Source organism: Micromesistius poutassou (assembly GCF_964030765.1).
Source record: "Micromesistius poutassou genome assembly, chromosome: 5".
In the NCBI taxonomy this organism is placed as follows: domain Eukaryota; kingdom Metazoa; phylum Chordata; class Actinopteri; order Gadiformes; family Gadidae; genus Micromesistius; species Micromesistius poutassou.
The window spans coordinates 3,468,612-3,611,356 of NC_140275.1; the positions used below are offsets into that span (position 1 = coordinate 3,468,612).

At 49.2% G+C, this 142,745-nt stretch overlaps 6 protein-coding genes, 1 non-coding gene and 3 pseudogenes across 10 annotated transcripts in view; 6 read left to right on the forward strand and 4 right to left on the reverse strand.

Moving 5' to 3' along the window:
- Window positions 1-2,854, forward strand: part of LOC311343957 (protein limb expression 1 homolog) — a gene marked incomplete at both ends in the record, with an annotated part of 6,601 nt that extends 3,747 nt beyond the window's left edge. Inside the window, 3 exons of the mRNA XM_084468912.1 lie at window positions 533-628; window positions 1,710-1,787; window positions 2,390-2,854. Coding sequence (XP_084325038.1) covers window positions 533-628; window positions 1,710-1,787; window positions 2,390-2,854 — 639 coding nt within the window. The remainder of the gene's footprint in view (window positions 1-532; window positions 629-1,709; window positions 1,788-2,389) is intronic.
- Window positions 2,855-4,282: 1,428 nt separating this feature from the next.
- LOC311343076 (ectopic P granules protein 5 homolog) lies at window positions 4,283-35,371 on the forward strand. Its single transcript, XM_084467931.1, is given in 47 exon segments — window positions 4,283-4,404; window positions 4,752-4,878; window positions 5,067-5,681; window positions 6,325-6,585; window positions 6,935-7,133; window positions 7,596-7,735; window positions 7,929-8,036; window positions 8,240-8,313; window positions 8,476-8,584; window positions 8,843-8,957; window positions 9,450-9,600; window positions 9,753-9,914; window positions 10,359-10,516; window positions 10,868-11,019; window positions 11,341-11,481; window positions 11,959-12,120; window positions 12,208-12,330; window positions 12,803-13,065; window positions 13,447-13,587; window positions 14,018-14,162; window positions 17,306-17,503; window positions 17,702-17,809; window positions 18,042-18,164; window positions 18,267-18,433; window positions 18,747-18,962; window positions 19,149-19,272; window positions 19,666-19,810; window positions 20,125-20,296; window positions 20,745-20,907; window positions 21,232-21,374; window positions 21,792-21,948; window positions 22,492-22,686; window positions 23,244-23,457; window positions 23,944-24,131; window positions 24,528-24,735; window positions 25,140-25,215; window positions 25,617-25,720; window positions 26,325-26,500; window positions 27,109-27,336; window positions 27,925-28,134; window positions 28,994-29,141; window positions 30,242-30,484; window positions 30,940-31,153; window positions 31,747-31,965; window positions 32,308-32,422; window positions 32,831-32,920; window positions 32,922-35,371. Coding segments are annotated over 46 exon segments (7,710 nt in total). The 5' UTR covers window positions 4,283-4,404; window positions 4,752-4,824; the 3' UTR covers window positions 33,015-35,371.
- On the forward strand, window positions 14,376-14,494 carry LOC311344025 (5S ribosomal RNA). The gene has a single exon (XR_014633502.1). It is a non-coding gene; the product is annotated as a 5S ribosomal RNA (ribosomal RNA).
- Window positions 35,372-36,673: 1,302 nt separating the features above from the next.
- Window positions 36,674-47,854, forward strand: LOC311343763 (dnaJ homolog subfamily B member 5-like; annotated as a pseudogene). The gene is made up of 4 exons (XR_014684128.1): window positions 36,674-36,785; window positions 38,008-38,222; window positions 39,629-40,356; window positions 47,117-47,854. The product of XR_014684128.1 is annotated as a dnaJ homolog subfamily B member 5-like (transcript).
- Window positions 47,855-49,892: 2,038 nt separating this feature from the next.
- On the forward strand, window positions 49,893-54,479 carry akr1a1a (aldo-keto reductase family 1, member A1a (aldehyde reductase)). The gene is made up of 9 exons (XM_084467959.1): window positions 49,893-49,956; window positions 50,623-50,710; window positions 50,841-50,960; window positions 51,381-51,532; window positions 51,814-52,012; window positions 52,520-52,569; window positions 52,791-52,940; window positions 53,617-53,776; window positions 54,117-54,479. Exons 1-9 carry the CDS (start codon window positions 49,904-49,906, stop codon window positions 54,180-54,182), a joined length of 1,038 nt encoding a protein of 345 aa, XP_084324085.1. The 5' UTR covers window positions 49,893-49,903; the 3' UTR covers window positions 54,183-54,479.
- A 438-nt stretch (window positions 54,480-54,917) lies between these two features.
- On the reverse strand, window positions 54,918-64,664 carry vcp (valosin containing protein). The gene is made up of 17 exons (XM_084468803.1): window positions 64,515-64,664; window positions 63,330-63,441; window positions 62,990-63,162; window positions 62,737-62,879; window positions 62,500-62,630; window positions 62,279-62,410; window positions 61,564-61,666; window positions 61,252-61,385; window positions 59,896-60,031; window positions 59,418-59,530; window positions 58,565-58,729; window positions 57,994-58,116; window positions 57,093-57,305; window positions 56,679-56,987; window positions 56,321-56,476; window positions 55,677-55,831; window positions 54,918-55,462 (listed from the first exon to the last, which is right to left on the reverse strand). Exons 1-17 carry the CDS (start codon window positions 64,529-64,531, stop codon window positions 55,357-55,359), a joined length of 2,421 nt encoding a protein of 806 aa, XP_084324929.1. The 5' UTR covers window positions 64,532-64,664; the 3' UTR covers window positions 54,918-55,356.
- Window positions 64,665-65,104: 440 nt separating this feature from the next.
- Window positions 65,105-73,846, reverse strand: fancg (FA complementation group G). The gene is made up of 14 exons (XM_084468017.1): window positions 73,685-73,846; window positions 73,176-73,269; window positions 72,412-72,537; window positions 71,903-72,078; window positions 71,119-71,287; window positions 70,106-70,236; window positions 68,890-69,036; window positions 68,217-68,380; window positions 67,963-68,029; window positions 67,522-67,859; window positions 67,218-67,258; window positions 66,781-66,954; window positions 66,249-66,357; window positions 65,105-65,349 (listed from the first exon to the last, which is right to left on the reverse strand). Exons 1-14 carry the CDS (start codon window positions 73,760-73,762, stop codon window positions 65,256-65,258), a joined length of 1,908 nt encoding a protein of 635 aa, XP_084324143.1. The 5' UTR covers window positions 73,763-73,846; the 3' UTR covers window positions 65,105-65,255.
- Window positions 73,847-81,908: 8,062 nt separating this feature from the next.
- Window positions 81,909-119,550, reverse strand: LOC311343958 (uncharacterized protein; the record flags this gene model as incomplete). The annotated part of the gene is made up of 4 exons (XM_084468913.1): window positions 119,399-119,550; window positions 85,407-85,500; window positions 85,029-85,154; window positions 81,909-81,931 (listed from the first exon to the last, which is right to left on the reverse strand). The coding sequence occupies exons 1-4, from the start codon at window positions 119,474-119,476 to the stop codon at window positions 81,909-81,911; spliced, it is 321 nt and encodes a 106-aa protein (XP_084325039.1). The 5' UTR covers window positions 119,477-119,550.
- LOC311342722 (E3 ubiquitin-protein ligase TRIM47-like) lies at window positions 91,244-92,623 on the forward strand (annotated as a pseudogene). The gene is made up of 2 exons (XR_014684129.1): window positions 91,244-91,328; window positions 91,437-92,623. The product of XR_014684129.1 is annotated as an E3 ubiquitin-protein ligase TRIM47-like (transcript).
- Window positions 119,551-138,795: 19,245 nt separating the features above from the next.
- Window positions 138,796-140,167, reverse strand: LOC311343959 (annotated as a pseudogene). Its single transcript has 2 exons — window positions 139,571-140,167; window positions 138,796-139,306 (listed from the first exon to the last, which is right to left on the reverse strand). The product of its transcript is annotated as an uncharacterized misc_RNA (transcript).
- Between the last annotated feature and the right edge of the window lie 2,578 nt (window positions 140,168-142,745).

Below are 142,745 nucleotides of genomic sequence, written 5' to 3' on the forward strand. Positions count from 1 at the left end.
ACAAATACACACACACGCACGCACGCACAAATACACACACACGCACGCAGGAATACACACGCACGCAGGCACGCACACAGACACGCACTCACTCACTCACTCACTCACTCACTCACTCATTCACTCACTCACTCACTCACTCACACACACATGCACTCACACACTCACTCTCTCACTCACTCACTCACTCACTCACTCACACACTCACACACATGAGCCCAGGGGGGGTCAATAGAATTGACAAGAATGATTCTTGTAAACAAAGAGAGGGGGACGGCTGGCCAGCATATTGTTTTTGTAGAATTGATCAGTAATAGGATGTGATTTTATTAATAACATTATTGACATCATTATCACTCAGCAATTTCCGACAGATATGTCCAGGTTATTTCAAGCTACGAGCTAGTTGAAATTGTACTAATCAAGGACTTAAAAAAAACAAAAAAAAACACCACTGGATGATGCGGTTATATCTTGTTTCTACTCTGTGATTTCCGAGGTCATCTCATGCTTAGTGTGCCTCTCTCACCAGGTGTCTTTGGAGGACGCGTGTGATCCAGGCACCAGCATCGGCACCTACAGCCTGCTGCTCCACTCCTACAGGGGTCGCACCATGCTGGAGTTCCAGGTAGAGCGCCTCATTACAGCTCCTCACCTCCGCCTCGGTGCCTACTCACGTCACCTGGCGTCAAGTGATACTCTGGCAGTTCCAAACACTTCAAGGACACCCAGACCTTGTGACCAGTCACACGGTTGAGTTAACGTGTTTGAGTTACTAATCAAGTTAATAATTGCAAACAACGTGGGGTTTTGTATCGCAAAGAATGCGTTAAATCGAGTGTGACGGACAACATGACTGAATGAATCGTCCAAGGAGCTCACGATCCACTTCAGTGCCACGTGGTTTCACTCTCCGGGCCTCTCGTTATATTTAATGTCTCTCTTCCTCTATTTGTTGAATCTGTGTGCGAGTGCCTCCGTGTTTAACTTTAGACGAGGCCTCCGTGATGGAGTCAGGGGTGGGGTGAACTTTCCTGCCTCACAGGGGAACACGAACACATCTGCTCGCAGCCTGTATTGACCTGAGGAAGCAGCTTAATTATCACGGCTATACCCTAAAGCAAGAAGTGCCAAGATAAACACTGTTGAATGCACCTATCACTCTAGGTGCATTCAAATCCTGTCATTACACACACGTGTGCACTCACGAGTGTGCGGGCGCACAAACACACACAGATACACACACACGCACACACCACGTTAGACATGATTCAAGGATTTAGAAAATGAATGGACAGGTAAATATGACTACCATAATAGCAGGGACAGTTAATCCAGAAATGATAGTTGTTTAAACTTTAATATCATGCTCAACTGTGTTATGGCCAGAACCTGGGACACTTAAGCCTACCAGGTGTGCGAATATTTAGAATATCCTTTCAAACTAATCACACACAATTTAGTCATGGCTTGGAGTTAATGCTTAATCTTTGTCAGGGCTAAAAGACCAGGGTTTACCCAGTTTATGATCCAAATCATTACTCTAAAGAAACCCCCATCTTTTCTACTCTCCACCTCTGTCACCCTCCATCTCCCCCACTCTCTCTCCCTCGCTCTCTATCTTCATCACCCTCTTTCCCTCTCTTTCTCTCTCTCCCTCTCTCTCTCTCTCTCTCTCATCCCCTCCCTCCCTCCCTCCCTCTGTATAGGAGATGATGACAGTGTTCCAGCTGTTGCACTGGAACGGGACTCTGAAGTCCCTGAAGGACCAACACTGCTCACGCCGGGTAAGACCTCGGTTTTAAATTTCACATTTGTATAGAATAAATGTTTAAATAAAGTTTATAAATCTACTTTTTTCATTCTGTATTTAAATATTAAAACATAACGGTTGTTCCTGCTTCCCTCTCTGAGTGTGATTGCTTATGTTTTTGTATACAATACAAAATAATGAAGTATCCGTTCTGCATTTCAATATCGATTACTCTAAAGTAACCCCTTTCTTTTCTACTCTCAACCCTCTCACTCTATCTCTCACTCTCTCTTTCTTTCTCTCTCCCTCTTTCATTCCTCTCTGACTCTCTCCTCCCTCTCTCCCTCTCCCTCACCCTCTCTCTGACTCTCTCTCTCCTTCTCTCTCCACCCTCTCTCTCTCTCTCTGACTCTCTCTCTCCCTTTCTCTCCCTCTCTCTCCCTCCCTCCCTCCCTCTCCCTATCTCTCACCTCCCTCCCCCTCTCTCTTTCCTTCTCTCTCCACCCCCTCTCCCTCACTTTCTCTCTCTCTCTCTCCCTCCTTCCCTCCCTCTCTCTCTCTCTCCCTCCCTCCCTCCCTCCCTCTCTCTCCCTCCCTGAACCGACCCCCGGGTTGTTTCCGCTCCCTCTCCCTCAGAGTGTGATCTCGTACTTCTCCAAGCGGGGCCTGGACGAGTTCCTCCGCAGCAGCATGGCCCTGGACTGGCTGGAGCGCGAGCGGCGCTCGGCGGGGGGGCTGGCGGAGCAGCTCGCCGTGGCCCAGCGGGAGCTGGTGCTCGCCCGGCGCCGCGGCGTCGAGCTGCGCTTCTACAAGGAGAAGACGGAGATCCTCAGCCTGGCGCTGAGCCAGGCCTACACCCACCACCCGCACCACCAGCACCACCCGCACCACCAGCACCACCCGCGCCACCACCCGGACCGCCAGCAATACCCGGACCGCCCGCACCCCCCGGACCCGTACGCCGGTCCGTCCCCCGAACACAAGAGCGGCGCCGGCTACGGCCGTGAGGAGGAGCTCCTCCTACGCCCGCCCCCGATATACGAGCAGGTGACCCTGCCCTGGACCACGCCCCCCGGGAGCCCCTCTCCCAGCCACCGCTAAAACACCTGACCGCTGACCTTTGACCTTTAACCTCTGACCCGGGCCCCAGGGTGAACCGCTGGTCGACGGTATGCCCTGCAACACACCCTGCAACACACCCTGTAACACACCCTGCAACACACCCTGCAACACACCCTGTAACACACCCTGTTCTGCCCTGGCATCCTGGAAGAAGACTGAGAGGAAGTAGACTGAGAGGAAGCAGAGGAAGCAGACTGAGAGGAAGGAGACTGAGAGGAAGCAGACTGAGAGGAAGCAGAGGAAGCAGACTGAGAGGAAGGAGACTGAGAGGAAGCAGACTGAGAGGAAGCAGACTGAGGAAGCAGAGGAAGCAGATTGAGAGGAAGCAGAGGAAACAGGCTGAGGAAGCAAACTGAGAGGAGTGAGGGACGGGTTAAACCAAGGAGCAGATGTGATGGGTTTCATTTCAAGGTTTAAATAAAATGGGGAACAGTCAGAAGGAAACCACGAATACCCACTGGAGCATTGAAATGTTCTGTGTTATGCAATAGAGAACTGCATAAAATATTAAATATTAAATAACATCAAATACATTTTGAGTGGCTATCATGTGGGCACCGTGGGATTTTTTGTGGCCATTAAAATACCAACACTCCGGTGATTATCAAAGTTTGACCATTAGCTGATAATAAGATGTAACCTGTGTGTAACGTGAAATGGTGGTTTCAACTATTTGTGTTGCAGGTGGTTTAGTTTGCTAAGTCTGTTCCTGCAGTGTAGCAAACTGGTATTCACCATTGTTCGCAAAACAATGGTACCAGTTTTTTTTTTTTATCTTATTCATCTAAATTAAACATTGGCTTACTGATTCAACATCACATGACCAGCTTTGATAGCATAATAAGTTCGGCCTTGTGACCCACATCAGATAAACCTCAGAGGAATACTACTGCCTTCAGCATTTTCCTCTTGAAAGACACATTGCTTGTGACGATGGATGAATTTATAAAGGGAATTATAAATACAATGAAAGTTTGTGGAAGTGAGCCTTTATTTTTGTCAAAACAACGTTAAAAATGTGAATATTAGTTTGTATGCAACATACAACATACAACTATGTTACTAATGTCTTTATACACAAACGGTATGTTGTGTTTTGTGTAGTTTATTAAAAATGTATTGTAATGGTGGTCTTTAATTTGTGGTTCTCATTGCTGTTTTTCGATCGATCACAATTAAAAAAAAAAGTCATATAAATTTTCATAAAGACTTACTCACAATCGATATTGAAAAGGTGTAGATGGAGGACGGATCACTCAGAAATGCACAAAACAGCCCCATAACATTTTCCTCATTCCATTAGTTGAATTATCTGCCGATAGGGGGCGCAGTAGCGGCTTATGCCCCTCCGGCTCGCCGTAGAGGGGTGGAGTAGCAACACGAACAGATCTCGCGATAGCTGATTTCGTGGAACACAGCAAAACAAAAACAAACGACAGCATCATGACAGCTGATCAAGGACTTCTTTTCATCGCCAAAAGACACTTTACCTCGAATCGGTGAATGCAAACATGACAGCGGGACCGACGGTAGGAAGTGTCGCTTCTTGACATATTATTTAACAACCGCTGACATGTGTAGCAGATGAGCTTGCCTTGAGTCAATACGCTTTATCATATTGTGTAATGACTATCCAAGGTTTCGTTTTCCTCTCCTACCATAATGTTGTAGACCGCATGTACTGTATGCCATACACAACATAAGAGCCACATTTTGACGTGTTGACGTCCTGTTGACGTCCTGCCAGTAGCTCCTTATCTCCCCCCAACAGACCGAGGCTCATCTCCCACACCGCCGTCGAGCCTGCGGTGGGGTCAAGGACTCTGTTGTTGTTTCTGACTAACCCCCACATGACAACACTTATTCTCCCCATCAGGCCTGCGTCTAGTTGTCTAAATGTGCCGGTGATCTGAACGGTATCTGGGGGGACGCGAGGGAAGCCGTCAGACATGGAGGCGGTGCGACCGAAGAAGAGCAAGTCCAGATCGGGTGGGAAGCCTCAGGTGACTTTCCACAGACGTTGTTATTATTTGTTGTTATTACCGCTGCAGTAACGTTCCACAATAACGCTCAATGAATGTCGCTGTTGCCTCATCATGTGCTCCAGCTCACATGATGTCACAACTAGGCAAATGTTAATGAACCCTGTTATAATTTTTTTACTTCTCACTGTCGTCCGATGTTCTCTCAGCTATCTCAGAAGCAGAGGCCAACAGAGGAGGGATCTACAGCTCCGCCAGCGGCCCCTGATGAAGCCCTGTGTACTGGGTTCTCTGATATCTCCCTCAGCCTGCCCTACCAGGGGCCAGAGGAGCCCGCCACCGCAGACGTTACCAAAACACAGCCGTCTGAAAGTCAGCCGAGCTCATCTTCAGCTCTGTCTTCAGACACAACGCTCGCCGCATCCCAGCCAGACTCTCAAATCGAGCTCAAAACACAGAAAACTGAGGATGAGCGACCGGAGGAGACGCAAGGCCAGGAGCTCAGAGCTGAGACGGAGAGCACAAAGACAGCCGCCCCCAGCCATCAGAGATGGATCGAGTCTTGTTTATCAGCCAAGGTGGACGACAGTCCGGCCGTGCCCAGCGCACCGGCCCTCTACCCCTCTCTCACCGCCCTGGGGGAGGGGCCCCTGATGCAGCTCTCTGAGGAGGCCCTCAGGAGCTGCAAGACTAGAGGGCCAGCGGTGTTGGCCCTGCCGGAGCAGGAGTCCTCTCCCCCCAGCCTGCAGCCTCTGGGGTCCGTGGCAGAACTCCCCAGGAGCAGACTGTACCCAGAGTTACCCAAGACTGCTCCTGAGGTGGAGGTAAACTTACCACTAAGACACTTGTCAAATAATGACTAACTACTGATTACTTTTCAGAAGAGAATATTACTGTCGGGGCGATAGTGAAGTAGTTAGTTAAATATTAATGAGTGAAAGTCTTTGGTTCTGTGGTATAACTTGGTATAGCATTATCTGCTATAATGCTAGAGCTTGAGATTTCTACCCTGCAGTAACTAACTACTAGCCTGGCTCCTATATAATGTAAACCTGCAGTAACTAACTACTACTATACTACTACTACTACTACTACTACTACTACTACTACTCTATAGTAAAATCCTGGCTCTTATATAATGCAAACCTGCAGTAACTAACTACTACTATACTACTACTACTACTACTGCTACTACTACTACTACTACTACGACTACTACTCTATAGTAAAAACCTGGCTCTTATATAATGCAAACCTGCAGTAACTAACTACTACTATACTATTACTACTACTAGTACTCTATAGTAAAAGCCTGGCTACTACTACTACTACTACAACTTCTACCACTACTACTACTGTATAGTAAAGGCCTGGCTCCTATATAAAGTAAACCTGGGTCTTATGGGTGTGGCCCGCAGCCTGGCTCCTATATAAGGTAAACCTGGGTCTTATGGGTGTGTCCCGCAGGCCTTCTCCCTGGAGCAGCTGGGGGTGTGGGAGACGGGCGGCGGGCTGCGGGCGTGGCTGGGCTGCGTGGAGTCGTGCGCGGCCCAGTTCTGCAGCACGGCCCAGCAGGACGGCCACGAGCTCACCGAGCTGCTGCAGAACTACTGGCGCTGCCGCAGACAGCTCACCCAGTCGCACACGCAGCTGCACACGCAGTCGTCCGACTGCAAGAGCACCCAGAACCGGCTGTGGAGCTTCAGAGACGAGCAGCTCACCCTGCAGGTGGGACCGGCGCCGCTGTGGGAGCACCTTGATGAGCATGTTGTTGTTTACACCTCACCTTTTATCTAGATGTGATGTCTCAATGGACCTCAGTGTTCCAATGTTACAAAGATAATATAGAATAAACATTGTGTGTTTACAATTACATTTAGTCATTTACCAGACGCTTTCATGTAAAGCGAATAACAAGTGAGGTTGAGGACACTTGAAGCGTCCAATCAGAGATTGGCGTAGCTACTGTAGTTGTAGTTTTAAAGTGCTGAGCAGCTCTAGGCCTCAGAGAAACCATAGACACCAGTAGAGCTCGACTGACCTCATGTGAGGCTCACCGTCCCCCTGCCTCCCCCAGGGCCTGTGTGCGGACCAGGCCAAGGTGACCGGCTACCACCGCTTCCAGCAGGCCGACTTCAGCCAGGCCGTGCTGTCGGAGCTCGGCCGGCTGCTGGAGACGCGCTCCGAGCTGCTGCACCAGAAGGTGGTGCTGCACGCCTACACCGCCCTCCTGTCCCGCCTGCAGGTGGAGTCGTACCTGCACCGCCTGCTGACGGGTGAGAGGAAGAGGAGATGTGCTCTAAGAAATGTTATACACGTCTCATCTCACCTCCTTATCACGCAGCTTTGTTACTGTTGATATGACGTGTTCCAGAACACACGACACAACTTTGTTATGTGGTATGATGTGTTCCAGAACACACAACACAACTTTGTTGATGTTTGTGTAGACACAGTCTGACCCTCCTATAAACAAAACAGGCTATGTATCACTTATGTTTACATCTAGTACGTACATACAGTATATAGAAAATTATCAATAAAACAAAAGTATTTCAAAATAAAATCGCCCGGATGTCTGGTGAGCCGGTGAGTTTTATTGATCATTTTCTATACCATCACCGCTTTATTGATGGTATACCACAGTAAAGGCCTGTGGAATGGGCCTGACGTATGCAGTGGTTCTGCCCTCCCGGACCACCAGCCTCTCTCTGCTAACGTGTTTGCGTTGTCGTCAGACTGCGGCGGCGGCGGCCGCTCCCAGCCCGCCTCACTGCAGCCCCTGAAGGAGGCCGTCGGCGTCCTGTTCAGCTTCACCCGCAGGGTGCTCGACGACGCCCAGTTCCAGACCGACATCCACCACTGGCTGGAGAGACTGGTATGAACACACACACGCACGCACACACACATGCACACACACACACACACACACACACACCTCTGAATGCCCTTGTGTTTGAAGGGTGCTGTATAAATACATTTTCCTTGTCTCGCCATCACATGCTTTCTCTGACCATGATCCAAATTTATTTGATGATGTATTCACATGTTGTTCCTTCTCTAACCACTAGGTGGCAGTATTACTACAACTTGGGGGCACTGGAGAGCGTCTGTATCTACTGTGCCATTTGCTGTGTTGTCCTGCTGGAATGGGAAAGTGGGCTGCCAATTTCCTGCAGGTTAATACCGGTCCTTTATCCTCAAATGTTATTTTAAAGGGCAACACACAGGTTGATAAATGTGAGGGGAAAGGTTAAAAGGTTAGCATTATGTTCGGATCTGTTGGCTATATACTTTGCCCACATTATTTAGCCAGGTTTTGCTCACCTTTAAGTTGCTCTCTAAGCCGATCTGAGGTGATTCGAGTCTCGTTCTGTTTCAGATCGAGGTGTGGGGCGAGAACGGTGGAGTCCAACACTTCATGAAGGCTCTGACCATCCTCATGTCTCCAGCCAGGTGAGCTTAACGTCCCCCTCCCCACCTCCTGCCGTGATCACGTTGAACATCTGTGTGATCACATGACCCGGAGGAGAGAGCTTCATCTGACCAATCACACGTGTTTGAATGCTCTTCCTTTCCCTCGCTGACCTCGGTGACCTTTGTGACCTTTGACCCCAGACACAGAGCAGAGTTCCTGGGCCACATGAGGCCGTGTGAGAGCCTGAGCGCAGCAGACGCGGGCCCCGCGTCGGGGAACTGGACACTGGTAGATGAGGGGGGAGAGGAGGTGAGCAGAGTGAGCAGAGTGATCCTCAGGCCTGAAGCCGGAGCACTTCCTCAGAGGAAAGAGTGAGGCGGCTTAGAGGCTCTGCAAAGCTGCTTAATGAATAGATATAGATCTGAGCCTATCTCTTAAGGTCCATCTGAAGGGTCAGGGCAGAACTATTCAACTTTGTTGACAACACATTCATGAATGCACTCATATGTGTGCATAAGGTCTAATATAGAAGGTCCTGTCTGCTCACTCTGCTTCTCTGGTCTCCAGGACGAGGACCCCGACAGCAGCTGGCTGCTGCTCTGTGAGGAGGACCTGATCTCTCTGCTCTCCCAGTTCCCCTTCAAGGACCTGTACTCACACATGCTGGGCATCAGCAGGCAGGGTGAGCTGTCTTGTCTGTTTGTCTGTTTGTGTCTGTCTGTCTGTCTGTCTGTCGTAGGCATGGTGAGCTGCGTCTGTTTGCCTGTCTGTCTGTCTGTCTGTCTGGGTAGACCAGTGTTTCACAGCCTCTTTAGTCTTCCGTACCCGACAGCCCCATCAGCACGGTCAAGTACCTCTTCATCGTAACTTGAGCTAATGTTGTGATATTATCATACAGCATCATTATTGTACAACAGTGTTGTTGTCTAGGTGTTAAAGTTGGAAGAGGCTGAGGCATACTTTTCTATAACACATCAGTCACTTAATTTTTTTTTTTTTTTTTTTTTCTTTGGGTAAGACAAAGTCAAATCAAAGTCTTTACAAGTACCCCTGGAATCTGCTCATGTACCCCCTAGGGTAGCTGTCCCCACTAGTGGGGATCACTGTGTTAGACCACCATGTGTACGTGCCTTCTAAGCAGCCTGTGTCTCCTCCTCCCTCCCCCCCTCTCTAGGTGTGTACGAGCCCCAGGCCTGCTCCAGCCAGAAGATGATGCGGATCTTCGCCTTTGCGTCCTCGCTCATCGAGGTTCTGGCCGTCGGCCTGCAGACGTACAACCGGGCCCGATACCGACAGCTGGTCAAACGGATCGGCCACAGCATCAGGTCCGCCCCGCCGCCCCCCCCCCCCCCCCCCCCACGCCACCGGAGCTCTGCTCCCAGTCGGGTCCCTCGTCTGAATGAGCCTTGCGACGCAGAGGAAGGGATGAACGAGACCAGTGACCGCCTGTCCCTCTGTCCCTCTGTCCCCCCCCCAGGATGACGGTGTGTTACGTGAGCGACCACTGGGCCCAGTACGTCAGTGTCAGCGGCGGTGGAGGCTCCAGCTCCTCCGCACACTCCCTGTCCATGGAGAAGCTGCAGCTGGAGTACGACCATCTGTTCCTCCGAGCCGTGGTCCACGTCCTCCGGAACAAGAGGTGAGTCCCCCGGTCAACTGGTTCCCGTCAGCGTGGCTGGTCTCTACCACGAGAGCACTGCTTCGTACACGTGGTGTGGAGAAATAACGGCTAACCGGAGCATCAAATCAGCCAGGGATGTCAGCGGTCCGACTTGTCTGTACTGTTGTACAGACAAGAAGGATGAATTTCTTGTTCTTTTTGTCAGTTTTCTTTGTTGTTGACTAACGTTTCGTTGTGCATTTGACTAATACAAGTTGTGAGGAGTCCATTTAAAAAAAACCCTGGCGTCTCCTCTCCTCTCCTCTCCTCTCCTCTCCTCTTCTCTCCTCTCCTCTCCTCTCCTCTCCTCTCCTCTCCTCTCTCCCCTCTCTCCTCTCCTCTCTCCTCTCTCCTCTCCTCTCCTCCTCTCTCCTCTCCTCTCCTCCTCTCTCCTCTCTCCTCTCCTCTCCTCTCCTCTGATAGGCTGGGCATCTGGCTGTTCATGTCGGAGATGCCCTACGGCACCCTGTCCAGCGGCATGCTGTGGAGGGTGCTCTACGTCATGCAGTGTGCCGAGACGGAGGGGCCCCGGCCCCTGGGCCCCACGGAGAACACCCACGCCTGTCTGCAGGCCCTCAGAGGTACCCAGCACCCCCACCCAAAGACACCACCCACACACAGCCACTCAGAGGTACCCAGCACCCCCACCCACGCAGCCACTCTACTTAATGTACGCACTTATTGTATGTTATACGTCCTTACACTTTAAAATACTTTAAAATAGTAATTTAAATAGTATTTTTTTCCTAGCTATCTTTGTTGATCACGGGGAATGGGTTAACCCAGCGATTGTTAGGACTTGGCACTTGGTTCTATGAACATCCTTACTGTACCGGCGGGGATATACTGTTGTCTCTCTTTCTTCTGACAAATGTACTTATTGTGAGTCGCTTTGGTTAAGTGCCCTTAATGTGACTGTGTGTCTGCGTCAGACCCAGGGCACCAGGAGCGGTTCGAGAGCTGGCTGGGGGAGGTGAACAGCTCGGACGGCATCGCTCTCCTCACCGCCCTGGCACACATGGCCACGCCCACCCAGCACTCCGACCCCACCTTCATCAACACCATCACCCTCATCATCTACCAGGTATGATACCATGACGCCGTAACTTTGTTACAGTTCATAGAGCACTTTTCGTAGAGCAATACAGAGTTCTTAACAAGGGACAGCACAACCAGAACTAGAGCTGAGACGTTCAACAGGAATAATCAGCTGTTGTCCCGTCGTAGTCATTGCTACAGTTGTCTACTTTTCCACTTTAATCCTAACTTCTGATCCTAACCCATCTTTCCTATTCTACGTCTTCGTCTCCCGTCTCCCCCCCTCTCCCTCCTCTCCCCTGTCTCCCCCTTCCTCCGTCTCCCCTGTCCCCCCCCGTCTCCCCCCTCTCCCCCGTCCCCCCCCCAGGTGTCCTACGTCAGCGTGGCCACCAGGGAGACCTACTCCAAGGTGGGCCGGGAGCTGCTGGCTGTCATAGCAACAGCCCACCCCTATGTCATCTCCGTGGTGCTGGAGAGGCTGAGGGAGACGGTCCAGATCGTTGGCATGGTAGGCCACTCTCCATAGTAGGCTCCTCTCCATGGTAGGCCACTCTTCATGGTAGGCCACTCTCCATGGTAGGCCACTCTCCATAGTAGGCTCCTCTCCATGGTAGGCCACTCTCCATGGTAGGCCACTCTCCATAGTAGGCTCCTCTCCATGGTAGGCTCCTCTCCATGGTAGGCCACTCTCCATAGTAGGCTCCTCTCCATGGTAGGCTCCTCTCCATGGTAGGCCACTCTCCATAGTAGGCTCCTCTCCATGGTAGGCTCCTCTCCATGGTGGGCTACTCTCCCGCCATCCACAGTGGGCTCATGGTGCTGGCTAGCTTTCTATACAAACATACACGCACACACTCAGTCTCAGGCTATCACTGAGGGCAGATACCCACTCTGTGTGTGTGTGTGTGTGCGTGTGTGTGTGTGTGTCTCTCTCTCTCTCTCTCTCTCTCTCTCTCTCTCTCTCTCCCTCTCCCTCTCTCTCTAGGTGGCCCTGTACCTGTGTAAGGAGCTGCCCCTGTACCTGTGGAAGCCGCGGGGCGAGGAGGTGTGCGTGATCGGGGCGTGGCTGCTCCAGCACCCCCTCTCGGCGGTGGAGAACCGGCTGGCCTGCGTGGTGCTGGAGGGGCTGCACTGGGGCCACACGCAGGTAGGCCTCTACGACCCGTAATGCACGCTGGAGGTGACGACGACGGCACCGGTCCACACTAACTCGCGCCTCCTGTCTGCGGTGCAGGACGGCGCCCTGGCCCTGCCCGCCGCGCTCCACAGTGAGGTGGCCCTGTTGGTGGCCGAGGCCTACCAGAAGTACCTCACAGACAAGCCCTACGCAGGCCTCATCTCCGAGGGCATCAAGCAGGTACGCTCCCCCTCTGCACCCTGGGGGGCTGGTTGTCTACCGGTTTTAAAGCTACCGTTGGTACGATGTGAAAGTTGTAAAGAGGGAGAGAGAGAGTCCCCTCCCTCTCTGCTGCCTCCCTCTCTCTGCTCCTCCCTCCCTCTCTGCTCCTCCCTCCCTCTCTGCTCCGTCTCTCTGCTCCCTCCCTCCCTCTCTGCTCCCTCCCTCCCACTCTGCTCCCTCCCTCCCTCTCTGCTCTCTCCCTCTCTGCTCCCTCCCTCTCTCTGCTCTCTCCTGCTCTCTCCCTCTCTGCTCCCTCCCTCCCCCTCTGCTGCCTCCCTCTCTCTGCTCCCTCCCTCCCCCTCTGCTGCCTCCCTCTCTCTGCTCCCTCCCTCCCCCTCTGCTGCCTCCCTCTCTCTGCTCCCTCCCTCCCTCTCTGCTCCCTCTACCTGCAGCCACAGCGAGTCCTCAGTCCTCCGTCTCCCCCCTCCAGGTGTCCTACCTGGCCAGCGTGCTGCGTCTGGGCGTGTCCCCCGAGGCCTCCTTCAGCCAGTGGGCGTGGCAGATGTTGCTGAGGCTCAAGCTCCACGGCAACAGCCAGAACCCCCAGGCTGCGTGGGCCGGCCCGGGCTCCGCCTCCAGCCCGCCCCCGGAGATCACGCACGCCCCCAGCATGCACTCTGTTCTCCGGGCCGTGAAGGCCGGGCTCCCCATCGGCTGCTACCTGTCCGTTGCCATGACGACCGCGGGGCACAGGTTAGCAACACAAACACATGATCCATAACCGTGGTTCTCAACCGGTGGGTCGCGCCCCATAACCCGGCCTTTTGAGCGGGTCCCAGACTATCTGCCAGACCTTCATCTCTAGAGAGAAGCCCATGAACCTACTAATGTTTCAATGACAAGTCATTTTTCAGTGGCCTACTTTTTTATTGAGTTCAGCCCCAATGTTTGCAGCTGTTTCTTGGCTCCATGTTTTCAACAGCACATCAAGGCATTGGTTGCCGATCATATTGTTTGGTAGAGACTTAATGACGGAGGAACCATGGGCCAGGGCCCACCCTGAGGCCGAACCAGCTGAGGACCACAGATCTAGAGTCAGATGTTCCTCATGTGATTCCGTCTCTGTTCCTCTAGTCTGGAGGAGTTCTGCACGGAGGGGGTGGTTCTGCTGAAGAGTCTGATCCAGGCGCGCTACCTGAAGGCTGCCGTCCACCTGCTGGCCAACGTCCTGCCCCCCTCCTACCACCTGGGCTTCTACCTGCTCAACAACGCCCAGTAAGGCCGGCTCCCCGCCCCGACCGTGGCCTCTGATCCGCCATGTTGACCTTTACACATAACCGTGACCTCTGACCGGCAGTATTGACCTTCACACTCAGGCCTTTCGCTTCAAAACCACAGGACAGAGGTCATAGTATCTGTAGGAATCAGAAACACAGGCTTATCGTTGTTTTCTCTTTGTTTTTCTTAATGGCAGCCATGGTAACCCTGACCACACTAACAACACTTAAGGGGGTCTGTACTTACAAATAGATAAGTGCTTTCTAAAGTGTTTCTTAGTTTTCTAAAGTGCTCTGTAAATTTCACCACAATTTCTAAAGATCCACCATTATGAATCAGGGCAGTTTCCTAACAGCCGTGTGATTCAGAGTGGTCAGAGTGTTTGATGCATGGTTGTGTTCTTGCGTTCTCTTGTCCTGCTCCCCAGCTTTCTGAGTTGTGTCCAGATGTTCCTGCAGAGCGACAGCGTCTGTCCTCAGGGCGTCACGCAGCAGGTCACCCACCGGGTGGCGCCCCTGCTCACCGGGGGGGCCTACGGGGACAACGTCAGGCTGCTCAACAGCGTGATCCAGGTAGCTCCCACAGAAGTACTGTTTAATGTTCACCAGACGGCCATCTTGGATCTAAACGCTGGCTGGGGGGGGGACTGAATGGAATTCCATGGAATTCCCTTGAGATCTTTAGAGTCCACACTAGCCGCATTTACATGGACACTTCTGATCCGCTTAGAAGTGGAAGAACAGCTCAATCTGAATAAAAAATTATCATATATCATTTATATATATATTATCAGCCATACCACCATGAACACGCCCGATCTCGTCTGATCTCGGAAGCTAAGCATGGTCGGGCCTGGTTAGTACTTGGATGGGAGACCGCCTCGGAATACCAGGTGCTGTAAGTGGTGTCAGGTGGTGGCTTGTAGGTGGCACTGTTCCCTCTGGCCAAAAAACATCATTCCCGATGCCCCAGTGCAGTGACGGGGACACTGTGCTGTGGAAGGTGCCGTCCTTCGGAGGAGACGTAAAACCGAGGTCCTGACTCACTGAGGTCATGAAAGATCCCAGGGCACTTATCGCAAAGAGTAGGGGATCCCCCGGTGTCCTGGCTAAAACTGCCCAACCAGGCTCATTCAATCTGGCCCCCTAATCATCCCCCTATATATATAGAATTGGCTCATTCATTAATTCCCTCACTCTCCACCTCAAGCTGGTGTGTGGTGAGCGTTCTGGCGCCAATTGGCTGCCGTGCATCACCCAAGTGGGTGCTACACATTGGTGGTGGTTAGTGAGGTCCCCCTTCACTGTAAAGCACTTTGAGTGTCTAGAAAAGCGCTATATAAATTCAAAAATAATTATATATACGCCTCAATCGGAATACAATTCTCTGATCGGAATAGAATTCTATGAGGAATAGAAGAGGTGGTGTAGTCCACTATAATCGACATGTATACACTTATTCCGATTGGTTTGGGGTGGGTGCGGGTAACTTAGAGAGATGGCATCAGCAGCTGCAGTAGTTCGCAATTGGTCTGTCTGTTTTATGCACCCTGAACTTGACCACTGTCAAGGAAAGTGGCTTTTTTGCCTGATTCACGTCTGTGTATCACTCCGCAAGTAGTCCGGTAACTTATCAAACCCAGCGGATTCGGTTGCTTAGTGACGTCAACGTCTTGGCGGACTATTTCTCTGCTGATCAACACTACGAACGGTAACAAATAAATTGTAAAAAGACACACCGTGTGAAGTTATTTTTTCGTTCCGGCAAGTAGCCGTGTAATAATGTAGCCTATAGAACGTCGCCGGTTATTATCTAAAATAAGCCCCTCAAGGGAGAAGCAAGACACCTTCGCTTCACGTCGGGGTCCGGTTCGCCCTGTCGGGGCCTACCGTAATTTCCCGCATATAGGCCGCATCATGGATAAACTGCAAGCCTTTCATTTATGTATTAAAAAAAACAGAATTGTGCATAAGCCGCACCCATATAGGCCACACAAGTTTCAAAGGCGCTAATTATGTAATGAATAGGCATATAAAACCCTTCAGCCAAGTGATCACTGCAAATCGATGTTAAACTTGAACTTGCTTTTCCCCCCTTTAAGACCGACTAGGCCTACTGCTTGGCACGCGTTCTTTTTGTGCAGGAGAACGGTGAGAGCACATCAAACGCGCATAGCAGCTACAGGACCTGTCTTTCTTTAGGCCTACTGTCTCCAAGTGCGCGTCGCTGTTAAACACCTGACGAGGTGTTCACCAATGAGCTAGTTTACCATGATAGAACAATCTGGAAAAAATGAATAAAGACAGCGAGGATGCAGGGAGTTCAGCAAGGCTACAGCTGAAGATCAAGGTAAATCGGTGCTGATTTATTTTAAACGTCAGCATTAGAGGAATTGACGTGTTCCCCGATGGACAAATTTAACTCACGAACTGTGTGTTTATGCTGAGACTGCTTTGCTTTTTGCTACCTGTCTGTGTGCGCCGTGCGGGCTTTGCGCACCGTCAAGGGAAAGAGGTGGTGGTTGAAAAAAGTATTTTGACCGCTTATTAAGTTCACTCGTTGCTTATAATGGTTTATTCGTTTCCCAGTATTATTTAATTAATTTAGAAGACGGTTTTGTTAGAGTTAGTTAGAGTTAGAGTTTTTGAAATTATTGGAAGCGAGTCGAGCTGACCTCGCCTGCTGTACCGTATATGTAGGCCTACTGTATATTGGTGAAAGACAACACTGACAATGTGGCAGTTCCATGCGCAACGGGGATTTATAAAGGTTACTGTACAGTGGCGGAGACTGCGTCAGGAGCTGAATCATCACTATGGTAGAGCTAAGAAGGTTCTACGAGCGCTTCAGACCAACCTTACCAACGAACGACGTAGGCCTACGAAAAGAGATTCGTAGCAAAGAACGTTTCGGGAACGATTTTTTAAAATAACCTAATTAACTAAAAATGGATTTTTAGAAATCGTGTTTATTGGCCGCACCCATGCATAAGCCGCATAGTTTACGGAATTTGGGAAAATTTGTGTATAAATCGCGGCTTATATATAGTCTGGAAATTACAGTATTTTCCTGATAATGACCGGCGTTCTATACATTATCCCTTATATAACAGCACTCTCTCCCAACAGTCTTGGCTGCGCACTCTCATCCAAATACGTAGGCCTACTGTTTCCGGCGGAGGAGGGGGGGTAGATATAAGACCGGACGAGAAACTGACGTCACTGTGTTGACCTCCTTCTTCTTAATTGAAGGAGCAGGCAGAGAATAGCTCTCTCCTGCTGGGCTTTCAGTAAAATCAAATACATAAAAATGCCAAATAGTGATAACACGTCCATTAAGTCGCCGCCGGTCCAGATGTGTCACGTGTGCGCAAGAGACAGAACGTTCACTTACCACTTTTGTAAATGGCATATATACAGTACGTTCGGATCGCATGATAGGAATAGATCTATTCCGATTAGAAATCAAATCGGATCAGAAGTGTCCATGTAAACGCGGCTAGTGAGTGACTGAAGGGAGATGGGTCCGTGGTTTAACATCTCATCTGAAAGACGGTGCTTATATACCAGCGATAATAAGAGATAGATATACTGGATTGACTTTCATTCATAAAACATATAGTGTACTATGATCTCGATACGTGGATGAGTGAGCGATGGCACGTCCTTCCCTCCGCTCTCCTCCAGCACCACTTCTCTCCCTCTCTCTCTTTCAGACCCACGTGATGGAGAGTTCTCGGCCCGGTCGCGTGGGCGTGGCGGCGGTCCTGGAGTTCTGGGTGGGCGTGCTGACCCAGCAGAACCTGTGGTTCCGCGACCGGACGGTGCTGTTCCTCATGGACCAGATCTGCCGCGCTGCCTTCATCTACCACCACGAGGAGTGTGTGCAGAAGCTGCTGTACGAGCAGCACAAGGTACCCCCGTCACCTGTACCCCCCTCACCTGGTCACCTGTATCCCCCTCACCTGTACCCCCCTCACCTGGTCGCCTGTACCCCCCTCCTCTGGTCACCTGTACCCCCCTCACCTCACTTCCCCTCGACCAGCGAGGACGATGACTCATCCTCAGAACATCACGTCCGTGTTCTCATGCTTTCTGTTGTCGTCACGCAGAATGCCTTGGGTTACCACGGAAACCGAGGTATGCTCTCCTCGCTGGTGGGCTGGATTTCCGGAAGTGCCACGCCTTCCTTCATAGAGGGCCAGTCCATGAGTGGGGAGGTTAGTGTGTGTGTGTGTGTGTGTGTCTGTGTGTCTGCGAGTCTGTCTGTGTGTCTGTGTGTGCTCTTTGTGTGTCTGCGTGTCTGTCTGTGTGTCTAAATGGGCTGAAACCAGGATCTTCTTCTGTGCTAACAACTGCGCCACTGTGTCTCCCTTATTGACTGTGTTATGTGTGTGTGCGTGTGTGCGTGTGTGCGTGTGTGTGTGTGTACGCATGTGCATGTGCTGGCAGGTGTGGTTCGCCTGGCTGGTGCTGAACATGGAGCGTCTGTTTGAGGAGGACTCTCAGCTCCGACGCTGCGTGGAGCACGAGCTGGTGTCCGAGCCCAACCTGTCCGCCGACCAGGCCCACAAGGTACACTCCATACGCAGGAATGTTCCTCAGTCATTGGGAAAGCACAGTGTGTCGTGTGTCTGACCCCGCCCGTCCGTCCCCCCCCCCCCCCCCGTGCTGCAGAAGGCGCAGCAGCGTCTGAAGCTGCCCGTCGCCCCGTCCCTGGAGCGGCTGCAGATCTACCGCTGGGCCCACCAGGCCCTGGCCACGCCCCCGGACCACCCGCTGCTGCCCCTGGTGTGGCAGAGGTTCCTGCAGCTCTACCTGAGGCAGCCCGGCCCCGAGTACGGGTGGGTGGGACGCACGCACGCACGCACGCACGCACGCACGCACGCACACGCACACACACACATACAGAGTTCAGGACTACGCAGTCATTGTTCAACCTAAAGGTGGGGTCCCACCTGTACCCCCTGCTGTGTGTCTGTCTGTGTCCCCCACTGTGTCCCCCTCACCTGTCCCCCCTCACCTGGTCACCTGTACTCCCCTCACCTGTACCCCCCCCTCACCTGTACCCCCCTCACCTGTCCCCCCTCACCTGGTCACCTGTACCCCCTCCCTGACTGTGTCCCCCGGTCTGTGTCCCCCTGCGTCCCCCTGCAGGATGAACGCGGGCGGCTGCATCGGCCGGCGGTTCTTCCAGGCCTCGCACCACGCCGCCCTGCTGAGGGACCTGAGGCAGCGGCTGCAGGAGGTGTCCGACTTCCACCACGCCGCCAGCCAGGCCCTCCGGGTGCCCGCCCACAGGGGCCCTGCCGAGGACCCCCCACTCCTCCCCCCGTACCTGCCCTCCCCTCAGCTGCACGCCGAGCTGGTCAGGTGGGTCACGCTTCTCACCTGTCCTCCGCTCTGGTTGGCTGGTTCTGATCTAGCGGATCAGAACCAGCTGTTGATGATGATGATGCCGCCGTGATCCTTACAGTGAATTCACTGTCCACTATTGAGTCATTTAGCCGACACTTTTATCACTGTTTGTCTCTAGTCTGACCGCCTGTTTGTCTCCAGGTTGTTCGGGGTGATGGCCGTGTGGTTTGACGACGAGACCCTCCAGAAACAGGAAGTGTACCTGCCCTCACTTCCTGCGCAGTACGACCCCCACAGGCTGGCGCAGGTCATGCAGCGGCACCAGGTGCGTTCCCCCGGGCCCTAGAGGCGTGGTTACCTGCCCTAGAGGCGTGGTTACCTGCCCTAGAGGCGTGGTTACCTGCCCTAGAGGCGTGGTTACCTGCCCTAGAGGTGTGGTTACCTGCCCTAGAGGCGTGGTTACCTGCCCTAGAGGCGTGGTTACCTGCCCTAGAGGCGTGGTTACCTGGCCTAGAGGCGTGGTTACCTGCCCTAGAGGTGTGGTTACCTGCCCTAGAGGTGTGGTTACCTGCCCTAGAGGCGTGGTTGTTTCTTTCTTTTGACAAATGTACTACGAAGTACTACTAAGTAGTACTTAGTACTACTAAGTACTACTTAGAGCAGAACGGTCCCATGTAAGTAATGCAGCACTAACCCACCATGCGCTGTGGGCTCTCAGGAGCTGTGGCTGGAGGCGGTGGAGCAGGAGCGCGTGCAGTTTGACCAGCGGGAGGTGCTCTCCCTGTGGGAGAAGGCCCTCAGCGAGCCCCCCTTCCTCCACAGCCAGGCCCTGGGCTTCACCGACTACAGCAGCCTGCACTCAGGTAGGCAGTGCCGCCGGTCCCAATACGCAGAGTACGCAGAGCGTGTAGGGCCCCAAGTACCTGGGGGGGGTAGAGCCATTCCTCTATTGTATATATATTGTACTGTTTATCATGAAGTTAAATTTAATTTATGAAGCATATTTTATGCATAAAATCACAAGGACAAAAACAAACTAGTCTGAGAAGTGCTTTAATTGATCGTGCGTGTGCGTGTGTGTGTGTGTGTGTGTGTGTGTGTGTGTGTGCATGTGTGTGCATGTGTGTGCATTTGTGTGCGTGTGTGTTCGTGTGTGTGTGTGTGTGTGTGTGTGCAGCCCGGGAGCGGATCCTGACCAACCTCCAGCAGCACGCGACCCCGGGGCCCCCCCCCGGCCCCCAGCCGCAGGGGGCCCCGGTGGATCCGGTCCCCGCCGCCTGCCTCACCGACCGCAAGGCCGCCCTGCAGCTCCTGGAGCAGGACCTCAGGGTGCTGCAGGGCCAGGCCAGGTACACGCACGCACACACACACACATATGTATATAAACATGCATACATACACACATGCACACAGGCCAGGTACACGCACACGCATACAGGCCTGGTACAGACACACTCACTCACTCACTCACTCACTTACAGGCCAGGTATACACACACACACACACACACACACACACACACACACACACACACACACACACAGGCCTGGTACAAACACACTCACTCACTCACTCACTCACTCACTCACTCACATACAGGCAAGGTACACACACACACACACACACACACACACACACACCGTAACAAACACACACCTTAACACATGCACACGCACACACACACACACACACACACACACACACACACACTGTGAATACTATGTTATTGCAGGCAGGAACTATTTAGCCTTCAGTTTGTATTCAACCATGTTTGTGTTGTTTTTATTTGTGGCTCAGGGTGGCGGTGGCGCGAGAAGCCCACCAGGTGGCGCTGGAGCACGAGCTGCTGGAGAGCCTGCCCCTGCTGTACAAGAACCGCCCCGAGCAGGTCACCATGTGTCTGGAGTGCCGGGGGAGGGGGGGGCAGCCCTGCCAGGGGGCCGCCAACATCACCGTCACGGTACGTCACGCGCACACACACACATACATACATTCATGTATGCAAACACACACACGCACGCACACACACACACACACACACACACACACACACACACACACACACACACACACACACACACACACACACACACACACACACACATAGACACGCATACACATGCATGCACACACGCACTTGCATACACATCCATGCACACACACGCATACACATGCATGCACACACACACACAAATGGGATATCCTGAGCGAAGTGTGTTAATGCATACGTCGTGTGTGTGTGTGTGTGTGTGTGTGTGTGCACGTGTGTGTGTGTCCTGTGCAGTGTGAGTGTGTCCAGAAGCAGGAGGCGGTGCAGACTCAGATCGTGTCTCTGCACGCCGACATCAAGAAGGTCCAGGCGGACGCCGTGGCCCCGCCCCCTCAGGCCCTGGCCCACGCCGCCGTGCACACAGAGAACTTCATCACGTCAGTACAACACACACCGGTGGATACGCCTACTGATGCACCTGCTGATACACCTGTGGTTACACCTGCTGATACACCTGTGGTTACACCTGCTGATACACCTGTGGTTACACCTGCTGATACACCTGTGGATACACCTGTGGTTACACCTGCTGATACACCTGCTGATACACCTGTGGTTACACCTGTGGTTACACCTGCTGATACACCTGTGGTTACACCTGCTGATACACCTGTGGTTACACCTGCTGATACACCTGTGGTTACACCTGCTGATACACCTGTGGTTACACCTGTGGGTACACCTGCTGATACACCTGTGGTTACACCTGTGGGTACACCTGCTGATACACCTGCTGATACACCTGTGGTTACACCTGCTGATACACCTGTTGATTCCCCTTTGTGTGTGTGCAGAGCGCTGGTGAACCTGTACAAGGTGCAGCGGAGCCCTGCGGTGCAGCAGGTGGGGGTGAGCTCCTTCTACCAGGTGGTGTCGTTCGTGTGTGCGGACACGCTGCGCCACCCGCCCACACGCCAGTACCTGTCCTCCTGCGTGGAGATCCTGGGACAGGTAAACCAGGGCGGGCCCTTTGACTGCACTCACACACTAGATCCTGGGACAGGTAAACCAGGGCGCTCCCTAACTACACTAACACACAAACGTAAAGACATAATGTGTGTGTGTGTGTGTGTGTGTGTGTGTGTGTGTGTGTGTGTGTCTGTCTCTGTCTCTGTGTGTCTGCCTGTGTCTGTGTCTGTGTATGTGTCTCTGTGTGATTGTCTGTCTCTGCCTGTGTCTGTGTCTGTGTATGTGTCTCTGTGTGATTGTCTGCGTCTGTCTGTGTCTGTCTCTGCCTGTGTCTGTGGATGTCCATAGGCTGTATAGAGAAATGTATATGTTACGTAAATGTATATGATACAATCTAGGATTCTAATCTAGTCTGAGCACAGTGTGACACCATGTTCATTTAGAAAGAACGCAACACACATTCATCACATGATCATCAATGGGAATATTAATCAAGCCTGTGACTTTGCCTGTGTCTGGCAATATTATGGAAATCGTGTTATTTCAGAATTCAAATTAATAATTAAAAAACGTGTGTGTGTGCAGGTGTTCATCCAGGGAACGGCAGCCGAGTGCGGTCGCGTCCTGACGGCCATCTTGGAGCAGAGACGCCTCTGCCCCCTCATCTCCCCCTTCTTCACCCCCAACGCCGCGCCCAATCAGGTGGTCTCCCTCTACCAGGACGTGGTGACATCACTGCACCCCGACAGCGCTGACGTCATCTTCATGCTGCTCACCAAGGTGGGGGTCCAGTCCTGGGGTCGTGGTCGCGAAAGGCCTTTTCCACCTGGCTGCCATCTTGGCTCTGAACGCTAGCGAACCGACTGCACCGATCCGCATTCAGCTCCCAAACGGCTAGCTAGCGCTTAGCACCAAGATGGAGCCAAGGTGGCCACTATGTGAACAAGGCACATGATGACGAGGTGCCAGGTTTTCTCTTAACAGGCGTCTAGTCCACAGGTGAAGACAAGATAGTATACATTTACATTGAGGGCATTTAGCGTTAACGGGCATTGACGCTTTTATCCAAAGCGACTTCCAATAAGTACAATTATCAGAAACAAGAGAAACAACAATATATCGCTGTCGGTACGGTTAGGATGTTCATAGAACCAAGTGTCAAGCGCTAACAATCGCTCGGTTACCCCCTTATCCAAATATAGCTAGTATACAATGCTACACGATGCTAGCTACTATTTTTAATTGAAATCTGATGCAATAGAATGTATCCTCAGATTCATTCAGTCACACACGACTCCACCCCTCTGACCTGCTGCTCTGTATCCCCCCCCCCCCAGTTCGACCTGCCCCAGTGGCTGAGCGAGGCCCAGCCCTCCTTCTCTGAGCGGAGCCGCCTGCTGGAGCTGGTGCACGGCGCGCTGTGTGTGTGCGGGCCGGACCCCGAGCCCGACCTGCTCACCCCCTTCCACCTGTTCACGCGCCACTGGGTCAAGCTGCTGCGCCACCACTTCCCCGACCACTACAGCGACGGCCTGCGTCTGCTCATGACCAGTGAGCCTCTCAACCTCCGCTATTCAATTCAGTTTGAATTCAATCCAATTGTTCTGTGTAAAGCCCGTAATCACAGGTACAGTCGCAAAGGGCTTAACAAGCCGTATATTCATGGCACCCCCCCTGACCCTAGCCCCCCCGGAGAGCAATAGAAAACTCCCTTCATTAGCCAGGAAGAGGGTTAGGGTCTCTAACTTAGTAATTGGGCGACAGTTTCAGTTTCAGGGGTCTTAAAATGTGGTCTGTGAAACCCATTGAGACTGTAGGTGGTACTTAGGGGCTGTACTTGCCTTGCACTGCAGCATGCAGTGATGCATGAGCACTCTGCAGAGCAGCTTGTGTTCAGCTCCAAGAAGCAAAGTCAACGCCGATAGTAAATGTTCTCAGAGATGTGAATCAGGATCAGCTCTAGACTCTGGGTTTAAAACGTGAAGTCTCACCGCGGCCCCCTGTCCCGTGCCCCCCACCCCCCCCCCCCCCCCCCAGGCTCCTCGGACCAGCTGCTGGCCCCCGAGTGCTGGAAGGAGACCCTTCGCCTGCTGGGCTGCCTGCCCCCTCCCCGGAGTTCGAGGGGCCCCGCGGAGCCCGGGGCCGGCGGGGCGGACCCCCAGGGCCCGGCCGTGGGCTCCCCCGCCGCCCACTACAGGACCTCCGTCAGCCTCTCCCCCCAGCAGGTGAGGAGCGGGGGTCTGCGTGATGGAGACCCACAGAGGGATTCATAAGTGTTATCAAGCCCAGACCAGAGACATGTGGTGGCAGGACAAGTGTTATGCATTAGAAAGTATAACATTTTAAAAACACAATGCATTTAGCAGACACTTTTATCAACTTACAACCACTCATACACACATTCACGCGCCGACTGCGGCGTCAACCGCGCACGGCGACCGCCAGCTCTCCGGGGACAGTGAGGGTGAGGCGTCTCGCTCAGCTGACACTCTAGAACTAGAATGAGCCGGGGATTGAACTAGCAACCTTCTGGTTACAAGTACACTTGAACTCCTGAGCCACTGCCGCCCCCCCCTAGAGCAGACGGGGTAACGTCGCGGCCCTCTGTGTTGGCCCTGCAGGCCGCCGAGACGGTGGACTGGCTGAGCGACTACTTCCTGCGCGGCCGCCTCAGCAAGCCGGACCTGCGCAGCTTCGGGCTGTACTCGGCGTGGACGCCGTACGTGGGCGACGTGGTGACCTTCTGGGGCCACCTGGGGGCCTCCCTGCTCAACACCCAGCTCAGCAGCTGCTCCAGGGAGCCCGTGGGCGGCGCTAAGGTCCTGGCAGGTAAACGTCTACCCCCCCCCCCGCCCCCCCCCCTCTGCAGACCAAACGATTTCAAAGTAAGAGTTCTTTCAAGTAAAGTTTTTTTTCAAAGTAAAGGTTTGACTGACTCACTCCTGTCCAGCCACCATCTCTCTCTCTCTCTCTTCCATCGAGAATGTGGACTTATTTTTTCATCTACCTTTGTACTCCTCGGACTGTGTGTACAGACATGGATTCTGTCTTATTTTAGTACTTTTATTTTTTCAAATCTCTTTTTATTCCACCGCTGTCCTGTCCTGTGCAGTGGCTCCTGTGTTTCCCTTCTGATCGATACGTTATATCGAGATATATTGATCTGTATGTGTCTGCCTGCTGGAGTCTTTAAAGGTGAAAGTTGTTTTCTAAACCCTGACTGTGTTTTCCAGGGGTGAACTCGGTGCACAGTAAGCTGGTGGATTTGTTCAAGCCCTGGATCTTCCCGTTGGACACAGACGACCCCAGGTAAAGAGGAGGGTGTGGGGGGGCTCTGGTTGTGTCCTGCTGTCTGTCATTACTGTTTATCGGTGCAGGACACCCTGTTCAGGGTAGAGGTCTTCACAGGTCTAAATAAGCTCTTCCCTGAACATAACCCTTACCACTCAATGGATCCGTCCATTTGAAACGAAACACAGATCTGACCCAGAACTGCCGTCAGTTCAGCTAGAACGTGGAGGGGATGCCAGGGTCAGGGGGCTGGTTCATGGTAGGGGGGTCCGTCGACAGAGCTCTAGTTTATGACACTATACCCCCTAATCCATTCAAGATGCATCGCAAGTAGACCACCGCTCTGAATCCTATACACAAGACAGCCTGCTCCTTCAGCGAGTGAGTCCCCCTCTCACGGTCCTGATGCTGTTCCCTAGCAACCCCAGGTGTTACCCCTGGCTGGAGACGGATGCTGCTGCGGCGGGCCGCCTGGTGGGCCTGTACGCCCACCTCACCGACACGCTGCACAGCAAGTTCAGAGGTCAGTCCCCCGCATCGCTGAGGTCACACAGGACTTGGAGTCAAGCTCTGTCAGAATGGAACAATGTGTACCAATCCTGAAAGGGTAAAGGACGGGGAGGTGTGTCCCTATGGTTACCAGACAACCTTCTGTGGGCTCTCATTTGACATTGCCATTTTATGCAATGGTAATTGGGCAATTAGTGCTGTCCCTGACATTTGATTGTGTGTGTGTGTGTGTGTGTGTGTACGTGTGAATGTGTGTGCACGCTTTTGTGTGCACGTAGACTCTGCATAGCCTCCCCCCTTACCCCTCCAGCCCCCCACACCCCTCTTACGCACTTATTGTAGGTTGTACGTCCTTGCACTTAAAAATAGTACTTTGTAATAGTAGCCTTGTGTAGCAGCTATCTAGCTATCTAGCTGTCTTTGTTGTATACAGGGAATGGGTTAACCTAGCGATTGTTAGTGCATGGCCCATGGTTCTATGAACATCCTTACTGTACCGACAGCCATATATTGTTGTTTCTCTTTCTTCGGAACAAATGTACTTATTGTACGTCGCTTTGGAGAAAAGTGTCTGCTAAACGCCCTGAATGTAAACGTAAACACGCGTGTTTTCCCAGAGCGCCTGCTGCCGGGCCAGCGGGGGGCGCTGTGGCTGTGCATGATGAGGTACTGCGAGAGCTGCACTTCCCCCCGCACCCCGGACTACCTGCTGTACCTGTACCACACGCACCTGCGCAGCCTGCCCTGGGCCCAGCTGCACCCCGACACCCAGCTCATGGAGCAGCTCTTCAAGGTAGGGCCCCCGGGCCTGCACCGTCACCTACACCGTCAACTACACCGTCAACTACACCTACACCGTCACCTGCACAGTCACCTCCACTTACACCTACACCTACACATTACCTCCGCTGTCACCTACAGCTCCACCTCCAGCTACACCGTCACCTACACCTACACCTACAGCTTCACCTATACATACACCTAGACCGTCACCGCCACCTACAGCTTCACCTACACCTACACCCAGACCGTCACCTCCACCTACACCTACAGCTTCACCTCCACCTCCACCTGCACCATCACCTCCACCTACACCTACAGCTTCACCTACACCTCCACCTACACCGTCACCTAGAACACACGCGCTGTGGAGCCGCTGCTGGTGGTGCAGACTTTAGAAAGCCCTTTCTGGAGGGCGTGTGGAGAAAGGTTGACTATTTCTACTGTGCCCCTGCAACCATTATTAATAACACGTCTAACAAACATCTCTATTTATAAAGCACTTAGCTCTCCCTCCTGGAGTCCATCCATCTGTAAACAATGACGTTCATGAGTCCAAAGGCACAAAGAAACAGACGGTACAGAAGCCCAGACGTCTGCTCGCGTTCTGTCCGTGTGCAGGTGGAGAGAGGAAGTCCCAAGAGCTGCTTCCTGTTCCTGGGGGAGGTCCTCTGCGGGGTGAACTGGGTCAGCGTGCTGAGCGACCACTTCCAGCCGCCGCCGCCGCCGGCCCGCGCCCCGTCGGCCTACCCCGCCCTGGAGCCCCAGGGCGACGCCCACACCATGCTGGTGTACCTGCTGCACATGCTGGTGTTCCTCACCAAGGAGGAGGCGCTCCTCAAGCTGCCGGTGAGTCCGCCGCCGCCGCCATGACAACCGGCCACCCACACCCCCCATCAACGATTTCAAATGTTCTGCCTGTATGTGTGTGTGTGTATGTCAATCATGACCCCCATTGCACTCCCGATCATCCCTGGAAGGATGGATCCCCCACTCTGCGTTCCTTCTCACAATTTCTTCCTTGCTAATTCATGTTTTTTTGAGTTTTTTCTTGCCCTCTGGGAGGCTATGGGGGGGGTGTCATAAATATATGGACTGTTCAGCCCTTTGAGACTGTACCTGTGAGTAAGGGCTATACAAATGAAATTGAATTACATTTAATTTAGAACCCTCACTTCACCGCGATGAAGACCCTTAGCTCACCACTAGAGGAAGGACACACGTGACTCCCATAGGGATGAGGGTCGTGTGACCGGAGGGTCATGTGACTGGAGTAGCAGGTGTCATGGCTCCAGCGGCGGTTTAAATGCAACATAATTCACCTTTCAATCAGGGAGCAAAGAGATTCATACAAGGCTTATTCACTTAGGTGGTGACATAGTGAAGAAGATTGTAGTGACTCCCCCTCCTTGTTCTACCTCTTGGATCGACCCACAGGACTCCCCCCTGCTCAGCCTGTTGGTGCAGTCCTCCTCCCTGCCCTGGCATGAGGTGGACCTGCCCTCGTACCAGGGCATCATGGGGTACGTGGGCACCCACTACCCCGCCTCGCTGCTGCTCAGTACAGACTCCGCCCCCCAGCTGCTGGTCCAATCGCTGCGCAGCGCCGCCGGACTCTGGCCCCGCCCCTACGGGACTACACACAGGGTGAGATGGGAGGAGCCGGGGTTTGGCTCAGTGTTACCCCACCGTGGGGTCGGGGCCCCTCGGGGTCCCCTGATACATACAGGGGCCAGGGGACCACTATAAGATAGAGATATGTATAGATATAGATAGAGATATTTATAGATATAGACATATATATGTATAGTATAAGTATAGATATATATGTTATATATTTGATGGTAAATTGTGTGTGTGTGTGTGTGTGTGTGTGTGAGTGTGTATGTGTAATACGATAAAGATATGTATATATATATATACAGATATATATGTGATATATTTGATGGTACATTCTTCATTGACTGACTCCCCCACTGTGGGCAGATTACGATGCAGCATCCTGTTTATTCTTGGCAGCGTTGTGGTTCTAGACCGTCAGACGGATCTGGAGTGTGGGAGTTTTTTTAATCAATACAATATGCACTAGCACACTCCGACTCACAGGCCCTACGGTTTAGACGCTCCAGTCGCCCCGATTCATACCAAATATTCCCAAAGTGAATGTGGGTTTGAAGGTTTGAAGAAAGGCTCTGTCCATACAAACAGACTCCTAATGAAACCACGAGCAAACCAACCATGAGCAAACAAACCAATTAGCAGTGCTGATGGTGCAAAACCTCCACGTGTGTGGGGAACAAGCAGATGCAAGATGGGGTTGCAAGCTTTCTTTGTGACCCCAAAAATGGGGTCACGGGCCCAACAAAGGGTTAGGGGTCAACCGAGACACTCCATAAACAGTCAGCGCAGTACAAGTGACGCCATCCTAACCAGTGTCCTGCTCTTCCCCCCCCCCACCCTCTGCCTCTATCAGCCTTCTGCTTCTGTGTCTGCCTCTGTTTCCCAGGAGGCCACGGTGAAAGCAGGGGTGTGTGTTAGCTGGTGCGTCCAGTCACTGGTCACCCTGGAGCAGGGAGGCGGCGGCATCAGCCTGGCCGGCCTGAAGGCCCAGCTGGAGAGCCTGCTGGAGAGCGTCATCGCCTTCAACCCGCCCGGTAATGGAGACGCCAGGCCCCGATATGCTAACGTGGCATGTATGCTAACGTAGCATATATGCTAACCGATCAATCTCTCAAAGTCTTGCTTCATCAAATCAACAGAAAACTGGAAACCGAAAAACCGGTGCATTTTACAGATGCCAAATATTGACAGATAGCACGTACTGCTGAGGTGATCCTTCAGGTGGGATGGTTGACCACTAGGCGGGGGGGGGGCTTCTACTGAGCCCCCTGCACCCATTATTAATAACACTACTAATAAACATGCTCATGCTCATGTTCTGCGGGGACGTGACCGTCAGCCTAGCCGACCGGTGCTTGACTTCTCGTCCCCAGCGTTCAAAGCCCTTCTGGCTGTGATTGGTCCCCTAAGGATAACTGAGTCAGGTGGTGCACCGATAACCAATAGGAAGGATTCTCGCTCCGGACACTTTGAAGACCTCGCCGTGGAAACAGCCACGTGAGAGGTGGAGAGGGATTAGAAGCCGCCTGCTTGTCTTCATCTCCGTGTCTCCAGTGGGCTGACATTACAAAGATGAAATAATAAATATTAATCATCAAGTCGGTTTTAATTGGAATGTAATCTGTTTGAATTGTAGGGCGTTTCCTTCACCAATCAAACTTCTTGTCTTCCCCCCTCCCTGTTTGTAAACTGGCCACCGTCATCACATTGAAACGTTAGAAACTAGTGTCAAGTTTAAATAATGTAGCATATAGATATAAATGTCTACCTCATGAACTATTTACACGCCTACTGCTCAAACTGTGTGGAGTGGGTGTGGAGATATATTAGACGTATTCATTTTTCATTGTTTCTACTGGTCTGTTTTGACTGGCCACTAACCGGCCACTAACTGGGCGGTGCAGTTTGAATGCATGGCGGGAATGTCCCCGCTGGCACCCAGTCCATGACATTCATCGTCCTGCAAATCAGAGCTGTCATCAGTAGGCTCAGCGGCTCAGAGGCTCAGCCACCATGGTGTCTCCTCTTTTGGCCGTCGACGTTCACCACAACTGACGTTTATTTCAAATTCAAACCTTTGTAGATCTTCTAGATTGCCGTGTTAAAGGTTCCCCCTCTCCTCTCTCCCCTCCAGAGACGGGTCTGGAGCAGAGACACATGGCCCTGTGTGGCCTGTTCAGCCAAGCCCTGTCCCTGCTCAACAGGGTGGGCGTGTCCACGGGCGAGGCCCTCGCCGCCCATGTCATTTCCTGGCTGGACAGGAAGGCGCGAGCGTTCCCCATCCTGCCGCTGCTCACCGCCTGCTCCCAGGCTCTGGCCTCGGTGCGTCACATGACCCGCATCATGGAGGCCTGCATCACCGCCTACTTCGACCACGGTACGCCCACAGAGGGTGGAGTTTACATCTACATTAACATTTACATTAACATTGACATTTAGGTCTTTTAGTCGCTTTTATCCAAAGCGACTTACAATAATTACATTTGTCCGAAGAAAGAGAAACAACAATATATCGCTGTCAGTACAGTAAGGATGTTCATAGAACCAAGTGCCAAGCACTAACAATCACTAGGTTAACCCATTCGCGGTATGCGACAGCTAGGTTAAGATGCTACACCATGCTAAGTAGTATTTTTAAGTGAAAGGACATACAACATACAATAAGTGCGTAAGAGGGGTGTGTGGGGGTCGGGGGGTAAGGGGGGAGGCTATGCAGAGTCTAGGTGGACAAATGAGTCTTGAGTCTTTAGCGGAGGCTGGATGTTGAACCTAAGGCCAGTCACAAAGGGATGGGTTCTGATTGGTCGGCCTGTGATCATTCTCCTCTTCCAGCGGAGGAGGAGTCTGTGGGCTGGGGGCCCGTGTTGGCGTCCCTTCAGGTGCCCGAGCTCACCATGGAGGACTTCCTGTCCGAGAGCCAATCGGGAGGCTGCTTCCTGACCCTGTACGCCTTCGTCCTGCAGCGGCTCAACACGGAGCACACGGCGGCCAATGACAGGAGGACCTTGGCGCTGCTCAACTCGTGGACCAATCAGGTCGACCCTAGGTGGGTCCTGATCTCCAGACCTCACGTCCTCTTAAAGCGGTTCTCCTGCTTCCAGCCAGGGTTCTTCTTCAGAACTTTAACTGACAAACATCTCAGGCTCTGACCCGGTGTGAAACATGGAGGACGCTTCACGTTCTCCCGTCAGCATTAACCAGAGCAGTGGTTCTCAAATGGGGGTACGCATACCCCTGGGGGGGGGGGGGGTACTTTTAGGGTATTGAGAAAGTTTAGGAAAAAAGAAAAAAAAAAGCTATAATTAAAAAAAGTCTAATTTTCATTTCTGTTGGCTAAGAGATTAGCTAACAGAGATGAGCCAACAGTTGCAAGAGATTAGCCAACAGTTGCATGAAGCACAGGCCCAGGTTTCTCACTCAATTATGAGTATTTAATGTTCATGTTTACACTGCCAAATAGAACACTGACACTCCCAAAAGGGTTTTCTGTCGGTGAAGGTGGTTCTCAGCTGAAAAAATGATCTTAGAGGGAATACACCAGTACAAAGAGTTTGAGAACCACTGAAGTTAGAGGCTCCACGAGGAGCGGCAGAACATTCCTCTGGATATTAAAAGTGTGGCTGGTCGTGTTTCGTGCAGCGGGCCCGGGGACGAGGCCAAGCTGTTCCTGTGGTGGCACAAGGCCCTGGCCCTGTCAGCGGAGCAGCTGCAGCCCGGGGGGGGCCAGGGGGAAGCCCCCGGCGTGGCCCTGGGCCTCCTGAGGCTGACCGCCAGGCTGGCCCAGCTGGGGGAGGAGAGGCTGAACTCGGGGCTCCTGGGGGCCATCGGGCTGGGCAAGCGCTCGCCCGTCTCCAACAGGTAAGACGGTCGCGCCTCGTGTTCCTCGGGGCGCCATACGGTCGCTCCTGCACTAAATGGTAAATGGGACTGCGTTTATTCTGTGCTTTTCGAACCAGTGGCCACTAAAAGCGCCTCACAATATTGCCAAACTTTCACCCATTCATGCACACGTTCACACACCGACGGCCGTGTCGACCACGCAAGGCGACAGCAAGCTGGTCGGGAGCAGTTGGGGTGAGGTGTCTTGCTCAGGAACACCCTGACACGCTAGGAGGAGCCAGGGATCGAACTAGCAACCTTCCGGTTACAAGTCACCGCTCTAGCTCCTCAGGACGACGTGTCTGCTCCGTGTGTGTCCAGGTTCAGGGTGGTGGTGCGCTGCCTGGCGGTGTTCCTGACGGTGCAGGTGGTGTCAGAGACGCAGCTGCGTCTCCAACCAACCGCTGACCTGGAGCTCTCCGCTAAAGAACTACAGGTACGCACCGACACTGCATCCATACTAGTACGATACATGCTAGATATTGTTAGCCTCATGGCTTAATTGCCTTAGTCATTTTTTGGCCAAATGTGAAATCTAACCTAATGCTGATCCTAACGCTGCTGATTCACTGTGACTGATTGGCTATATCCTAAGCCAATCAGAGTTATTTTTACATTCCATAATCTCTATCTGCCTCATTCATCTATTCTGCATTTTTGACGCTAAATACAAGATGAAGCTATGAAAATAAAATATGACTTAAGCAATTATGCTATGAGGCAAATGATATGTATGTGTATGTGATGTATATAGGTGTATATATATTTGAGTTATTACCATTTGCAATCTTAGCACTGAATAAAGCGTTGTCTCCGTGCCCTCTGCCCCTGGTTCTGCCTGCAGGCCCTGTCCACGCTGGAGGCCCTGCCCAGCAGCAAGCAGTACGCTGAGCTGGAGGACTCTGTGACCAAGGCCGTCCAGTTCATCCGCCACCCCGGGCCACTGCCTGAGAGACGGGGCCAGGCTGCTGACCCTGCTGGCCAACCTGCTCTACCCCGAGCTCAGATACCTGCACATCATTCGCTGACCCGCTGGCCAACCGGCTCCACCTTCAGCCGAGATACCTGCACATCATTCGCTGATCCACTTCAGGCATCTACCGGACATCCCCCCCCCCCCCCCCCCCCGCCACTCTGATATTCTGAACCTTGGGTTATCTTTTGTGACAATCCACATCCATCCTGCTCAGAACCAAACAGGAGCTGCTCCTTTTCCAGTGGAACCAGAACCGATATTGAACTCTTTTATTGGCGGGAATTGCCGTCCAGATGTGTGGACTATTATCTGCTGGTGGTATCAAACCTCTGAAAGGCAAGTTGTTACGCACTAACGCTGTTTTTCACGCCCTCCGTGTTTACTCTATCATTATCTATGCCTTGTGTCTAATCGTGGCCTTTTGATTTGCGAACGCTAGTACTGCACATATTTATGTATCGTCCATACATTGATCTGGGAGAAGCTTCTGGAGCGTCGAAGTGTCGATGTGTCCAGCCCACTGATTGGTTGGCCTCACTGACCAATCACCTGCAGGCATCGAGTCGAGGGCATGCCAGTTGAGCCAATTAGAGCCCCCCACCCTCACAACATGATACCTGTGCACAGGCCAGAACAACCATGTGTTTAGTTGCTGCATTTGAACCACAGTGTCACATCTCATGTAGGGCCAGAAGTGGTTCTGTGCATTTTGCCAAAGGAGAGTGGAGAGTGTAAAGCTGCTGGAAGCCCGTCAGTAGTGCAGAGTTTGGACCTTCTCAGCTCGCTATGTTTCCCCCTGTGGACCTGAGAACCACCAGCACTGATTTCATGAGCGCCAATTGGACCGTACCCCTGCGCCGGCGGGGTCCTCCAAATGAGTTTCAAGTCTCTCTTTGCTAAATGCCACATATATTAAGATGTGTGCAGCTCACCAAGTGGCAAATGTATTTCCACCAGAAGGTATTAGGCTTATTGTGTGTTGCGTGACAAACGGTCATACACCCACTACACACCTATTCTCAATCCCCCTTCTCCATTCGGACCTTGGGTCAGTCTGTGCAGTCTTATGGTGACTTCTACTTGTGCGTCACAGGTAACTTCGAGAGCCACTCTTCCATGCAGGAGAATAAATGACTCTAGAATCAGCAGCGTGCGCCTGTGGCCCACTTAGTGGAGGCTGTTAAATCAATAAGCACTCCGGTGACTCAGTGCTTTGGAATGGTTCTCAGGAACACAGGGACAGTAAATATACCAGGAGGGACGGCGCGACAGACAGAATATATTAAGTTTGCTGTCATTGGATTTAATGACGTGTTGTTATCGCTCCTGCTGGTATGGCTGAATGTATGAATGTTTTGCGTGTGTGAGCTGAGCTGAGACAGACTTGGGAAAACATGACTTGTAGGAGAGAGACTCTTTCACTGGGTGAATCTCTGGTGTGAATGTGTGTGTGTGTGTGTGTGTGTGTGTGAGTGAGTGTGTGTAATATTGTGTGTGTGTGTGTGTGTGGCATTAGATCCCTTACAAATCATCTAATGCCATTGTGTGCGTGCGTGTGTGCGTGTGTGCGTGCGTGTGTGCGTGTGTGCGCGCGCGCTCGCACGTGTTTACGCGTCCTCATCTCAAAGCGTGTCTGTCAGGCCGCGAGACTGCGGGTCTTTTAAGGCAACGCGCGGCTCAGCCTCCCCGGCTGCTGGGAGCCGAGAGGAACACGGGGTGAGCCGAGGAGACGGAGGAGAGCAGAGGGAGCCAGACGGAGCTCTGTCACGCCCTCGCTCTCTCCCCGCTCATCTTCTGATGCCCCCCCCCCCCCCCCCACCCTCACCACCACCACCACCACCACCCACCACGTAGCCAGTGGGCCGGCGTCTGTTGTCTCCCCCCCCGCCCCCCTCCCTCCCTCCCCGTCTGTCCGTCTGTCCTCAGGTCAGGTGGGCGGGGGGGTGAGAGACGGGCAGCTGGCTCTCATTGGGCGGCGTTTAGGTTGAATCCGTGGGATTCGTCAGACAGTCTTTATCCTGAGGAGCCGCTGGGACGCGACGCGGGGAAACGCAGACCAGACACAACGCAGGCTGGCTGGCGGGTTTTTTCGTGGTTGTCATGGAGACGAACGATGGGCTCCGGCATCTCTCTGTTCCCCCGTCGCGTCTGGAACACGCGCACGCACACGCACACGCGCGGCGGAGCAGAGCCATGTGTACACACACACACACACACACACACACACACACACTCTAAGAACCTGCAAGCCTTCGCCCAGGGAGGACATCGTGTTCCGCTTTGACTCACTGCTCAATATTCAAAGCGACGATTAGAATAGAAGATTACAAAAGAAATGGCTGAATTGCAAATTGTTTCCTAATAAACAATTAACAAAGAAAAACGTGAAACGTTGTCGGGTTTGTTGAGCGGGTGCTGAAGTGAAATGACCACAATGCCTTGTGGTATATTCCCCCCCCTGAGCCCCGCACTATGTCCCACGACACATGGTGCCGGCTGGGGGTGAATACCGGCGGACTGAGGCCCAGCTGCCGGGACGGGACAGCTGCGGCCCGTCGGCCCCACTGCTGCTGCTGCTGCTCACCGGACCCCCGCTCCCCTCCACCGCCGGCGCCCGGAGGAACACGAGCGCACACACAACGTGACTGATCTGCTCTTCATCATCGCTGCGTTTTCACCTGAAAGTGGGCGAGGGTGAACGTGTGTGTGTGTGTGTGTGTCAGTGTGGGTCTGTGTGTGTGCGGTTGGCTATGTCTGTTGCTGTGCCTGTTTGTGGTGTGTGTGTGTGTGTGTGTGTGTGGTGTGTGACGTGTCAGACAGACTCATCGACTGAGACACCCACTTTAACTCACACCTCTTTATCCACAGGATGACTCAAATAAACTTGATCTCTCTCTCCGAGGGGGTCTGAGGCAGAGTGTGCGTTCATATGAACATTCATATGGGAACCTGACGTAGTTTATGGTGATAACTGCTTGGTTAAATATCAAAGCAGATATTCAGAGATACATACAAATGCACTACAACCTCCATGTGACCTCATCTTTGAGTTGTGGTTAGTCACTCCTGATAAGACTCGATTGATTCTTGATTTAACGGGTTTTTTTCAACCAATCAAGGCAAATCCATCGCATCCATTGGTCAGCAGTGGATCAGAAGTTCACCGTGATAGTGAAACCCGTGCGGGGGGCGTGTCTTCACACCCTCTTCCCAACTTTCTGTTCTTGGGATTGACGAGGCTTCTCTGGGAAGGGAAGCTGCTCTCATTCCTTTCTGATTTCGCAACGAATCAAATCATTCCCGTGACTAAACACACACGTAGAGAGAGAGAGAGAGAGAGAGAGAGAGAGAGAGAGAGAGAGAGAGAGAGAGAGAGAGAGAGAGAGAGAGAGAGAGAGAGAGAGAGAGAGAGAGAGAGAGAGAGAGAGAGAGAGAGTGTGTGTGTGTGTGTGTGTGTGTGTGTGTGTGTGTGTGTGTGTGTGTGTGTGTGTGTGTGTGTGTGTGTGTGTGTGTGTGTGTGTGTGTGTGTGTGTGTGTGTGTGTGTGTGCGTGCGTGCGTGCGTCTAATTCCGTCGCAGATGGAAGGATTTTCCAGCGAATCGTCAGGGGCTGACGGGGGGGTCATCCTCTATTTCAGAGGGGGGGGGGGTGCTCAGAGCCGGCTCCGTGACGTCACGAGGCGCGCGGCGGGGCGGCGGCGGAGGGGGACAGCGCGCGGGGGGCGATGAGCCTCCACACCGACACACGGAGGAGAGCAGGCAGGACCATGGCGGACGTCTGACAGTCCTCACGCCGCCGAGAGAAAAAAAAAAAAGAACAACTGGTAGGACTTTTGAGGTTTTATTATTTACTGCTGTTCTCCGATCTGTCGTTTTGTGAGACGCGTAATTTGGTTCTTGGTTTTTTAGCGGCGCTCCTCGGTCCTCTCGCTGACCTCAGATCAGGGAACACACGGCGATATCTAAATGTTCTCTGTTCTCCGTTAATGGTCATGCGGATGTCCGGGGCGACGCGGAGACGTGTAGCGGGCTACTGGTTATATTCCGTCTAAACTGGGGGGCACTGGTCGGCGCTGTGCCTTTGTCTCACTGCGCTCCCAGTCAGCATAGCTCCACTTCTCCACATAATCCTAGACTACATATCTTCATCGCCCGGGAAGAGGGATACCCACTGAATAAAACACGTGTACGGAGAGGATGGGTTGTAAAGCGGTCCCATTCAGTCCCAGTGTGTAGAACAGACTAATGAGGAGAGCGCTTGAGGTTCTGTCCGACCGCGTTTTCAGGACCCTCACTCAGCAGCAGAGCGGTCGCTAAATGATCCAAACACCCTTTATATTAAATACAGCGGAACACACATCGCGATGGATGCCAGAGATTCCTAGTTCTCATCGTGACCTACACGTAGGGACGTGTCGAGAACAGACAAACCCTCCTGCATCGCGGGCGGAGGGGATTCCATCACTCGCCGCGTCTTCCTCCTCGCGCCGTGGATGCTGATGAGACGTTCTACTACATCCCCATGGCAACACTCACCAGAGCGAGCTCGTGGCGTTCCCAGCGGGGGGTTTCCAACAGGCAATAGCGTGAATGATGTCTCCATATCGAGCCGAGTAAAACACATATGTGACGGCAGTGGCGGTGAACTGTTCGGAGCTCTCGACTCATTAGGAGACTGCGGACCTCGGTGAGGCCCCACTTCAGGTCATCTGATGCATCATTCGATTATAATTCTAATGCCTATTATAACACCTGCATTATGGGGTCGAGGGCGATGAGTTGCAGATATGGATGACACCGTTTTCATCCAAAAGAAGACCGTTTTCATCCAAAAGAAGGGTTTGAAGGTTTGAAAGTACTCCACGTGCATCATGTAGATACAAAGCAGCCAGAGTTCAGCCGTTCACTGTGGCGCCGTGCCGACGGGGTCACAAGGAGCAGAGGCAAGTTGGGGTCTCAAGAATATTCCCTGCCCTAGAAATGGGGTCCCAGGCCCAGACGGGCTGGGGACCCCAGTGATACCCCCGGTGTCCCCCGCTCCTCCAGGTCCCGCCATGGGGAAGGACTACTACCAGACCCTGGGGATCCCCAAGGCCTCCAACGAGGATGAGATCAAGAAGGCCTACCGGCGCATGGCTCTGCGCTTCCACCCCGACAAGAACAAGGAGGCCAACGCCGAGGACAAGTTCAAGGAGGTGGCCGAGGCCTACGAGGTGCTGAGCGCAAGAAGAGGGCCGTCTACGACCAGCTGGGAGAGGAGGGTGAGCACGGCCGGGGGCCCCGGAGGGTCGCTGTTTACTGTGTGTTGGTGGTGTGTTTACCTCGTGTGTGTGTTGGTCTGTGTTTAGTGTGTGTTGGTCTGTGTTGGTCTGTGTTTAGTGTGTGTTGGTCTGTGTTTAGTGTGTGTTAGTGGTGTGTTTACCTTGTGTGTGTGTGTGTGTGTGTGTGTTTTTGTGTGTGTGTGTGTGTGTTAACTGTGTGTTGGTCTGTGGTTGTGTTGAGGTTCTGTGTGTTGGTGTGTGTTGGTGTGTGTTGGTGTGTGTTGGTGTGTGTTGGTGTGTGTTGGTGTGTGTTAGTCTGACGCTGTCGCCTGCTTCCATCTAATTACCCGGGCCTGTACCCCATCCCTAAACTCCTCGAATAACTCCTGATGCCTTATATGGTTAGTGCACTACAACAGTGTGTGTGTGTGTGTGTGTGTGTGTGTGTGGTGTGTGTGTGTGTGTGTGTGTGTGTGTGTGTGTGTGTGTGTGTGTGTGTGTTCTAACAGGCTGACATGTGTAGGCGGTTTCCGGTTAGGTGTTGTGTGTGTGTGGGTGTATTGCGCGCAGACGTGAGGGAAGACTCGCCTGCTCTCTGACGGCTCTGCCCAGCAGCAGCTTGTTCTGTTGGACACACGCAGAGACCCACACGCCCCCCCCCCCCCCACCACCAGTACTCACTGTAGTCTCTCTCTCCCGCTCGCTCTCCCGCTCGCTCTCACTTTAAACCTCCGCTCGCAACCTCTCTGAGCCACTCCCGCTGCTCATTCGTCACACACCGTGCGGTGGCGATGACACGCTCGTTCACCGGCGACCGTGTGTCATGTGACCCGGCGGGTGTGTTTTGAAACCAGAGCACATGGCACACCGCCATATATGGTCCTTGGTGACGTCACTTTGGATCACGTGACGTGTTTACTATAGACCATGAGCCCTTTGGCAGCGCTCTCGTCCAGAGCGACCTCGGGGAATCCTCTTGAGACGCACGTCTTAAAGGGGCGGGTGGCTGGGGTTGGGCGGCGGGGGGGTGGGGTGGGGGCAACTTACTCAAAGAGGCCTGCAGGATGCATGGCAGACATGGAGGTTTAAATGCAACCATCCAGGCGCACAGGAACCCCCACCTACTGCTCATTAACCGATGGGGATGTGATGATCCATGGGGGTAGGACCCGGGTATTAACATACGTCTCTCTCCCCCGTCCGTCTCTCTCCCCGTCTCTCTCTCTCCCTTCTGTCTCTCCCCCTACCTCTCTCTCCCCCTCCCTCTCTCCCCCCCCGTCTGTCTCTCTCCCCCTCCATCCCCTCTCCCCCCTCCGTCCCTCTCCCCTGTCCCTCTCTCTCCCCCCCGTCCGTCCCTCTCCCCCCTCCGTCCCTCTCCCCCTCCGTCCCTCTCCCCCCCCCCCCAGGCCTGAAGACGGGGGGCAGCGGCTCCACCGGGGCACCGGGCGGCTCCACCTACCACTACACCTTCCACGGGGACCCCCACGCCACCTTCGCCTCCTTCTTCGGGGGCTCCAACCCCTTCGACATGTTCTTCGGCTCCACCCGGACCCACGGCCACCGGGGCGGCCCAACGGCTTCCCCTTCCACGGGGCGGCGGGGACCACCACCACGTCAACAACGACGGCGAGCAGGACATGGCCCGACCTCGACGAGGACGACCCCTTCGGACACTTCGGCCGGCAGTTCGGCTTCCCCACGGCGGGGGGGGGGTCTGAACAACGGGTTCCCCCCCGGCGACGGGCGCCGGAGACGGGGTGGGGGGGAGGAGAGAGGAGGAGGAGGGGGCCACTCGGACCGCCTGGGGACGCACCGGCGGCACCAGGACCCCCCCGTGCTCCACGAGCTGAGGGTCTCCCTGGAGGAGGTCTTCACGGCTGCACCAAGCGCATGAAGATCACGCGGCGGCGGCTGAACCCCGACGGGCGCAGCTCGCGCGCCGAGGACAAGATCCTGAACATCGTCATCAAGAAGGGCTGGAAGGAGGGCACCAAGATCACCTTCCCCAAGGAGGGCGACGAGACCCCGACAACATCCCCGCCGACATCGCCTTCGTGCTCAAGGACAAGGGCCACGCCCACTTCAAGCGGGACGGCTCCAACATCATCCACAGCTGCAAGGTCACCCTGAGGAGGTGAGACGTCCATCTGTCCGTCTGTCCGTCTGTCCGTGTGCGTGTATGTGTGTGACTGTGTGTGTGTGTGTGTGTGTGTGTGTGTGTGTGTGTCTGATTCTGTGTATGTGTGTGTGTCTGATTCTGTGTGTGTGTGTGTGTGTGTGTGTGTGTCCAGTGCACGGTGAGAGATGTTATAGGGTGCAGTGGAGCGTCTCTTGTCACTGCGGTGCCACTGAGGACGGAGAATGTGGTGTCCCCGTGTGACTGAGCATCACTCAGCGCTACTGCTCAGCTGCCTCTGCCTGGCCGGCTGGAGACACACCAGACACTGCTCTGTACACTACACTGTACACTACACTGTACACTGCTCTGTACACTGCTCTGTACACTACACTGTACACTGCTCTGTACACTACACTGTACACTACACTGTACACTGCTCTGTACACCAGACACTGCTCTGTACACTACACTGTACACTACACTGTACACTACACTGGACACTACACTGTACACTGCTCTGTACACTGCTCTGTACACCAGACACTGCTCTGTACACCAGACACTGCTCTGTACACCAGACACTGCTCTGTACACTACACTGTACACTACACTGTACACTACACTGGACACTACACTGTACACTAGACTGTACACTACACTGTACACTACACTGTACACTGCTCTGTACACTGCTCTGTACACTACACTGTACACTACACTGTACACTACACTGTACACTGCTCTGTACACTACACTGTACACTACACTGTACACTGCTCTGTACACTACACTGTACACTGCTCTGTACACTGCTCTGTACACTGCTCTGTACACCAGACACTGCTCTGTACACTACACTGTACACTACACTGTACACTGCTCTGTACACTGCTCTGTACACTACACTGTACACTACACTGTACACTGCTCTGTACACTGCTCTGTACACCAGACTGTACACTTGTCCTTTACCACACAGCAACATAAATGCAAGCAGACAAACCCAAATGCATGCAGTCACATTTACATTCAGGGCATTTAGCAGACGCTTTTCATCCAAAGAGACTTACAGTAAGTCCATTCGTCAGAAGAAGGAGAAACAATAACATCGCTGTCGGTACAGTAAAGGATGTTCATAGAACCAAGTGCCTGTGTGTTCAGAGACTCTCTAGAGACACTCACATGTGCAGCAGCGACCATTTCAACATCCTCCCCCCCCCGGTGTGGAGGGGAGGGGCGGCGTGGCCGGTGACGCCTCAGTATTTCATTAGCCGCTCTGACACAGCGGAGCGCTCTAATCCGTCTGTGAAATGAAACACGCCTGTATGATGGCTGCTGGGACACTCCACACACGGGTGTGTTTATAATAGCAGGGGGGCTACAACTAACGGTGGGTGGGTGGGGGGGGGGGGGGGGGGGTTAGGGTGGGAGGAAACAACATGGCGGCCCGGGTGGCTCGCTGGTGGTGGTTAAAGGTCGTGGCGGTCCTAGCTCCAGTGTGAGTCACTCTGATAGGAGGCAGACACCGCAGGGGGTCCGGTTATCCGAATGATGCTCTTCGGCGAGGTAAGCGGCAGCGACGGGGCGACTGGCCTGTCTGCGTCGCCCCGTCGTGCAGGGCTCTTTAATAACGGGACCCCATCCTGGGGCCCGCCGCTGCCATTGAGGGCTGCGTATTGGTTACTGACGTCTATGACATCATCGGCGGTTGAACAACTATTTTCAGGACTCTTCTGCGACGCTTTGAAACTTACGTTCACATTGAGGGCATTTAGCATTTATGCTTTTTTTCTTTTAGTAAAGACACTCACAATAAGTACATTTTTTCAGAAGGAAGAGAAACAATATATCACTGTCGGTACAGTAAGGATGTTCCTAGAAGTGCCAAGCACTTAGAATCGCTGGGTTGACCCGTTCCCCGTACACAACAAAAATAGCTAGGATAAGATGCTACATGATTCTAATAATATTTTTAAGTGCCAGGACGTACAACAGACAATAAGTGCGTAAATGAAGTGCCTTTGAGGATATTGTTTGTGCGTTGTCAAGGAAACATCAGGCTGAGCATTGTATTTGACCATTGTTGCTGTTATGATTAGATTCAGAGCGCATTATTACATTATTGTCAAAAGGCAGAGGTGTCTTGTTATTGCAAAAACCCTTTCTTATCAGGAGCCGGTATTAAAGAGAAGATGTTAAAGGGTTTGGTCGTCGTCGGGGAGCAGGCAGCCTGGAGACTGACATCATATGAGACTGGATTTAAAAACAAGACGTGTTGCTGATTAAGTTACACTGCAAAAAGAATATCCCCAGAGCCAAGTCTGCTCTTTTAAGAGAAGGTGGCGGTGGTGGAGGAACGCCAGTCGTGGTGTCCCTCCATCCCAAGCCAATAATCTCCACCCACAACTCAGAAAACCGCTCTGAAGAGAGGGTGGGGGTAGGGGTGGTGGTGGTGTCCTTCCATCCATAGCCAATAACTCCACCCACCACTCTGAACGCTGCTCTGAGATGATGTGGTGGTGGTGGAGGAGGAGGAGGAGGAGGAGGGGTGGTGGTGGAGGTGGTGTTGGTGGAGGTGGTGGTGGTGGAGGAGGAGGATGGATGGTGTTGGAGGTGGTGGTAGAGGAGGAGGATGGGTGGTGGTGGAGGTGGTGTTGGTGGAGGTGGTGGTGGAGGAGGTGGTGTTGGTGGAGGTGATGGTGGTTGTGGTGGTGGTGGTGGAGGAGGAGGAGGAAGAGGAGGAGGGGTGGTGTTGGAGGTGGTGTTGGTGGAGGTGGTGGTGAAGGAGGAGGTGGTGGAGGAGGAGGAGGTGCTGGTGAGGTATTGGTGGAGGAGGAATAGGAGGAGGGGTGGTGTTGTAGGTGGTGTTGGTGTAGGTGGTGGTGAAGGAGGAGGTGTTGGTGGTTGTGTTGGTGGAGGTGGTGGTGGTGGATGTGGTGGAGGAGGTGGTGGTGGTTGTGGTGGTGGTGGTGCTGCTGCTGCTGTTCTGTGCAGAGCACTGCTGCAGTGGAAAGCCACAGCAACCCACTGCACCCTCATCGTCCAATCCCCTGCCGGCGTTGTGCACTGCACCGAATACACAGCCGCGCTGGAGCCGTGGCTACAGGATTAGCATTAGCATACGCTCACACACGCACAGGGAAGGTAAACTGTGTGTTATCATACCAGCTATGTGTGTCCTCAACAATGCTGCTAAATAAAGAAACCGTTCCCATACGTCCCCGGTTGTTTAGTCAGAGGCAGAGAGAAGGAGAAGCTGTGTGTGGTGTCTGTCAGGGGGGGGGGGGGGCTGAGGGCTGGGGCGGTACACAGCACCTCTGGTCTAATAGAGCCTGTTAGAGGCTGGTTACAGGTTCCACACGCATCACTCTGCTGAGCTGCAGCTAGGTAGCCTAGCACGACTCTGTGGTCAGATCGCTACAGCCTCCTGACGCTGCTACGTTTACATTCAGGGCTGTTTAGCTGAAGCTTTTATCCAAAGCGACGTACAATGTGTACATTTGTCAGGAAGGAAAGAGAAACAACAATATATGGCTGTCGGTACGGTAGGGATGTTCATAGAACCAAGTGCCAAGCACTAACAATTGTTAGGTTAACCCATTCCCTGTATACAACAAAGACAGCTAGGATAAGATGCTACACAATGCTATTGCTATTAGTACTATTTTTAAGTGCAAGGTCGTACAACATACAATAAGTACGTAAGAGGGGTGTTTTTAGGAGAGTGAGGGAGGAGAAAGGGTGGTGGGGGGGTAGGGGGGACGAGGAGAGAGGACAAGAGACTCCAGACTCACTTGTTCATAGTCCGGGTGACCTCTGAACAACAAGTGAGTCTTGAGTCCCTTGCGGGAGCCGGTGAGCGGCTCTGGCGGTCCTGACGTCGGCGGGGAGCTCTCGCTCCACCACCGCGGTGCTAAAACAGAGAAGATAATGTGAAGGTGATGGAGAACGCGTGTCCTCGTGTGTTCACCGCGCTCTGCCCCACACAGAACCGTTTTCCCTCCCTTATACGGAGACATCCGGAAGGCAGCCAATGGGAGCGGCCCGTCACAGGTCAGTGGCGACCGTGCGGGGGTCTGAGCGCGAGACGGGCGTCGAGAGCCTCTCCCCGTTTGCTTCGGGGAGAGCGCTCAGCAAATTGTCCTGGCATTTCAGCTGCTTATGTAAGTCCTCAGGGAACCAGGATCAAGGGAAACCCTGTGAATCACGTACTGAGGATAAACTCTTACACTTAAAAGAGTGTCTGTGTGTTTGTGTGCGTGCATGAATGTGCGCACACACGTGTGCACGTGTGTGTGTGTGTGTGTGTGTGTGCGTGTGTGTGTGTGCGTATTTGTATGTGTGTTTGTGCATGTACTCTGTGAATCAGATACTGAGAAGCAGAGCAACTTTTAGATTTACAGTTAAAAGAGTTTTTGTGTGTTTGTGTGTTTGTGTGTGTGTGTATGTGTGTGTGTATGTGCGTCTGTGTGTGTGTGTGTGCGTGTGCATCATGTGTGCGTGGTGAAGGTTCTGGGGCTCTCTGTCTGAGCCATAAGGATTATGCAATCAGCAGGTCTTTGGTCCAGCTGGCAGTATGTTGTGGGCGCCATGGCAACGTGTCTGTGTGTGTGTGTGTGTGTGTGTGTGTGTGTGTGTTGGGGGGTGTGGGGGGGGGGGGCTTTACTGTGGTGAATGGACATGAGTTCATAATAGTAAATGACACGACCCCCCCGGCCGCCTGCTTAATGACGTGTAACGTACAGGAATCTCCTGGCAGCCGTACAGACCCGACTCAGCCCTATACCCCCCCCCCCCCCCCACACCCCCCCCCCCTCACCCCCATCCATACAACCCCCCCAACGGCCAGCCCTCACCCCCCCCCCCCCTCACCCCAAACGTACATCCCCCTCAACCCATCTATACGACCCCCCCTCTCCTCTCCCCTCGCCTAGAGGCCCCCAGACAGCGACACCCTTCTAAGAACCAGTCCTCAGACTCATGTTGAGAGACGGGGTCTTGGGGGGGAGGGGGGGGGGGGGAGGGGGGTGTTATCTTTATCTCCATGGCGACGGCGTTGGGAAGAGGAGAGTCTGGCCAGGGAGACGGTGGTACAGCGTCCTAGGGACAGACGGCTAGATTACTGCCTTGGAATAGAGGAGCGGTACAGTTACCGACGCTCCAGAGGGACTCATTACAGAGGAGTATATCTGGAGTGTAGCAGGCGGCCAGTTAAACCAACTCCATATATCCACTGAATAAACCTACTGCTTTAATCAGGAAAGCATCACCTCCACCCCCCAGGGTTCAAACCCAGACACAACCAGTGGATCTCTCTCTCTAATCCCTCTATCTCTACTGGGACCTCCACCCCCAGGGTACAGAACCTGTTGATCTCTCTCCACACGTGTGTGTGTGTGTGTGTGTGTGTCTTTGTTTTTCTGTGTGTGTGTGTGTGTGTATGTGTCCATTTTCAAGAGGGTTATTTGGTGTGTGTGTGTGTGTGTGTGTGTGTATGTGTGTGTGTCCATTTTCAAGAGGGTTATTCAGTGTGTTGGTGTGTGTGTGTGTGTGTGTGTGTGTGTGTGTCTTTGTTTTTCTGTGTGTGTGTGTGTATGTGTCCATTTTCAAGAGGGTTATTCAGCGTGTTGGTGTGTGTGTGTGTGTGTGTGTGTTTGTGCGTGTGTGTGTGTGTGCGTGTGTGAGCGAGCGTGAGCGCGCTTGCGCGTGTGTTTTTTTAACTTCAAGCCCAGCCTGTCCGACAAGCCCTCAAACTATTTACGAGCTCAGCCAATTCCAGCCTCCCTTCGTTTTGCTCTTGCGATGAGGCCGCTGCTAAATTTAGCGCCCAGTGCTATCTAGAGTCCTCAGAGCTCGGCCCAACCGCACACTCACACGCACACTGACAGCAGTTTCCCATCTTTCGTTCAAGTGTTTGCTAGGACTAGAAAGGCTGTGTTCTTTCCTATCTGCGGACGGAGTCTCTGCCAAGACCTCCCTAGAGCTCAGATGTCTCCTAACTTCTACAGATGATCTGCTAGGAATACACAGTTCACTCTGTCGCTCAGAACAACGCTGCAAACCCAGTGGCGAGAGGCTGCTGGGACACGCACGCACACACGCACGCACGCACGCACGCACACACACACACACACACACACCAACACATACACACACTCATTCATTAGTGTTGGTCTTTAGGACTAGCGGGGGGGCTAACAAAACATGGTGTCCACATTTTCTTCCTGCTGGTCATGGAAACATGAGGTCACTGAAACTCCCGAGGCCTCGGTCACTTGTGGAGCGATGACTTAACCCTTCCTCCTCCTCTCCTCTCATATATTTCTATGGAAATCTTGGTGTGTATATATACGTCTTTATTTCGGTTTCACATAACATCTTTGTGTTTATATTTGATTTATTTTATGTTATCTTTAGCAGCTTTATGACCGTAACAATTTCCCCAGGGAATTATGAAGTATGCTAATCCTAATCCTCTCTCTCTCGCTCTCTCTCTCTCTCGCTCTATCTGGTTCTCTCTCTCGTTCTCTCTCTCTTTCTGTATCTCTCTCTCTCTCTCTCTCTGTCTGTATCGTTCTCTCTCGCTCTCTGTATCGCTCTCTCTCTCTGTATCTCTCTCTCTCTCTCTGTATCTCTCTCTCTCTCTCTGTATCTCTCTCTCTGTATCGTTCTCTCTCTCTCTCTCTCTCTCTCTGTATCGTTCTCTCGCTCTCTCTCTGTATCTCTCTCTCTCTCTCTCTCCCCCCCCCCCCCCCCCCCCCCTCCCCGCCACCAGGCGCTGTGTGGCTGCACGGTCAGCATCCCCACCCTGGACAAGCGTGTCATCGCGCTGCCCTGCCATGACATCATCCGGCCGGGCACGGTGAAGCGCCTGCGGGGGGAGGGGCTGCCCTTCCCCAAGAACCCGTCGCAGCGCGGCGACCTCATCGTGGAGTTCTCCGTCCACTTCCCCGACCGCATCCCGCCCCAGTCCCGCGAGATCATCCGACAGCACCTCCCACAGTCGTAGAACACACACAAACACGCAGGAACACACACATGCAGGAACACACACACACACACACACACACACCGGACCACCACCCATCTCCTCCACCCTCTGCACAAGGCCAATGACATTTTGGACTCGCTACCGGACCCCCAGACCCCCAGATCCCCGGACCCCCGGACCCCCGGACCCCTCCCCCCTCTCTCCCGGGTCTCTCCAGCAGGCGGAGCTGGAGCGGACAAAGAGGAGCTCAGCAGGACTCCTCCCCCCTGGACCCTGACCTCTGACCCTGACCCTCCCCCCAGGTGACCCCTCCTGGAGGCAGTGGACCCCCCCCTGGACCCTGACCTCTGACCCTGACCCCCCCTCAAGCGACCTCCGGGAGGCAGTGGACCTCCCACTGGACCCTGACCTCTGACCTCTGACCCCCCCAGACCTCTAGGAGGAGGTGGACCCCCCCCTTGGACCCTGACCTCTGACCTCTGACCCCCCCAGACCTCTAGGAGGAGGTGGACCCCCCCCCTGGACCCTGACCTCTGACCTCTGACCCCCCCAGACCTCTAGGAGGAGGTGGACCCCCCCCCCCGGACCCTGACCTCTGACCTCTGACCCCCCCAGACCTCTAGGAGGAGGTGGTTCGGTGCTCAGGACGGCGTCGGCACAATTTATGCTTTTAGTGAATTTAACAAAAAGTTTTTGCGTTTTTATTAATGACTTTATTAATGAATAATGTTTTATATGCAGCAGCAGCCTCCGGCCCCCATCTGCGTGCTTTCTGACGAACAAACCCAAAGGAGATTTTTTTAAAGGGAACATTTCGAGGATTTTCTCTTGTAAAGGTGGCCTCCATTTGGACTTTTCTTCTTCTGACCTTCGTCGTACCAGCACCTGACCTCAGTGTTTTCAAAGAATTTTATTTTGAAGTTTCAAAGTTTGAAAAAGAACACTAGCAAGACGCTGACATCAGTCTGTGTGTGTATCGGATCGCTGCCGTTATGAATGTGCACTCAAAGTCCCCAGCCTCCTGACGTACTCAGTGACGAAACCTCAGCCGCGTCAGGACCCCTGACGACGACAATCTTACGCCCAGCGGTGCGGTTGCGGTCCTCCGCTGAAAGGTGCTCCGTTCTCTGGAGCCGTGAACCGCCGAATCTCACCGCCGGAGGGACTTTAACGTGCCTTATTCCTAGTATCATTAGTATTACTGCACACACATACTGGCATGGATACAGCCTATGTCACGGGTCACCAGTCTGACCGTGGAGACGCGCTAGAGTCAGTACACGCTGGGTGAGGAATTAGCGAAGAAGCAGAAGCTCTTGCATATATTATTTCTGTACATAAGGAGGGACAGTCAACACTTATTACCATGCTACACCTTTTCTAACGCAGCCCGAGGATTATCTCAACTGAGCGTCTTTACTTTCCTATTTATTCAGCTGCTGTGTACGAGGCTGGTTTGGTGCTAGAGTCCTCTGGACCAGACCAGACCTGCAGTCTGGTTTGGTGCTAGAGTCCTCTAGCTCAGACCTGCAGTCTGGTTTGGTGCTAGAGTCCTCTAGACCTGCAGACTGGTTTGGTGCTAGAGTCCTCTAACCAAGACCTGCAGTCTGGTTTGGTGCTAGAGTCCTCTGGACCAGACCAGACCTGGTGTGGGTTTGATGAACGCCCACCACTTGTGTTGGGATGACATCTCTTGTTTCGACATTGCATATATGTATATACAATAACTGTATGTACATATATGTAGATACACAACCTTGGTGAAGGAGCATCGGTTGTATAACACTTACAGCTATTGTTCTCTGTTCCACCCACCTGCAGGGGCGCTAAAAGCTCTCTTGAATCCTCTACTGTAACTCACAATACATCTTACAACCTGTTTGTGTCGGTACTGATCTGACCACAGCCTTGAGTAACAACATTTACAGTGTACGTGAACATGATGATGAATGCACTTTTACGCCATAGAAAACGCTGACAGATTGTTTGATACGGTCAGAAAATAACCCTTCAGTTGACTTTTGGTTTGTGTGGACGATGCGAAGAGAGGCTAAGAGAAGGTGAAGCGTCGGCCCGGTGGAGGCCCGGTGGAGGCATGGAAGGGGAGGAGAAGGTTCTGAAGGACAGGATGTTTAGAGGATCATTTAAAATGGCCGTCAATAAACCAAATATGTCAACTGATTCAGACTACTGACTTCTTGGTTACCGGCAACAGATCTGAGTGTAAGTAATGTGGTTCAGATGAAACCATGTCTTCACTCTACATCATCTTCATTCATTCATTCATTCATTCTACATTCAATGTTTACTTTCTCTTATTCTATTTGTCTATTAACAACGAATACCCCCCTAAAAGTATAAGCCCCTGTCCTAGCAGCACTGCCTGATGTTCAAATCTGGCTGATGGTAAAACCAGTAACACCTTACTGGTTTGAGTGGTGACGTCTCATGTTATTTAGGTTCTGTTTGGTCTGAACAAACTTCAACGAGTGACAGAGTTAGGATGTTTTCCATCATTTTAGGTTCATGTATAAACAAACCATAGACTTTGACCCCGGCAGTAAGCTCAAAATGGGGCCCCACACACACACACACACACACACACGCGCGGCTGTCTGCCAAAGGTAGGATCACTCTGCTGTTTTACTCGTCGTGTTTCTAATTAATCCGCTTAAATCAATCATGTGTAATGTAACGGTTGTGTTATGGTAGTTTCATGTCCGTACCTTCGGCAGAACTGAGTTCTTATGTTCTGCTGCATCTCAAGATGTGGAAGACAGGACAGGCTGTGCTGGTCTTTATAAAACCATCTTTAATAACACTGGGCTGTGACTAATGCATATAAAAACATCTTTAATAACACTGGGCTGTGACTAATGCATATAAAACCATCTTTAATAACACTGGGCTGTGACTAGTGCATATAAAAACCAGTCTCTCAGGAACAGCAGCAGGGTTCACTGAGAGTTGACCACTGAGCTGTATTTTCATACGGCAAGGGTAAAAGTATTTCAAATGTGCACATCAACTGATAACATTATTCTGTTTTGAAATCCATGGGCCATTTATATAACTTTTAAATCCTTTTGTCACAGACACACACACACACACTCCCTGTTGTATTGTGACTGGGTGAATGCAGAGGGGGGATAATCACCCGGTCATGGTGATTTGCCCGCGGTGGGCTAACTACCAGAGCCCACATAGCCATTAAGTGACTCACACTCAGGAGCAGAACCAGACTTTCTCCTCCCTTTTTTGTCTCCCTCTCTCCCCCCCCCCCCCATCAGTATGGACATGGAGCGTACGGTCACCCTCTCCACGGGACAGAGGATGCCGGTGGTGGGACTGGGGACCTGGAAGAGTGCCCCAGGACAGGTGGACCCAGTCGCACCTTCTACCAACATCTTACATGGTTGAAATAATACAAACAACCTGATAATGTATGTTTGGGTCACTTCTACCATCCAGCAGATGCCTTTATCCAAAACATCTTGCGTGTGGTCAGGTGGAGCAGGCGGTGTTGTCTGCGTTGGACTGCGGCTACAGACATGTCGACTGCGCCGCCGCCTACGGCAACGAGCGGGAAGTGGGAGGAGCTCTGGCTCTGAGGGTCGGCCCCGGCAAGGTAAGATGGAGACCTCCAAATGCCTCTAGTAGACATGTCGATGGAGGCGGAGGAAGTCTACCTCCACCTGACTCTGGTAGACATGGTGGTGGTGGAGGAGGGAGGAGACCTCCACCTGACTCTGGTAGACATGGTGGTGGTGGAGGAGGGAGGAGACCTCCACCTGCCTCTGGTAGACATGGTGGTGGTGGAGGAGGGAGGAGACCTCCACCTGCCTCTGGTAGACATGGTGGTGGTGGAGGAGGGAGGAGACCTCCACCTGCTAAAGGTCTACTGCAGGTTCAGGTTGTGGTTCCTCTGCTTGGCGTCGTCCAGAGTGTGAGAGGAACATTGAGATGTTCAGGAGGAGGCAGAGAATGCCTGGTGTTCAGCTGTTTACAGAGGGGGGGGGGGGTTCCATGGCTCCTCCGTCTCCCTCAGGAGCTGAGTCGTGAGGAGGTGTTTGTGACGTCTAAGCTGTGGAACACAAAGCACCACCCTGAGGACGTGGAGGAGGCCTGCAGGACCAGCCTGGCCCAGCTGGGCCTCTCCTACCTGGACCTCTACCTGATCCACTGGCCCATGGCCTTCCAGTGAGAATAGACACACACACACACACACACACACACACACACACACACACACACACACATATACAGATACAGATACATTCCCACACACACAGATATACAGATACATACACACACACACACACACACACACACACACACACACACTTAAATGGAAGCACGCCTAGACGCACCACACCATGTAAGATCTATGCTGCTGGTGTGTGTGTGTGTGTGTGTGTGTGTGTGTGTGTGTGTGTGTGTGTGTGTGTGTGTGTGTGTGTGTGTGTGTGCGTCTCTCCCAGGCGGGGAACAGCGCTGATGCCGCGGCGGGCCGACGGCATCAGCGTCTGCTACTCAGACACCCACTACCTGGAGACCTGGAGGGCCCTGGAGGGCCTGGTGGACCAGGGCCTGGTCCGGGCCATCGGCCTGTCCAACTTTAACGCCCGGCAGATGGACGACGTCATCGCCGCGGCCCGACACCGCCCGGCGGTCAACCAGGTGGAGAGCCGCACACAGCAGGGCGCCACCTCGCCTCACACAGAGTTGTTCCGATACCGATACCAGCGTCGGAAATTCCTCCGATAGTCGGAATGAAAGTCGGAAGGATAAACGCGTCATCCCCGACCTACGTGTGTTCGAGCTACCGAGTCGGAAAAACACGGACGCTCACGCTTCACTAGAAGAATACAAATGCATTATTATAATTATGGATAATAAATGTAAATGATCTAGTTCTGAAAAAAAAAAAATTGTCGACAGTAAGTGAACCGACTATACATTGCTGTCGTCATTAGAGAACCCTTCAATAAGAACAAGTGCTGTTAGTAGTTACAATGCTAGATGCCGTATCGGGATATACCCGGTATCAGCCGATAGTTCAAGTTCAGGAATCGGTAGCGGGAATGAAAAATTGTATCGGAACATCCCTAGATAAAGAGCAGTAGGAACATGAGAGTGTTGTTCTGTGAGTAAGTTTGGTCGTTGTCTCCCACCTCCCCTGTGTAGGTGGAGTGCCATCCGTATTTATCACAGGCCAGGCTGCTGTCTCACTGCCGGTCAGTACAACACGTTCCTCCATGCCTTCCAGGCCGTAGTTACCTAGCGGCCGTCTTGGATCTCAACGCTAGCTGGGTGGGAGGAACTGAATGCGGAATTCCCTCCACCCAGCTAGAGTTTAGTTCCAAGATGGCCACTGGGAAGAAGGCCCCTTGCTATACTGTATGTCGCACAATAGGGTTTGATTGGTTAACACAGACCAGTGACTGTACCATGTCAGGTCCGTGGGGGTCTGCATGACGGCCTACAGCCCCCTGGGCAGCGGCGACCGGCCCTGGGCCTCAGCCGATGAGCCTCCCCTGCTGGAAGACCCCAAACTGGGGGCTATCACAGAGAAGTACCAGAAGACCGCCGCCCAAGTGGTGCTCAGGTAAAGATCACACACACACACACACACACACACACACACACAGACACAGACACACAACAAGACAAGCCTGCTACTCCAATGAATAGTACCTCTGGGCTGAGGTTCAGATACTGGTTATTGAAGGTAGGGGTGTGAGGGCATCTTGCCCCAAGGATTCTTACAGGTTAGACTGGGGATATAACCCAGTGCCTTTTGGCTGAGAGTCAAACATCCACCAACGTACTCTGCCACCCACTTGAAGGAAATCACTGTTCCTATGATGTAATTGAGTAGACACTGTTGTCTAAAACGGCCGACAGACCTTTAGATGCATGTCGTTTAAGGATCAGGGAGGGGTTAAGGGTCATCTTGGTCACGGATGACTTTAGACATTAGAGGATCGAACCCAGTGCCTTTTGGCTGAGAGTCAAACATTCAATCCACTAACACACTCTGCCACTCACCTGCTGAAGGACATCAGTTAATGTGTCAATGAGTCACAAGTCAATGAGTACATGTGGTTTAAGGATCAGGAAGGAGTTAGGGGTCAGGGCAGGGTCATCTTGGTCACGGATGCCTCCAGGTAGACTGTGGGCATTGGGGTATCGAACCCAGAACCTTTCAGATGGGAGTCCAACCCCTGCCTGCCCACCAGGACGATCCTGCACCATGACTGAAGGTCTTGACTGATCCCCAGGTGGCAGGTCCAGAGGGGCGTGGTCTGCATCCCCAAGAGCGTCACCCCGTCCAGGATCCAGCAGAACCTGCAGGTGTCCGACTTCAGTCTCTCGGAGGAGGACATGAGGCAGGTGGAGGCCCTGGACCGGGGCGAGCGCTACATCGTCCCCGCTGTAGAGGTGCGTCACGCAGGTCCAGACACCTCCGTGGAACACAGCGGGCGAGACAGCTCGCTGCTGCGTTCAAAATAACTCAGACTATAAATGTGCCTCTGAGTTCTATTGGGGTGGCATTGGGACTGGAACATTTTGAGTTTATACTGTGTAGGTGGTTCCAGCCAATTAGTGAAGTCAAAACCGGGATAAGTTGGGGCGACCGGACCTCTACTTTATCAATCACGAGAGCCAGTACTATGACTTTTCAATCCCTTATTCAAAGAGCGATACCGAGTCTCCATTCTGGGAAGCAGAGACGTTTCTTGGCAGGACACTGATCTCCTCTGTGGGTTGTTTTCAACAGAGGGATGGCCAGCGAGTGTGGAGGGACGCGGAGCACCCCCACTTCCCCTTCCACGACACCTTCTGACACCCTGCATCTGAACCACGGCTCGACGCGCGACTGAATGAGCCGCATTGATTTGAGCCCACTTTTATAACGTTTCCTTTGAACCGATTATGCAACTCTGCAATTGTGTTTGTGGCCCCTTTTGGGATATTACATAAACCGTAATGTGTTGAAGGTGTCTTGTAAATACAAGACCTGCGTCAAACATAGACATCTGTGGTCCATTTGGACCCATGGAGGACAGCATCCAAGACCAATGACTTCATGGTCCAACCTCTGCAATACTTCTACAGAAACTAAATAAATTACTTTACTGATCCCTGAGGAAATGTGTTGTTGCTCAGTGAAAGCCAGAAATAAAGTTAGAATAAACACAGCCATCAATATAAACAAACTACAGCATCAAGAAATTGTAGAAGACACATCTAACCAATAGGTAATCAAATATGCTTGTCTGAATGTAAACATAATGGATTCCTTCTCAAGAGACAGGTTTACTGCAGGCATATTGTACAGGCAACAATGTAACTAATGAGTAAAAGCGTTTTTGTATGCCTTGATTTAACACGTGTATAGAGAAGCGACAGAGCTTAGTGAACGCCGTTCTCTAGGTTACAGTACGACGATAGAGCAGAACCGGACGACACGTGCAGATGCACACGACAGTCAGCGGCCCAAGGGAAACAGGAAGAGCCACAGGACACAGGCAGAGGCCCACAGGCAGAACCAACACAGAAAATAAAACCAAGCACCGGGTCCATTTTGTGAGATTTTATTTTTCAACAACATAACCTTGACAAACTCGTAATACATTATGCTACTTTTTTTTTATTTAAAAAAAGAGGAAGTTTAGCAATATGGTTTTATTTCTTTTTTTTTGTACTTATAGTCTAGCATAGAATTCAGTCGCTAAAGCCAATCATGTAGGATTGTGATATACTGAGAATGAGGCCACTCAACGCCCAACCCCCCCACCCCTCCCCGTGTTCGACAGCCAATCACCATCCAGTATCACCCGCCCTGTCCCCCACCCATATATAAGCCAGAGCAAACCAAGGGGCGACATGCTTTCTCCACCCGAGGGAAATCATACAAAAAATAACACATGAAAGCACAAAGTCCTAAAAATGTGGAATCTGGTGAGAATTTGTACAGGTGTGATTCCAGTACAGGCCACCGGGTGGCGGTGTGGCGCCTATGCGTACAGGTCATCGTCATTGTCCTCATTGAAGACTGGGCCGGTGCCGGTGCCTCCGGAGCCCTGGCTGGGCCCCGTGCCCCCCGCGGTGCCGGTGGGAAACCTGAGGAGGAGAAGGAGACCGTTATTGACGCCACGACCACCTGGAGCGGGACGTAAACACCGCCCTCACGACCACCTGGGCGCGTGACGTAGACACCGCCCTCACGACCACCTGGGCGCGTGACGTAGACACCGCCCTCACGACCACCTGGGCGCGTGACGTAGACACCGCCCTGCCTTAAGGGAGGGATTGTGACGTAGGAACACCAGCCTACCTGAAGCTGCCGAAGCCACGGCTCTGCTGCAGCGTCTGGGCGAACATCTCGTATTTGCGGATGTCGTTGTCGCTGACGGAGCGCCGGGCGAAGCGCATGGCCTCCTCGAAGTGGTCCTTCCTGATCTCAGGGACCGGGTCGTCCTCCTCCACCTCCTGGAGCAGAGAGGAACAGCTTTACAGTCTACAGCCGGGTCCCCCACCGGGATCAGCATGTTCAGCATGTTCACCCCGTCATCATTCAGCACTTCACCCCGTCATCATTCAGCACATTCATATCGGAGGACTACATGTCCAGATTTAAGGGGTTCTCATGTTCCTTTTGTTTTCTTAAGTGATGAGCAGCAAGCTACGTTCTATTTTTAAAAAGTCCATATGGACCCCTTGTTTGATCCAGTATCACCCACCCTGTCCCCCACCCATATATAAGCCAGTTCTATTTAAAAAAAAAAAGAAGTCCATATTGACCCCTTGTTGGAGTGTAGATGTATGCTGCTGTTGAGGAACCCCTGAACTACAAGTCTAGCTCCGCATTAGGGGTGATCGCTGTTGTAAACAATAATCATAATGTTTTTGTTAGGCCATGATGATTCACTATTAGTGGCAATAATTTTCCCGCAGACGGGTCGCTATGTCTGTACTGACCATAGCGGATGGGTTTGTCTGCCTCTCCCGTTCCCTGCGGATCTCGTTCTCGATGCTCTCCCTGATGGCCAGTTTGCACGCCCGCTGGCAGATCTCTGTGAGGTCGGCGCCGGAGAAGCCGTTGGTCATCTTGGCCAGGAAGTCCAGGTCCACGTCCTGTTGACAAACAACGAATTTAGATGACTTTCAAAAAGGACCCAAGTATAACATAGGATTTCAGTAAGGTAAATCTCATCAAGCTTCGAGGAACCTGACGCTATATATTTGTGCAGCTACATTTATACACACATCTTTTGTAGCGTGGCCTGCGTCCCTAAGGCCAAGCCTGCGTCCACACTGACCAGCGTCTCCCGCTCACCTTGCTGATGGGGCTCTTCCGGAGGTTGGCCTTCAGGATGTTGATCCTGCTCTTCTCGTCGGGCAGGGGGATGTAGATGAGCTGGTCCAGGCGTCCGGGTCTCAGGATGGCCGGGTCGATGATGTCTGGTCTGTTGGTGGCGCCGATGATGAAGACGTTCTTCTTGCTGGACATGCCGTCCATCTCCGTCAGGATCTGGTTGATGACTCGGTCTGCGGCACCGCCACCGTCCCCGGCGTTTCCACCGCGGGCCTTGGCTATGGAGTCCAACTCGTCGAAGAACAGCACGCAGGGGGCGGCCTGGCGAGCCTACGAAGAGAGAGAACCACAAGGGTGTGAGACCTCGCCTGTGTCCGGAGTGGGTTAGAAACAGGTTAGACCGTGATGCGGTCTGAGGGTTCCTCAGGGTCCTACCTTGTCGAAGATCTCCCTGACGTTGGCCTCGGACTCTCCGAACCACATGGTGAGCAGCTCTGGCCCCTTGATGGAGATGAAGTTGGCCTGGCACTCGTTGGCGATGGCCTTGGCCAGCAGGGTCTTACCGCACCCCGGGGGTCCGTAGAAGAGCACGCCCTTGGACGGGGTCATGCCGAACTTCAGGAACTTGTCTGGGTGCTCCACGGGGTACTAGAGCACAATGAGTGGGCGGAGGAGGAGAGGTTAATTACTCTACTGCATAATTATCAAAACTGTTAACCATTGGCTGCGTCCTGAGTCCAGATGAACCACCAGCCGACGGCAGATGATTTCCCCCTTTGGTTACATATTAGAACAATCGCTATGCAGATGATTTTACCACTGGCGTGTAAAAAGAGAATATCAATACATTCTAAAAGGTTAATTTTAGACTGTCTACAGCAACGGTTCTAGTACTCTTGTGTAACAACATTTCTCTATTCTTAACATCGTTTTTACTCTTTATATTGTACTAGTTCCCACGTTTACCCTCTGGATCAAGGAGGTTCCTCTAGCTCTGAGACCTCCTGGTTCTACAGTAAGGAGGTTCTCTGATGACCTCCTCCTGGTTCTACAGTAAGGAGGTTCTCTGGGGACCTCCCCCTGGTTCTACAGTAAGGAGGTTCTCTGGGGACCTCCCCCTGGTTCTACAGTAAGGAGGTTCTCTGAGGACCTCCCCCTGGTTCTACAGTAAGGAGGTTCTCGGAGGACCTCCCCCTGGGTCTACAGTAAGGAGGTTCTCTGAGGACCTCCCCCTGGGTCTACAGTAAGGAGGTTCTCTGAGGACCTCCCCCTGGTTCTACAGTAAGGAGGTTCTCTGAGGACCTCCTCCTGGTTCTACAGTCGGGGAGAGACCTACCTGCACCAGCTCCTGCAGCTCCCTCTTGACGTCATCCAGACCTCCGATGTCCTCCCAGCTGATGTTGGGCACCTCCACCACCGTCTCCCTGAGGGCGGAGGGGTTGCTCTGGCTGAGCGCCCACTGCAGACACAGGTCACAGTGTTAGAACAGGGAAATCATCATACATCAAAAGACTGAAGGGTTCAACGATGGGGGGGCTGGAGAATTTACGTCAGGACGGTACAACCTCACCCTCACTGTCCGCACAGTCAGGGGTCAGGGCTAACAGAATTATAGATTTAAAAATATTATATTTGTGATGTAAAATATAAATGTTAATTAATTGTCCGCTTAAAGCTGGACTGCAGGTTGAAATGAGCTAGTGGCTAAATCTGGAACATCTCATCTCTTCTAGCAATTTGTTTATGGTCCCTGACAAATACATTTAATAAACTAAATCACATATATTCAACAGGTCAAGTAATGATGATAATCATGTAATAATTACAACTGAGGGCAGTACAAATAGACTCAGGGTCACTGGCCTAAAGGATGAACTTTGACCCCTGTAGGTCTGCATGGTACCCACCTTGAAGTCGTCCATGGTGACAGCCAGAGAATTCATGACCTCGGCATCGATGGTCTCATCTTCCAGGTCGATGAGGTCCATCTTCTTCCTGATGGCCTGCAGGGCGGCCTCTGAGCACAGCGCCGCCAGGTCAGCACCCACGTGGCCGTGGGTCTCGTTGGCCACCTGGACAACCAATCACAGCCGGGTGTAAGGATGGAACCAAGGCCCGCACGGAGGGTCTACCTGCTAGTGGACCGACCTGGAGCCAGTACACCTTGTAGAGACACTGCTTTGATTCCCACCTGTGGTCCTATGCTACATGTCATTCCTCTGTTCCTCAAACCACTCACTGTCCGCTTGTTAAGGCACGAAAAGCCCATAGAAACATTCAATACAAAGTGATGGTAACTGAATGCTCTGAAACAGGCAGTCCAAATAAATATATATATTATAAATTAAAGAACACATTTGTAATAACAAATGACTGAATGAAAGCAATGAGCACCTAATCCTCACACCATTAACTTGATTAATTTCACTAAACATTCGGAGATTAGCAAATGACATCAACCCGTGTTCTTAAATTCAATATACTGAGTAACGTTGTCCATAGCCAAATGACTAACTCGAATGATTGTGTTCAACAGTATACAGATTTGCCGTTACACAATGTCATGTTATGAAACCAATTCATCTAAAATCACTGAATGAATCTAAAAATATGCACCTCTCCAAAATACATAAACTTAAGTCAAAAATAAGGAAATATTAGTGTCCAGCGCACCACTGCAGTTCACCTCGTTTAAAGATCAGATTACAGCGGTTTCCCATCAGTGATCAATAAACTCAATAATGCAGGAGCTGCACAGACCTGCTCCAGGTCCACGTCGTCGGCCAGCTTCATGTTCTTGGTGTGGATCTGAAGGATCTCCAGCCTGCCGGTGGAGTCAGGGATGCCGATGTCCACTTCCCTGTCGAAACGCCCTAAAGGACCAGGAGAACCCAGTCAACGCCCGGCCGACCTCTACTGCAGAGCCACAGCTCATCCCAGACACAACCACTGTCACCCAGACCAAGGTGAGCCATATGCTGTCTGGAAAGTTATTTCTGCAGTGAAGGACACTTTGATGCACAGGATACCTGTTACATAACCCACTATGGGCGGTTGGACAACTTCACAGCCTTATAAATCTGTAGTTCTTCAATGCTTCAACTAGAGCAGCAGAGATTGAATACAAACGTTGGGTCATCAGATTTGTGCAGACTGGATGGCTGATGGGGTATTTATAGATCCAGTCTATCTCACGTTCCTGTGATCTCCTAGATTTCATATTTAAGGGCCGACTCACCGAATCTCCTCAGGGCGGGGTCAATGCTGTTGGGTCTGTTGGTGGCGGCCATGACGATGACATGGGCCCTCTGCTTCAGGCCGTCCATGAGGGTCAGCAGCTGAGACACGATGCGCCGCTCCACCTCGCCGTGTGTCTACACAGGACCACACACACACACACACACACACACACACACACACACACACACACACACACACACACACACACACACACACACACCGTTAGCCACGCACAACTCAGGGCTGGGAGCTATGGGAAGACTGTTGTCCCCATAACTAAGGACTGGGGGCCATTGAGAGACCTGTTGTCCCCGTAACATGATCATAACTCAGGACTGAGAGCTATTTAAAGACGTATTGGCACCATTATCATTGATATATATATCTATCTATATCAGGGGTCGGCAACCCTAGGCACGCGTGCCACATGGACGCATAATCATTGGCACACTTGCAAAAAATAATATATATATATATTTTTTTTTTCACCGCAACAATGCGGCAGCTTAATCATTACTACAGATTTGTTTTGCACTTTATTCAGTTTTGGGCATTTCCTCCCAGTGCAAATATGTTTAAATGAGTTACTGAAAGCAGTGTTCTGAATTAGGATTAATTAATCGTTTTTAAACCTATGTTGTGAGCAATACAGAAGAAAATATTTAAAAGATTGTTGCAAGTGGCCTGTATGCATGGCCTTCACATGTTTTTTTGCAAAGCTGTACATGTCTTAAAGATATTAATGTGGATGTTTCCATCATTCTCATATAATGTCTGTTTTTACATTTCTCACAGTGCAAATATGTTTGAGTTTCTGAAAGCAGTATTTCAAGATGGGATACATGTAATTATAATTTGTAAGCCCATGTTGCAAATATAACAAAAAAAACTTTAAAAATTTTGATGCATGATTGTGGACTATATGGAAATAATACAATTCCAGGTCTTCTGGAAATGTTTTTGGTCGCTGTGTCATAATTCAGCTTAATATTTAATATATTGTTCCTTAAGGCACACTCATTAACGAGAAAATGTCCAACTGGCACTACATGTTGAAAAGGTTGCTGACCCCTGATCTATATATATGAATTAAAATACTATTCCCCGTCTATCTGCGGGTCATTAGATTTTTAAGACATTACTATTCCTTTCTGACAAGTCAACTCCATTTTCATGACTTAAACAGCATCATCGTAATTGGTTTGAGGTTTAAAAACAGGGTTCCAGGTTTACATCGAGCATCATTCCGTGACGACACAATACCGTCCTCAGACGATAAACCATATCACTGAATATCGCCCAGCTCCATTCCAATGCATAATGCAGCGGTCGGTTTCTGGTTGCGTTTCATCACCTTCTCTCTCTTCGGGGCGATGGCGTCGAGCTCATCAATAAAGATGATGGCCGGAGCGTTCTTCTCCGCCTCCTCAAAGGCCTTCCTCAGGTTACTCTCGCTCTCTCCCGCCAGTTTGCTCATGATCTCAGGGCCTGGAGGAAACATGTGGGGGGAGTCAACACCTGGTGCATCTAACAAAGCCATCAATCTCATGTAGTCAAAATCATACTGTTGGGAGGTACATCACACCACACTTCTATACTTGAATGAGAATATCTGTACGATGCTAAAGATCCATGGGTATTGGGAACAAGGAGAGATGTGACGCACCGTTGATGAGGAAGAAAAAGGCTCCCGTCTCATTGGCCACAGCTCTGGCGATCAGAGTCTTTCCTGTTCCTGGGGGTCCGTACAGCAGGATTCCACGGGGGGGCTGGGAGAGAGAATTTCAATTATATACAGGCAGCTACCGTGCAGAAATCAAGTTAAATTACCAAAGAAATGGTTGAAGATGTAAAACTATTGTTCATATTTAAATGTTTAACAATCCAACAATATAAACTCTTTATAGATCACAAGTAAGTTGGACTATGTCCAGATCCCTAGTGAGGTATGATAATGTAACAGATCATGAGTGAGGTATGATAATGTTACAGATCATGAGTGAGGTATGATAATGTTACAGATCACGAGTGAGGTAGGATAATGTTACAGATCACTAGTGAGGTATGATAATGTTACAGATCACTAGTGAGGTATGATAATGTTACAGATCACTAGTGAGGTATGATAATGTTACAGATCACTAGTGAGGTATGATAATGTTACAGATCATGAGTGAGGTATGATAATGTTACAGATCATGAGTGAGGTATGATAATGTTACAGATCATGAGTGAGGTATGATAATGTTACAGATCATGAGTGAGGTATGATAATGTTACAGATCATGAGTGAGGTATGATAATGTTACAGATCATGAGTGAGGTATGATAATGTTACAGATCACTAGTGAGGTGGGGTCCTAATCCTTCCAGAAGGTCACCTTGACTCCGATGGCCTTGAACAGGGCTGGGTGCCTCAGTGGAAGCTCAACCATCTCCTTGATCTGAGCCAGCTGCTTCCTCACTCCTCCGATGTCATCGTAGCCGACTTCGTTCAGGGAGTCCTCCTCGTCCTGAAGGGGCACATGGGGGTTGATCTGAGTTCCAAGGCTCTCGTGGGTGAAGAGTTTCCTCCACTGTAAAACCTGATCAAGACACCCACCTCTCTCCTGATGGGCTCGCCCTCGTAGTGGATGACCGTATCCGGGGCAACGATGCAGTAGGGAGAGGGGTCCGTCTCCACCACCTTGAACTCCACCGCACGCATGCCTCCTCTCACCAGGAAGATGTCACCTGTTCGTGGAGGAAGGAATTCGAGGTTAGGTGCAGTGCCATGGGCTAAATGACTGCTTTACTGCAGAGCAAACACAGACTAACAAGATCTTCCACCGGTACGCACCCTTGCGGATGGGCCTGTAGGCCTCTAGGAAGTACGGCTTCAGGTAGACCTCAAACAGGTTCCCAGTGATCCCCTCTACGGTGTCGTCAATGGGAAGAACATGGATCCTCTTTCCGTACTTCACATCGGGACATGGCTGGATGCTGCAGAGAGGAGTCCGCTCGGGTTAATAAATACATCCGGGTGGTGGCAGAGGCAGAGTGACTGAAGGCTCAAGGTACCGTGGCGGTACCACAGTGGTGCGTTGGCCTACCCGATGACATCCCCGAGGCGGACCCGCAGGTTGTTGCGGACCACCCTGTTCATGCGAATCTTCTCATCGGAGCAGGTGTCGTCGGACAGGACGATGCACACGGTCTCCCTCCTCTTCTTGCCCTTCATCAGCACTGTGTCGCCACGGAACAGCTGCAGGTCGTCCATCTTGGTCTTCACGGTAAAAAAACAAAACAAACCAATTAACACCACCTTGATTAAGTTTAACTTCACACATCATCAAAAAGGTAGAGAAGGATAGTGTCTTGTTTGTAAGCGGTAAACAAAGGTTGAACACATGTCTGTAATACAGAATTATTTTAGTAGGAGGAGAGCTGTACCTGAGACAGGGAGACCACACTGTTGTCCTCATTAATGGACTCATCGACCATAAGCCTGTTAGGCCTGTGTTTCTGTTTGAGGATCGCAGTGGACAGATCATCATTTTTGGAGCTGTTGAAAGAAGATAGAAATCAGTTAGACGTCAACAAGGGAAAGTACAGGAGGCACACACTGCATGTGGTGGTGTGTTCCCCAGGGGGAGGAAACTAAAAAGAAACGAAACCTAAAATGATTTGTTAAAGTACGAAAAGAGCGATTAAAAGAAAGCAAAAAAACAAAACGATGGGTGGAGACCAGCTTGTAAAAAATACAAAACAATAAAACTAACATCTGTGTATAAATGACATACAATGCGTAATTAATAGTCACACAACCAGGGGACAACACCGGAGCTCGCTGCGTCTCACCAGCTAGCGCTAGCTTGGTGCTGACGCTAGCTCGGTGCTAACGGAGCCCAGATGACACAGCAAAAGGATTTTTCCAAACTTTACTCCGGGAGACCGTTACGAGGTCATTCATTCAAATAAAAACACGCTTCTGCTCCCCCAGCTAGAATACGCTGCGTCCACGACCCGTGAGGAGGTCCGACCCTACCCGGAGGACCGGGGATGAAACGAGGCTTTATAACGTCAGTCACAGGGTCGATGTGGACGCACTGCTTCGCTAGCCTAGCATGCTAGGCTAACGCTATGCTAGCAGTCTGACAGCTCAGCGTGACGGCGGCTCGCGTGCTGCCGCCGCCGCGGGTTCCCAACCGCCACTAACCGGTCATTGTCAAGGTGTACCGGGCTACTTTAGACAATAAACACGTTAAAAGACCTCAGCAGCTCTAAGATAGCAGAGAGCCGCTGGACGGCCTCGGCCTAGCTAGGCTAGGCTAACAGCAGCAGATGACTGCGCTTTGTCAGCAGGCGACGCTAGCATCGTTAGCTTCAACCGGCTAGCTGAATGACAACACACTTCGGACTGAATCGGCTCAATGGTTCAACGTTTCTTTTTCGGTAAGCGGTGTTCCCCCTCACGGAGCAGTGAGTGAGCGGGCGGCTCTCCTGGAGCTTTAGCCCCCGGAGCTAAAGGAGCTAACGCCATCAGTATTGTGATGAGCCGCCGTTCTCCGGCGCTAAAGTGACTCATCTGCTCAGAAACCACGGTGAACGTTCATCTGTGGAGGAAGGGCTTCTTACTCGCTCCCCGAGGCCATGGTTGTCCCCTGGATTGGTTCGTATAAATAAAGGAAATGTAGCTTTGTATCTGGCTTTCTCTCTCGGCGTTTTCGGGATTTCAACTCGACAGTTCAGATGCTTCGCATTTCTTTATGGTTATACGACGGCCTGCCTCGATGCTGGATCCTGATTGGTCGAACCAACCGTGGCCAGGAAGTCTGTTATGGAAGAGTAAACGCCTATCAACTCCGGTGACCAATCAAAGAGCGGTTTGCTCGAGGTTTGGACCAACTGCGACGTCAATTCTATTTACCCATTGGCCCTTTAACACCCGTCATCACACGCAGTTCTTCCAATTGAGCGACACCGCGTTGATAAGGCAACATAGTTAAACATGCGACATTGTTGTAACGTCTCATCGGACCAGATAATATCTAAAAGATATGTTTGTTTTTTATGAAATAAAATTTCAGAACAGAGTCAATAAACAATTAACACTGATGATTATTTGGGTTTATGTTGTGTCCAGGTTTTAATCTAATTAAATCAATACCTGTAATTACACAAATAGTACATCACACATTCCTTGATTGGATAATAGTTCTCATTGGTAAAAATCCTTAATGGTAAAGTTTATACATTGATTTCATTTTCAACATGACAAAACTAGCAACAACTTAAAAAAGTAACATTTTCTGATCAGCATGTAAACGGTGGATTGAAAACGGTTTCAGTCCAAAATGTCCACATTATAATTCTGTGCTACGTCTGCGTCAGACTCTGTACTCTGCTGCGGAGGACGCTGGGATCCAGGGAAGGACTTGATCTGGGCTCTTGTAGGTACAGCGGAAGAGTGCTGCAACACAAGATATTTAGGAGTAGATTAATGATTCATAACCTATATATATATAGAACTCTGGTTATTAAACTCCTGAACCAGATTATGTATGACTTATTTTCCCCTCAAACATAAATCCCAAACGTCCCCTGTGACCAAAGGCTCAGTATCTGTGGCCGGTCTTGTAAATCCATTTGTGCATTTTGTTCAAAGGGGTCCAGAAGATGTTCTTGAAAGCTCAATCTGGTCGATCATAAAAAGGACAACAACACAATTACAGAGTTGAATGAAACCAACATTTATCGTCCACCAGGAGAAGAGGGAAACCTGATAGAGTGGTTTGTTCTATTGGCTGCTTAGAGTGATATGTGTTTGCATATCACTATGTAAAAATTGAATACATATATAATAATAAATAAATCCAAAACCTTTACGACTTTCTTTTTGTCCTCATCGCATTTTGTTCATCTTCTGGGCAGAAGTTCTAATGAAGTGCTCAAACAGTTTTTTTTATCATTTTTCCTTTCATCAATAACAAACACAAACATTTATATACGTACATTTCCGTTAAAGGTCCCATGACATGCCACCAGGTGTGGTATGATTAGCCGTTACAATCCGTTTTGGAAATCAGCCCCTTAAGACATCACAGGTGTGCGTGTCCACCTAGATGTGTGACGGATAGATGAACAACGTTTGCTACAGTCCACTGGGTAGGCTGATAGACTGATCTGTCCCGCACACATCTAGGTGGACACGCCCACTTTCTGCCCCTGCTCATAAGGGGCAGATTTCCAAAACGGCTTGTAACGGCTAATCACACCACACCTGGTGGCATGTCATGGCACCTTTAACAATATATTCATATTCATAAAGTGCTTCTGTGAGTGACCCAGCAGACCGCGACGGTGTCTTACTCTGCAGGTGTTTCAGCAGCAAGGCTCTTCTCCCAGCAGGAGGCCGCCTCCCGACGTCTGTCCAGCCTCCAGAGCACCTCCCCCAGCCACAGCCCAGCACTGACACCCCCTGGGGAGACCGCGGGACCAGGGGCACAGACGGACAGCAGACACCCTTTCAGTTAGAGCAGTTAGGTTAAACCAGCCATCTCCTGCTATCTCTGTGGAGATGGTTTAACCTGTTGCACATTGATACTCAATGTACAACAGGTGTGCAGCCTCCCCCAGAGTCAGTCAGACTCTGGGAAGTTATTTGCAGGTGAAACCAGTGTGTGTACCAGGTGAAACCAGTGTGGTACCAGGTGAAACCAGTGTGCATACCATGTGAAACCAATGTGCGTACCAGGTGAAACCAGTGTACGTACCAGGTGAGCCCAGGGTTTGTACCAGGTGTAACCAGTGTCTACCAGATTATACCAGTGTGAACCAGGTGACACCAGTGTACGTACCAGGTGAAACCAGTGTGCGCACCAGGTGAATCCAGTGTACGTACCAGGTGAGACCAGTGAGCTGAGCTGCAGGTCCCTCAGGGCCTCTCTGAGCTGGTCTCTCTGGGTGAAGCTGATTCCGCGGCCAGCCAACGAAAGCCCCTTCAGCCTCTGGAGGGAGCAGAGTCTAGACGCGGGCCGCCCAGCTGGGTCTACGGAGGGGCTCTGGGTCTGGAACCCTGTTGTGGGACACGGACCTCATAAGCCATGGGTAAAACCAGGCCACGTTTGATAGAGCATGAACAAATACTATACAACCATCACCAAAGTGAAACATCACTGTTATGATGAACTGTATGAACATTGTTCTATATTCATATGAATGACTGATTGAATCATTTCCAATTTATTCGTTATTATTCCTAATTCTTCCTTCCATCCACGAATGAAAGCAAATGGACAAGTGGAAGGATATCAAGTGAACAAATACGGAAATGCTCACCTTGGGTTTTAAAACACACCTTCCCTGTTAGGTTGATACACCTGCAACACAGACATCACACCATCATCATCATCATCATCAAATCACTCTCCACGCTGCGCCGACCCCTCAGTCAGACCCCATCAGGACCCCACCAGGACCCCTCGGACCCCACAGCTCCAACAGGACCCCTCAGGACCTCTCAGACTCCTCACCCAGACCCCACAGGACCCCTCAGTCAGACCCCACAGGACCCCTCAGAATCCTCACCCAGACCCCTCAGGACCCCTCAGTCAGACCCCACACGACCCCTCATGGACCTCACCTGGTGTAGCACGTCACCGCCTGCTTCCAGTCCTTCAGGTGGGCCTGGCAGTGGGCCTGGAGCAGGTGGGCAGAGCCCGCCCACAGCACCACGTCCAGGGGGTCCTGGTCCTCTGTCGGGTCCTCCATCAGGTCCTCCGCGGAGTCCTGGGTGGGCTCCTCCAGGGTGAGTCTCTCGGGCAGCAGGTCCAGGGTGGAGCTCAGGACCTCGTCGCAGAGCGCCCAGCAGTCCGGGCCGCGCCCGGCCAGGAGCAGGGCGGCCGCGGCCTCCAGGTGCAGCTCCGCCACCCGGGGCGAGGCCTGGACCCGGGGCGAGGACAGGACCAGATCTGGATGGACCTGAGACGGGACCGTCACAGAGACCAGTGAGGAAACTCATGGTAACAAACTCTCTCAATAGCTGGACAGGGTTTTAAACGTAAATGTTTTAAACAGGTTTTACCGTATGTTGAGGATCTGAGTGGAGGGCGGCGAGCAGGTCCAGGTAATGCTCCACTCCCTCAGCCACCCTGCGGTGACAACACAGGGTTCAGCTCCTTCCCCCCCTCACCCCCAGGCCGACGACCCCCCTCACCCCCAGGCCGACGCCCCCCCCCTCACCCCAGGCCGACACCCCCTCACCCCAGGCCGGACGCCCCTGCCCCTCCCCGTCCATCCATCTACAACCCACTGAGGACGAGCCAGGAGTCTCCTCACCGTCCGTGGAGAACACAGGTCAGGGCCAGGCGGTGCTGGACGCTGGAGGCCGAGGGGACAGAGAGCAGGCTCTTCAACACTGGGCTGCTCAGAAACACGGAGGCGCGGAGCGGAGAGACCTCCACGTTCATGTTGGGGGCTGGAGCCGGGGGCAGCCTCAGGGCCTGAGGGACAAACGGTGAATAGACGTTAACAAAACGCTTTCATATCCAGGGATAACTCAAGCTCTGCATCATGTACTGTATATCTGGGTCCCCTGATATGAACTGAAATATGAAATGTAATGAAATTACATTAAGTGCATTTAGCAGAAGCTTTTCTCTACAGTGACTTATAACGGTTCATGCACACATTCACACACCGACGGCGGAGTCAACCCCTCAGGGTGACAGCCGGCTCGTCAGGAGCAGTCAGGGTGAGGCGTCTCGCTCAGGGACACCTCAACACTCCGCTAGGAGGAGCCGGGGATCGAACCAGCAACCTTCCGGTTACCAGCCAACCCGCTCTACCTCGCTACCTCCTCTGGCGAGCCTATCTGGCCACATCTGTGAGGACGGACACACACACACACACACACACACACACACACACACACACACACACACACACACACACACACACACACACACACACACACACACACACACACACACACACACACACACACACACACCGTGTTGAGCAGGCGGAGCCCCTCCACCTCGGCCGCTGTGTTCCCCAGCTGGCGGTAGACCTGTGTGCTGCGGTGCAGGGCGCTGTCACAGCGGGGGTCCGTCTCCATGGCCTTCATGAAGCACAGCAGCGCCATCTGGGGGCGGCCCTGAGCACAGCGGGGTAACAATCACCCCTCGCATGTTAAAGGGGAAACCGAGCGGCCCAGAATCAAATCGCCGCCCTCGACATCAGATTGTTGCCCCTCATCAAGTAAGACCATTGACGCCATTTTGGGGCGGCATGTGGCTCAGGAGGAAGAGTTGGCTGGTAACCGGAAGGCTGCTAGTTCGGGTGTCGAGGTGTCCCAGAGCAAGACGCCTTACCCTGACTGGCAATATTGTAAAGCGTTTTGAGTGGCCACTGGTTAGAGTGAAGCGCTGTTTAAATGCAGTCCATCTACCATTTTCTTTCAACTCAGACACAAAGGAGAACGCAAATCAACGAGGTCAACGGTCCAACTTGTCCACCACTCTTTAGCGTTGCAGTGATGTCACGGTCTTGTTACACGTGTACGAAGCAGCACTCGTGTATCAGAGACCAGCCAAGGGGGACAGCTCCCCTCCAACAAAGATGGAGGACGTCAGATGTTAAGTGAAAGAAATGTAATGTCCGCAGCACTGCTAAAGCTCTCATATATATTTATTAAGTAAAAAGTTAGCAGCAACGTTTCGACCCTGTTGGGTCTTCTTCTGGCAAACCTTTTGCCTGAAGAAGACCCAACTGAAGACGACCTAACTTTTTAGTTAATAAATATATATGGGAGCGTTAGCAGTGCTGCGGACATTACATTTCTTTCATTATATGCGTGACACAGATATGTTAGCTTGGCTATTCAAATATATAACATTTGTGATTGCTGACTTTATTGAAAAGGCGTGGGCTAGGGGGAATGTGTCCATTTATATTTAATGTGTTTATCCGGTGTCAGATGTATTGTATTGTATAGTGTATTGTGATTGTGTATGTACTACACTCTTTGTGTAGTTATATTGGTGTCTTGTAATCCTGTGTGGGATGGGCCACTTGTGTGGCATGACCCGAAAATAAACGTCATCAATCAATCAGTCTTTCACTCGATATTACTTCATTCGTCCTGCACCTGGGCAGAAGTTGGGGATGTGCACACAGCTACTCTTTAGGACGTCGTGTTGCCGAGGGACAGGTTTGTGTCTCACCGTGTCGGCGAGGCAGCGGCCTGAGAGGTCTTGTGCGTGGGCCAGGAGGTCTCGTGGGGCCGGGAGGGAGAGGGCCCTCTGGAGCTCACACAGAGCCTCAGAAGGCCGTCCGTCGTTCAGCCATTCGGCCCCTGAGCGGATGGACACACAGTTCAACAACAATAGCAATCGATTTGTTTTAAAAATAGATCTTCATAGGTCTATTTTGCTCCCCGGCTGTGGCTCAGAGGGCAGCGCTGAGCCACAGCCGATCTCACACGGCCCAAAATATAACTCTGGAAATAGAGTCTGGTGTGTTTGTTGTTGATTTTAGAAGCGCTTTGACATGAGATGAAGACAGTTAGTTCACTCCCACCGACACAAAAGAACATGAAAATAGCTTTCACTTTGTCTTTCTGACTGCTTTGGCTGAACTGATTGTTCAGCCTCACTTGTAATGACTTCGTCTGACAAACTTGACATTTAAACTGCCATCGTACGCTTGATTTTGTAAGAATCCAACTGAATCCCCCCCTTCAGGCCCCCCCTCCAAAGCCCCTCCCCCAAAACACGTGACTAGCTCACTAGCGTTAGCCACAGGTCTGCTAGCCTCGAGGAAGACGCAGGATTCATTGATTGCTGTCGGATGTTAAAGGTCCCATATTATACCACAAGGTGTGAGTGTGATTGGCCGTTACAAGCAGTTTTGAAATTCTGCCTCTTCTGACATCACAAGTGGGCGTGTCCACCTAGATGTGTGCTGGATAGATCAGTCTACCAGCCTACCCAGTGGACTGTAGCAAATGTTGCTCATCTATCCGTCACACATCTAGGTGGTGGACACGCCCACTTGTGATGTCAGAAGAGGCAGACTTTCAAAACGGGTTATAACGGCCAATCACACTCACACCTGGTGGTATAATATGGGACCTTTAAGAGAATTTCAACAAATATTACAAAAAAAGCATTAAAAAGAAACGTCCTCCCTACGCTTAAAGTTACTTAATTCCCGTCATCGTAGGACGGCTGCGGACCTTGAGCGACGACGGTGCAGACGTCCAGCAGCTCCTTCAGCCGCCGGGGGTCCGCTACAAGGCGGGGGGTCTCAGTGTGGTCGTACGGAGACAGGTGCCTCTTCCTCTCCTCCTCCTCCTCCTCCTCTTCAAGAGAAGATAATCTGTCTGACAGAGAGGTCAGCTCGTCCTGCACACATGAAGACAGAAACCACCACAAGACCAAAACCGCTGTTGTCAATGCGATGTTTACTATGAACATGTTTAAACGCATCACCAAACTCGAGGAAAAAAAACTCACAAATTGTGCGAGTGCAGAACTTATTAATGGAGGAGAAAAGCAGGGAGGGGACAGAGATCGACAGACTTATTTTATTTATTTGAAAGATCTTGCTCTCCTGTGCGCTCTCTCATAACATCGCTCAACTCTGACCTACGGCACGTTTACACTAACGGCAGCCATCTTTCAAAACAGTCTCGTGTCCCCAAAGTGTGACCATGAGTCACCTTCAGGTCCTGTGTGTGTGTGTGTCTGCGTGAGGAGAGGCACCTTCAGGTCCTGTGTGTGTGTGAGTCTGTGTGAGGAGAGGCACCTTCAGGTCCTGTGTGTGTGTGAGTCTGTGTGAGGAGAGGCACCTTCAGGTCCTGTGTGTGTGTGTGTCTGCGTGAGGAGAGGCACCTTCAGGTCCTGTGTGTGTGTGAGTCTGTGTGAGGAGAGGCACCTTCAGGTCCTGTGTGTGTGTGAGTCTGCGTGAGGAGAGGCACCTTCAGGTCCTGTGTGTGTGTGCGTGAGAACGTCAGTCACCTTCAGGTCCTGTATGTGTGTGAGGCGGTGGCAGGAGAGCCACGCGGCCCACTGCAGACAGAGCAGCCGCAGGGTGCAGAGGAACAGGGGGCCGTCAGCCAAGGCCCTCAGGGCAGAGCGCCAGAGAGAGGAGACATCTGAAGGAGCTCCACTGATCCTCCCCACGACCCCAAGAGCTTAGGGGGAGAGTACAGCGGGTCGTTAGAATCATTCTGATTCATCTCGATCATTCTGATTCATTGACAATGACTTCTTTACTCTTTAATCATTTTAGCATACATTTTAAATCAACAAACAACAAACTGACAGTGAATTCAATTCAATTCAATTTTATTCGCATAGCCCTTAATCACAGGTACAGTCTCAAAGGGCTTAACAGGCCGTATATTTAGACATTCATGAACCTTAGCTCCTTGTCAGTAAGGAGCAGGTAGGGGCATCTTGCTAGAGGATGCCCACAGAGAGAACACACATCACCACTAGTGTATTACACTAAAACCTGCATTCACCTCTCTCCAGGCCCTCTGTGAGCAGCGACTGGGCCTGGGCCGGCTGGAACTGAGCGATGGAGAACACACACGCGTTGTACAGCACCGTCAGCTCCAGCTGAGCCCGCTCCAGGGAGGCCGGGACCCCTGCAGACCGAGGGGAGAGGGCTTAGGAACTGAGGGGGCCGAGGGGAGAGGACTTAGGAACTGAGGGGGCAGAGGGGAGAGGACTTAGGAACTGAGGGGGCAGAGGGGAGAGGACTTAGTAAAGTGCTGTACGTAGAGCCCTCTCCGTCGACGGAGAGCCTGTCGGAGACCCTCTCCGTAGTAGGAGACGGACGGAGACGGCAAGGGCTGTGATTGGTCCTCTAACAAAATCATTTCCGGAATCACTTTTACTTTGCACATTAAGGACTAATAAAACACCAAATAAGTTTTGAAAAGCTTTGGAAGTTTATTTAACACTATTCACGTGGCTAGTAGTCCGCATATAAGATCGATCGGGCGGCGAATTGCATTGTGTACCCGACATCCTGACGGAGAACTGCGAATGATCGAGGGGAGTCCGATTACGGATTACGGATACGGAATAGTATTCTTTCACCTTTAGGAACCGAGGGGACCCCTGTAGACCGAAGGGAGAGGACTTAGGAACCAAGGGGACCGAGGGGAGAGGACTTGGGAACCGAGGGGAGAGGACTTAGGAACCCGGCCTGGAGAAACATGACTAGACCCAACACAGTAACGTCAGTGTCAGCCTCATCAGAACCACTCAGCATCAGTACCTTTGATTTTCATCAACAGTTTGTGGAACTCAGCAGTGTGCGGCGTCAGTCTGCTGGGGTCAGGGTCACGACTGAACGGGTGGACTCCATGTCGCTGAACGAAACAAGAAACAATAAGAACATGTTTAATACAGAAATAGTACAGTTATAGCCTACAAGTTGGCTACAAGGAGTAATGTAGAATAGGTCCATGAAGCTCCATGAAGGTCCAGGACTCCATGGTGTCCGTGCTGTCAGGTCTGATCAGCTTTGATGACAGTGAGAGCCATGAATGCAGTTTATATTGAATAATAATCATTCATCTGTGTTTCGTGATGTGTTCCCTCATCACAGAGCAGAACGTCAATCAGTCCTCTTCATCTCAACATGTGTACTGGTGAGGAGAGAAGATCCACTAACATTACCAACATGTGTACTGGTGAGGACAGCAGCTTATTAACATTTCCAGCATGTGTACTGGTGTGTACTGGTGTGTACTGTGTACTGGTGTGTACTGGTGTGTGGATTACCTTCCATTCATCCACCAGCTGGTTATTCCCCAGGACCCAGAGACCCGACAAACTGCGCTGGCTTTCTAAATCAGCCATCAAACTGTCCCGTTAACAAACTATTTCAGAAGAACACTTTATTCTTGCGATTGTTATTGTTATTTGAACTTTCCCACACGTCCTACGTTGACAGGAAGCATGGTCCAAACGGCGCTCAGCGACTACTACACTGCCCCCTGCTGGACAATAAGGGAACACACAATAGACTACTACACTGCCCCCTGCTGGACAATAAGGGAACACACAATATACTACTACACTGCCCCCTGCTGGACAATAAGGGAACACACAGTAGTCCACGATACCGCCCCCTGCTGGACAATAAGGGAACATACAACAGACTACTTGGTAAAAAAGCAACAGTCTATCGTTCGTCGAGACGTCCACCAGATGGCGTATAAGACCAATGCAGAGGATGTTCTGGAAACTTCATTCTCAGTCTCCAGCTGTCAAACTCTGATCACACCTATTTAATGACTCATTGTTACCTCATCATGTACACAAACACACACGATAACCCCTTTGCAGCTCATCCTATTGTAAACGATGGTCGGAGTGAGGGAGGTAGTGAACGACTACAGATACAGAAACCCCTGAAAGCAGAGCACATTGTGAAGGCTTTAAATGATATCACAGACAGAAAGGTCCACAGAGCCTGGTAATGCTAAGGTGGCAGAGCTGAGTCACGGTTGGGTCTGCCAGGACAGCCATTTCCTCCATCCCCTCTCCACCAAAGTGACTCCCCTCTCTCCCCCTCTCTTCTCCTCTCCTCTGATCACAACTATTTGTGATCCTCTCCTCCTCTTTCCTTTCCTCTCCCCCTCTCCTCCCCTCTCTCTCCTCTCCTCCCCTCTCTCTCCTCTCCTCCCCTCTCCTCTCTCTCCTCCCTACTTCCCTCTCCTCTCCTCTCTCTCCTCCCCTCTCCTCTCTCTCCTCTCCTCTCCTCCCCACTCCCCTCTCCTCCCCTCTCATCCCCCCTCTCTCCACTGCTCTCCTCCCCATCCTCTCTCTTTACATTTTTCGTCACATTCCCTTGTCTCTGTATCTGTCACATTTTCCTCTAAAGCACATGAGGGCTCTGGGTATAATGTGACTCGTGGACAGAATATGAGCCATGTGCTGCTGTGTCTTCAGCGTTCCTCCAAACCCCCAGTCGGTCGCACTGGTTGGCTCGCACAAGGTTCAACATACATTTCCATCGCCTCTGCTCACGTCTCTGCTTCAGAACAGAGAGAGAGAGAGAGAGAGAGAGAGAGAGAGAGAGAGAGAGAGAGAGAGAGGCATAATGAGGGAGAGAGATCGTGGTTAGCTAAAATCGGTGTCGTCAAAGCAAGTTATCCCCCAGGCTCAGCAGAGACGGAGCCGTAGCCCCCTCTGTTATGTGTGTTATGTTGTGTTCCGTTGCGTTGCGTTGTGCTGTGCTGTCCCGTGCAGATTACCTCCATGCCCGATGCACAGGACACGTAACTGTCTGCTCATCTTGCCCTCTTCTAACTCACTATGCACCATACACACACAGACCCGCAGATACGCTCACACACGGCGAACCCAGATGGAGACACACACGTAGGTTGATCCCAGATGAACGCACACGTGTGATGTGAGCGGGGACGTATGGACGACAGAGCGGCTGTCAGCGGGCCAGAAGGAATCGGTCCCCCATGGCTGTGATCTGCAGACTCACACTACAGCAGCAGCAGCAGCAGCAGCAGCAGCAGATAGTGTGATCAGCACAACGCCCCTCTCTCACACAGACAGACCGGGTCACAGAGGTGTCTGTCATTACACTCATCATCATCAGGCTCTCATGTAATAACTCTGATATCGTTGATCATACATAGGAGGAGATACACTCATGTGTCTCTCTCTTTGATGATTAAAATCACGGTGAACATGATGATCATCATCATTCATAATGAATGCATTAGGCCTGCCTTTGAGGTTTCTAGGCTTAGTCATTGCATGGCTCCGTCAAACATAAACTCTTTAGATTATAATTCCTACAAATGTTGATCCGTCCTACAATACCAGTGGAAAAATAAAGTGATTTATTTTATTGTTAAACGATGATATATTTAAAAAACAACATTAGTTGTAACGTGTTCCTATCGCCTCTGTTCTGAGAGTCATCCTATAGATGTATAGAAGTGTGATTCAATCTTTAATAAAGTTACCCCACGCTGGGAGGCTGTTCGTGTATCTTTAAATAGCGAGCTGCAAGGTGCTGACTAACGACTTCTCCCTCCCCGCTATATAAGAGTCCAGCAGAGTCCTGCTGCATCACACATCCTCAGCTCAGCCAGCATGAGCTTCATGGACCACCACGCCTACTACGGGCCGGCCGCCTTCCGCAAGGTCCGACCGGTCTCCATGACTCCCTCCTCCGGGGGCTACCAGTCCCAGAGGCGCCGGACCCTCACCTACAGCCAGGCCTCGGAGCACCAGGATGCCTCGTACGGCGGGGACGTAAGGAGGAACGAGAAAGAGATCCTGCAGACTCTGAACGACCGGTTCGCCGGCTACATCGACAAGGTGCGCCACCTGGAGCTCCACAACCGGAACCTTGAGGCGGAGGCGGCGGCGCTGCGCCAGAGCCAGGCGGGGCGTGCGGCCGTCGGGGAGCACTACGAGAGCGAGCTGCTGGATCTGCGGGACCGCCTGCAGCGGCTGTCCGGGGAGAAGGCGGGAGCGCTGCTGGAGCAGGAGCACCTGGAGGAGGACATCCAGAGCTTGCGACAGAGGATCGAGGAAGAGGCGCGCAAACGCGAGGAGATGGAGGCCGCGGCCCGTGCCATGAACAAGTACGTGGACGACTGCGGGCTCTCGCGCTCCGATCTGGAGAAGAAGCTTCGCACGCTGGAGGAGGAGGTGGACTTCGTGAGGAGGAACCACGAAGAGGAGGTGGCCGAGCTGCTCGCGCAGATCCAGGGCTCGCAGGTGAACTTTGAGGTGCGCGACTCCGTGAAGGCGGACGTCACGAGCGCACTGCGGGAGATCCGCTCGCAGCTGGACCGCCAGGCGAGCCAGAGCGCCGCGCACACCGAGGACTGGTTCAAAGGTGAGAGGGACACTCAGAGTGAAACATCTTTATTGTAAATGTTATACATTGAATTATGTTCCCAACAGTAACCCCTGCTGAAGTGGATAATTAACCCCAAAACCGTTATCTGATTACAATCCATGCGTAACGCACTGCTAATCGGTTTGACTAGTTAAAGAGTTCGTCTTAACTTATTCAAAAGCAATAGTCTGCAGAAAGCCGTAGGTCCCGCAGGAGCCCTTTATGTGCTCACTGTCAGAGGTGGATGCGTTTTAACGCGTCTGGAAATGATGCACTGCAGGTTTGAGAAACAGCCAGGTAGAAAATATACTCAGTTGGTGGACTGTGGTCAATGCAGGTGAATCGTTGATCGTTTAGTGTTGTAGTTTCAATTCAATGGTTAATCACAGTTCCAGCCTCAAAGGGCTGAACAGGCTGTATATTTATGACACCCCCCTCCCTCCAAGCCCCCCAGAGGGAAAGAAAAAACTCCCTTAATTATCAAGGAAGAGATCGTGAGAGGGAACGCAGAGTGGGGGGTCCCTCCTTCCAGGGACGGTGAGGGGGGGCGATGGGTGCCATAATCGACACACATACAAGCAAACCTTTTAAACAATTTAGTTAGTAAAAAATAAATTGACAAGGTGTCTATGGTGAAGGGGTTTAGTGTGGGTGAGGTTCTCCATGGTGTTGGGGTTTAGTGTGGGTGTGAGGTTCTGCACTGCAGATGAATCCTCGTTTTAGAGGTGTGATGACCCGGCCAGTTTACCCTCACACATCCAAGACCTCCTGTGTGTTCAGGCTGTTTCAGCAGGACATGCAGAAAGCACACAGTGGGTGAGATATTCAGTGAGTCAGCACCAGAGCCACACCTTCTCTGAAACAGCTTGAGGATGAATATCATCCTTTTCCCTCGTTTGTACTGACTAATACCCCAGGACCCTACAGACACCGTCCTTGCTGAATGATTGAGTGGGCTCCCTCGCCCTTGGGCGGTCGCAGTGACAGGTGGAGGTGAATCACGCCGTGACGGTGGGACCTTGCTGATGACCTCAGAGGCGTGACGGACTGCAGCGGCGAGGCTGTTGTCACGGAGGCTGTTGGCAGAGACAGGGCGCTGAGTCAGACTGAGGAGCAGACTGAGGCTGTCAAGGTCACCGAGGCCCTGAGAGTGCGACCTCAGTGGACGGAGAGCAGCTCACATATCCGTTGAGGAAGATGCCGGACAGCTCGGGACAGGATTGTGGTGCATGACGTCATCACCAGGCTCTCCTGAAAGCTTCGCTGGACATTTGGAGGCTTAGATTTGCCGGACTTCTAAGGATTTAGATATTTATTTACAAAATGGTTTCAAGCGTTTGTGTGGTAAATCCTCAAAGTGAAAGACGGACGTTAATGTTCTGCATGTGTTGGTCATTCCTCCGTGAGCGAGGTCTTCACCCTTAACGAGTTGTTAATGTGGTTTTAACCCTGCCCCCGTGTTGTTAACGTGTCGTTCCGTCTGGTCTGCGGTTCTGCAGTGCATATGGACCGCCTGTCGGACGCCGCCAGGACCAACCAGGACGCCATCCGCGGCTCCCAGGAGGAGATCTCAGAGTACCGCCGTCAGCTGCAGAGCCGCACCATCGAGCTGGAGACCCTGAGGGGAACCAAGGACTCCCTGGAACGCCAGCGCATGGAGAGCGAGGACCGACACCACGGAGACCTCAGCTCCCTGCAGGCACGGCCTTCTCCACCCACCGTAGTCCCACTCATCCCACCGTAGTCCCACTCCTTCAGAGGAATGGATCATACATGTTTACATGCATGAGTTCAGAGTTCACCTATAGACTCTGCATAGCCACCCCTCAAGTAGTTAGGATCTTGTAACATCTTATCCTAGCTATCTTTGTTGCATATGGGGAATAGGTTAACCTAGTGATTGTCAGTGCTTCCTTACCGTACAGCCTTACTGTACTGACAGCGATATATCGTTTCTCCTTCTTCTGAAAAATGTACTTATTTTAAGTTGCTTTGGATGAATGCATCTGCTAAATTAGTCTGGTAAATGCCCTAAATGTAAATGTAAATGAGTCTCATTGAGGCCAAGCTCCACCCACAGACCTGTCAAGCAGCATCGCACTCGTACTGCTGAATGTCTCCAAGCAGCAGCCGACTGAGATTGATCGTGTGTCTTTGTGCGTCTCCGCCCTCAGGAGACCATCCACCAGCTGGATGGCGAGCTGAAGAGCACCAAGTGGGAGATGTCCAACCAGCTGAAGGAATACCAGGAGCTGCTCAATGTCAAGATGGCTTTGGACATTGAGATCGGCGCCTACAGGTAAGGTATCCGGTCGCCATGCCCATGACCGTGATGTATCGTAACGCATGTGCTGCCACGCCCAACCCTCCTGATGGGTGTGCTGATCGCCGAGGTCCTGCTGTGTGTCCCAACAGGAAGCTCCTGGAGGGAGAGGAGCAGCGCTTTGTCACCGGGGGAAGCCTCTACTCCTACATCGACAGCCAGCTCTCCAGCCACCTGAAACTGAAGGGAGAGGAGATCTCAGACACCGTCATCGTGGAGGAGCAGACCGACGAGACACAGGTGACGGAGGTGACCAAGGACGCTGATGACGAGGAAGAGGAGAAGGAAGAGGAAGAAGAGGAGAAGGAAGAGGAAGAAGAGGAGAAGGAAGAGGAAGAAGAGGAGAAGGAAGAGGAAGACGGCGAGGAGACCAAAGAAGAAGAAGCAGAGGTAGAAGCTGAGGACGAGAAGGAGGAAGATGCTGAGGAGGAAACTGCAGAGGAGAAGGAAGACGAGAAGGAAGAGGAGGAAGAAGAAGCTAAAGAGGATGAGGACAAGAGCAAGACTCCAGCCAAGTCTCCTCAGCCTCAAACCCCAGCCGCCAGCACACCACAATCCAAGTCCCCAGAGTCTAAATCCCCCGCTAGCAGGTCTCCGGTGTCCAAGTCCCCACGCAGCAAGTCCCCGGAAAACAAGTCCCCTCCCCCCTCGTCCCCACTCCCCAAGACCCCAGAACCCAATCCCAAAGAGACCCCCAAAGAAGAGAAGAAAGACGAGCAGCCTGAGCCTGTGGAACAGGAGGAGGAGCCTACACCTGTGAAAGAGGAGAAGAAGGAGGAGCCTACACCTGTGAAGGAAGAACCTACACCTGTGAAAGAGGAGAAGAAGGAGGAGCCTACACCTGTGAAGGAAGAGCCTACACCTGTGAAGGAAGAGCCTACACCTGTGAAAGAGGAGAAGAAGGTGGAGCCTACACCTGTGAAGGAAGAGCCTACACCTGTGAAAGAGGAGAAGAAAGAGGAGAAGAAGGAGGAGCCTACACCTGAGAAAGAGGAGAAGAAGGAAGAGCCTACACCTGTGAAAGAGGAGAAGGAGGAGGAGCCTACACCTGTGAAGGTGGAGCCTACACCTGTGAAAGAGGAGAAGAAGGTGGAGCCTACACCCAAGGAGAAGGAACCTGAACCCAAGCCAGAGAAGGCAGAGACCAATAGCCCCAAGCCAGAGAAGGCAGAGACCAATAGCCCCAAACCAGCTCCTGCTGCTGTGGAAACCAAGCCGGCGGAGGTCCAGCCCGCCCCAGCGGCCAAACCAGAACCAACCCCTGCTAAGGAGGAGGCCACAGCCGCCGCCCCCAAAGCAGAGGAGAAGAGCGTCCCTAAAGCCGAGCCCGAGAAGGTAGAGCCCAAGAAGGAGGAGCAGAAGCCAGCGGAGAAGACGGAGGACAAGAAGGAGTCCGTTGTGGTGAAGGCCGAGGAGAAGACAGAGAAGCCAGCCAGCACAGAGACCAAGGAGACCAAGGAGGTGAAGAAGTAAGATATCCGGAGCGTGACCATTTCATGGCTCCAGGCGAGGAGTAAGTGATGATGCCAAAGAACTGACAGGGCGGGCGTGACGGCGTGGAGGAGCAGGGGATTTTAGACACTTAAGCTGCGAGTGTCCAACATATAGCAGGTCAAAGGTATGTTAGCAATAGTGACTCTTAGCTTATAACCCAGTATGGCCATTACATACCCCAGACGCTTCCGACTGTCATGAATGCCGAGGAGAACGCAAATCTACTACAACCAATGAGGTTGTTGGGGCAGCATTAGCTCGGGGTAGAGCGGGTTGGCTGGTAACCGCAAGGTTGCTGGTTCGACCCCCGGCTCCTCCTAGCTGAGTGTCGAGGTGTCCCTGAGCAAGGCACCTAACCCTAACTGCTCCCGATGAGCTGGCTGTCACCTTGCATGGCTGACGCCGCTGTCGGTGTGTGAATGTGTGTATGAATGGGTGAATGTCAGGCAATATTGTAAAGCGCTTTGGGTGGCCACTGGTTACAAAAAATGCGCTATATAAATGCAGTCCATTTACCATTTACCACTGTTACCAGGCCGGCCTTGCAGTGGTGGGAGGCAGTGCGACCGATGTTGGGAAAGGCAGTTACATGTGTTTATTCAATGTAACAAGATGTCCGTCAGGAGGCAAAAAAAAACAAATGAATAAACAAAAAATTCAAACCAAAAATTCTCCATGATTAACTAAAATTGAAAAGAACTTCAATAATCGCAACTCAAAGAAAATAACAGTCCTCCGCTTTGGCACTACTTTAGCCCTTGGCTGGTCCAGGAGCCAGGTGTTGCCACCAGCTCACCTTAGACCCTTCTACCGCCCCAACGTGATTTGGACCTGAATATAACATACCCGGCCTGACCCACACCACCTTTAATTCAATTAAACCTACCAGTACCCATTTCGATTTACCTAACCCCACACCTAGTTACACACATTACTCCAAACATGTTTGTCTAAAGACCATCCTTATACGCCACTTTTCTGACCTCTTAAATATTCCCCAAGTCCCCCAAAACACCCCTCTTCTCCCACACACTCGATCTCGCCCGTATGACGTCACACCCACAACGCACAAATGTTCTTCCGGACTTTACGTCGGGTCCTCCCGCAGCCACCGGCACCCGGAAGCCCGCACAACCGCAACGTAAGTGTTTTAACCCCTTGTCTTTGTTCTTGAGAAGTTTGTACCGTGTCCCCTGACCGGCTTCCTCATAATGTATTTTGTGTTTGTGTGTTGCAGGTGGCGTCATGAAAGCGTTGGAGTGTTATGTTTGTGTGTGCCAATAAAAGGGTGCTTTTGAATCGCGGTGTCAGTTCTGTTTGTATCCACTGCCTGTGGTAACGGGCAGCCGCACCGTTACAGAGGTCAAAGGTCCAACTTGTCCACTACTCTTTAGTGTTGCAGTGATGTCACGGTCTTGTAACGCGTGTACGAAGCAGCACTCGTGTAAACCTTTTGCCTGAAGAAGACCCAACTGAAGACCACCTAACTTTTAAATTAATAAACATATATGGGAGCTTAAGCAGTATTGCGGACATTCGATTTCTTTCACTCTATATTACTTCATTCGTCCTGCACCTGGCCAGAAGTTGGGGATGTGCACACAGCTACTATTTAGGACGTTAGATGTTCCAAGCAGCAGCAGGCTCCTCTGCGTGTTGACGAGGGACAGGTGTGTGTCTCACCGTGTCGGCGAGGCAGCGGCCTGAGAGGTCTTGTGCGTGGGCCAGGAGGTCTCGTGGGGCCGGGAGGGAGAGGGCCCTCTGGAGCTTACAGAGCCTCAGAAGGCCGTCCGTCGTTCAGCCATTCTGCCCCTGAGCGGATGGACACACAGTTCAACAACATTAGCTTTGTTTTAAAAATAGATTTTCATAGGTCTATTTTGCTCCCCAGGAAAGGTTTGAGTGTAAAGGCCCATTCACACCCTACGGTAAATGCAGATACGGACTTCACCGTCTTCACCTGCTTTGGCAATGCAAATGTATATTTTTCACGCCAATAAAACTTTTTTGAATTTAAATTTTGAGCAGAGAATCTGCAGGTTGGTGAGGGGTGCCACATGCCACCGCCGCGTACACTTAATGACACAGAGCAAAATCATCTCAGATACCATGTTTGCGATTGTCGATGCCGGTCATTTTATACACGACAGTCACTGCCCTCTAGAGGTTGTTTTGCGTAACATCCATAACAACGCTGAAACTGGACGGAGGTATGAAGGGTAGTCCCGGAGACAACGTTTAGTACGGACGGACGAATTCCGTCCGGATCCGGAGGTATGAGGCGGCCTTAAGAGGGCAGCGCTGAGCCACAGCCGATCTCACACTGCCCAAAATATAACTCTGGAAATAGAGTCTGGTGTGTTTGTTGTTGATTTTAGAAGCGCTTTGACATGAGATGAAGACAGTTACTTCACTCCCACCGACACAAAAGTACATGAAAATAGCTTTCACTTTGTCTTTCTGATTGCTTTGGCTAAACTGATTGTTCAGCCTCACTTGTAATGACTTCGTCTGACAAAATTGACATCTAAACTGCCATAGAACGCTTGATTTTGTAAGAATCAAGTGAGCCCAAGAGCTTAGGGGGAAAGTACAGCGGGTCGTTATTAACCTTCATTCATTCTGATTCATCTCGATCATTCTGATTAATTGACAATGACTTTACTCTTTAATCATTTTAGCATACATTTTAAATCCAAAACAACAAACTGACAGTGAATTCAATTCAATTGTATTTGCATAGCCCTTAATCACAGGTACAGCCTCAAAGGGCTTAACAGTTAATCATGTTCTTTGATTTTTCGAGCGCCTTCAACACCATCCAACCCCTCAGACTGGGAGACAAGCTGTTGCAGATGGGTGTGGATGCCCACCTGGTATCCTGGATTACTGATTACCTAACAGGGCGGCCACAGTTCGTCAGAATGAAGGACTGCCTCTCAGACACTGTGATTTGCAGCACTGGAGCACCACACGGAACTGTACTCTCCCCTGTCCTGTTCACCCTGTACACGTCTGACTTCTGCTACAACAGCGAGTCATGCCACATGCAGAAGTTTTCGGACGATACAGCAATTGTGGGGTGTATCAGGGATGGGCAGGAGGGGGAGTACAGGAGCCTGGTGGAGGACCGTGTGCAATGGCGCAAAATCAACCACCTACTACTTAACACTACTAAGACCAAGGAGATGGTGGTGGATTTCCGGAGGCCGAAGCGTGCTCTGCTACCTGTCTCCATTGAGGGAGTCAATGTGGAGGTGGTAAGCACGTATAAGTATCTGGGGGTACACCTGGACAAAACTGGACTGGTCATCCAACACCAACGCTATCTACAAGAAAGGACAGAGCCGGCTGTATTTCCTGAGGAGGCTGAAATCGTTCAATGTCTGCAACAAACTCCTGGGATGTTTTACCAGTCTGTGGTCGCCAGCGTCCTCTTCTATGCGGTTGTGTGCTGGGGAGGAAGCACTAAGAAGAGGGAAGCCGGGCGACTGGACAGGCTGGTAAGGAAAGCCGGCTCTGTTTTGGGAGCTGAACTGGAGAGCATCTCTTCAGTAGCAGGAAAAAGAACTCTGAGCAAACTTCTCACCATCATGGACAATGAAAATCATCCACTTTGCAACACCATCATCTAGCAGAAGAGCCTGATCAGCCGGAGACTACGAGCACTGACAGGCAGAACTGATATTCTGAATAAATCATTTGTTCCCAGGGCCATTCAACTTCATAATCTGTCAATTAAAGGTAAAGAGATAGACTTCTCTGCATAATATCCATCCTATGTATCACATCATCACTGTCCTGTTCCTAAATGTCTACTGGCTATGTTAGCCCTATGTTAGCCCTCATGCTCTGCCTCTCCCTCCCTCCAAAACAGCCTGGACTAAATTCACTTATTTTTTTTATTACTTGTTATTGTTTTTTTTTTTTTATTCCAATGTCTACACTTTATTTCCCATATTTATTTATCTATTGTTGTATATCTTCAATCCATCTCTGCGCTGCCGTCTTTTAATAGGTCCATTTAACTACTCTAGTTAGCCCATATTTAATATTTAATTTTTAATATCTAATTCTGGTCTCCTAACTCATACTTATACTCATACATACTCATAGTATCTTTCTCTTAGTATCTTTAACATTATTGTCTTAGTGTCTAGTGTATAGTATAGTATAGTATAGTATCTTTATTTTTTTGCAATCCTGCTTGCTGTATGTGTATGTTATGTGTGATGTAACTAAGCTACTTGGACCCTGAATTTCCCCTAGGGATAAATAAATTTTGTATCTATCTATCTATTTATGAACCTTAGCTCCTTGTCAGTGAGGAGCAGGTAGGGGCATCTTGCTTGAGGATGCCCACAGAGAGACTTTGGGCATGGGAACACACATCACCACTAGTGTATTACACTAAAACCTGCATTCACCTCTCTCCAGGCCCTCTGTGAGCAGCGACTGGGCCTGGGCCGGCTGGAACTGAGCGATGGAGAACACACACGCGTTGTACAGCACTGTCAGCTCCAGCTGAGCCCGCTCCAAGGAGGCCGGGACCCCTGCAGACCGAGGGGAGAGGACTTAGGAACTGAGGGGGCAGAGGGGAGAGGACTTAGGAACTGAGGGGGCCGAGGGGAGACGACTTAGGAACTGAGGGGTTAGAGGGGAGAGGACTAGGAACCGAGGGGAGAGGACTCAGGAACCGAGGGGACCGAGGGGAGAGGACCTAGGAACCCGGCCTGGAGAAACATGACTAGACCCAACACAGTAACGTCAGTGTCAGCCTCATCAGAACCACTCAGCATCAGTACCTTTGATTTTCATCAACAGTTTGTGGAACTCAGCAGTGTGCGGCGTCAGTCTGCTGGGGTCAGGGTCACGACTGAACGGGTGGACTCCATGACGCTGAACGAAACAAGAAACAATAAGAACATGTTTAATACAGAAATAGTACAGTTATAGCCTACAAGTTGGCTACAAGGAGTAATGTAGAATAGGTCCATGAAGCTCCATGAAGGTCCAGGACTCCATGGTGTCCGTGCTGTCAGGTCTGATCAGCTTTGATGACAGTGAGAGACATGAATGCATTGACTTTATATTAGGCCTGGGCGATATGTCTGAAAGACATATCACGATATAACTTGATCATATTGATCGATATCGATAACTATTGATCATTTTAATGACCTAAAGAAACTAGGAGTTACCATGCTGGATTTAAACACTTCTGTTAAACATTTAATATGACCTTCCACCATTCTTCATTGATAAATACTCCAATGTCGATAAAACGATGAAAAACACCCAAATATTGTAAATAAGGATGGAACCGTGTTTGTGTAACAAACCCAGCTGCTAGATTCAGTGGTCCAGTCTCTTATCGATATATATTGAACATGTTTTATATTGATCAAAAGTCTATCACGATACGATAATTGATTGTTTTATTACCCAGGCCTACTTTATATTGAATGATAATCATTCATCTGTGTTTCGTGATCACAGAGCAGAACGTCAATCAGTCCTCTTCATCTCAACATGTGTACTGGTGAGGAGAGAAGATCCACTAACATTACACACACCATACATGTTTATATTCTGAGAAACGCTCCGATCGAAAATGCATGGGTTAACATTTCGTTCTGCGCAGTACGAAAAAAGTCTTCTTTTTTTTTTGTTTTGACACATAAATAGCTAGAGGGTGCATTGTACTATCTACGCACACCCCTTCTATAGTCGAAGAAAATATCCCAATTGAAAGGCTATGGTTTGAATTTCGTTCTGTGTAATACGAAATAAGTCAGACAATCGTGCTTTGGGACACGATTCAATAGATTAACGTTCCTGCACATGTGCACGAAATGTTTTTGAGGAGGTCTGCTCTTAAAAGCAGGGAAATCAGTTGTATCCCAATACACTACATTTACCCTTTGATGCATTTGTGGTTTTGGCATAAACATAACTAGGGTGCATTGTACTATCTGCGCACACCCCTTCTGAAGCCTCTCTCTCCCCCCTCTCTCGCTTTCTCTCTCGTTTCGTTCTGTGGAGCACGAAAAATACGTTTCAGTCTTTGAGGAGGTCTTCTGCAAAATCGGATATATTGACACACACACACACACACACACACATATATATATATATATATATATATATATATATATATATATATATATATATATATATATATATATATATATATATATATATAGCCTATATATAACTAGAGGGAGCACTGTACTGTCTGCGATCACGTACCCCTTCTGAAGCCAGTTTCAGTTTTTGAAGAGGTCTGCTTAAAAAATCGGAAATATTGACATATAGGCCTACTGTATATAACTAGAGGGTGCACTGTACTGTCTGCACAAACAAACTCTCTCTCTCTCGTCTGAAAAACGCTGCCATTCAAAAGTATTCATTAGTTTACATTTCGTTCTGTGTAGCACGAAAAAATCGGAGAAACGCTGTCATTCAGAATGCATTGGTTTACATTTCGTTCTGTGGAGCACGTTCGTTTCAGTTTTTGAGGAGGTCTGCTTAAAAAATCGGAAATATTAACATATATATAACTAGAGGGTGCACTGTACTGTCTGCACACACATACTCTCTCTCTCTCGTCTGAAAAACGCTGCCATTCAAAATGCATTGGTTTACATTTCGTTCTGTGTAGCACGAAAAAAGTCAGACAATCGTGCTCTGGGACACGATTCAATAGATTAACGTTCGTGCGCATGAGCACGAAATCGCGTGATACCGGGTTGGTTTAGGAGTGGCCAGAGAGTCCATCAAGAGAAAAGGTCTGATCATAGTGACCCCTAAGATGGGTTACTGGACTCTTTACTTCAACAAGGATGGGTTGGTGTTTAATGATGACCCCGATGTCCATCTCCCTCTGAGAGCTGAGCTCCAGAAGGTGGGGGTGTTTGTTGATTATGATGAGGGTCTGGTCTTCTTCTATGATGTTGAAGCCAGGGTTCATATCTACTCTGCTACTGGCTGCACCTTTACTGAGCTTCTCTATCCATTCCTCGGTCCAGGTTTACATAATAGAGGTAGAAACTCTTCCCCCCTGATCATCTCACCTGTCAATCAAACACACTAGGACCTTTGTTTGATAATTAAATAATCAAACAACCAAAACAGCTAATGTTGTTTCCTGAATTAGAATATCTACCATGGGAGATCTGAGAGAACTGCTTTAATGTTGTACTGCTGTCATTTAACAAAGATAATTTCATTAGGAAAATAACCCTTTCTAACTTAAAATATTGCCCATTATAAATTATCAGATTCCACTATATTCTTCATGTGTGTTTTTCAGTTTTTTCTTTTTGGTTTATTGCTATAATATAATTACTATAATATTGCAAATGGTCGCAGACATAACTTGTGTGCGGGATAATACGGTTGTTGAAAATTACTTTTCATATTTAAATAAAATGTTATGTTTCGATTTGTGTACCATACTATTTTTTTTTCATGAAATATTTGAAGAACTTTAAATTAGGCAGCCCAGATTTTAAAGAACACACACACACACACACACACCAATAAAGGACATCACACTAACATCTGGCCCAAGGTAGGACGAACATTCTCTCTCTCTCTCTCTCTCTCTCTCACTGTGCCTCCTTTCCTCTCCTCTCACCCATCTTCTCTCTCTCTCTTCCCCTCACTCTCTCCTCTTCGCTCTTTATCCCCCTCTCTCCCCCTCTCCCCCTACCTCTCCTACAGTGTAGTGTCATCAATGTATGTTTCTATGGTAACAGCATTGGGCCTGTGTCTTCCATCCATGCGGTGAAGTAAAGTTCACTCTCTCTCTTGCTTCCCTTTTCTCCTGGTCCACCGTATCTTTCTCTTTATCTTTCCTTGTCTCTCTGTGTAGTCTTTCTCTATCTCTAATTATCTTTCTGTATCTCTCCTCCTCTTTGCTAATCGCTAATCTCTCCTCCCTCCCTCTCCACCTTTCTTAATCTCTTTATCTCCATCTTTATTTATCTTCATCTCTTTCTCGACTATTAAGTTATCTTTATTGGCATAGATGATGAAACACTGTTGGCAAACCATTTGACAAACACAACAAAACAACAAATAGTTACAAATACCTTAATAATCATGTAAATGAACACCACTGACAATGAATCCATTACATAGCAAATTAGTTGGTTCAATGAATTCTTGATGTGTATGATTTAATAAAGTATTGACCTCTTAGTTCCTTGCGTCTCATACATTGCATTAGGAAGTGGTCTTCTGTCTCCCTCTCCTGGGGACAGAATGGACACAGCCTGGCTTCTCTGGGTAGCCAGGTCTGCCTGTGACGGCCTTGCTCTATGGCCAGGCTGTGTCCACTGAGCCTGGACGATGGCAGGGATCTCCTCAGCCTTCTATCACTGATAGTTGAAAGATATTCTGCCCCTGTGTGTGTGTGTGTCTCTCTCTCTCTATTTATCTCTCACTCGCTCTCTCACATATTGTGTGCATCCCATACGCTCTCTTTTATCTTTCCTGGTCTCTCTCTATGTCACACTGGTCTTTCTCTCCATCTGTCTTTCTGTATCACTCTCTGGTCATCTTTCTGTGTCTATTTCGTCATCATTGTTAATCTCTTCCTCACGATGGGAGGTAGAAAATGAGAGAAGAGTGAGAGCACTCTTCTCTCATTCTCTCCCTTTCTGAATCTCTTTCCCTATATCTTTTTTATCTCTTTCTCTCTCTCTCACTCTCTGTCCCTCTCTCTCTCAGACTCTCTCTGTCCCCCTCTCTCTCTCTCTGTGGAAGCAGGATATATTTAGTCAGACAAAAATGAAGAGTGACACAGAAAACATCACCAGTCCCACTTGAGATGTGTTTCAAAACATGAGAAAAGTCCATGACACCAAAACAACAGCAAAGTGCATGATGCCAGTAAGTCAACACCAAAGACAGTGGAGTGAGTGTGGACCATCACAGATGAAGGTGCGGCGAGTGGCGCACGTCACTGGTTAAATGGGCACTGCTCAATGGTTTAGTGATGGCTTCAGGTTGAAAGCATCGTGTAGTGGGGCCCTAGCTTTAGACGGGGCCCCACACTGAGGTAACTGGACAGAAAGAGACGGATTCAAACTCTAAACCCTGTTTCACTCTGTGTTGCTTTTATTAATTTGTTTGTTTGTTTAGGCGTCCCCACCGTGACAACGCTGAGCATCAGCGGCGCCAGGAACTCGCTGCCCAGGGTGGCGTCTGCCACCGCCATGGGCTGGTTCATCAGCACGTGCCACGCCGGCCTTCGTCTTCTCCGCGCTCATCGAGCTCGCCGCCGTCGACCACCCGACCAAGCGGAGCTGGGCCCGGGGCAGCAGGGAAGCACCGGAGGCCCAGCAGCACCCAAAGGTGCAAATACTCCCATCATCCGTCACCATGACGACCTGCTATTGAGACATTAAGCAGACGCTTTTAGAGAAAAATAACTTTGTTGATTCAGTTAAAAACTGAAAAAAGAAGGTTTACACTGACATGTGATTACGTATTCATTAGTATCTGTGGATAGCTGTCGTTATTCTAGGGTTTAGGGATTATTACTTCCTCTCTCTTATCTCCTCCTCCTCTTTCCACCTCCTCTCTCTCCCTACCCATCCTTTCTCCTCCCCTTCCTCACCCTACCCCTCCCGTCCCTCAACACCTCCACTCACACCCTTCATCCTCTTTTTCCTCTCCTCCCCTTCATACCTATTCCTCCTCCCCCTCTCCTCTCTCATCCCCCACCTCCTCCACCTCCTCCGCCTCCTCCTACTCCTCCTCCTCTAACTCCTCCTTTTCCTCTCTCATTCTCATCCTCCTCCTCCTCTACCTCCTCCTCCTCCTCAGAAGCGGGCCCCCATGGTGCTCTCCAAGAAGCCCAACAACGTGTGCTCGGACTGAGTCAACTACACCCTCACCCGACACCAGTCCTCCACCCTCTCCACCTTCCTCCTCCTACACGCACGCACGCACACACGCACGCACAGTGGTTTGCTCCAACTTTAGCCCCTGAGCAGTGGGAACACAACTAATCTTTTTTATTTCACATTTTTTATTTATTCATCTTTTTTGCCTTTATAATGTCTGGACAGGTGTGTGTGTGTGTGTGTGTGTGTGTGTGTGTGTGTGTGTGTGTGTGTGTGTGTGTGTGTGTGTGTGTGTGTTACCAGCAGGGGCTGCACTAGTACTTCAAACGGGCAAAAGGAAATCCCCCACTGACCAGACTGTATCGCTGTCTGTTGCTCTCAGCTCTGCTGCTCGTGTGTGCACTGTAAGCGTGCACATCGGGGAAAGTTCCTACAGCAGCGTAGCGCCAATAAACAGCTCTCTGTCTGTTTCTGTTGAAACTCGGATCGGGTTGGATAAAAAGCATTCGGGAAGCACCGGACACCCGGGTCTCTAAACGCCGGTTAATCACCATTACAGTCGCAATTCCTCACAAAATCCCAACAATGTCTCTCGTTTTGCACCGGCTCTCTTAACTCAAGAAAGAAGAGAACACACATCAACGCATTTAAAATACCGACACAGTGCATGGATGAAGTGCACCCATGTGCGGAGCCAGGAGTTAGGGGAGGAGCTAAGTGGAGTATAGGAGAGGACGTCATCTTGACGAAACGAAACTTAAGGTTTATAGAAACCAAAGCATCCGACGTGTAGGCAGTTCGCTCGGTCAGGAGCGAAAGAAAACCCACTTCGGAGCAAATAGTCTGAGAGACAGAAACAACAACAAGGTGAGTAAAACAGCACAACTTTCAGAGAGGTTAAAACCACTTTTCCCGTTAGGGAATTAAAAAAATAATGGAATTGCTCGTAACATAAACCTTGTCGTCTGTGTCTAGGAATGGCCTCTGCTAACACTTCCTGGTCTGAAGAGAACTTTTCATGTTCCATCTGTCTGGATGTGTTCAGCAGCCCAGTTACCACACCATGTGGACACAACTTCTGCAGGACCTGTATTACTAAGTTCTGGGATGAACAAGTCAAGTACAAATGTCCTGTTTGCAACGAGCTTTTCCACACAAGACCTGATCTACGTGTCAATACCCTCTTATCAGAGCTGGCCGCTCAGTTTAGAACGTCCGTAGGCCTACGAGTAAAAGAGCAGCCTTGTGTTGAACCAGCAGAAGTGCCCTGTGACGTCTGTACTGGGACCCAGCTGAAGGCTGTGAAGTCCTGCCTAGAGTGTTTTACCTCTTACTGCCAAACCCACCTGGAGCCACATCAGAGAGTCGCAGGCCTGCAGAGACATCGGCTGGTCGAGCCTATGGACCGTCTGGAAGACAGGATTTGTACTAAACACAATCAGCTTCTGGAGCTCTTCTGCCAGACTGAACAGGTCTCTGTATGTCAGTTCTGCAAAGAAACAGACCACAAGTCCCATCCTGTTGTACCTCTAAATGAGGAATATGAAGTGAAGACGGCCCAGCTGGGGAAGATAGAGGCTGAAGTTCCGCAGATGATCCAGGAGAGAAAACTAAAGATTAAGGAGATCAAAGACACAGTAGACATGAGCAAGAAGGATGCAGACAGAGAGACAGCTGATGGTGGGCAGGTCTTCACTGCTCTAATAGGCTGTGTTGAAAAGTGCCGGGATGACTTCAACCAAACGGTTAAAGAGAAACTGAAATCCACAGAGAAACAAGCTGAAGACCTCATCAAAGAGCTGGAGCAGGAAATAGAAGATCTGACCAATAGAAGATCAGAGGTGGAGCAGCTCTCACACACTAAAGACCACCTCCACTTCCTCCAGGCCTTCATATCTCTGAAGAATCCTCCACCCACCAGGGACTGGACGACGGTGGAGGTCCGTCCTCCATCATACGTAGGGACCTTGAGGAGATCCCTGGATCAGCTGGAGGAGACACTGAACATGGAGATGAAGAAGCTGCATGGTGATGCTGAAATGAAGAGGGTCCAGCAGTATGAAGTAGATGTGACTCTGGATCCTGATACAGCTCATCCAAAGCTCATCCTCTCTGGGGATGGGAAACAAGTACATGATGGAGGTGTAGTGAAGAAACTCCCAGACAACCCTAAGAGATTTACACGGTATCCACGTGTTCTCACGAGGCAGAGCTTCTCCTCAGGGAGATTTTACTTTGAGGTCCAGGTTAAGGACAAGATTGCATGGTGTTTAGGAGTGGCCAGAGAGTCCATCGACAGAAACGGTCTGACCACGCGGACCCCTGAGAAGGGTTACTGGGTACTTGACATCTCCAGGAATGTGTTTTTATTTAATGATGACCCTGATGTCCGTCTCCCTCTGAGAGCTGAGCTCCGGAAGGTGGGGGTGTTTGTTGATTATGATGAGGGTCTGGTCTCCTTCTATGATGTGGAAGCCAGGGTTCATATCTACTCTGCTACTGGCTGCACCTTTAGTGAGCCTCTCTATCCACTCCTCGGTCCAGGTGTACGTGATGGAGGTAGAAACTCTGCCCCCCTGATTCTCTCACCTGTCAATTAAACTGACTAAGACACTGTTTGATATTAAAACAAACAACCATAACAACTAATGAGATTTCCTGAATAACAATCTGTGCTATGTTAGATCTGAGAGAACTGCATTAATGTCGTGCTATTTTCATTTACCAAAATAACCCTGACTATTATAAATATAGCCCGTTGTAAATGATTGTATTCCACTATATTCTTCAATGTGTGTTTTCTCCCCTTTTTTTTGTTTCTATAATATTGTAAATGGTTTCAGTTATGTATAACAACATTGGAGGATACCGTTTTTAACAATCATTTATTTTTCGGAATCATTTCAGAGCCAATTAAATAAGTTGCAGCGTGTTGGCCTGCTACTTTACTACTATTAAGTACTATTTATTACTACTCTTTGTAACTTTCGTTACTATGGGAGACCAGGGTGCTGAGCGCCCTCAAAAGAAAGCGTGGGGGGGGGAGGGAATCACAGACAGGCTCGGCCGTGCTCAGGTGTGGGTGCACCGTGCAATGCACATGGACTGCATAAAATACAGATTCAAAAATATCTAATTATACAGTTGATCGGATCATTTTCAAGATCCCAACAAAGGGTCAAGCTTCGTGCCATATTTCCATGGATCCATGTTTAGTGCTTATCTTCTCCCAGTGCGGGGGGGCCATTCTGTGCTCAGGGGCCCCTGGGCTCGTGCCCATCTAGTAGATCCAGGTTAATTTAGTTTGAGTGGAGAAACTCACGTTATTATTATGAGATCTCAGAGCACTGTATTTATATCATACTATTCAGTATTCACTGACCTTTGACAAGGACAATTTCTTTAAGCAACTAACCCAAACAAACATGAAATGTAACCCATTATAAATTAGTAAGATACACTATGTGGTTCAATGTCAGTTGTTTCCTGGATACTTTTGATATGTGTTTAATGATGTAAAATGGTGGAAGGTTGCAGTCAAATAAAATGTTGAAAATACGAAAAGAAAACATTGACATTCTCAGTATGTATTAGGGATGTGAATAACTCAAATTTTTCATGGTCGAATAATCAGTGGGTGGTATGAACGAATAATCGATTATTCGATGTGTGCCGACATTCACAAAGGCAGCCATGGATCATCGGCAAGAAATCACTTAATATCTTAAACGCAAAAAAACAAACAGTGATCAGTGTTTGTGTTGTATGCATATATATTAATATTTATATTTGTGTATTGTGTATATTGTTTTTCTGTACATGATTAATAATAATAATAATAAAAAACAACTAATAGTGCTACAGAACCAACATTAGTTCCGTTAATTCTTGTTTATTTGAATGGGAAAAAATGTTAACGGTCCAAATGTTAAAAATCGACTTTGACCCTCAGGAACGAATAATCGAATAATCGAATATTCTGACCCATCCCTAGTATGTATTCATAATAATAGGTACATTTTCAGTACACAATTTTTCAGTAGAATGTGTACATTTTCAGTTCAAAATGTTTACATATTGAACTATTTTCCCGTATAGTTTACTCATGGATTTTGTTTTAAAGGTATTCATGCAAAGACCATCTCAACTTCAATCAGCACGTTGACTCACAGACTTTGTTTTAAATGGATACAGGATTCTATTATTTCCACCACCAACAACACTAACGTACCTTGGGTCCTCCTCTCACTCACCCTGATGTCTTCAGGCCATGGAGCGTCTCTTCTCATGCACCCACACACACACACGGTACGCACACACACACACATACACAAACACACACACGCATGCAAACACACACATACACATACATGTACGCACATACACGTGTACGGACGCACACACACACACACACACATGTACGCACACACACACACACACACACACACATGTACGCACACACACACACACATGTACGCACACACACACACACACACACACACACACACACACACAGGGCCCCTGTAGTCATGTGGTCGGCTCCAACTGAAGCCCTGACCAGCGGGTTTCACAGCTCATGTTTATTCCTTCTCTTTTATTAATATTTCTCTTTGCCTGTGGCAGTGAAGCAGCCTGGCCCTGCCAGACTCTCGTACTTCATTTCGTTTGCACGGAAATTCAAATTGAGCGGAAGTACGTTGGCGGCTGGAGCCAGGCTAGCAGTGAAGCAGACTAAAGGGTGATCTTTCTTGTTGTCTTCCGGTTGCCTGCATGCGCAGCTTGACGGCTACAGACGGATTGTGTTCACTGGATCGAATAAAACAACCAACTGATTATTGATTTGGTTATGGTTTGTTTTGTTTGTGTGTGTTTTGTATATATTATGGGAAACAAGGGTCTTTATTTCTCTGAGTGTGTGTGTGAGACACCAACATTTACCGCCAGCGGGGGCAATAGTGCTGGAAATCGTGCAATCTTTAACATTAAAAAAAACACAGCCAGAGGTGTATATTTCACATTCACTCATTTGACTGGTTTATTCCACAGACTGTAAAACATAATTTAAAATGGTATATTTCCAAATGTTTGAAAGTTCTTGATTGTCATCACCGAATCAAAAGTTGGCGTGCGTTTTTGGAACAACTTGTAAACTATACATGGCTGATATGGTTGTCGATATGCGCCGTATCCACTTCTCACTTCTCAGGTAGATCAACGCCGATGAATCCCAGTTACATTCGCAAATCAACACTAAATAACCATAATGTCTCTCGTTTGACGTCAGGGAACTGCACGTCAATGGGGGCGTACAAATGTCCAGTTTGCAACAAGATTTTCCACACTAGACCTGATCTACAGGTCAATACCCTCTTATCAGGTATGGCTGCTCAGTTTAGACCGTTAAAAAAGCAGCGATGTGTTGAACCAGGAGAAGTTCCCTGTGACGTCTGTACTGGGACCCAGCTGAAGCCCGTGAAGTCCTGCCTAGTGTGTTTCACCTCTTACTGCCAAACCCACCTGGAGCCACATCAGAGAGTCGCAGGCCTGAAGAAACATCGGCTGGTCGAGCCTATGGACCGTCTGGAAGACAGGATGTGTAAGAAACACAATCAATTACTTGAGCTCTTCTGCAAGAATGAACAGATGTGTGTGTGTGTGTGTGTGTGTGTCAGTTCTGCACAGAGGGTGACCACAGGTCCCATCCTGTTGTACCTCTGAAGGAGGTGTATGAAGTGAAGACGGCCCAGCTGGGGAAGATAGAGGCTGAAGTTCAGCAGATGATCCAAAACAGAATACGAATGATTCAGGGGATTAAAGACACGGTAGAATTAAGCAAAAAAGATGCAGATAGAGAGATAGCCGATGGTGTGAAGGTCCTCACCGCTCTGAAGCGCTGCATTGGAAAGTGCAGTTAACAATTAGGCCTACATCAATTTGTAACTTGTGGCTTTGACAGACAAAAGCAGTGTTTTCAAGAGTGTTCAAATAAAGTATGCTTAAAGCCAGTAGCCGTTTCGGGAGAGACGAAGAATTATGCTTTCATGCCGATTGCCGACCACAGCTACCCGTTTATCGGGTGACGGCGCGATTAAAGTCCTGATCGCCGCCCCGTCACAGAAGCAAGTGAAAAGTGACAGCTATTCACGCTCCATTAAAACAATACAATTAGGCCTATATACATTTTTTGGATTGCACTACAAATGAAGAGTTTACTTTCAAAACGCTTTAAATTCATTTAGATTAATTTGAGTAAAAATGTGTTTTCTTTACCAAGAAAGTGTTATGAAAACCACTATTTTCTGTTTCAAACTTTAATATAGCATCTTGAGGTTATAATAACATTACAAATTCAAATCCAGATTTTAATATTTAGATATTTATTTATTATTTCCCCAAAATGCAATAAATCCATGACACGTTTTTTCCAAAATGCAATATGAATACACAAATATGATTGTTTTTCGAAGGCTTACGTTTCTTACCCACAGCATAAGCCACCAAAGACTCATCAATGCCATCAAAAATATTTACGTTTTGTGTTTATATCGTTGAGGACTGCATGCAGCAATCATACGAAACCATAGAAAACCGTTTTTCAAGTATATTCTGTAGCATCTTCCAGATCGATGGGCCTAGAGTCCTGTAAGGTGAACTGGCATCCACCGGGTGGCGCAATCTATTTGTCTATATACTCAAATTAGAAAATGGTTTATTGCTGGTGTGGGATGTTTATGTCTTGATGTCCTGCCTGAGCAATACACATTTGCATAGTGTGTGTGTGTGTGTGTGTGTGTGTGTGTGTGTGTGTGTGTGTGAGAATCTGCTGTGCAAGTGGAGCTTTTGCAGGCCTGGAAATTAACCCCCGCAACATTAGGACAAACCTCAAAAAATTCAACATTAACAGTTTAAACTGGGAGGACACTGCACAACACAGATCCACCTGGAGAAACTGCCTGCAAGAAGGTGCCGTGCACTTTCCATGAGGACCAACTCCGACAAACTCAAGCAGCAGCAAAGGAAGGAGAGGTTCACCACCAAACAGGCCCCCCCATTCGCTACCCCTGGCACCTCACATCCATGCCCACTTTGCAATAAAGTATGTGGCTCCAGAATTGGCCTCTTTAGCCATCTGAGGACCCACAAAAAGGAAACCCCAGGAGGACCATCATACTCGACTCTGAGTGATCGCGATGGTGTGTGTGTGTGTGTGTGTGTCAAAATATTGACAATTAAAAAACTATTTATGTATATAAATATATACATGTGTATATATATATATATATGTGTATATATATATATATGTATACATAGAAACTTGATCTCTCTCTCACACACACATACACACACACACACACGAGTGAGTCCATATTATAACAGGACCTAACATGTATCTTCAGTAGTGATGCACCGATTCAACTTTTTCTCAGCAACGGCAACTTTGTGATACTTTTCTAGTACTGTCGTTGTGTATAAGCGTTATAATGAGCGACATTGTATATGAAATGCAACACACAACGTAGCGTTATACTATATGGGTCCAGGGGAAGCATGACCCGAGGACACGGGTATCAAATAAATCAATGCTTAGACGGAGCTTCACCATCCACACACACACACACACACACACACCACTGTAGCGGTTTACAATACAATGAAGACATCCCTAATCTTCAGTGTAGTATCCTGTTTTAACTCAACGAGTTCCTGAAGCGGTGTGTTGTGTCCTAGATGCTGAGGAGTCCGGAGGTCTTGGCGACTGAGGAGGCGTCTGAGCTTGACGCGTACAAAGAGTACGAGCTGTCAGCCCTGGACTCAGGCCACACCTCCGCTACTCACATGGTGAGCTAGCTGCATTGTTATGGTTACCTGTGTGTGAGTGTGAGTGTGAGTGTTCACATTAACAGTCACTAAGATATAACACACGAACAGCAAACAGACAAACAGCTACTTGAATCATCATTAAATACAGTTGTCTCATTAATATCTGACAGGACACCAACATCAAGTCTGAGAAGAAGACCTTGGTCATCATCCTTCATCTAGAAGCGAAGATAGAAAAAGAAGAGCTTTTCTTTGGAATCTCGGACATGGCCGATGAGGAAGAGGACAAACCTGTACAGGAGCCCAAAGACAAGAGCCTCAGGCAGCGATTGGCCAATTGGCTGAATGAGAAGGTGAAGAAGCACCACGAAAAGAAGATCGCCAGGACTGACCTGAAGGAGGCCACGAAGGGATACCTGACCTACAGCAGTGAGTCTTTTTGAATAGCCTCAGCTAATTGTGCAATCCAACACATTTCATGACGCCACTCAGGATGTTGTGGTGTGTGGCACATGCTCTTGCTTTCTTTTAAATCTTCTTACGTTGTTCCGCATACACTTATGCATGTAAGGCTGATGCAGGAGAGGGGCCAGCAGAGGGGCCAAAGAAACAAATGACGAGATTGGAGAAGGCGGCTATGGGGTGAGTTACTGTTTAATTCTTACTATGAGAAGATAATAGGCTTCAATGTGAATAAAAAAGTGATTTTTTTTTCCACCTCGTTTCAGTTGCATTTCCAGAGTGGTCTCCCTGCTCCAATAAGATGATCCCTCCACTCGGCCAACCCCGGTGCGGGTCACCTATGAAAGAAACAGACACACACACACAAAAAAAAAAAGTATATATATATTCAAAAAGAATATACAAAAAAATACAAAAAATATATATACAGTATATACAAGAAAAAATATATAGCCTATATGAGCAAAAACAAAAGCCTACCCTACTTCATTATGAGGGCAATCTCTTCAAAGGAGGACCAGGTGTCTGTCCAACCCCTTTTGTTCTTCATTATTATTTTTTTAAAGCTCAAAATTGCTCAGACTTTGGATTTTGTCCCGTGACCTAGGACGTGCATACTTTGTCCTAGCTAGGGTTGCAAAGGGGCGGTAAATTTCCGGTAAATTTCCATGGGAAGTTAAGCTGGGGAATTTTGGAAATAGTCCATATTGGAAACTTTACATGGGAATAATGGGAATTAAGGGAATTTATGGGAATTTAGGGGAACTAACTGGGAATTGAGGGTAATGTAATGAAATTGTATCATATCCAAGCATAAATATAAACATAAGTCATAAGAAAACATCCATGCAAAATGATACAATTAAAAAAGAAAGATATTTCAACAGATTTATTTGTAAGTAGAACAGAACAAGTTTAAATTATTTTATTGAACCATCATTTGTTTCATTGAAGAACATAAACATGAATGTTGAGTTAAATATTACTCATCCCCCCAACCCCACTCATTCAAAAATGCCCACAAAGTCCCATTCAAAATGTTAAATGAAAAGATCCCCTCTCATTCGAAAAAGTCCCATTAAACATGCAAATCTTCCTTCAAGCAATCCTCTGCATTTTTGCTTAACCCTTTCAGTCAATGGGCTCTTCCTGGGCCTCATCAACATCCAACAACATGTCCACTTCCTCAACATCCAACTCTGAGTGTTCTCTTCAGTGTCACTTTCCAGCCTTGTTGAGGATGGCTCTGTGTCAGGCTCAAAGAGCCCTAGGTTTGCCCGAATGCCAACCAGTTTTTCCATTCTCACATTTGTGAGCCTGTTGCGAACCTTTGTGTGTGTGTTCCCAAACAGTGACCAGTTGCGCTCGGAGGCGGCTGATGATGGTGGGATTTGGAGGATGATGGAGGCTACAGGTGCAAGGGCCTCAGATCCACAAAGTCCCTTCCACCAGGTGGCTGCAGATATGTGCTGGCATGCAGTCTTGTATAAAGTACTTGAAAGCGATACTTGAGTAAAAGTACAAGTATCTTACCAGAAAATGACTTTAGTAGAAGTTAAAGTCACCTTTTAAAATATTACTTGAGTAAAAGTCTTAAAGTACCTGACATTTAGTGTACTTAAGTATCAAAAGTAATTGTCTGATATAAAATGTACTTAAGTATTAAAAGTAAGAGTAAAAGTAAAGGTATTTTTAAAAAAAAGTGAGTTAGAGGGTTATATATGGGTTAAAATATTTCTTGCAAATACGGCCACGGGTGTTTAACGTTATCTTCGTCACCACCACGGAGTTCACCAAGTTCGCCACTGTAGTCGAGATGCTCGTCATCTGCTACCGGAGTGGTAACGTTAGCAGCAGAGCCTGCAGCAGGTGCTTCCATGGTGGCATCAATAATGTGACATGCCCGGACAAGCAGGACTTCTTCTTCTTCGCGCTTGGCGGTTGACATGACAACAAACGGCCATTACGTCACCAACTCAAACTTCTTCTGATTTTAATTTGTAGTAACGAGTAACGAAGATGGTTAGGAGAAATGTATCGGAGTAAAAGTACACATTTTATTTAGGAAATGTAGTGGAGTAAAAGTGAAAGTTGTCAGAAATATAAATAACGAAGTAAAGTACAGATATGTGAAAATTGTACTTAAGTACAGTAACAAAGTATTTGTACTTCGTTACATTACAACACTGCTGGCATGACTGCCATATTCCATCCCCTTCCCAAAGGCCTTGCTTTGTTCGATACTTCGCCAAACTACCTAGAACTTTGCCTTTATCAAGACCCAGGTGGTCAGACATGGCTGTAATGACAGCGTAGGCACCGTTAACTTCTTCTCCAGAAAGTAAGCCCCTGTCATATTTTGGATCCAGCATGTATGCTGCTGCATGCACCGGCTTCATGCAGAAGTCCCGCCACTTTCCCAATGCCTTGACCACAGCAGTTTCCTCTGCTTTCAGTAGTAGGGAAGTGGGCAGGACCATCTGGATTTCTTCTTTGAGTTCTGCAAAAAGACACTGGACATCCGATAAGATGGCACCATCACCCTCTATCTTCGCTATTGCTGCTGCAATAGGTTTGAGGATTGTCAGACTGCTAGATACTCTTTCCTAGAACAGATCATCTAACATTATCTTCTTTATGTCACTTTCAATCGCTGCAGTCTGGGATATGGCCATCTCTTGCAGAGACTCCTTTCCATCCAGAAGGCTGTCATCCATCTGATCCATCCAGACAGCATTTTAGCGAGAAATGCATCCCTGATCTGTACAACGAAGTCAAGGCATGGGTAAAATGTGATTTAGAGAAAGCTACAAGAGTCGCTATCACAACAGACGGGTGGACGTCGCGCACAACAGAGGCATATGTAACTGTGACCAGCCACCACATTGATTCCGATTGGAACATGAAGAATTTTGTTCTTCAGGCACGTGTTTTAAATGAAGCACACACCGGGAAAAACATAGAGAATATGTTGAAAGAAGCGTGCATCGAGTGGGAGATAAAAGACAAAAACCCAGCTCTAGTAACGGACAACGCCAGCAACATGACTGTAGCTGGAGTTGAGGCTAATCTATCTCCTCACGTCAAGTGCTTTGGCCATACGATTAACCTGGCAATGTATGAAGGGATAGGGTCTCTTAAGAATATTATTTTTTATTTTTCTGCATCATCCAGAATATGTCCCTGTTTCTAAGAAGAGAAAGGCACTGGCTAAGCTATTTGGTGACACCTTCTGCACCGTGGATCCTAACCAGACAGAGAAGTCCTCCAGAGTGATAGCACAGGCTGAGATGGTGAAGTATAAAGACACTGACTCTTTGACACTGGATGGCAATGCCTTAGATTGGTGGAGATGTCACCAGTCTGAGTTTCCCCTGATTGCAAACCTTGCCAAAACCTACCTGTGCATTCCTGGAACAAGTGTGCCGTCCGAACGTGTGTTCAGCACAGCAGGTGACATTGTTCATTCTGAAAGAAGTGTTCTATCTGCACAACATGTTGATCAGCTGGTTTTCTTGAAAAGCAAAACTGATGTTTGAAAATGTCAGGAAGTTCATATGTTTATATGTTTATATTCAGTTGTTTAAAATCCTTTGTGTGTGCAGTGTTCAGCACATAAGTGAGCCTTAAGAAGAATTCAATTTGTTATTTTATTTTAATATTAGTTTGCACTGTTGCACTAGTTTGCACATTCATTTGCACAAGATTTTTGTTAGTTTTTATAAAAAAATGTGTTATTTGTAATTAAGCAGAGCTTAATAAAAACAATTACTGTGAACCTCAATTTGATTGTCTGCATTTGTGACTTGATAAAAATGTCATATTTTTCTGTTAGTGAAAAATATTGTTTCATATCAGTACACACACATTGTATCATATGTTACTGAATCGAATCGTACCGAAGCAAAATTTTTGATATCGGCAAATATTGAATCGTTGCCTTAAGAATCGTAATCGTATCGAACCGTGGTGAAGCCAAAGGTTTACACCCCTACTCGACATCAGGTCAAACCACCTGTTAAAGTAATCCAAAAACCATGCTGTGGTACCTAGGTCTGGATCATATCCTTCAGCATCCACCAAGTATAGCAAACCGGAACTCACTGCATGGCTGAAGAAGTTAAGAGCATGGGAGACTTTCATTTTGCCAAAGTGTGATGGTGTCAGTATGCTGTCATTGAGTTTCGGTGCCAGTTTAAGGTCTAGGTCTTTTTGAAAATCATGTAACATCTTCACATGCTTCACTGTGACTTTGTTAGATCTTAACCCAAACTTCTCAACGACGTCTTTCCCTAATGTGATGTCATTTCCATTGACCAGGGCAGCCTTCATGTTCTTGATGAGGTGAGGCACATCAGCGATGAAATGAAGGAATCTGCCCTCTTTCACGGGATGAGGTATTTTGTTTACTGTCATGCTAAACTTAGAGGACACTATTCCAAAACTCAGCCACAATGCACGGTTTGAAGCTCCCATATCAGATGTAACTGCTGTAACATGCAATCCAATCTATTTGGCTTTCTGCAAAATTTCAAGAATAAGTGGCTTCAATTTTGTACCATCCACAGAATTGCCAGTGAAGTGATATGCAACAGTCTGTTTCCACCTGGTTGTTACCCCACCCAGCATGACAACAAGGGCATGTGTCGCATCACCGCTGTGATCAGGCAAAGTCACGTCTCCTTGAATACAGCTTGTACTCCTGTCATACTGTGCACCAGCTTGAATGGACATTTCATCAAGAGTGAGGCAACACTCCCTCTCTTCTTCTCTCATTGCCTGAATTTTTAACTGCATAAATTCAAAAACTTCATGAAGGATTCCAGGTTGTATGGGGACCACCTCCAATCTTCTCTGCAAGGACCTTTCTGATGGCAGAGGTTGATTTTGGGAAAGAAGCAAGTTGTATCCTGTTGAACCACAAGCAAACTTTACCTGAAGACCCTTTTTGATGGTGTCAGTGGACCACTTCGTCCCCCGCTTGACTGACTTAGTTTCAGTACTTGATTTGGATTGAATACGCTTGCCAAATTTCTTTTAAGGCCTTTGTTCAGCCTGATCACTGACAACTTCTCTCTTCTTTCCTTAGAGAGCATCCGCTGGAGAGACCATACTCGTTTCCTCAAGGCTTTGACTTGCTTCTCATAGGCTGTGATCTGACTTAGTGGTGAATTTCATGATTTGTTTGAAAGAATCAGTTTGCGTCTGTCAGTTCGCCATGAAGAGTCGTTCGTTTGTTCGTTCGTTCGCATTTCCGGTAGCGGTGAATCATGATTCTCAGTCACTGAGTCGGTCAGACTCGGTTCCTCCCTCGTTCTCGTTCAAACGAATCGCGAATGCACGTTCTCAGCCGAGTCGGTCTGACTCAGCTCCTCCCTTGTTCTCATTCTCAAACGAATCACAATCATGCAATGGTGCAAACGGTCATCAATCAACACAACATTAACTAAGTTCCTTTTAGCTGAGGAGTGCTTCATGTTTGTAATCGGGATGTTGTTGCCCGGCTGACTCTCGTGACTTCTCAGTCCTCGAGTCTTCACCGCTAAACACAGTCAGTGAACGAACGGCGACTCGCGAGTCAGCGACTAGTGGGTGGAGCTGGGAGTCGAGTCTCGGAGAACGGACGAACGAAAGCGAATCAGTTCGGTTCGTTCATTTTAAAGAATCGTTTGTTCGAACTGATTTGTTCGCGAACGAGCCACCACTAATCTGACTACTGCCACTGTCCCTGGCCGCTGTCTCCCCGCTGGCTGTCTCTCCACTGGCTAGGTCCCCACTGGCTGTCTCCTCGCTCACACTGCCACCAGTACAAGGGTTGTCTGTCAGATCATCATCCTCATCATCGTCAACTTGACTATCTAGAATATATTGAGATGAAAGAAGAAGCAACATGATCAACATTTGCTAAATTTGTTAACATGCATGCAGAGTGAATTGTGAAATGTGAATTACTGAAAGTGTTATATTATTCACCGTTATTCCAATTTTTCATTGGGACTACTTGACAGGAATTTAAAGGTGTAATCATCATCATCATGTTGTTTTCCTAGTGTTCAATAGTTGTCATGTATTGTCACTTGTAATAAAAATATTAATATAATTTCAAATTGTCCAATGAGTTTTATTCAGCATCATTTATTTATTGTTACCTAATTGATCTTCTAGGGGTGCAGGACAAGGTGTAGCGGTATCGGAATAGGAATGATCATGTGGAAAGCGTTCACCAAGAGATGGTTCATCTTCAGTCTGTTTTCGTTTGGTGGGTCTGCTGGGCGGTGTCGGTGGGGTGAAGACGAACGGTGTTGGGATGGCATTCGGCTTGAGCTTCCTAACACCATCAGCTCTGTGACTCTCTAACTGTGTCTCATCAAAGTGGTCCTACAAACAGAGTCAGACATATTTTAATGCAATTTCAAAGAGAAAGTAAATGATGGTAATGGATTTTCACAGAATGGCATCTAACCAATGCATAATTATTGCATGGATTACATAAGAGCTTTGGCACCATGCTGTTTGCACTAGACTCTAGACAAGAGTAACATAAATCTCTCCAGCAAAATGAACTGACCATGTATTATCTGTAACTCGAGAAATAGCTGACCAAGCAATGCTGCAAAAGGGCATTTGTTTGCAATATATCCACATGATTTCCATGCAAAGTTAATCACAATCTTTCTGACATGCATGAACATAAACAAAGACAATGCAGCCAGTGTTTTTGAAAGAATGCAGGGTAAAACGTGGGAGTGCAGAATGTCATTCTAAAAATTGCATAGATTTTCACAGAATGGCATCTAACCAGTGCATACTTATGCATACTTATGCATAAAAGAGCCTGGTGGAAAAATACAGACGGCAGATGCAGGTTGTTTGTCCTGGAGTTCAGTGCTAGCACTAGCATAAAAAAGGCGCAAAGTGCTAGTGAGCATCGTGTAGCTTAACACTACTAGGCTAAGTTCAAATCAAATTCACTTTGGTCAGTACTTTTTTCGAAGCATGCCAGGAAAAATTATTCGGCTTCCAGTTCATCCTTCTGACCCTCTGCTCCCACAATTTCCTCCTAGTAGGGGGTCCCGAGGGAAATGATGCAGACGTTTACCACGTCCGGGTCTCACAGAGCAACCATAGGCTGCACAACACAGCATTTTCTTTCGAAAAGTAATGATATTACAGATATATATTCCTCTCTTGTAAGTTGTCGCACTTGCCTTGATAGCATGATAATGACGATTGATTAATGTTTGGTCTGTAAGATGGCGTACACAAAACACGTGACTACCTTTGAACCAATCCATGACAGAATTGTATGGAAGCATATATGTAGTAAAATTCAAATGGCAATGCAATTTGCAATTTGCAATTCAAATGGTAATGCAATTTGCAATTCAATAAGTCATTACATTATGCAATTGACAATTCATTATGCAATTTAATAATGTAATTTGTAAATACGTTATTCAAAGTGTATTTTAATATGCAAAGTGACAATGAAATCCTCAATAAAATTTGCAAAGGTTATAACAATAAAAATAGATTAACATTTTGTCAAATTTTTTGAGTTCCTTTATTCAAATTGAAAAGCTATAGCGTCCCCGTGATTGCAATGCACTTCGCCACGCTCCGTGTGTTGCAAAATTCAAATGACATTTCAATCCGCAAAACACTTTGCAAATCGTTTTGCAAAACGTATCAGCCAATCGCGTCTGGGCGGGAACTACGTCACTTGCTCGTCAGACCAGCTGATCATCCACGCACGTTGCAATTTATTTTCTATGCCTACCATTGTGCCAGATTTGACTCTTAATAGGTCTATGGTTTGACTGAGTTTACGTAATTATAACTGAAAATGGCGGAAAAGACGGTCTGGCAGCTGCTGCGGGATAAATAAATAAATAAATTGCAACGTGCGTGGATGATCAGCTGGTCTGACGAGGAAGTGACGTAGTTCCCGCCCAGACGCGATTGGCTGAACGTTTTGCAAAACGTTTTGCAAAACGATTTGCAAAGTGTTTTGCGGATTGAAATGTCATTTGAATTTTGCAACACATGGAGCGTGGCGAAGTGCATTGCAATCACGGGGACGCTATAGCTTTTCAATTTGAATAAAGGAACTCAAAAAATTGCTCAAAATGTTGTTCTATTTTTATTGTTATAACTTTTGCAAATTTTATCGAGGATTTCATTGTCACTTTGCATATTAAAATACACTTTGAATAACGTATTTACAAATTACATTATTAAATTGCATAATGAATTGTCAATTGCACAATGTAATGACTTATTGAATTGCAAATTGCAAATTGCATTGCTATTTGAATTTTACTACATATATGCTTCCATAGAATTGCCCTGAACGTTCTAAACAGAGTTGGCGTAACTCTCTCTATATACGGCTCTGGCTCAGCGACTACTACACTGCCCTCTGCTGGACAATAAGGGAACACACAGTAGTATACGATACCGCCCCCTGCTGGACAATAAAGGAACATACAACAGACTACTTGGTAAAAAGCAACAGTCGTTCGTCGAGACGTCCACCAGATGGCGTATAAGACCAATGCAGAGGATGTTCTGGAAACTTCATTCTCAGTCTCCAGCTATCAAACTCTGATCACACCTATTTAATGACTCATTGTTACCTCATCATGTACACAGACACACACGATAACCCCTTTGCAGCTCATCCTATTGTAAACGATGGTCAGAGTGAGGGAGGTAGTGAACGACTACAGATACAGAAACCCCTGAAAGCAGAGCATATTGTGAAGGCTTTAAATGATATCACAGACAGAAAGGTACACAGAGCCAGGTAATGTTATTCAAAGGCAATAAGGTGGCAGAGCTGAGTCATGGTTGAGTCCACCAAGGTGACTCCCCTCTCTCTTCTCCTCTCCTCTGATCACAACTATTTGTGATCCTCTCCTCTTCTTTCCTCTCCTCTCCCCTCTCTCCTCTCCTCCCCTCCCCTCTCCTCTCTTCTCTCCTCTCCACTCCCCTCTTCTCTCCTCTCCCCTCTCCTCTCCTCTCTCTCCTCTCCTCTCCTCCCCACTCCCCTCTCCTCTCCTCTCCTCCCCCCTCTCTCTACTGCTCTCCTCCCCATCCTCTCTCTTTACATTTTTCGTCGCATTCCCTTGTCTCTGTATCTGTCACATTTTCCTCTAAAGCACATGAGGGCTCTGGGTATAATGTGACTCGTGGACAGAATATGAGCCATGTGCTGCTGTGTCTTCAGCGTTCCTCCAAACCCCCAGCCGGTCGCACTGGCTGGCTTGCACAAGGTTCAACATACATTTCCATCGCCTCTGCTCACGTCTCTGCTTCAGAACAGAGTCCACTTGTTCTGTGGTGCAGCATTCTACTTATTTCATTTTGTCTTTTTTCATCTCTCTCTGTTATTCTCTGTCTTTGTCTGTGTCTCTCTCTCCCCCTCTCTCTCTCTGTCTCTCTCTTAGTCTTTGTCTGTGCGTGTCTCTGTGTCTGTCTCTCTCTCTCTCTCTCTTGCTCGCTCTCTCCCTGTCTCTTACTCTTTTCTCACCCTCTCTCTCTCTCTCTCTCTCCCTCTCCCTCTCTCTCTCTCCAAGGTCAGGTTTGTTCGAGAGAGAGAGTCAAGTCGTCCACCTCCCTTCCTCCCTCTGAGCCTATCAGTGTCATATCCACAGGAAGTGACCCCACCCTCAGTGCGCTGCACCTCAGCGGGTTTCCTCGCTCCTCCTGTCTGTGGTATCGCTGCAGGTTCTGCTTCAAATACACGTTTTAGAAACATGACACCACACTAAAAATAAAGACACCTACATCTTTTATTGACCCCCTCCTGTGAAATGTGTGCTTTTAATTCTCAAAGGAGCGGGAAGACACGGTGCAACGCCCAGGGACCGACTCCAGGTCTACTGCCGGTGCCTTGGCCAAGGGCACAGGCAGCCATGTTAACCTGGGAGTTAACATGTATCACAAATCCCATGTGAACATGCAAGCTCCTCAGAGAGATCCCCGCAGGGTTTGAACCCAGAACCTCCTGGTTCCGAGCCAACGCGCCCCAGCAGCACCAACGACCGGGGAGGAGTCAGGCTCCCGTCCAGCCTGGAGGTCATCGAGGTCGCTCTCACTGCCACCCACCACCCAGGAGGCTTCACTGTGGTCCTCAGACACCAAGATACAGGGAGAGGAGGAGGAGGAGGGGGTGGAGGAGGAAGAGGAGGGGGTGGAGGAGGGTGAGGAGGAGGAAGAGGAGGAGGATGAGGAGGGGGTGGAGGAGGGTGAGGAGGAGGAAGAGGAGGAGGGGAGGAGGATGAGGAAGGGGTGGAGGAGGGTGAGGAGGAGGAAGGGGAGAAGGAGGAGGAGGATGATGATGAAGAGGAAGGGATGAGGACCACGACGACGATGATGATGACGATGATGTTAAGCCCTTTTCTGTGAGCACTGGCGGCCAGATGTTCCAGTCAGAGGGTTCCACTCAGCAGAATGGAACCCGTTCTGTGTCAGAGCTCTACTTGAGTGTAAGTGGTGACGGCTGCTTTAACCCGTGTGAGTGATTGTCCAATGCACCACAGGTGTGCAGCCTCACCCGCTCCAGAGTCTAAACCAGTCTGACCCGGGCCAGGTGGGGAGGAACCAGCCCTCAACCACACACACACACACACACACACACACACACACACACACACAGTCCTTCAGGAGGACTGGTTGAGATTAACCTCAAGCACGACCATGGCAAGACAAACACTTCTGAGGGTCAATTCTATTAGTCAATATAACGATGCCGTAGAAAGTGATCCTAAAACCATGAAATATTAAAGCATGCAAGTCAATAAAGTTGATGACACAGCCTCCATGTGTCAAGTCAATCTATTATGGTCTGTTGTCCTCATACATAACACATGAAGTGGGCCGGAGGGGGGGATAAGATGCTATATGGTCCTATATGAACAGTGCAATTTGTAAATGAACTCGTACAGTATATTCACTTGCTAATGTTTTCTTATGCAAATGAGAATTTGAAATGGTATATGCAGTTCATATAGGAAGTGACACATGTAAATAATCGTATATGCATATCACAGACTATTTACCCAGAATAAAAACATCTACCATTTCAACATTTCCAACTGCTCCTTTAAGATAGGGAACTCGTCCACCTGTATGTGTGTGTGTGTGTGCGTGCATGCGTGCGTGCGTGTGTGTCTGTTTCACAGAGAGTAGGAGAATAAGGGAGAGGAGGAGAGAGAGAGAGAGAGAGAGGTGAAGAGAGAGCGTTAGAGAGAGAGAGAGAGAGAGAGGCATAATGAGGGAGAGAGATCAATAGGTACTGTAGGTGTGGTTAGCTAAAATCTGTGTCGTCAAAGCAAGTTATCCCCCAGGCTCAGCAGAGACGGAGCCGTAGCCCCCTCTGTTATGTGTGTTATGTTGTGTTGCGTTGCGTTGCGTTGCGTTGTGCTGTGCTGTCCCATGCAGATTACCTCCATGCCCAATGCACAGGACACGTACTGTCTGCTCATCTTGTCCTCTTCTAACTCACTATGCACCATACACACACAGACCCGCAGATACGCTCACACACGGCGAACCCAGATGAACACACACACACACACACACACACACACACACACACACACAGCAGCAGCAGCAGCAGTAGCAGATAGTGTGATCAGCACAACGCCCCTCTCTCACACAGACAGACCGGGTCACAGAGGTGTCTGTCATTACACTCATCATCATCAGGCTCTCATGTAATAACTCTGATATCGTTGATCATACATAGGAGGAGATACACTCATGTGTCTCTCTCTTTGATAATTAAAATCACGGTGAACATGATGATCATCATCATTCATAATGAATGCATTAGGCCTGCCTTTGAGGTTTCTAGGCTTAGTCATTGCATGGCTCCGTCAAACATAAACTCTTTAGATTCTAATTCCTACAAATGTTGATCCGTCCTACAATAGGCCTACCAGTGGAAAAATAAAGTGATTTATTTTTATTGTTAAACGATGATTTATTAAAAAAACATTAGTTGTAACGTGTTCCTATCACCTCTGTTCTGAGAGTCATCCTATAGATGTATAGAAGTGTGATTCAATCTTTAATAAAGTTACCCCACGCTGGGAGGCTGTTCGTGTATCTTTAAATAGCGAGCTGCAAGGTGCTGACTAACGACTTCTCCCTCCCCGCTATATAAGAGCCCAGCAGAGTCCTGCTGCATCACACATCCTCGGCTCAGCCAGCATGAGCTTCATGGACCACCACGCCTACTACGGGCCGGCCGCCTTCCGCAAGGTCCGACCGGTCTCCATGACTCCCTCCTCCGGGGGCTACCAGTCCCAGAGGCACCGGACCCTCACCTACAGCCAGGCCTCGGAGCACCAGGATGCCTCGTACGACGGGGACGTGGTAAGGAGGAACGAGAAAGAGATCCTGCAGACTCTGAACGACCGGTTCGCCGGCTACATCGACAAGGTGCGCCACCTGGAGCTCCACAACCGTAACCTTGAGGCGGAGGCGGCGGCGCTGCGCCAGAGCCAGGCGGGGCGCGCGGCCGTCGGGGAGCACTACGAGAGCGAGCTGCTGGATCTGCGGGACCGCCTGCAGCGGCTGTCCGGGGAGAAGGCGGGAGCGCTGCTGGAGCAGGAGCACCTGGAGGAGGACATCCAGAGCTTGCGACAGAGGATCGAGGAAGAGGCGCGCAACCGTGAGGAGATGGAGGCCGCGGCCCGTGCCATGAACAAGTACATGGACGACTGCGGGCTCTCGCGCTCCGAGCTGGAGAAGAAGCTCCGCTCGCTGGAGGAGGAGGTGGACTTCGTGAGGAAGAACCACGAAGAGGAGGTGGCCGAGCTGCTCGCGCAGATCCAGGGCTCGCAGGTGAACTTTGAGGTGCGCGACTCCGTGAAGGCGGACGTCACGAGCGCACTGCGGGAGATCCGCTCGCAGCTGGACCGCCAGGCGAGCCAGAGCGCCGCGCACACCGAGGACTGGTTCAAAGGTGAGAGGGACACTCAGAGTAAAACATCTTTATTGTAAATGTTATAAATTGAATTATGTTCCCAACAGTAACGTGCCTTGCTGAAGTGGATAATTCACCACAAACCGTTATTTGATTACAATCCATGCGTAACGCACTGCTAATCGGTTTGACTAGTTAAAAAGAGTTTGTCTTAACTTATTCAAAAGCAATAGTCTGCAGAAAGCCGTAGGTCCCGCAGGAGCCCTTTATGTGCTCACTGTCAGAGGTGGATGCGTTTTAACGCGTCTGGAAATGATGCACTGCAGGTTTGAGAAACAGCCAGGTAGAAAATATACTCAGTTGGTGGTCTGTGGTCAATGCAGGTGAATCGTTGATCGTTTAGTATTGTAGTTTCAATTCAATGGTTAATCACAGTTCCAGCCTCAAAGGGCTGAACAGGCTGTATATTTATGACACCCCCCCTCCCTCCTTGCCCCCCAGAGGGAAAGAAAAAACTCCCTTAATTATCAAGGAAGAAATCTTGAGAGGGAACGCAGAGTGGGGGGTCCCTCCTTCCAGGGACGGTGAGGGGGGGGGAGTGATGGGTGCCATAATGGACGCACATACAAGCAAACCTTTTAAACAATTGAGTTAGTAAAAAATTAATCTATGGTGAAGGGGTTTAGTGTGGGTGTGAGGTTCTGCATGGTGATGGGGTTCTCCATGGTGTTGGGGTTTAGTGTGGGTGTGAGGTTCTGCACTGCAGATGAATCCTCGTTTTAGAGGTGTGATGACCCGGCCAGTTTACCGTCACACATCCAAGACCTCCTGTGTGTTCAGGCTGTTTCAGCAGGACATGCAGAAAGCACACAGTGGGTGAGATATTCAGTGAGTCAGCACTGGAACCACACCTTCTCTGAAACAGCTTGAGGATAAATATCATCCTTTTCCCTCGTTTGTACCGACTAATCCCCGTGGACCCTACAGACAGCGTCCTCGCTGAATGATTGAGTGGGCTCCCTCGCCCTTGGGCGGTCGCGGTGTCAGGTGGAGGTGAATCACACCGTGACGGCGGGACCTTGCTGATGACCTCAGAGGCATGACGGACTGCAGCGGCGAGGCTGTTGTCACAGAGGCTGTTGGCAGAGACAGGGCGCTGAGTCAGACTGACGAGCAGATTGAGGCTGTCAAGGTCACCGAGGCCCTGAGAGTGCAACCTCAGTGGACGGAGAGCAGCTCACATATCCGTTGAGGAAGATGCCGGACAGCTCGGGACAGGATTGTGGTGCATGACGTCATCACCAGGCTCTCCTGAACCCTTCGCTGGACATTTGGAGACTTAGATTTGCCGAACTTCTAAGGATTTAGATATTTCTTTTCAAAATGGTTTCAAGCGTTTGTGTGGTAAATCCTCAAAGAGAAAGACGGACGTTAATGTTCTGCATGTGTTGGTCATTCCTCCGTGAGCGAGGTCTTCACCCTTAACGAGTTGTTAACGTGGTTTTAACCCTGCCCCCGTGTTGTTAACGTGTCGTTCCGTCTGGTCTGCGGTTCTGCAGTGCGTATGGACCGCCTGTCGGACGCCGCCAGGACCAACCAGGACGCCATCCGTGGCTCCCAGGAGGAGATCTCAGAGTACCGCCGGCAGCTGCAGAGCCGCACCATCGAGCTGGAGACCCTGAGGGGAACCAAGGACTCCCTGGAACGCCAGCGCATGGAGAGCGAGGACCGACACCACGGAGACCTCGGCTCCCTGCAGGCACGGCCTTCTCCACCCACTGTAGTCCCACTCATCCCACCGTAGTCCCACTCCTTCAGTGGAATGGATCATACATGTTTACATGCATGAGTTCAGAGTTCACCTATAGACTCTGCATAGCCACCCCCCAACCCCTCTTACACACTTATTGTATGTTGTACGTCCTGGCACTTAGAAATAGTAGTTAGGATCTTGTAGCATCTTATCCTAACTATCTTTGTTGCATATGGGGAATAGGTTAACCTAGTGATTGTCAGTGCTTCCTTACCGTACAGCCTTACTGTACTGACAGCGATATATCGTTTCTCCTTCTTCTGAAAAATTTACTTATTGTAAGTTGCTTTGGATGAATGCGTCTAAATTCGTCTGCTAAATGCCCTAAATGTAAATGTAAATGAGTCTCATTGAGGCCAAGCTCCACCCACAGACCTGTCCAGCAGCATCGCACTCGTACTGCTGAATGTCTCCAAGCAGCAGCCGACTGAGATTGATCGTGTGTCTTTGTGCGTCTCCGCCCTCAGGAGACCATCCACCAGCTGGACGGCGAGCTGAAGAGCACCAAGTGGGAGATGTCCAACCAGCTGAAGGAATACCAGGAGCTGCTCAACGTCAAGATGGCTCTGGACATTGAGATCGGCGCCTACAGGTAAGGTATCTGGTCGCCATGCCCATGACCGTGATGTATCGTAATGCATGTGCTGCCACGCCCAACCCTCCTGATGGGTGTGCTGATCGCCGAGGTCCTGCTGTGTGTCCCAACAGGAAGCTCCTGGAGGGAGAGGAGCAGCGCTTCGTCACCGGGGGAAGCCTCTACTCCTACATCGACAGCCAGCTCTCCAGCCACCTGAAGCTGAAGGGAGAGATCTCAGACACCGTCATCATGGAGGAGCAGACCGACGACACACAGGTGACGGAGGTGACCAAGGACGCCGATGACGAGGAAGAGGAGGAAGAGGAGAAGGAAGAGGAAGAAGAGGAGAAGGAAGAGGAAGAAGAGGAGAAGGAAGAGGAAGACGGCGAGGAGACCAAAGAAGAAGAAGCAGAGGTAGAAGCTGAGGACGAGAAGGAGGAAGATGCTGAGGATGAAACTGCAGAGGAGAAGGAAGACGAGAAGGAAGAGGAGGAAGAAGAAGAAGCTAAAGAGGATGAGGACAAGAGCAAGACTCCAGCCAAGTCTCCTCAGCCTCAAACCCCAGCCGCCAGCACACCACAATCCAAGTCCCCAGAGTCTAAATCCCCCGCCAGCAGGTCTCCGGTGTCCAAGTCCCCACGCAGCAAGTCCCCGGATACCAAGTCCCCTCCCCCCTCGTCCCCACTCCCCAAGACCCCAGAACCCAATCCCAAAGAGACCCCCAAAGAAGAGAAGAAAGACGAGCAGCCTGAGCCTGTGGAACAGGAGAAGGAGGAGCCTACACCTGTGAAAGAGGAGAAGGAGGAGGCTACACCTGTGAAAGAGGAGAAGAAGGTGGAGCCTACACCTATGAAGGAAGAGCCTACACCTGTGAAAGAGGAGAATAAGGTGGAGCCTACACCTGTGAAGGAGGAGCCTACACCTGTGAAAGAGGAGAAGGTGGAGCCTACACCTGTGAAGGAGGAGCCTACACCTGTGAAAGAGAAGGAGGAGCCTACACCTGTGAAAGAGGAGAAGAAGGTGGAGCCTACACCTGTGAAAGAGGAGAAGAAGGAGGAGCCTACACCTGTGAAAGAGGAGAAGAAGGAGGAGCCTACACCTGTGAAGGTGGAGCCTACACCTGTGAAAGAGGAGAAGAAGGTGGAGCCTACACCTGTGAAAGAGGAGAAGAAGGTGGAGCCTACACCTGTGAAAGAGGAGAAGAAGGAGGAGCCTACACCTGTGAAAGAGGAGAAGAAGGTGGAGCCTACACCTGTGAAAGAGGAGAAGAAGGTGGAGCCTACACCTGTGAAAGAGGAGAAGAAGGTGGAGCCTACACCTGTGAAAGAGGAGAAGAAGGTGGAGCCTACACCTGTGAAAGAGGAGAAGAAGGTGGAGCCTACACCTGTGAAGGTGGAGCCTACACCTGTGAAAGAGAAGAAGGTGGAGCCTACACCTGTGAAAGAGGAGAAGAAGGAGGAGCCTACACCTGTGAAGGTGGAGCCTACACCTGTGAAAGAGGAGAAGAAGGAGGAGCCTACACCTGTGAAGGAGGAGCCTACACCTGTGAAAGAGGAGAAGAAGGTGGAGCCTACACCTGTGAAAGAGGAGAAGAAGGAGGAGCCTACACCTGTGAAGGAGGAGCCTACACCTGTGAAAGAGGAGAAGAAGGAGGAGCCTACACCTGTGAAGGAGGAGCCTACACCTGTGAAAGAGGAGAAGAAGGAGGCACCCAAGGAGAAGGAACCTGAACCCAAGCCAGAGAAGGCAGAGACCAATACCCCCAAACCAGCTCCTGCTGCTGTGGAAACCAAGCAGGCGGAGGTCCAGCCCGCCCCAGCGGCCAAACCAGAACCAACCCCTGCTAAGGAGGAGGCCACAGCCGCCGCCCCCAAAGCAGAGGAGAAGAGCGTCCCTAAAGCCGAGCCTGAGAAGGTAGAGCCCAAGAAGGAGGAGCAGAAGCCAGTGGAGAAGACTGAGGACAAGAAGGAGTCCGTCGTGGTGAAGGCCGAGGAGAAGACAGAGAAGCCAGCCAGCACAGAGACCAAGGAGACCAAGGAGGTGAAGAAGTAAGATATCCAGAGCGTGACCGTTTCACGGCTCCAGGCGAGGAGTAAGTGTTGATGCCAAAGAACTGAGGGCGGGCGTGACGGCGTGGAGGAGCAGGGGATTTTAGACACTTGAGCTGCGACTGTCCAACATATAGCAGGTCAAAGGTATGTTAGCAATAGTGACTCTTAGCTTATAACCCAGTATGGCCATTACATACCCCAGACGCTTCTGACTGTCATGAATGCCGAGGAGAACGCAAATCTACTACAACCAACAAGGTTGTTGGGGCGGCATTAGCTCAGGGGGTAGAGCGGGTTGGCTGGTAACCGCAAGGTTGCTGGTTCGACCCCCAGCTCCTCCTAGCTGAGTGTCGAGGTGTCCCTGAGCAAGGCACCTAACCCTAACTGCTCCCGATGAGCTGGCTGTCACCTTGCATGGCTGACGCCGCCGTCGGTGTGTGAATGTGTGTATGAATGGGTGAATGTCAGGCAATATTGTAAAGCGCTTTGGGTGGCCACTGGTTACAAAAAATGCGCTATATAAATGCAGTCCATTTACCATTTACCACTGTTACCAGGCTGGCGGTGGTGGGAGGCAGTGCGACCGATGTTGGGAAAGGCTGTTACATGTGTTTATTCAATGTAACAAGATGTCCGTCAGGAGGCAAAAAAACCAAATGAATAAACAAAAAACTCAGAACCAAAAATTCTCCATGACTAACTAAACTTGAAAAGAACTTCAATAATCACAACTCAAAGAAAATAACAGTCCTCCGCTTTGGCACTACTTTAGCCCTTGGCTGGTCCAGGAGCCAGGTGTTGCCACCAGCTCACCTTAGACCCTTCTACCGCCCCGACGTGATTTGGACCTGAATATAACATACCCGGCCTGACCCATACCACCTTTAATTCAATTAAACCTACCAGTACCCATTTCGATTTACCTAACCCCACACCTAGTTACACACATTACTCCAAACATGTTTGTCTAAAGACCATCCTTATACGCCACTTTTCTGACCTCTTAAATATTCCCCAAGTCCCCCAAAACACCCCTCTCCTCCCACACACTTGATCTCGCCCGTATGACGTCACACCCACAACGCACAAATGTTCTTCCGGACTTTACGTCGGGTCCTCCCGCAGCCACCAGCACCTGGATGCCCGCACAACCGCAACGTAAGTGTTTTAACCCCTTGTCTTTGTTCTTGAGAAGTTCGTACTGTGTCCCCTGACCGGCTTCCTCATAATGTTTTTTGTGTTTGTGTGTTGCAGGTGGCGTCATGAAAGCGTTGGAGTGTTATGTTTGTGTGTGCCAATAAAAGGGTGCTTTTGAATCGCGGTGTCAGTTCTGTTTGTATCCACTGCCTGTGGTAACGGGCAGCCGCACCGTTACAGAGGTCAAAGGTCCAACTTGTCCACTACTCTTTAGCGTTGCAGTGATGTCACGGTCTTGTAACGCGTGTACGAAGCAGCACTCGTGTAAACCTTTTGCCTGAAGAAGACCCAACTGAAGACCACCTAACTTTTAAATTAATAAACATATATGGGAGCTTAAGCAGTATTGCGGACATTCGATTTCTTTCACTCTATATTACTTCATTCGTCCTGCACCTGGCCAGAAGTTGGGGATGTGCACACAGCTACTCTTTAGGATGTCGTGTTGACGAGGGACAGGTTTGTGTCTCACCGTGTCGGCGAGGCAGCGGCCTGAGAGGTCTTGTGCGTGGGCCAGGAGGTCTCGTGGGGCCGGGAGGGAGAGGGCCCTCTGGAGCTCACACAGAGCCTCAGAAGGCTGTCCGTCGTTCAGCCATTCTTCCCCCAGAAACCACCACAAGACCAGACCGCTGTTGTCAATGCGATGTTCACTATAAACATGTTTAAACGCATCACCAAACGGAGAAAAAAAACCTCACAAATTGTGTGAATGCAGAACTTCTTAATGGAGGAGAAAAGCAGGGAGGGGACAGAGATCGACAGACTTATTTTGTTTATTTGAAAGATCTTGCTCTCCTGTGCGCTCTCATAACATCGCTCAACTCTGACCTACAGCACGTTTACACTAACGGCAGCCATCTTTGAAAGTCTTGTGTCCCCAAAGTGTGAACATGAGTCACCTTCAGGTCCTGTGTATGTGTGTGAGGAGAGGTATCTTCAGGTCCTGTGTGTGTGTTGCGTCAGAGACTGCAAGGGCTGTGATTGGTCCTCTTACAAAATCATTTCCAGAATCACTTTTACTTTGCAAACTAAGGACTAATAAAACACCAAATAAGTTTTGAAAGGCTTTGGAAGTTTATTTTCAACACTATTCACATGGCTAGTAGTCCGCATATAAGATCGATCGGGCGGCAAATTTAATTGTGTATCCGACATCCCGACGGAGAACTGCGAATGCTCGAGGGGTCTCCGTAGTTACAGAGTCCGATTACGGATATGGAATAGTATTCTTTCACCTTTAGGAACTGAGGGGACCCCTGTAGACCGAAGGGAGAGGACTTAGGAACCCGGCCTGGAGAAACATGACCCTAGACCCTAGACTAGAACATAGTAATGTCAGTGTCAGCCTCATCAGAACCACTCAGTATCAGTACCTTTGATTTTCATCAACAGTTTGTGGAACTCAGCAGTGTGCGGCGTCAGTCTGCTGGGGTCAGGGTCACGACTGAACGGGTGGACTCCATGTCGCTGAACGAAACAAGAAACAATAACATGTTTAATACAAAAATAGTACAGTTATAGCCTACAAGTTGGCTACAAGGAGTAATGTAGAATAGGTCCATGAAGGTCCAGGACTCCATGGTGTCCGTGCTGTCAGGTCTGATCAGCTTTGATGACAGTGAGAGACATGAATGCAGTTTATATTGAATAATAATCATTCATCTGTGTTTCGTGATGTGTTCCCTCATCACAGAGCAGAACGTCTATCAGTCCTCTTCATCTCAACATGTGTACTGGTGAGGAGAGAAGATCCACTAACATTACCAACATGTGTACTGGTGAGGAGAGAACATTACCAACATGTGTACTGGTGAGGAGAGAACATTACCAACATGTGTACTGGTGAGGAGAGAACATTACCAACATGTGTACTGGTGAGGAGAGAAGATCCACTAACATTACCAACATGTGTACTGGTGAGGAGAGAACATTACCAACATGTGTACTGGTGAGGAGAGAACATTACCAACATGTGTACTGGTGAGGAGAGAACATTACCAACATGTGTACTGGTGAGGAAAGCAGCTCATTAACATTTCCAGCATGTTTACTGGTGTGTACTGGTGTGTGGATTACCTTCCATTCATCCACCAGCTGGTTATTCCCCAGGACCCAGAGACCAGACAAACTGCGCTGGCTTTCTAAATCAGCCATCAAACTGTTCCGTTAACAAACTATTTCAGAAGAACACTTTATTCTTGCGATTGTTATTGTTATTTGAACTTTCCCACACGTCCTACGTTGACAGGAAGCATCGTCCAAACGGCGCTCAGCGACTACTACACTGCCCCCTGCTGGACAATAAGGGAACACACAATAGACTACTACACTGCCCCCTGCTGGACAATAAGGGAACACACAATAGACTACTACACTGCCCCCTGCTGGACAATAAGGGAACACACAGTAGTCTACGATACCGCCCCCTGCTGGACAATAAGGGAACATACAACAGACTACTTGGTAAAAAAGCAACAGTCTATCGTTCGTCGAGACGTCCACCAGATGGCGTATAAGACCAATGCAGAGGATGTTCTGGAAACTTCATTCTCAGTCTCCAGCTGTCAAACTCTGATCACGTAAGGGATAATCACCTCAAGGCAGGGCAATAAACAGTTTGATATGCCCGGCTAGTGGATGGCTAATCTTCCACGAGCCGGGCATATCAAACTGTTTATTGCCCTGCCTTGAGGTGATTATCCTGTTTATTCTACTTCTTGCTTGCCAACATAATAAAACAATTCAAATACTTTAATAATTCTGCTTTTTCTTATTCGTATTGCATGCTTAATAAATGTATACTCTGTTTGAGTTCATCTCCCTCGTTAGCAAATTTTTCGTAGGTGGAATCCGGAAGAATCATGAATATTAGGGTTACGGTTATGGTTATGGTTATGGTTAGGGTGAGGGTTACGGTTATGGTTAGGGTGAGGGTTACGGTTATGGTTAGGTTTAGGGTTAGGGTTAGGAGTCAGCATGTGAGTTTGCCTGTCCAATCCTAGTGCTTGAGGCAGAACTTTTCCCGGATTCCGCCTACGAAAAGCAACCGACCGGGGAACATAGGACCCGGGGAACATAGGTATGCTCCCCGTTAGCTCAGCTGTAGCTTATTAGTTTCTATAGCAACCACACAAGGCTGCATCTGATCACTAGTTTAATAACGTAGTTGCTACATAGTATCTCGCTTGCGAAACATGTATCGACTGACCCTCATCGATGTATCGATTTCCGACACATTTTAGAAACTTTTTTAAACAAGGTTTATTTTTACAATGGACCTCATGTTTGACTTTTCTGTGATAAAAAAAATACAAGCGGCGTATTGATCTATTATTTGATGACGCTGTGCTCAGTCAGCGGGCAACCTACCGGGTTAATGCCCTCCTTCCAGCCAATCAGAATCAAGCATTCTTAAACGAAGTAGAATAAACCTATTTAATGACTCAATGTTACCTCATCATGTACACAGACACACACGATAACCCCTTTGCAGCTCATCCTATTGTAAATGATGGTCGGAGTGAGGGAAGTAGTGAACGACTACAGATACAGAAACCCCTGACAGCAGAGCGTATTGTGAAGGCTTTAAATGATATCACAGACAGAAAGGTACACAGAGCCAGGTAATGTTATTCAAAGGCAATAAGGTGGCAGAGCTGAGTCACGGTTGGGTCTGCTAGGACAGCCATTTCCTCCATCGCCTCTCCACCAAGGTACTCCCCTCTCTCCCCCTCTCTTCTCCTCTCCTCTGATCACAACTATTTGTGATCCTCTCCTCTTCTTTCCTCTCCTCTCCCCCTCTCCTCTCTCCTCCCCTCTCCTCTCCTCTCTCTCCTCCCCACTCCCCTCTCCTCTCCTCTCTCTCCCCTCTCCTCTTCTCCCCTCCCCTCTCCTCCCCCCTCTCTCCACTGCTCTCCTCCCCATCCTCTCTCTTTACATTTTTCGTCACATTCCCTTGTCTCTGTATCTGTCACATTTTCCTCTAAAGCACATGAGGGCTCTGGGTATAATGTGACTCGTGGACAGAATATGAGCCATGTGCTGCTGTGTCTTCAGCGTTCCTCCAAACCCCCAGCCGGTCGCACTGGCTGGCTTGCACAAGGTTCAACATACATTTCCATCGCCTCTGCTCACGTCTCTGCTTCAGAACGGAGTCCACTTTTTCTGTGGTGCAGCATTCTACTTATTTAATTTCGTCTTTTCGTTTTCTGTGTCTCTCTCTCTGTCTCTCTCTTAGTCTTTGTCTGTGTGTGTCTCTCTGTCTGTCTCTGTCTCTATTGCCTCTGTGTCTCTTACTATTTTCTCTCTCTAACCCGTGTGAGTGATTGTCCAATGCACCACAGGTGTGCAGCCTCACCCGCTCCAGAGTCTAAACCAGTCTGACCCGGGCCAGGTGGGGAGGAACCAGCCCTCAACCACACACACACACACACACACACACACACACACACACACACACACACACACACACACACACACACACACACACACACACACAGTCCTTCAGGAGGACTTGTTGAGATTAACCTCAAGCACGACCATGGCAAGACACACGCTTCTAACACTTCTGAGGATCAATTCTATTGGTCGATATAACGAGGCCGTAGAAAGTGATCCTAAAACCATGAAATATTAAAGCATGCAAGTCAATAAAGTTGATGACACAGCCTCCATGTGTCAAGTCAATCTATTATGGTCTGTTGTCCTCATATATAACACAATGAAGTGGGCCGGAGGGGGGGATAAGATGCTATATGGTCCTATACGAACAGTGCAATATGTAAATGAACTTGTACAGTATATTTACTTGCTAATGTTTTCTTATGCAAATGAGAATTTCATACAGGAAGTGACACGTGTAAATAATCGTATATGCATATCACAGACTATTTACCCAGAATAAAAACATCTACCATTTCAACATTTTCAACTGCTCCTTTAAGATAAGGAACTCGTCCACCTGTATGTGTGTGTGTGTGTGTGTGTGTGTGTGTGTGTGTGTGTGTGTGTTTCACAGAGAGTAGGAGAATAAGGGAGAGGAGGAGAGAGAGAGAGAGAGAGAGAGAGAGGCATAATGAGGGAGAGAGATCAATAGGTACTGTAGGTGTGGTTAGCTAAAATCGGTGTCACAGACCCACAGATACGCTCACACACGGCGAACCCAGATGAACACACACACACACACACACATGAGCGGGAACGTATGTTGATCCCAGATGAACGCACACGTGCGAGCGTGGACGTATGTTGATCCCAGATGAACGCACACGTGTGATGTGAGCAGGGACATATGGACGACAGAGCGGCTGTCAGCGGGCCAGCAGGAATCGGTCCCCCATGGCTGTGATCTGCAGACTCACACTACAGCAGCAGCAGCAGTAGTAGCAGCAGCAGCAGCAGCAGCAGCAGCAGTAGCAGATAGTGTGATCAGCACAACGCCCCTCTCTCACACAGACAGACCGGGTCACAGAGGTGTCTATCATTACACTCATCATCATCAGGCTCTCATGTAATAACTCTGATATCGTTGATCATACATAGGAGGAGATACACTCATGTGTCTCTCTCTTTGATAATTAAAATCACGGTGAACATGATGATCATTCATCATCATTCATAATGAATGCATTAGGCCTGCCTTTGAGGTTTCTAGGCTTAGTCATTGCATTGCTCCGTCAAACATAAACTCTTTAGATTCTAATTCCTACAAATGTTGATCCGTCTTACATTACCAGTGGAAAAATAAAGTGATTTATTTTTATTGTTAAACAATGATATATTAAAAAACATTAGTTGTAACGTGTTCCTATCGCCTCTGTTCTGAGAGTCATCCTATAGATGTATAGAAGTGTGATTCAATCTTTAATAAAGTTACCCCACGCTGGGAGGCTGTTCGTGTATCTTTAAATAGCGAGCTGCAAGGTGCTGACTAACGACTTCTCCCTCCCCGCTATATAACAGCCCAGCAGAGTCCTGCTGCATCACACATCCTCGGCTCAGCCAGCATGAGCTTCATGGACCACCACGCCTACTACGGGCCGGCCGCCTTCCGCAAGGTCCGACCGGTCTCCATGACTCCCTCCTCCGGGGGCTACCAGTCCCAGAGGCGCCGGACCCTCACCTACAGCCAGGCCTCGGAGCACCAGGATGCCTCGTACGACGGGGACGTGGTAAGGAGGAACGAGAAAGAGATCCTGCAGACTCTGAACGACCGGTTCGCCGGCTACATTGACAAGGTGCGCCACCTGGAGCTCCACAACCGGAACCTTGAGGCGGAGGCGGCGGCGCTGCGCCAGAGCCAGGCGGGGCGCGCGGCCGTCGGGGAGCACTACGAGAGCGAGCTGCTGGATCTGCGGGACCGCCTGCAGCGGCTGTCCGGGGAGAAGGCGGGAGCGCTGCTGGAGAAGGAGCACCTGGAGGAGGACATCCAGAGCGTACGACAGAGGATCGAGGAAGAGGCGCGCAACCGTGAGGAGATGGAGGCCGCGGCCCGTGCCATGAACAAGTACATGGATGACTGCGGGCTCTCGCGCTCCGAGCTGGAGAAGAAGCTCCGCGCGCTGGAGGAGGAGGTGGACTTCGTGAGGAAGAACCACGAAGAGGAGGTGGCCGAGCTGCTCGCGCAGATCCAGGGCTCGCAGGTGAACTTTGAGGTGCGCGACTCCGTGAAGGCGGACGTCACGAGCGCACTGCGGGAGATCCGCTCGCAGCTGGACCGCCAGGCGAGCCAGAGCGCCGCGCACACCGAGGACTGGTTCAAAGGTGAGAGGGACACTCAGAGTGAAACAAAACATCTTTATTGTAAATGTTATAAATTGAATTATGTTCCCAACAGTAACGTGCCTTGCTGAAGTGGATAATTCACCACAAACCGTTATCTGATTACAATCCATGCGTAACGCACTGCTAATCGGTTTGACTAGTTAAAAAGAGTTTGTCTTAACTTATTCAAAAGCAATAGTCTGCAGAAAGCCGCAGTTCCCGCAGGAGCCCTTTATGTGCTCACTGTCAGAGGTGAATGCGTTTTAACGCGTCTGGAAATGATGCACTGCAGGTTTGAGAAACAGCCAGGTAGAAAATATACTCAGTTGGTGGTCTGTGGTCAATGCAGGTGAATCGTTGATCGTTTAGTGTTGCAGTTTCAATTCAATGATTAATCACAGTTCCAGCCTCAAAGGGCTGAACAGGCTGTATATTTATGACCCCTCCCTCCCCTCCCTCCTAGCCCCCCAGAGGGAAAGAAAAAACTCCCTTCATTATCAAGGAAGAGATCTTGAGAGGGAACGCAGAGTGGGGGGTCCCTCCTTCCAGGGACGGTGAGGGGGGGCGATGGATGCCATAATCGACACACATACAAGCAAACTTTTTAAACAATTGAGTTAGTAAAAAATTGATTGACAAGGAAATTGAGAAGGTGTCTATGGTGAAGGGGTTTAGTGTGGGTGAGGTTCTGCATGGTGATGGGGTTCTGTGTGGGTGTGAAGTTCTCCATGGTGATGGGGTTTAGTGTGGGTGTGAGGTTCTGCACTGCAGATGAATCCTCGTTTTAGAGGTGTGATGACCCGACCAGTTTACCGTCACACATCCAAGACCTCCTGTGTGTTCAGGCTGTTTCAGCAGGACATGCAGAAAGCACACAGTGGGTGAGATATTCAGTGAGTCAGCACCAGAGCCACACCTTCTCTGAAACAGCTTGAGGATAAATATCATCCTTTTCCCTCGTTTGTACTGACTAATACCCCAGGACCCTACAGACAGCGTCCTCGCTGAATGATTGAGTGGGCTCCCTCACCCTTGGGCGGTCGCAGTGACAGGTGGAGGTGAATCACGCCGTGACGGCGGGACCTTGCTGATGACCTCAGAGGCGTGACGGACTGCAGCGGCGAGGCTGTTGTCACGGAGGCTGTTGGCAGAGACAGGGCGCTGAGTCAGACTGAGGAGCAGACTGAGGCTGTCATGGTCACCGAGGCCCTGAGAGTGCGACCTCAGTGGACGGAGAGCAGCTCACATATCCATTGAGGAAGATGCCGGACAGCTCGGGACAGGATTGTGGTGCATGACGTCATCACCAGGCTCTCCTGAAAGCTTCACTGGACATTTGGAGACTTAGATTTGCCGGACTTCTAAGGATTTAGATATTTCTTTATAAAATGGTTTCAAGCGTTTGTGTGGTAAATCCTCAAAGTGAAAGACGGACGTTAATGTTCTGCATGTGTTGGTCATTCCTCTGTGAGCGAGGTCTTTAACGAGTTGTTAACGTGGTTTTAACCCTGTCCCCGTGTTGTTAACGTGTCGTTCCGTCTGGTCTGCGGTTCTGCAGTGCGTATGGACCGCCTGTCAGACACCGCCAGGACCAACCAGGACGCCATCCGCGGCTCCCAGGAGGAGATCTCAGAGTACCGCCGGCAGCTGCAGAGCCGCACCATCGAGCTGGAGACCCTGAGGGGAACCAAGGACTCCCTGGAACGCCAGCGCATGGAGAGCGAGGACCGACACCACGGAGACCTCGGCTCCCTGCAGGCACGGCCTTCTCCACCCACTGTAGTCCCACTCATCCCACCGTAGTCCCACTCCTTCAGTGGAATGGATCATACATGTTTACATGCATGAGTTCAGAGTTCACCTATAGACTCTGCATAGCCACCCCCCAACCCCTCTTACACACTTATTGTATGTTGTACGTCCTGGCACATAGAAATAGTAGTTAGGATCTTGTAGCATCTTATCCTAGCTATCTTTGTTGCATATGGGGAATAGGTTAACCTAGTGATTGTCAGTGCTTCCTTACCGTACAGCCTTACTGTACTGACAGCGATATATAGTTTCTCCTTCTTCTGAAAAATGTACTTATTGTAAGTTGCTTTGGATAAATGTGTCTAAATTCGTCTGCTAAATGCCCTAAATGTAAATTAGTCTCATTGAGGCCAAGCTCCACCCACAGACCTGTCCAGCAGCATCGCACTCGTACTGCTGAACGTCTCCAAGCAGCAGCCGACTGAGATTGATCGTGTGTCTTTGTGCGTCTCCGCCCTCAGGAGACCATCCACCAGCTGGACGGCGAGCTGAAGAGCACCAAGTGGGAGATGTCCAACCAGCTGAAGGAATACCAGGAGCTGCTCAACGTCAAGATGGCTCTGGACATTGAGATCGGCGCCTACAGGTAAGGTATCTGGTCGCCATGCCCATGGCCGTGATGTATCGTAACGCATGTGCTGCCACGCCCAACCCTCCTGATGGGTGTGCTGATCGCCGAGGTCCTGCTGTGTGTCCCAACAGGAAGCTCCTGGAGGGAGAGGAGCAGCGCTTCATCACCGGGGGAAGCCTCTACACCTACATCGACAGCCAGCTCTCCAGCCACCTGAAGCTGAAGGGAGAGGAGATCTCAGACACCGTCATCGTGGAGGAGCAGACCGACGACACACAGGTGACGGAGGTGACCAAGGACGCTGATGACGAGGAAGAGGAGAAGGAAGAGGAAGAAGAGGAGAAGGAAGAGGAAGACGGCGAGGAGACCAAAGAAGACGAAGCGGAGGTAGAAGCTGAGGATGAGATGGAGGAAGATGCTGAGGAGGAAACTGCAGAGGAGAAGGAAGACGAGAAGGAAGAGGAGAAGGAAGATGAGGCAGAAGAGGAGGAAGAAGAAGAAGCTAAAGAGGATGAGGACAAGAGCAAGACTCCAGCCAAGTCTCCTCAGCCTCAAACCCCAGCCGCCAGCACACCACAATCCAAGTCCCCAGAGTCTAAATCCCCCACCAGCAGGTCTCCGGTGTCCAAGTCCCCACGCAGCAAGTCCCCGGAAAACAAGTCCCCTCCCCCCTCGTCCCCACTCCCCAAGACCCCAGAACCCAAGCCCAAAGAGACCCCCAAAGAAGAGAAGAAAGACGAGCAGCCTGAGCCTGTGGAACAGGAGAAGGAGGAGCCTACCCCTGTAAAGGAGGAGCCTACACCTGTGAAAGAGGAGAAGAAGGTGGAGCCTACACCTGTGAAAGAGGAGAAGGTGGAGCCTACACCTGTGAAGGAGGAGCCTACACCCGTGAAAGAGGAGAAGAAGGTGGAGCCTACACCTGTGAAGGAAGAGCCTACACTTGTGAAAGAGGAGAAGAAGGAGGAGCCTACACCTGTGAAGGAAGAGCCTACACCTGTGAAAGAGGAGAAGAAGGTGGAGCCTACACCTGTGAAGGAGGAGAAGAAGGTGGAGCCTACACCTGTGAAAGAGGAGAAGAAGGTGGAGCCTACACCTGAGAAAGAGGAGAAGAAGGTGGAGCCTACACCTGTGAAGGAGGAGAAGAAGGTGGAGCCTACACCTGAGAAAGAGGAGAAGAAGGAGGAGCCTACACCTGTGAAGGAGGAGAAGAAGGTGGAGCCTACACCTGAGAAAGAGGAGAAGAAGGAGGAGCCTACACCTGTGAAGGTGGAGCCTACACCTGAGAAAGAGGAGAAGAAGGAGGAGCCTACACCTGTGAAGGAGGAGCCTACACCTGTGAAAGAGGAGAAGGTGGAGCCTACACCTGTGAAGGAGGAGCCTACACCTGTGAAAGAGGAGAAGAAGGAGGAGCCTACACCTGTGAAGGAGGAGAAGAAGGAGGAGCCTACACCTGTGAAGGTGGAGCCTACACCTGAGAAAGAGGAGAAGAAGGAGGAGCCTACACCTGTGAAGGAGGAGCCTACACCTGTGAAAGAGGAGAAGGTGGAGCCTACACCTGTGAAGGAGGAGCCTACACCTGTGAAAGAGGAGAAGAAGGAGGAGCCTACACCTGTGAAGGTGGAGCCTACACCTGTGAAAGAGGAGAAGAAGGAGGAGCCTACACCTGTGAAAGAGGAGAAGGAGGAGGAGCCTACACCTGTGAAGGAGGAGCCTACACCTGTGAAAGAGGAGAAGAAGGTGGAGCCTACACCTGTGAAGGAGGAGCCTACACCTGTGAAAGAGGAGAAGAAGGTGGAGCCTACACCTGTGAAAGAGGAGAAGAAGGTGGAGCCTACACCTGTGAAGGAGGAGCCTACACCTGTGAAAGAGGAGAAGAAGGAGGCACCCAAGGAGAAGGAACCTGAACCCAAGCCAGAGAAGGCAGAGACCAATAGCCCCAAACCAGCTCCTGCTGCTGTGGAAACCAAGCCGGCGGAGGTCCAGCCCGCCCCAGCGGCCAAACCAGAACCAACCCCTGCTAAGGAGGAGGCCACAGCCGCCGCCCCCAAAGCAGAAGAGAAGAGCGTCCCTAAAGCCGAGCCCGAGAAGGTAGAGCCCAAGAAGGAGGAGCAGAAGCCAGCGGAGAAGACGGAGGACAAGAAGGAGTCCGTCGTGGTGAAGGCCGAGGAGAAGACAGAGAAGCCAGCCAGCACAGAGACCAAGGAGACCAAGGAGGTGAAGAAGTAAGATATCCGGAGCGTGACCGTTTCACGGCTCCAGGCGAGGAGTAAGTGATGATGCCAAAGAACTGACAGGGCGGGCGTGACGGAGTGGAGGAGCAGGGGATTTTAGACACTTGAGCTGCGAGTGTCCGACATATAGCAGGTCAAAGGTATGTTAGCAATAGTGACTCTCTTAGCTTATAACCCAGTATGGCCATTACATACACCAGACGCTTCTGACTGTCATGAATGCCGAGGAGAACGCAAATCTACTACAACCAACAAGGTTGTTGGGGCGGCATTAGCTCAGGGGTAGAGCGGGTTGGCTGGTAACCGCAAGGTTGCTGGTTCGACCCCCGGCTCCTCCTAGCTGAGTGTCGAGGTGTCCCTGAGCAAGGCACCTAACCCTAACTGCTCCCGACGAGCTGGCTGTCGCCTTGCATGGCTGACGCTGCCGTCGGTGTGAATGTGTGTATGAATGGATGAATGTCAGGCAATATTGTAAAGCGCTTTGGGTGGCCACTGGTTACAAAAAATGCGCTATATAAATGCAGCCTTGTGGTGGTGGAAGGAAGGGAGGCAGTGCGACCGATGTTGGTGAAGGCAGTTACATGTGTTTATTCAATGTAACAAGATGTCCGTCAGGAGGCAAAAAAAACAAATGAATAAACAATAAACACTGAGCCAAAAATTCTCCATGACTAACTAAACTTGAAAAGAACTTCAATAATCGCAACTCAAAGAAAATAACAGTAAAGTAGTTGGCACTACTTTAGCCCTTGGCTGGTCCAGGAACAGGTGTTGCCACCAGCTCACCTTATGGTGCGTTCTATTTGTCTCGTAATCGCGACTTGCAGCTCGGGTGTGACGTCACATCCGTCTCGGAAAACGAGTGACCCCGGTTTTTTGCGTTCTATTTGGCACACAACAAGACAAGTCTTTCTGCTCAAGAATCGGCATCGTTGTCATAGCAACATGGAGCGTCTTTAGCCAATTTCAGCTGCACAAGCTACAAAATAGGCGGTATTTAACACATAATAAGACTGTAACAACATGCCTATAGGTAACAGTATACAGTGCTATGTGTACGACTTCTTCATTTGGTTACAACAAAAACACAAGTGCTTAAAATAGGAGAAAACCACAATGTTTACTTACGTGTGATGCTCGGAGTAGACATCTTTGTTACTGAACTCGGGGTCCTCTGAGTTCAGACGAGTTGACGAGTCGTATATACGACCTTGGGGGCGTTCTCTTTGCAACTTCCGGTTCGTAACTCGGAAATCTGACTCGCAGATCGAGTTGGATGGACAAATAGAACGCACCATTAGACCCTTCTACCGCCCGACGTGATTTGGACCTGAATATAACATACCCGGCCTGACCCATACCACCTTTAATTAAATTAAACCTACCAGTACCCATTTCGATTTACCTAACCCCACACCTAGTTACACACATTACTCCAAACATGTTTGTCTAAAGACCATCCTTATACACCACTTTTCTGACCTCTTAAATATTCCCCAAGTCCCCCAAAACACCCCTCTCCTCCCACACACTTGATCTCGCCCGTATGACGTCACACCCACAACGCACTTTACGTCGGGTCCTCCCGCAGCCACCAGCACCTGGATGCCCGCACAACCGCAACGTAAGTGTTTTAACCCCTTGTCTTTGTTCTTGAGAAGTTTGTACCGTGTCCCCTGACCGGCTTCCTCATAATGTATTTTGTGTTTGTGTGTTGCAGGTGGCGTCATGAAAGCGTTGGAGTGTTATGTTTGTGTGTGCCAATAAAAGGGTGCTTTTGAATCACGTGTCAGTTCTGTTTGTATCCACTGCCTGTGGTAACGGGCAGCCACACCGTTACAGAGGTCAAAGGTCCAACTTGTCCACTACTCTTTAGCGTTGCAGTGATGTCACGGTCTTGTAACGCGTGTACGAAGCAGCACTCGTGTAAACCTTTTGCCTGAAGAAGACCCAACTGAAGACCACCTAACTTTTAAATTAATAAACATATATGGGAGCTTAAGCAGTATTGCGGACATTAGATTTCTAGATTTCTTAGATTTCTCTATATTACTTCATTCGTCCTGCACTTGGCCAGAAGTTGGGGATGTGCACACAGCTACTCTTTAGGACGTCAGATGTTCCAAGCAGCAGCAGGCTCCTCTGCGTGTTGACGAGGGACAGGTTTGTGTCTCACCGTGTCGGCGAGGCAGCGGCCTGAGAGGTCTTGTGCGTGGGCCAGGAGGTCTCGTGGGGCCGGGAGGAAGAGGGCCCTCTGGAGCTCACACAGAGCCTCAGAAGGCCGTCCGTCGTTCAGCCATTCTGCCCCTGAGCGGATGGACACACAGTTCAACAACATTAGATTTGTTTTAAAAATAGATCTTCATAGGTCTATTTTGCTCCCCAGGAACGGTTTGAGTGTAAAGGCCCATTCACACCCTACGGTAAATGCGGATACGGACGCTTTCATCCGGTCCTGGAGGTCGTTTCGTCCGTCTGTGGGTCCGTCGCCTCTGAGCTTACGAATCCGGAGTGCTTCGGACGAACTGGAGCAATACCACCAGAGATCGAGGCGGCAGTAGAGGCAGAAGTCCAACCATTCGCAAAAATAGAGAGAGAATAGTAGGCCTATAATATCTGATGTAGCCTATATATATTTAGTTTTTAACGTTATATTATACTATATACCTGCCCTTATTATTTTATTGCTGCTTTGGCAATGCAAATGTATATTTTTCACGCCAATAAAACTTTTTTGAATTTAAATTTTGAGCAGAGAATCTGCAGGTTGGTGAGGGGTGCCACATGCCACCGCCGCGTACATGACACAGAGCAAAATCATCTCGTCTACAGATGCCATGTTTGCGATTGTCGCTGCCCTCTAGAGGTTGTTTGTTTAAGCCCAAGAGCTTAGGGGGAAAGTACAGCGGGTCGTTATTAACCTTCATTCATTCTGATTCATCTCGATCATTCTGATTAATTGACAATGACTTCTTTACTCTTTAATCATTTTAGCATACATTTTAAATCCAAAACAACAAACACAGTGAATTCAATTAAATTTTATTTGCATAGCCCTTAATCACAGGTACAGCCTCAAAGGGCTTAACAGTTAATCATGTTCTTTGATTTTTCGAGCGCCTTCAACACCATCCAACCCCTCAGACTGGGAGACAAGCTGTTGCAGATGGGTATGGATGCCCACCTGGTATCCTGGATTACTGACTACCTAACAGGGCGGCCACAGTTCGTCAGAATGAAGGACTGCCTCTCAGACCCTGTGATTTGCAGCACTGGAGCACCACAGGGAACTGTACACCAGTCTGTGGTCGCCAGCGTCCTCTTCTATGTGGTTGTGTGCTGGGGAGGAAGCACTAAGAAGAGGGAAGCTGGGCGACTGGACAGGCTGGTAAGGAAAGCCGGCTCTGTTGTGGGAGCTGAACTGGAGAGCATCTCTTCAGTAGCAGGAAAAATAACTCAAACGTCTCACCATCATGGACAATGAAAATCATCCACTTTGCAACACCATCATCTAGCAGAAGAGCCTGATCAGCCGGAGACTACGAGCACTGACAGGCAGAACTGATAGACTGAATAAATAATTTGTTCCCAGGGCCATTCAACTTTATAATCTGTCAATTAAAGGTAAAGAGATAGACTTCTCTGCATAATATCCATCCTATGTATCACCATCACATCATCACTGTCCTGTTCCTAAATGTCTACTGGCTATGTTAGCCCTATGTTAGCCCTCATGCTCTGCCTCTCCCTCCCTCCAAAACAGCCTGGACTAAATTCACTTTTTTTTTAATCACTTTAAACACTAGTATTACTTGTTATTGACTGTCCAATGTCTACACTTTATTTCCCATATTTATTTATCTATTGTTGTATATCTTCAATCCATCTCTGCGCTGCCCTCTTTTAATACGTCCATTTAACTACTCTAGTTAGCCCAAATTTAATATTTAATTTTTAATATCTAATTCTGGTCTCCTAATTCATACTTATACTCATACATACTCATAGTATCTTTCTCTTAGTATCTTTAACGTTATTGTCTTAGTGTCTAGTGTATAGTACAGTATCTTTATTTTTTTGCAATCCTGCTTGCTGTATGTGTATGTTATGTGTGATGTAACTAAGCTACTTGGACCCTGAATTTCCCCTAGGGATAAATAAAGTTTCTATCTATCTATCTATCCAACTCCCCGTTAACAATAGCGCTCGTTTAAGAAGGGGCCAAGGGGATTATTATTGAAAAATTAGAATATTGTATGATTTGTGGCTTTGTTTTAATTCTGATTCATTCATATGAATGTATATTAGTTCAGTGTATGCATAATCATTTTGTCATAGAGGCTACTGGGGGCTGTGTGTGGGCCCTAGAGGACTGTGGGCCCTTATAATTGTCATAACCTTTCCCCCCTATACGACGGCGCTGATCAGAACCACTCAGCATCAGTACCTTTGATTTTCATCAACAGTTTGTGGAACTCAGCAGTGTGCGGCGTCAGTCTGCTGGGGTCAGGGTCACGACTGAGCAGGTGGACTCCATGTCGCTGAACAAAACAAGAAACAATAAGAACATGTTTAATACAGAAATAGTAGCCGACAGTTATAGCCTACAAGTTGGCTCCAAGGTCCATGAAGCTCCATGAAGGTCCAGGACTCCATGGTGTCCATGCTGTCAGGTCTGATCAGCTTTGATGACAGTGAGAGAAAATGAATGCATTGACTTTATATTAGGCCTGGGCGATATGGCTGAAAGACATATCACGATATAACCTGATCATATTGATCGATATCGGTTATTCTGTGTTCTTGATAAATACTCCAATGTCGATAAAACAATGAAAAACACTCAAATATTGTAAATAAGTATGGAACCGTGTTTGTGTAACAAACCCAGCTGCTAGATTCAGTAGTCCAGTCTCTTATCAATATATAGTGAACATGTTTTATATTGATATTGATCAAAAGTCTATCACGATAGGATAATTTATTGTTTTATTACCCTGTTGTGAACGGCCCAGAGAAACGCAACACAAATTCAATGTGAACATGTATGAGGCTTTAATAAAATCCCGGACGATTTTGAAATTCCGCCACACATTTTTTTTTAAAGTGTCTCAAAAAGAGGGCATGTCCGGGCAAAAGAGGACGTCTGGTTACCCTACGTACGGGAAACCCATTTGATTCCTACCTGTTCCACTGTTAAATAGCGGCGCAAATTGGTGGGCGCTATCCTGGTAATTTCTCTGCGTGAGAAATACGAAGTATGTACGTCTGCTAATGGAACGAAGATGGGATGTTGCAACAAATCGCTCATTATCATCATAAACTGTTTGTGAATGTTAAAAGGTTTCTCATACTTAGCTAAAATATAAACGCTTTTACAAATATATCACGTTTAACGTCTTGAGAAGACAGATAATTATGCCTACATCGCATCAGTGGAGCCGCGTTCACCTTACGGGGTCATCCCTATGTTCCCCGGGTCCTATGTGACCGGGGAGCGAATGTATTTTTTGTAGGTGGAATCCGGAAGAATCATGAATATTAGGGTTATGGTGAGAGTTACGGTTAGGGTTATGGTGAGGGTTACGGTTATGGTTAGGAGTCAGCGTTTGAGTTTGCCGGACAGGCTGCCTGTCCAATCCTAGCGCTTGAGGCGTAACTTTTTCCGGATTCCGCCTACGAAAAACAGTCGCAACCGGGGAACATAGGTAGCCTACGCTCCCCACCTTACCTTCTCCGATAGCCATCGCCGTGTAGCCTACGATTACTTATTGAGACATTGGCTAAAAATGACAACTTCTTGGTTATTTATTTTTGACTATAAATATTTCTCCTAAACATCAAATTAACCCCTTTCCGTAGCCTACTTTGGTCTCATGATCAGACTGTGTCTATTGTTAAATGTCTGATAACTAATGCCCAAGGGAAAAAAGACCAGACATTTATGTAGTATGGTAATTTATTTTATTCTGGTGATATTCTGCCCGCTCTAACCACTTTCCTTTACAATGTCCACAGACTTCTGATGATTCAGCCATCAATGTGGAAGAAGAGCTGGCAGCAGAGATGATGACTCTGTACCTTGTGCACAATGAAAATGGACAAGTCAGGGATGTAGGGATCATCATTGAGGGTTCCATCGTACTCAACCACCTTGGGGATCTCAGCAGAGCCTGCTGCTACTTGCTTGGGCTAACTTATGCCTTGGACCTGAAGTACCCCAAAACTCTAAAGTACACTTTTGAAGTTTTTCAAAAGATGCTTGTTGAAGTCGATGCTGGAAACCTGTCAACAAAGGTGCAAAGACTGAAAAACAATGTGATGATATAGTTGTCTGTTGGGTGGATGAGCACAGATGAGGGTATGAGAGTGGCGTTCGGAAGTGACATTTTCAGAAGAGAGGACAACAGAACACTGTGCTTATCAAAGTCAACAGATGAGACTCATACCCACTTGAGCCATGCGTGTAAGGCAAAAACAGACTGTACCCTCAGAAATTAGTGAGGTTCCTCTGGACAGATCCTTTGACAATCTATGGCTTCATTTCATTTTTTCATTAGAGTTTTGAAGCAGTTCCACTGGAAGTGACTTAAATGTTGCACTTCTAAAGGAAAAAGTATTTTTTGTATTTTTAGTTTGGAGTACCTACAGTTGTGTGAAATACATGCATTTTAGTTCAGACCTGTTTGATCTTGGGTATCCTGAATTCCCTTTCCTGTAACAGCTTTGAATGCTGGTTGTCTATACATACACTTCAGTGGTTAAGACAAGTGGACATGTTGTTGAGGTTAGTTGGTGAAGACGGAAAGAAAACAGCTGTGTTACAGCTCCAGTTCCTGTGGAGAAATACTGGTATTTGAATGCACTTTTTGGTAATTACTTGTGTCACAACCCGGCTCCAAGGCTGTGACAAAGTAGGGAGGACAAGCACGAGCTGGCTACCAACAAGCAGTATTTATTTAACAATTCAATCAAGACAAAACGTGTAAAGATCAGTATCAGTCATGAGTGCGTGTATGGGTGGGTGATAGTGTATGTGCATATCAAAGTAAACAAAACGAAAACGCTGCCATAAGGCCTGCCGGCAAACAGGAGTCAGTTCCCCGCCGCCTTTTCACAGAATGAGGAAGGTCTTTGTAAGCAGAGCACACTGGCCCAGGTGTTCCTCATGCCGCTGACGATCTCTCCACTCAGCATCTGTAAAACACAACTCAAGGGAAACAGGGACACCTAGTGCCTGGGAGGAGGGATCGTCACACTTGCAATATACAACAAATGATGTTGCTGCTACTTTGTGCAGATGTTAAAAAAAATGTAATTTTCTGGAAAAAATGTTTTAAAATAAAGCTTTCATGTTTTGTGAGCTCTTGTTCATTTTGGTTTATAGTAAATATAAAAATTACTATATAAAGAAATAAACACATTTTTTTCAGTAAATCATAAGCAAATTTGCAGTTATCTCCTACAAATGTTTTAAATTATATTTACTCAATTTGATTAGTGATTTCTACTCAGGTTCTCCATATGGTTAACACAGTTGTAGCAGCCGATTGTCAAACAGATAAAAGTATCAAATCAAACTTCAAATTATACTAATCAAAGGGCCACTGTTGCACCATGGGTTGTGGTGTACGCGGATGGGAAAAACATAATGTCCAAACAGATGTCCAGTTTCAACAAAAAGCGTGGTTTATTTAACCAAACAGCGAGCAAACAAAGAACAAAGAAAATTCCTGTGCCTCTCCCGCTCCGATAAAAAACCATTTGCCCACCCAGGTGCATGCTGGTCCCTTACCGACAGCCTACCTATATAACTTCAGGTGCCCCCCTACCGTGCCCAAATGAAACAAAACACAAATAATAAACAAGAAACACCTAAAGTAAACAAATAATAAACTAGAATACTAATAGAAATCTATCATAATGAAATCAAGCAAATTGACTGAGAATAACCAAAAACTAAATACTCACTAAACAAAATAATAAACTAAACAGCACTAAGTACTACAACTAAATAAATAGCTCCAACAACAGTATTTCAGTTACATTTACTCAATTTATGTGGTAATTGAGCCAAGTCAATTCATTAAGATGTACTTAAAAAATATTACTTGGATTTGCGCATTACTCATGTTTTGTGTAACTCATTTGAGAGCTTTCATATCAACTCAATATTTTTAAGTGTAAAAATGCTGCACTGATTGAATTAAGTAATGTGCAGTATTATTTTTTAGAGTGTAGTTATTGCATGGATTACATAAGAGCTTTGGCACCATGCTGTTTGCACTAGACTCTAGACAAGAGTAACATAAATCTCTCCAGCAAACATGAACTGACCATGTATTATCTGTAACTCGAGAAATAGCTTACCAAGCAATGCTGCAAAAGGGCATTTGTTAGCAATATATCCACATGATTTCCATGCAAAGTTAATCACAATCTTTCTGACATGCATGAACATAAACAAAGACATTGCAGCCGGTGTTTTGAAAGAATGCAGGGTAAAACGCGGGAGTGCAGAAAGATAGCACGTCAAGTAGGGTAGCCTTGCAATGATGTAGTATTAATATTTGTCATTCTAAAAATTGCATCGATTTTCACAGAATGGCATCTAACCAGTGCATACTTATGCATACTTATGCATAAAAGAGCCTGGTGGAAAAATACAGACGGCAGATGCAGGTTGTTTGTCCCGGAGTTCAGTGCACCGCGGTAAAGTTGGTTCGTTATTGGATATTGGCTTGACATTCGGTTGGGACCGTCTGCCAATTACATGTTTCAGTATGAATTTAGTCATGAAAAATGTTCACTAAAAATCAATAAAATTACCTTTTACCATTATTTTTGCTGTAGTAGATCATATTTGCAATGCTCTAACTACTACAGGTGATATTTTTTCTGAAAAAACATTTTATATGGAAATAGTATGCATTTAATAACTGAAAATGTTCCCTTGTCCCTGAACAGTGTGGCGAACGCGCCCTCTGCTTGTTGAAGTTAGACACTGCATCCTGCTAGATCACTACATTTTTTTCAACAATAAACCAACCTTTCCTTATTAGAAAACAGATAATTTTCACCGCACTCTGAACATAAGCTGTACTAAATGCAAATAATAATACTGTAGGTAACCCCACTGATGGCTCTGTATGCCACATTTGCTGTAGTAGATCATATGTGCAATGCTCTAACTACTACAGGTGAGATTTTCTGAAATAACACCACTACCAAATGTGTTTTCCTACAAAGCTAGACTGATATATAATGACCATAAAAACAAAAATACAAATCTAATTATTTTTATGACTCAATACAACAAGTCAATTAAATACTCATCCCACTTGTTAAAATCTTACAAAATTAGATGTGTGTCAATAGCAGTGTTGGGCAAGTTACTTTAAATTAGTAACTTAGCTACAGTTACTAGTTACTTCTTTCAAAAGAAGTACTTCTTTCAAACTAGTAACTGTAACTAGTTACTCTCAAGGTAACTAGTTACTAGGGAAAGTAACTTTGCCAGTCCTCTCTGGCTTGCTTACATGTAAGTCCCACCCTACCACAAGCGCAATGCGCCACCTAGTGTGAATGCAAATGAATGAAATATTCCCATTGTTTCCAACCCTCTACAAATGCACAAATTATTTTGATGTGGCCTAGTGTTCGACAAAACTGTAAAATTTGATGATTGTACCCAGTATCACTACGATGAAGCAGTGGATCAACAAAACACAACATACAGTATATTTTGAAACTTTTGAAGGCATTTTTATTGTAGCCATTGAAACATGTATAAAGAATACTTTTGGCAGTGCAAACATAACATAACAACACAACTGTGCAACTGTAGGAATCAATAAAATAAATAAAATAAGGTACTTTCAGCCTCACAAACATAGATAATGTCTAACAAACACACACTCACTCACACTCACTCTCTCTCACACTCTCTCTCTCACACACTCTCACTCACACACTCTCACTCACACACTCTCACACTCTCACACACTCTCACACACAGAAATTTCACTTGGAAATATTAACCTGCTTGAACTTGTGGAGCACACATGGCATCATCACATCAGTGCTCATCAACATTCCTAACCCTCAAACCAATGATTGTACCTCAATAGGAGAAGCTTCTCAAACTTGTGATCTGATAGCCTGTTCCTCTTTGGAGAGAATCAGGTTTCCCAGGCTAAAGAGTTTTTCCACTGGGGCACTTGAGGGAGTGGCTGCATTAAGTTTAAGAGAGAGTTTCTTTATCATTGGAAATTGATTCAGAGTGTCTATCCCTGTTGCTCCTGATTTGAGGTACTCGGCGACTTCAGCTTCAGCAGTGGCATTGATGTCCTCCTCATTCTGTGCAAAGGAAAATAACTCATCCTCTTTGCTAGAACCCGGGCGCTGTGTTGTCTTGGTGGCGCTGGTACCTGGTTGTTGCTGCTCTTGCTCGGGGAGAAGTTTTCGGCACTCTGCCAGCAGAGTAGCCTTTGCCAGGTCCTTCCGCTCCTGGTCATGTAACCAACGAAGCTTGAATTTTGGTAGTGTCACAGCAGCCATGACAGCATCTTCACTTCCAAAGACACATGCAAACCTTGTTTTGACTGCCTGTAATGACACATAACAAGAGTGCAAAAAACATTATTGCATGAGACAGTAGTCATTGTTTCAGAATGTATTTTAATTTGTGTAGGCCTAGCCTATATGTTGTATTTATTTTATTTATTGGGATAAAAGTATCTCAAACAGTTATAGCATACACACATAAGACAGCACACATAAGACACATAAAACAGCACAATATGAATAAAAATGCAATTGAGTTTTTAAATTTAATTAAAGATAAATACTAAAGAAAATAACATCTCTTACCTGGACAACTGCATCTGGTAGCCCAACAAGGATTTGCAGACCATTTTTCATTTCCAGGGTCTTGGTCATCAGTGATTCCAGTGTAGGTAGGAGTGTGCCGTAAAAACAATTCTCTTCTCCCTGAAGAATGTCCAGCGCCACTGTAAGTGGTTGCATGACAGCACAGTACTCCTTGATACACTGATGTTCCCTTTCACTGAAACATTTCAACTGTAGTTTGGAGGAGAGGGTGTTCAGCTCCGGCACAGGTATCTTAGAAATTCGCTCCAGAGCATCATAGAACGAATTCCACCTGGTTGTGCAAGGTACTAGTAACTTCTTTGCAATAACGTCGTCCACAATCTCAGCGGCCACTGTGGAACGACTGGCCTTGTTCCACAGCCCTGCACATTTTGTGGTGGCATTTCTGTAAATGGCTTTCGTTTCAGGTTTTGACAACAGCCACTTATCCATATCAGTGCAAGAGATGAGGTTCAATGTGTGGGAAGCGCATCTCTGATGTGGAGGTAAAGAAATCACGTCCTCAACACAATCAGCACCGTTCTGCAGCACATCCCCAAATGGAAACAAAAGTCGCCTCATCCTCCCCATCTTCATAGTCGTCAGACTCAGGTGGTGGCTGATACACCTGAAAGGCCTTAACGAAATTTGAACCATTATCTGTTACAGTTGCTGTGATATTGAAGGATAGGCCATGGGATGAGTTTATGTTATCAAGCTCACTTGCAATAGTCTCATACGTATGTCGGCCCTTAAATCTCCTGCAAGCCAGCGCTGCTTTCTCACGTAGCATGTTGTGTGGATTTATCCAGTGTGCGGTTACGCCAATAAAACGTTTGTTATGCGCAGTCCATATATCTGCTGTTGTGGAGACATGTTCTAATTCATCAAATGTATTTTTGAGCTGGGACTCCATGTTAGCATATTCACTGTCAAGGTAGCGGGAAAACGTCTTTCTGCACGGTGCTGACCCAGCACCGTCTCTCCCTCGCACAGGTATTTTGCTAACCAGTTCTCTGAAAGCAAGGGACTCAACCGTTGAGATAGGTTGCATGTCTTCGACAACATACCTGGCAATCAATCTGTTTAGCTGTGTCTGGGTTATAGACTGTGCAACAGGCTTTGAAAGGTCAAGCTTTTGTTGTTTCGCTGGAGTGGCTTCTCCTTTGGCGCTGACGTTAGCAGCAGCATCACCTGTGTTGCCTTCAATTAGCTTGACAGATGTGTGTTGCTTCTGAAGAAGTTTCATCAGATTAGAGTTACTAGTTTTGGATGTGGCAAGAGTTTTTGAACCTCCACATAGACGACAGGTTACAAGAATATTTTTCTCGTCTTTTACCATTATAAATTTAAAGTAGTGTGCAAATTTCCACATGAGGAATCCAACGCCTGGACCGTCACCGTCTGCCGCCATCGTTGTCTTCATTCATTTACTTGCGCGTCGCCGCGTCACGTGACTCACGTCCGCTTCACGTCCACCACGGAAACTTTAGTCCTGGGTTATTAATATGCACGTTGTAATGAACCTACATTTATATTTTATTTCTACATTGTTTTGTTTTATTTTGACATGGTTCTGTATGACATGATTCTGTATCTATGTTTCATTTGTGGTCATAAGGTGATCTAATTTATTTTTGTCAATCATCAGTTCAACATGCATGTTTAGGGTTAGTGACTGGTGATTGGCCCATTCCTGATTACAACCGATATATAGCACGGAGAATTCCGGAAGGGAGGGGAGTTTTTTTGACAGCGTTCTCTCCGCGCCCGAGGAGGCCTGATCAGATGGACGATGACTCTCTCTGCGCCCGCAGATGAATGATAGGCTGACTCTCTCCGCGCCCGTAGATGCCTGATCGGGTGAACGCTGACCCTCTCCGCGCCCGTAGATGCATGATCGGGTGGACGCTGACTCTCTCCGCGCCCGTAGATGCCTGATCGGGTGAACGCTGACCCTCTCCGCGCCCGTAGATGCATGATCGGGTGGACGCTAAGGGCCCTTACATAGTCAACGCATCGGTACGCATACGCGTCCACAAGGCTACGCATCGCTACGCTTCGGCCGCCATTATGCGGCGATGCGTAGCAAAATGTGTCGTCCCAATTTTTGATACGCGACGCGCCGATCCATGCAATACTATGCGTTGTCGCATAGTATCGCAAGTGGCGTGAGCGGTGTATTGCATGTCATGCATTGCCCGCGACGTTTGCGTATGCTGTGTAGACTATGAAAGGAAGCGCGTTACTCGCGTCGCTTACGCGCGTTGCTCGCGTCGACTATGTAAGGGCCTTAACTCTCTCCGCGCCCGTAGATGCCCGATCGGTTGGACGCTGACTCTCTCCGCTCTCGCGGACGCCTTATTGGTTGGACGCTTGATCGTTGGATCGTTTGTACACACACTTCACTCTCTCCGCCTTATTGGCTTATTGTTTGGACGCTCTCCGACGCTCCGTGGTCACGATAGACCTTAATGGGCATTATTCTGAATGTGAACTTTTGTGTTAAGGGAAGAGGGGAAAAGTTGTGTAATATCGTGAATTATGAAAACCTTAATTTTGAAGTTTATCAGATAAATATATGAAACTTCTCCTCTTACTGTAACGCGTTACTTAACACGTTAGTCCCAACACTGGTCAATAGCCACACCCCCTCCAGATTGTTCAGGTATCAGAGCAGATTGAACTCAGTGTGAACAGTGTGAGGAAGGTAAGGCAAAGTTTTCGTCCTGGTTAATTTCTAAAAAGTGTTTTTCCAAGCAGGAGCTTTTGAGCTAGATAAGGCAGCATGCTGTTTTACAGTAGGGTGGCTGTTTCATATTACCCTGTGAACTCAATTTGGCAGGGAAATGTAATGAATGATGGATAATGAATCATTGTGTCCATCTCTCTAGAAAATGAAAACACAAATGCAATTATAAAAAATAAGTGTTTTTACAAACAGGAATATGGATTTATTTTGAGCTAGTTAAGGCAGCATGCTGTTTGATGGTGGCTAACGTTACCCTGTGAAATCCAATTTGAAAAGAAATGTAGCTTAATGAATGATGGATAATTAATCATTTTGTCCATCTTTCTAGAAAATGAAAGCATTTCTAGAAATTAAGTGCTTTTACAGAGAGGATATGAATTTTCTGTTAAAGCAGTGTGCTGTTTTATGCCAACTATTGGCGCA

Coding starts and splice junctions, on each gene's coding strand:
- vcp (XM_084468803.1), bottom strand. Junction 62,880..62,989: donor CGCCTCGGGGATGTCATCGG/GTAGGCCAACGC, acceptor TCCTCTCTGCAG/CATCCAGCCATGTCCCGATG. Junction 58,730..59,417: donor ACGACGTGGACCTGGAGCAG/GTCTGTGCAGCT, acceptor TTGGTTGTCCAG/GTGGCCAACGAGACCCACGG.
- akr1a1a (XM_084467959.1), top strand. CDS start 49,904: ATGGGGCCCCACACACACACACACACACACACACGCGCGGCTGTCTGC. Junction 49,957..50,622: donor CGCGCGGCTGTCTGCCAAAG/GTAGGATCACTC, acceptor CCCCCCCATCAG/TATGGACATGGAGCGTACGG. Junction 50,961..51,380: donor TGAGGGTCGGCCCCGGCAAG/GTAAGATGGAGA, acceptor CGTCTCCCTCAG/GAGCTGAGTCGTGAGGAGGT.
- fancg (XM_084468017.1), bottom strand. CDS start 73,762: ATGGCTGATTTAGAAAGCCAGCGCAGTTTGTCGGGTCTCTGGGTCCTG. Junction 71,288..71,902: donor CACACATACAGGACCTGAAG/GTGACTGACGTT, acceptor TCATGTGTGCAG/GACGAGCTGACCTCTCTGTC. Junction 69,037..70,105: donor GCCGCTGCCTCGCCGACACG/GTGAGACACAAA, acceptor CGCTGTGCTCAG/GGCCGCCCCCAGATGGCGCT.